This window comes from Rhinoderma darwinii, chromosome 4 (assembly GCF_050947455.1).
Source record: "Rhinoderma darwinii isolate aRhiDar2 chromosome 4, aRhiDar2.hap1, whole genome shotgun sequence".
NCBI classification, from domain to species: domain Eukaryota; kingdom Metazoa; phylum Chordata; class Amphibia; order Anura; family Rhinodermatidae; genus Rhinoderma; species Rhinoderma darwinii.
This window is the reverse complement of record NC_134690.1, coordinates 116,577,445-116,721,623: the sequence shown is the minus strand read 5'-3', so window position 1 is coordinate 116,721,623 and position 144,179 is coordinate 116,577,445. Positions and strand designations below refer to the sequence as shown.

Genomic DNA, 144,179 nt, shown 5'->3' with positions numbered 1-144,179 from the left:
TAAAGTCAATAAATATTTAATCATACTTTTGTTGTTTTTTTTGTAATTCGTTGCATTCTTCCAGGGTTGAAGAATAACACCTATGACAGAAATACATGGTGACAGTTTATGCTAGTACTCGTGGTTACAGGAAGCTTAAAGTGGACTTGTCAGCTCTTTTGATCTGCCTGTTTTAGTAAATACTTGTATTCTCAAAATCACAATTCTGGAACATCTTTTCTTAGAACTCTGCTTTGTGTCGTTCCTCTGTTATTCCTCCTGGGAATTTATAAATAAATTTACAACTGTGTGTTACCATTCTCCTTGTTAAAGGGGGTGTCCCTACACAGTCTGATACTGTAAGCACTGATTGGACTTTGTAGGGACACACCCCCAACTGGTAACACCCAGTTGTGAATTTATTCATAAATTTGTAGGACGAATAGCAGGAACGGTACAACACAGAGTTCTAAGAAAAGATTATCCAGAATAGTTATTTCATGGGGAATACATTTATTTACTAAAATAGACATGTCAAGAGAGGTGACTGGTCCTCTTTAAATCAAATAATGTGGGAAAACTGCATTGACGATCATGGAGAAGAAATGTGTCATAAAGAAACACTCCAGGAAGAACTTCTATACTGTGTAAGGACTTGTATGGCCTGGGGGGGAGGATATAGGTCACCAGGGCTGTATTTAAAGGTCACAATGCCCTAGGCACTAAGCCTGAATATGCCCCCATTAAAGCCCACTGTACAACGACTGGATAACACTGGCATGCCGTGACTGGATAACGCCACAATGCCGTAACTGGATAACACCACAATGCCGTGACACTATGGAAATAACAAAGTTACCACCATACTGAGACGGATTACAGTGTCATATAGTGATCAGACACCAATCAGGCATCAGTTGAGGTCCACCCCTGTGGTTTGTCCTGCTTTTTCTATCATGGGTATGTTGGTCCTTCATGTTATGCTATATTTATTTGTGTAAACATACCTCTCTTATTTTTGCTTACATGCTTGTTCTAGTCTCCTTACATACATAGCATGTGTATGGTGCCCAGCATTTTTTGTATTTTTGATTTAAACATTAGTTACTGGTTAGTAATAGTGTTGGGCTACAATTTGTGCACATTATATGTATACCGTGCGCCACTGTGCTCTTATATATGCTCAAATTTGCTTATTTAAGCTGACTATATCTGAAATTATCATATATATTTTAACTATTATTTCTACTAGGGGATTTACGAATGTTTAACTTTACATCTGTGTATATCTGGGCAATTACCAGTTGAGTGTCCGTGTTTTTACTGTTGGTCTATGGATTTTTTATCATTGTATAATTTTCTGATGTTAATAAAATATTGTCATATTTTTTCATTACCCCCGTGTTTCTCAGCATTCATTCATTCTTTCTCTTTTGGTCTTATATATTCAGTTGTGATGCTGTTTGGGTTTAACACCCGTGAATCAACCCTTTGAACTCTATATGCCTTTCATTTACATCTTTACTGGGATATATTGATTCATGTTGCTTTCTTCGGTTTTGTCAACTGCTAAGAGTTGTAGTATAAAAATCTATGCTAAATAAGGGTTATACTCAGAATAATACATACACTCTATCGTACATACACACTATCGTACATACACACTATCATACATACACAGTATCGTACATACACAGAATCATACATACACAGAATCATAGATACACAGAATTATACATACACAGTATCATACGTATATATCCACATGCACTGACTTACATACAGACACACACCATTACCTTCTATAATGATTCAGGCAGTCTCATCCAGCAGCAGGGGCCTTTACAACCTGCCCATTCCGGGACAGCAGCCATAACCAGCTTCAGAACTAACTGGCCAGCCTGAAGAGGAAGGGGAGACACAGCACAGGAGAAAAGGGGGAAATAGGACAGGAGGGGGACACAGGACAGGACTAGACACTGAGTTTCATCTTTTTTGACACTGCCTCTTTGATCTTTGCAGACGCTGAAGCTGTGCCCATAGTTGCCAACATTTGATTTTTTTTTTCAGGGACAATTAGGGTGCGGCATCTTTGGTGGGTGTGTTTTATGACCGTGTGGCTTATCTGGTGAGTGTGGCTAGTGGGCGTGACATTCTTCCCAGAATTTCTACATACAAATAAACTAACAACAATTTCTGCACTAGTTTGGCTGACAACTACTAACGTGGCCGATAGCTCTCTCTGCTTAACCGGTTGTTTACAGGCAGGTTATGTCTTACTTTATAAGACAACCTAAACAAAACCTCACACCAAGAAATGGCGTATGCTGGGGTCCCTTATTGTAAGTAGACAACCTAGAAGCGAACCATGAAGGGACATAGCCCTTTAAGAAATAGTATACTAAATGATATACAAAAGTACAAAAAATCTTTATTAACTGGTTGCCGACACAGGACGAGTATGCTCGTCCTGAGCGGCGAGCACTTCGCGCATTAGGACGAGCATACTCGTCCTGTGTGACAGCCGTCTCTGCCGTCTCTGTGTGTGCGATCGAGAGCGGGGCAACGGCTGTAATACACAGCCACGGCCCCGCTCTGACAGCGGAGAGGAGAGAAACATCTTCTCTCCGCTGTTAACCCTTTGAACGCCGCGATGACAGCTGATCGCGGCGTTCAAAGAGAGGGGACTGCACATTGATCGCGTCACAGAATATAACTGTGACGCGATCAAAGCCCACAACTCGTATGGCCAGACAGCCCAGGGTCCAGTGAAGGACCCCAGGGCTGTCTGAACATATTTCCTGTTGTTAGGGCATACTGAGGTATGTCCTAACAACTGCCTGTGTACGATCAGTAACAGGCTAATGTACTGGCATATAGATCTATGCCAGTACATTGCAGTTACAAAATAAAAATCAAAATAATAAATCCCTTTATGGGATTAACAAAAAAAGTTAAATGATTGTAAAAAAAAAATAATGGTAAATAAATAAATAAAAAGTAAAAAAAATACACAGAAACACACATTTTTTATAATAAATAAACTTTTTAAAATATAAGTCCAAAAACATGAAATAATATAGACATATTTGGTATCGCCACGACCGTAACAACGTGTACAACAAATGTATACCATTATTTATGATGATCGGTGTATGGTGTAAAAAAATAAATATTAAAACTGCTGCGCAACTGCTTTTTTTCTGCATTTTAATCTAATTAAAAATTTATAGAAATTAAACGATAATGTATTTGTACCAAAAAATGGTACGTACATAAAGTACAACTCGTCCCGCAAAAAACAAAGTCTCATACAACTACGTCGTACAAAAAATAAAAGCGTTATGAGCGTCGGGATGCAAAGAGGGAAATGTAAAAAAAATTGCTCTGTCCTCAAGGCTAAAATTGGCCGTGTCCTTAAGGGGTTAAATATAATCACCAATAACATATAATGGAATAAAAGATGGGATACATCATACACGGAGATATATACAGCAGGGTCAGATGGAATAGACCATAGACAAACAGAGTCAACCATCCAAAGATGACCAAACCATGCTCAGATAGTTCATATGACAGAATTATAAACCCATGGGTATAAGGTAATAAGGCCCACATGTAGTATAGTGCTACCAGCTGATTATGACAATATGCAGAGATAGACAATGTGGTCTATCATTGCCCACAAAGTATATAGCAATACATGAAAAGTGAATGTAAAGGATCTGCCAGGCACAACTTCTGTGTATACGCCCATAGCAGGGGCGTAGCTAAAGGCTCATGGGCCCCGATGCAAAAATTCTTATTGGGCCCCCCCCCCGCAAACTTCTCATGGCGGACGGTCCGCAGCCTTCAGCTGCATCGCTGGGTCTCCTAAGTGACCCAACAATGCAGCACTAGCAGCCGGGGGCGTCACTAAGGACTTAAAATGTCAAGGGAAATAGCCCCAATACATATGCGTCCGCCCCAAAAAAAATGTGTGTGTATAGGAGACAGCATACCATATCTATAGCACTACGACCCTATAAACTATGGATAGGATTAGATACACAGGTCAGCAGACAGTATTACACATGATAGGATTAGATACAGGGCCCAGCAGACAGTATCACACATGATAGGATTAGATACAGTGGCTGAGCAGACAGTATCACACATGATAGGATTAGAGTTATAGTTCCCCATGCAGGGGAAGGGCATAACAGACAGTAGTTTCTTTGCAAAGTACTGGGGACACACTTTTTTCTTATAAGCTGCTGCAGTGCTGCCTGGCTCTTACCTTTGAGTCTGACTATGTCTCTGCTCAGCTCTGTGAGCCATGATGTAGCCGACACTCTGTCCCCCGAGGATGAATGTGGGCGGGTGGCTGGACATACCTCCTTATTCAGAGCAGGTACAAGATGTAATATGATAGGGCCGGGAGAGGGGGAGTGGAAGTGGTAAAGGTCAGTCGACGACTCATGAGGCACCTCCTGCTGCTAGGACCACGACAATTCCCCCCTATGCAGTGCACAGTCTACATGCAGGCCGCTGTAGTACACAGTCTAGTGCAGACCAGCCAATCAGTATGACCCACACTAATTGGCTGGACTGCAGCAGGCTGCGTAGTATAGCGTCCAGCAAGTAGGCTTTCTGCTGCTCAGGGAGGGGAAATGTGTCACACTACAGAGCAGGGCCCGCCGCTGGGGATAAAGAGGTGGGCGGGCAGCAGCAGCCCGCTACATACACCGGCATCTGGCATTTGCCAGATAGGCTGCCGGCCCTGCAGTCAGCGTTAGTGTGGCGAGGGGGGCCTACTGGCCCCCCTGGCTTACGGGCCCGGTCGCAACTGCGACCGCTGCGACCCCTATAGCTACGCCACTGGCCCATAGGTAATCAGTCTGCACCTGAGTCTATGTCTCTGAGACTGACTCCATCTTCCACCACTCAGGATGGCAGGCTTAGGAGTGGGAGAGCCTATCGCAGCTTGGCCAGACGGAGCTAGCTCCCGCCCTCTGGCTATTTATACCTGCCTTTCCTGTTCCTCCTTTGGTTGTGATTCTTCTCGTTTGGTTTCCTGGCCCAGCTACAGCTTCTATCTATTTGATCCTGCTCCATACTGACCCTGGCTTACTGACTACTCTCCTGCTCTGCGTTTGGTACCTCGTACACTCCTGGTTTGACTCGGCTCGTTCACCACTCTTGTTGCTCACGGTGTTGCCGTGGGAAACTGCCCCATTTCCCTTAGCTTTGTGCACCCTTGTCTGTTTGTCTTGTGCACTTACTGAGCGTAGGGACCGCCGCCCAGTTGTACCCCGTCGCCTAGGGCGTGTCGTTGCAAGTAGGCAGGGACAGAGTGGCGGGTAGATTAGGGCTCACTTGTACGTTTCCCTATCCCCATCATTACATAATCACAAGCCCATATACCTAGTCTACCCTGGTCCCTGACTCTACTATGGACCCCCTTGAGACCCTGGCCCAGCAAATGCAGGGTCTCTCCCTACAGGTCCAGGCCCTGGCTCAGAGGGTCAACCAGCCTGACGCTACCATGGTAGTGCCCCTCACCTCACCTCTTGAACCCCACCTTAAGTTGCCTGACCGGTTCTTAGGGGACCGGAGGACTTTTCTCTCCTTTCAGGAGAGTTGTAGGCTCTACTTTCGCATAAAGCCTCACTCCTCAGGTTCTGAGAGCCAGCGGGTGGGTATAATTATGTCCCGGCTCCAGGAAGGGCCCCAAGAGTGGGCCTTCTCCTTGGCTCCTGACGCCCCTGAACTTTCCTCCGTTGATCTTTTCTTTTCTGCTCTCGGACTCATTTATGACGAGACTGATAAGACTGCCTTTGCCGAGAGTCAGCTGGTGACCTTACGTCAGGGTAAGAGACCTGTTGAGGAGTATTGTTCTGACTTTAGGAAGTGGTGCGTAGCTTCTCGGTGGAATGACCCTGCCTTTATGTGCCAGTTTAGGTTGGGTCTGTCGAACGCCCTGAAAGACCTGCTAGTTAGCTATCCCTCTTCTGACTCCCTAGACCAGGTTATGGCTTTAGCGGTACGACTTGACCGACGTCTCAGGGAACGACAACTTGAACGTTTTAGTGTTTCCCCACTGACTCCCCCATGATGCCTCCCGAGGTCCCGTTGCTTCGCTCTTCCACGGAAGACTTGGAGGTACCTATGCAACTCGGGGCCTCCGTGTCCCCCCGACAACGTAGAGAGTTCCGCAGGAAGAATGGTCTCTGCTTCTATTGTGGGGATGACAAGCATCAAGTGAACACCTGTCCTAGGCGTAAGAATAAGCAGCCGGAAAACTTCCGCGCCTAAGTGATCATCGGGGAGGTCACTTGGGTGCACAGGTATTTCCCGTAAATATGAAACGTAATAAAATCTTGCTTCCCTTTCAGGTCTCTTTTGGTGGTAGGTCTGCTACCGGCAGTGCCTTCGTGGACTCAGGGTCTTCTGCTAATATCATGTCTTTGGAATTTGCTATGTCTCTAGCTATGCCTTTGATTGATTTGCCTAAACCTGTCCCGGTAGTGGGTATCGACTCCACTCCTCTTGCTAATGGTTATTTTACACAGCATACCCCTGTTTTTGAACTCCTTGTTGGCTCCATGCATTTAGAGCAGTGCACTGTACTGTTAATGCAGGGATTATCGTCCGATTTGGTTTTAGGCCTTCCCTGGTTGCAGTTGCATAATCCCACGTTTGACTGGAATACTGGGGATCTTACCAAATGGGGTAATGAATGCTTGACGTCATGTTTTTCTGTTAATTCTATTTCTCCCCCTGAGGCGGTGAACATGATACCTGAGTTTGTTCAGGACTTCGCTGATGTTTTCTCTAAGGAGGCCTCCGAAGTGTTACCTCCTCATAGAGAATACGATTGCGCAATCGATTTGGTACCAGGAGCTAAGCTCCCTAAGGGTAGGATATTTAATCTCTCTTGTCCCGAGCGTGAAGCCATGAGAGAGTATATCCAGGAATGCCTGGCCAAGGGTTACATTCGCCCCTCTACTTCTCCGGTAGGTGCTGGCTTCTTCTTCGTAGGGAAGAAGGATGGTGGTCTTAGGCCATGCATTGTCTACCGTAACTTGAATAAGGTCACTGTAAGGAACCAGTATCCCCTTCCTTTGATTCCTGATCTCTTTAATCAGGTTCAGGGGGCCCAATGGTTCTCTAAGTTTGATCTACGGGGGGCTTATAACCTTATCCGCATCAAAGAGGGGGATGAGTGGAAGACTGCGTTTAACACGCCCGAAGGTCATTTCGAATACCTCGTCATGCCCTTTGGGTTGTGTAATGCTCCCGCGGTCTTCCAGAATTTCATAAATGAGATTTTAAAAGACTACCTGGGGGTATTTCTTGTAGTGTACCTTGATGACATACTTGTGTTTTCATAGGACTGGTCCTCCCACATTGAGCATGTCAGGAAGGTGCTCCAGGTCCTTCGGGAAAACAAACTGTTTGCTAAGACCGAAAAATGTGTGTTTGGGGTGCAGGAGATACAATTTTTGGGTCAAATCCTCACTCCTCATGAATTCCGCATGGACCCCGCCAAGGTCCAGGCTGTGGCGGAATGGGTCCAACCTGCCTCCCTGAAGGCGTTACAGTGCTTCCTCGGGTTCGCTAATTATTACAGGAGATTTATTGCTAACTTCTCGGTCATCGCTAAGCCTCTTACGGACCTCACTCGCAAAGGTGCTGATCCTCTCCACTGGCCTCCTGAGGCTGTCCAGGCTTTTGAGGTCCTTAAGAAGTGCTTTATCTTGGCCCCGGTGCTGGTTCAGCCCAACCAAATGGAGCCATTTATCGTGGAGGTTGACGCATCCGAGGTGGGAGTGGGGGCTGTCTTGTCCCAGGGTACCAGGTCCCTCACCCATCTCCGTCCCTGTGCCTACTTCTCCAGGAAGTTTTCGCCCACTGAGAGTAACTATGATATTGGCAACCGCGAACTCTTAGCCATTAAATGGGCATTTGAAGAGTGGCGCCACTTCCTGGAGGGGGCTAGGCACCAGGTAACGGTCCTTACCGACCACAAGAATCTGGTTTTCCTAGAATCTGCCCGGAGGCTAAACCCGAGACAAGCTCGATGGGCGTTATTTTTTACCAGATTCAACTTTTTGGTTACCTATAGGGCTGGGTCTAAAAATATTAAGGCTGATGCACTGTCGCGTAGCTTCATGGCCAGCCCTCCTTCGGAGGAAGATCCTGCTTGTATTTTGCCTCCAAGTATAATAATTTCCTCTATTGATTCTGATTTAGTCTCTGAAATTGCGGCTGATCAAGATTCAGCTCCCGGGAACCTTCCTGAGGACAAGCTGTTTGTTCCCCTGCAATTCCGGCTAAGGGTACTTAGGGAAAATCATGACTCCGCACTATCTGGTCATCCAGGCGTCCTGGGTACCAAACACCTCATTGCCAGAAACTATTGGTGGCCTGGGTTGCCTAAAGACGTTAAAGGAACAGTGTCATCACAAATTATTTTTTTATATGTTAAAGATGTTAGTGCTTTATTAAAAACGTTTATATTCATTTGTGTGTTTGTGTTTTACTTTTTCTTATTTTTACACTTTTTCTTCCCTATGGGGGCTGCCATTTTTTGTTCCATTTCTGTGTGTGTCGATTAACGACACATACAGACATGGAATACGGCAGCCACAGTCCCATAGGGACTGCGAACGGCTCCCGTCCCATTGACTGCAGTGTACGGCGTCTGTGTGGGAACTGCGCATGCGCCGCTCCCACACAGTCCTATTCGAAATTGGCGCCGTCCGGCGCCATTTTCCTGTGGACCGGAAGTCGCGGCCGGACAGTAATATTACTACTTCCGGTCGCGGCTTCCGGATTTGTGCACTTGCACCAGCGGCAGCAAACGGAGCGGACGGGCCGGAGGGAGCCGCGGCGGCAGGAGCAGGTAAGAGATTTCAATGTATGTTCGTGTTTGTGTGTGTTTACTACTGTATGTAAACCTACTACACTGTGGGTTAGCTCAAAAAATGGCGACACACAGTGTAGGAGGTTACATCGTTCAAACCCCTCGTTTATCCCGGCACTAGCCAGGATAAAGGAGGGGGGGATGCTGAGAGCTCACTAGAGCGAGGGCTTTTAACCCAATGTTGCAATGCTGCAATTTTGGGAACAGCTCCATCTAGTGACCAAAAATGGGTAGTATTATAAATTAGAAATAATTTATAATATTACCTGGACTCGTGCAAAAAAATAAAAAAAATTTAAACAGTGTTTAATCACCCACACACTAAATGTTTAATTTTTTAAAAAAAAACATGTTTTTCTGGCAACACATTCCCTTTAAGGCCTACGTCGCCGCTTGTGAAGTTTGTGCTAGGTCCAAGACTCCCAGGTCCCGACCAGCGGGCTTACTACGTTCTTTGCCCATTCCCCAGAGACCTTGGACCCAATGTTAAGACGTTAGCTACCTTGTTTGTCAAACACATCCTGCGTCTCCATGAGGTCCCTGTCAATATTGTTTCTGACAGAGGGGTACAATTTGTTTCATTGTTTTGGAGAGCCTTCTGTAAAAAGTTGGAGATTGATCTGTCCTTCTCTTCTGCCTTCCATCCTGAAACTAATGGCCAAACTGAGAGGACTAATCAGTCTCTAGAACAATATTTAAAGAGGCTCTGTCACCAGATTATAAGTGTCCTATCTCCTACATAATCTGATCGGCGCTGTAATGTAGATAACAGCAGTGGTTTTTATTTTGAAAAACAATCATTTTTGAGCAAGTTATGAGCAATTTTAGATTGTTTCTTAATGCCCAACTGGGCGTGTTTTTACTTTTGACCAAGTGGGTGTTGTAAAGAAGTGTATGAGGCTGACCAATCAGTGACCAATCAGCGTCATACACTTCTCATTGTTCCAGCCCAGCTTCTTTCACTGCACAATCTCACTGTGCTGTGGATCATGCTGGGCTGGAACAATGAGAAGTGTAGGACACTGATTGGTCACTGATTGGTCAGCCTCATACATTTCTTTACAACACCCACTTGGTTAAAAGTAAAAACACACCCAGTTGGGCATTAAGAAACTAAATCTAAAATTGCTCATAACTCGCTCAAAAATGATCGTTTTTCAAAATAAAAACCACTGCTGTTATCTACATTCCAGCGCTGATCAGATTATGTAGGAGATAGGGCACTTATAATCTGGTGACAGAGCCTCTTTAAGGTGTTTTATCTCTGACTGTCAATATGATTGGGTCTCATTCATTCCCCTCGCCGAATTTTCCCTTAATAACCAGGTCAGTAACTCGTCAGGGGTCTCCCACTTTTTCTGTAATTTTGGGATTAATCCACGGTTCTCCTCCATTTCACCTGGTAGTTCCAACAATCCCGAGGTAGAGGTCGTTCATCGGGAACTGTGCACAGTCTGGGCACAGGTTCAGAAGAACCTAGAGGCGGCCCAGAGCATACAAAAAACTCAGGCAGATAGAAGACGTTCTGCTAACCCCTTGTTTATGGTCGGGGATCTGGTGTGGCTATCGTCAAAAAATTTGCGCCATAAAGTCCCGTCCAAGAAGTTTGCTCCCCGCTTTATAGGGCCGTACAAGGTCATTGAAGTCCTCAATCCTGTCTCCTTCCGACTGGAGTTGCCCCCATCTTTTCGAGTACACGACGTGTTTCATGCCTCCTTAAATGCTGCTCCCCGTCCTTGGCTCCCTTGAGGAAACCTCCGGTCCCTGTTCTCACCCCTGAGGGGGTAGAATTCGAGATGGCCAAGATTGTGGACAGCAGGATGGTCCAAGGCTCCCTCCAGTACCTGGTCCATTAGAGAGGATACGGGCCTGAGGAGAGGACTTGGGTACCCACCCAGGATGTTCACGCTGGGATATTGGTCAGGAGGTTCCACCTTCGTTTCCCCAATAAACCAGGTCCACTTAGAAGGGGTCCGGTGGCCCCTCATAAAAGGGGGGTACTGTAAAGGATCTGCCAGGCACAACTTCTGTATCAACGCCCATAGGTAATCAGTCTGCACCTGCTTCTATGTCTGTGAGACTGACTCCATCTTCCACCACTCAGGATGGCAGGCTTAGGAGTGGGAGAGCCTATCACAGCCTGGCCAGATGGAGCTAGCTCCCGCCCTCTGTCTATTTATACCTGCCTTTCCTGTTCCTCCTTGCTTGTGATTCTTCTCGTTTGGTTTCCTGGCCCTGTTGCAGCTTCTTGAACTATTTGTCCTTGCTTCATATTGACCCTGGCTTACTGACTACTCTCCTGCTCTGCGTTTGGTACCTCGTACACTCCTGGTTTGACTCGGCTTGTTCACTACTCTCCTGCTCTGCGTTTGGTACCTCGTACACTCCTGGTTTGACTCGGCTCGTTCACTACTCTTGTTGCTAACGGTGTTTCCGTGGGCAACTGCCCCATTTCCCTTAGCTTCTGAGTTCCCTTGTCTGTTTGTCTGTCGTGCACTTATTGAGCGTAGGGACCATCGCCCAGTTGTACCCCGTCGCCTAGGGCGGGTCGTTGCAAGTAGGCAGGGACTGAGTGGCGGGTAGATTAGGGCTCACTTGTCTGTTTCCCTACCCCCATCATTACATACATATATATGAATTGTATGCTCACTGCACCTAGCATGAAATGATGAATCAGTGCATATATAAAGTGCTTATGTGCAATATAAAGTGCTTCCTATGTATAAAACACCATTAATTGGTGTAAAAGTGTAGCATGTATGCAGGGCATGAGCAGCAAGTAGTCCGGGCTCTGAAGAAAAGAGATGCAACCTAGACCCAGAGAAATAACAACCAAATGTCTAAATAGATAGATAGAGGTACATACCCAGGTTCATGATCACCACATAGGGGAGACGCCAATCCCGACGCGCGTTTCGGCGGATGCCTTTGTCCGGGGGTGGCGTCTTCCCAGTGTGACCCTCCCTTTTATGTTAAATAAGTTGGAGAATAGTCCAATCATGTGGGGCCAGCGAGAGATGAATAATTGGCGACAGGCCGGGGGTACAAAGATGGCTGCCGCCCCACTTCCGGGACCGCGTCATCGGAGAGGATGTGAGCCGGCGATGTCTGACAGCGCCGCCCACGTCCAACCCCGATTGGAGACAGCGGCCGAAAGGTGCGTAAGCCAATCCCCCCCCCCCTCTCACCCGCGCACCATCCCTCTCGCGGGACCCGCATGTGTGCCTAAAGATGCAGCATATATTTTTTACAAAAGTCACGGTATGTGGTATGTGTATCGGTGTACATTACTGGAGCGACTGGAGATATGCAGGATATGGTGTATTATTGGTAGATGATGGCAACCAGGGATATGTAAAGAAAGACATTGATATGTATTGGGATGAAAAGGAGTGATGGATAAATGAATAAATAAATAAATAAATAGGACAGTCCAACGTAAATTAAAATAAGGGACCGATATGTGATGTGAATGATGTGAGAAAGACGCAAAAGTGAAAAAGTGAATAAAGAATAAAAGGGGAAAGGAAGATGGTGAGTGTAAAAAATAATAAATAATAACAATAAAAATATACAAAACCATTGTGTGATGTATATTCACTTGTGTTGATATGATAAGTGCATATGTGTAAACAAATATATATAACATATATATATATATATATCAAAAGGGCAGAGCAAGCATATATGAACATGACCAAAAACAATGCAGGTGTGCATCTGTGAAAGTGCACACGCGGAAACCGCATGCACGCAGTCACAGGAACACACGTGCCAAAACCAGTAACCACACATATGAAATCTGCATTAATCCCAATACAATGATGCCAAACACACACACACACACACACACACACACACACACACACACACACACACACACACACACTCTTAGCATAGTAGGAAGAAATATGGATCCCAGTCCAATTTCTTCATTTCTGTATCTCCCCACGTCGTCCTTGTATGACCCGACGACCAATACTAATGATGACTGCATATCTAAGAACCTTGTAAAAAAGAAGAAGGGAGGGTAGTTACCAATATTAAAAAATATGTATATAAAATATGACAATTAAAAACATGGACCCGCAAGGAGTCAGTGGTTAGAGGAACGGAGCGAAATTCAAAGATTCGTTCAGACCAAATGGATGCATTGTCCCAAGGGTCCAAATCCACCGAGCTTCACATTGCGCTAGTCTTTGTTTAATATTTCCTCCTCTCACATTGGTTACGATATGATCATTGCCTCTCACCTTTAATTTAGATGGGTCGCAGAGATGATGCGTCTTAAAATGTCGTGGTATCGGTTTTAGGGTTTCCATAACTCCCTCATTGGCTGCTCGTCTAATGTCAGACATATGCTCTCTTATACGTACCTTTAATTCCCTAGAAGGGAGACCAACATATACTTTAGGGCATGGGCATGTTGCGTAATACACTACTGCCTTCGTGGTACATGATATCGGATGCGTAATAGTGTATGTTTTTGTACCTGTCACATTGGAGAACTTTGTTGTTTTCTCAACATTAGGACATGCCACACAGCGTCCACAGGGGGTGCATCCCCATTTGGGGCCTTTTGTCCCAAAAGGTATTTTGCTATGATGGGATCATAGTGACTCCTCACTAGATAATCTTTCCGGTTTTTTGAGCATCTTGCTGTAATACTGGGGTACCTAGTAACATAATTCGCAAGAATTGGATCCGTTAGTAAGATCGGCCAATTTATTTTAAAAATCTCCCTCATCTGTGGCCACCTAGAATGGTAATTGGTTATAAACCTCACCTGCACTTGTGTATCTGGTTTTCTTTTTGTGAAGAGGAGATCATCTCTGGTTGTATGCTTTGCCCAGTGATACGCTTTTTTAATGGACCTCATACTGTAACCCCGATCAAGAAAGCGGTACTTTAGATCCTTTGCCTGTTCCTCAAAAAGTGTATCAGAGGAGCATATCCTCCTAATCCTCAGAAATTGTCCAATTGGAATCGCCTGAATTGTCTGTGGTGGATGGGAAGATGAAAAATGCAAGAGAGAGTTAACAGAAGTCTCCTTGCGGTATACGTCGCTTTGCAGGATACCATTTATATCTTTAATCAATTTAATATCTAAAAAGTCCATACATTGCTTGTTGGATTTATATGTAAATTTGAGATTCAGCTTATAGTTGTTCAGGTTATTCATAAAAATATCCAACTCTGATGGTGTACCTTTCCAAATGGCTAGGATTTCATCGATGTACCGTGCCCAAAAAAGGACTCGTCCATTGAATCATCCTGGTCATTCGCCAGCAAATCTCTCTCCCACAGCCCCAGGAACAAATTGGCATATGAGGGTGCACATGCAGCCCCCATTGCCGTTCCCTGGAGCTGTAGGTAGAAATGCCCATTAAATGTGAAGAAATTGTGTGTTAAGGCATATTCCAGTAGGTTGGCCAGAAATTCACATAAAGGTTTTTCCAAATTGGACATAGAGAGAAATAATTTTGTAGCCCTTATCCCATCGACATGCCTTATGCTAGTATATAAAGACTCTACATCAATTGCAACCAACAGCATATCATTTTCAATACTGATGCTGCTGACCTTCTGTAGAAGGTCAGCGGAATCACGAATGTATGATGGTAAGTTTACAACCAGCTCTTTCAGATGATGATCAATGAAGTTACAATTCTTTTCTGTGATACTACCCCTACCTAAAATTATCGGTCTTCCTGGGGGAATTGTATCATTCTTATGTACTTTTGGATGTAAGTACAGTGTGGGAATAATTGGTTCATCATTGGTGAGTGCTGTTGATAATTGTAATAATATCTTCCTGTGTGGCTTTAGAAAGTATCTGATGTAGTAGAAAGTGAGGGATTAAAAGTCAATTTTTTGTAACATTGTTTGTCACGCAATTGTCTGTACGCTTCAGCCACGTACATGTGGCATGGCCACACTACCACATTACCGCCTTTATCGGCAGCCTTAAACACAATATCTTTCATTTTCTGTAGTTTATTTAAACATTCACATTGTATTACAGTAGATTATCATGTTTAATACTATCAGGGATATATTGGAGTTCTTTCGTTACTGATTTAACAAATAAATCTACAGCTGGACACAGGCTAAGTGCAGGGAATTTTTTCGATTTAGTACGGATACACGATGGAATTTTACCTGATACATCGATATCTAGTTCGTCCAAGAGATTCTCAAGAACCCCTAAAGCTTGTTGCTCCTCTACAGTAGAAAATATATCAGTATCACGAAGCGGGTTAGTGGACCCACTAGGCCGTACCGCCGTAGCGGGAAGGCAGCTGGCCAAACCACAGGAAACCCCAGAAATACAATGTCCCGCACAAGGGTACCTGAATAGTCCGGATGGTGGCCGCAGCTCTGGCACAGATGAGATGGGTGCAGCGGATGGCGCCAAACGTGGCGGATGACACAGGAGCCGCAAGTTGCGCCAGACGTAGCGGATTCCTCCGGACGTGGCAGATGACACAGGACGTGGCAGATTCCTCTGGACGTGGCAGATGACACAGGACGTGGCAGATTCCTCTGGACGTGGCAGATGACACAGGACGTGGCAGATTCCTCTGGACGTGGCAGATGACACAGGACGTGGCAGATTCCTCTGGACGTGGCACGACTTGATACTAAGGCAAAGCACGGGAAACAGGAACGGGGAACAAGGCACGGGTAACAACAGGAACGGGAAACACTAAGGGACCATTTGCAAGACAGACTGGGAAAACTAACAACGCTCAGGCAAGGATTAGAAGGCCAGGGGCCTTCTTATAGACGAGGAAATCGTGGCAGTCGATGATGATAACGATTTCCTTATTGCGCGCACTGGCCCTTTAAGGCCGGGCGCGAGCGTGTGCGCGCGCACCCTACGGGACACAGCCGAACGGAGCGGAAGTGAGCACTGGCATCTCCTAGGAGGGAGACGGGGACCAGCGCTCACAGATCCATGGCTGCGGGCGTCGGGAGGTGAGTGAACCCGACGGCCCGCGGCCATGGACGCTACAATCAGCATGATTGGATTTGTCGAACCACTTTTTATGCATTAATGAACGACCAAAAATATTGAGATCCTTCACTGCAGAAAAAATATCGAAACGATTACAGGGTGAGAATGTAAGACCTTTTTCAATTACCTCTATATCTGTTTCTGAGAAGGTATGTGTGGACAGATTAATCACCTTTAGACGATTTGTGAGGTCTTGTGTATCCGACTTATTTTTATTTGCCACTTGTCTCTGTGTGAGTTTTCTTTTCGATCGCATGCCGGATGATTGATTTAATCGTGCAAATGTATTCTCTGTCTCACTTAGAGAGGAGACATATGATATTGAGGGTGTACGGCTACGTCCACCTATTATCTTATTTCTCCTCCATCTATATACCCGATTATGCTGAAAATCTACAACATCTCTGGTGAATTTCTTAGATTTAGTTTCCTGAATTTCCTTCTCCCATTCAGAAAATTGTATTTCGAGAGTTTGTCTAAACTTAGACATACTATCTGTTGACATCAGTGTGATCAATTGCGATTGAATCCCCTCAATTTCTGCATCCAACAGGGCAAGCATTTCTTGATTAACCCCTTAATGACCGGGCCATTTTGCACGTTAATGACCAAGGATTATTTTTTGTTTTTTCACGGTCGCATTCCAAGAGTCGTAACTTTTTTTTTATTCCGTCGACATAGCCGTATAAGGGCTTGATTTTTGCGGGACGAGTTGTATTTTATATTTGCACCATTTGTAGATGCTTACAATATATTGATTAACTTTTATTAACTTTATTTTAGGAGAGAATTTAAAATAAGCAGCTATTCCAGCATTAATTTTCACGTTATAAATTGACGCCGTTTACTATGCAGCGTAAATAACATGTTAACTTTATTCTATGGGTCGGCACGATTACAGGGATACCAAATATGTAAAGGTTTTATATGTTTTCCTACGTTTGCACAATAAAAACCCTTTTAGAAAAAAATTACTTGTTATTGCATCGCCGCATTCCAAGAGCCGTCATTTTTTTATTTTTTTTGTAGATGTGGCCGTATGTGCGCTTGATTTTTGCGGGCCAATGTGTAGTTTTCAATAGTACTATTTTGGGGTACATAGGACTTATAGATTAATTTTTATTTTATTTTTTATGGGGGGAATGGGAGAAAAGAGAGAATTTTGCCATTGTTTTTTGCGGTTTTTTTGGACGCCGTTCATCCGGCGGTTTAATTAATGTGATCATTTTATTGATCAAGTTGTTACGATCGCGGGGATACCATATATGTGTATGTGTTATTTGTTTTGACACTTTTACTGAATAAAACCACTTTTTGGGCAAAAAAAGTTGTTTTATTTGATTTTGACTGTAATTTTTTTATTTTTTTTTCCACAAACTTTATTTAACTGATTGACATTTTTTTTTTTAAGTCCCACCAGGGGACTTCACTATGCGATGTGCCGATCGCATATATAATGCTTTGGTATACTTAGTATTCCAAAGCATTATTGCCTGTCAGTGTAAAACTGACAGGCAATCTATTAGGTCATGCCTCCGGCATCGCCTAACAGGCATTTGCTGAAGACAGACCTGGGGGTCTTTCTTAGACCCCCGGCTGTCATGGAAACCTGACGGCGACCCGCGATTTGTTTGCGGGGGCGCCGATGGGGTGACAGAGGGAGCTCCCTCCCCCTGTCAAACACATTAGATGCCGCTGTCACTATTGACAGCGGCATTTAATGGGTTCAACTGCCGGAATCGGAGTGCGCTTCGATTCCGGCAGTTACAGCAGGAGCCAGGCTGAGTATAACAGCCGTGCTCCTGCCGCTGATCGCGTGGGTACAGTGGCAGTACCCGCGCCATCACAGGACGGATATATCCGTCCTCCTGCGCGAACTAGCAGCTGCTGAGGACGGATATATCCGTCCTTCGGCGTTAAGGAGTTAAGACCGACTAAAAGCTCCATGAACTTCTTGGAACCACTGCTACATACTTCTTCCCATCTAGTGATGAAAGTTTCATAACTTATGGGAAAAGAGGGGAAAATTTGGATCCTACGACCTCTTGGGATAAGACTCCTCTGAATATAATTTTCCAGAAATACTTTATTCCACCAGACCTTCATACGTCGGTGGAGTAGACCTTTGTATTTATTTTGGAGTTCGCTCAAATTCCCAGAACCACTAAAACCAGACATTGATGACTCATCTCTGAAAACCTGATCCATCAAGGATCGCCAGGCACTTTCTCTGGCTTTGTAATCCATGGGACCCACGGTACTTGACTCCGTGTAAAACACAGAAAGAAAATTTACATAAATCACCAATTTGTACACATGCAGCACTAATACGCTACGCCATCTTTGTACCCCCGGCCTGTCGCCAATTATTCATCTCTCCCTGGCCCCACATGATTGGACTATTCTCCAACGTATTTAACATAAAAGGGAGGGTCCCGCTGGGAAGACGCCACCCCCGGACGAAGGCATCCGCCGAAACTCGCATCGGGTTTGGCGTCTCCCCTATGTGGTGATCATGAACCTGGGTATGTACCTCTATCTATCTATTTAGACATTTGGTTGTTATTTCTCTGGGTCTAGGTTGTATCTCTTTGCTTCAGAGCCCGGACTACTTGCTGCTCATGTCCTGCATACATGCTACACTTTTACACCAAATAATGGTGTTTTATACATAGGAAGCACTTTATATTGCACATAAGCACTTTATATATTTGCACTGATTCATCATTTCATGCTAGGTGCAGTGAGCATACAATTCATAAATATGTATTTATCTCATATGTCTATAATACATTTGTTCATACCTTGTTAGTACTACAAATATATCCTGCATAGGTTGACGCCTTTTTAAACATTGCATGACTCAATTTTAAAATGTATTTGTTTCTGTCTGTTGATAAAAATGAATTTCTATTACTTATTACGTCTGGGTTAATATTTGACCACTTCCTCTATAGGTTTCTCCACATTGGCAGTATGGCAGCTGGCCAACAGGGTACAGGTCACAGTCCACAGTTCGTATAGGGTACCTGTGGCAGCTCGGCCAGTAGCAAGGCAGTCTCGGCTGGGACTAGGCAGCGGGTAGACGTCAGGCGTGGAGCAGCAGGACAGGCGTAGATACAGCACAGCACGACTACAGCACAGCACGGCACTTGACCAGGATAGCACAGGATACAGAATATAGGATACAGGAACAGGGAACACTGGAACTGGAAAACACTAGGAGACCATTTGCTTAGACAAACTAGGATATGACAAACAATGCTCAGGCACTGCCGGAAGGGGCTGGGCCCTTCTTATAGTCCATGGTGCTCATGGGCTAATTTAACATTAAAGTCTGGTGCGCGCGTTGCCCCTTTAAGAGCAAAAAGAAACAAATGTGCCTGAGGCACACTTAGGGTATGTGCACACGTAGTCAACAAAAACGTCTGAAAATCCAGAGCTGTTTTCAAGGGAAAACAGACCCTGCTTTTCAGACGTTTTTTGACCAACTCGCATTTTTCGCGGCGTTTTCACGCTGTTTTCGCGGCGTTTTTTACGTCCGTTTTTGGAGCTGTTTTCATTGGAGTCTATGAGAAAACAGCTCCAAAAACGTCCAAAGAAGTGTCCTGCACTTCTTTTTACGAGGCGTAATTTTACGCGTCGTAATTGCCGTACGACGCGTAAAATTATGCGTCGTGTGGACAATACAGCGTTATACCCATAGAAAGTAATGGGCAGATGTTTGACAACGTATTTGAGACGTATTTCCAGACGTAAAACTAGGCAAAATACGCCTCGTATACGTCTGAAATTTGGCCGTGTGAACATACCCTCAGGACCAATTTCCCAGCTGCTAACTGATATTATTAAAAAGTAACTTTTATTATTTCATTTAAAGATGTCCATAGGGATAAAAGAATACACACGAACAATTAAAAATTGTAGCCAAAGTTGCTTTTGCACACGCTCTATTTTTCCTCTATCTGCATGTATTGCCAGATAGAGTATGGAGTGTTCAGATTGCAGGGTGTCAGACCAGCAGCTGCAGACTGCCGGGCTATATTAGATGCAGAGTGATGTGCGTGCTAGGAATGCTAGTAAAGCCAGGCTGTTTAAAACAATAGGTATAGACCCCCCGACATGTTTCGCTGTCAACACAGCGTCCTCAGGGGATCTAAACGGGGCTAGTAAAAGCCCCTTTAAGAGCAGGCACGAGTGTGCGCGTGCCCCCTACGGGGACCCGGCTGAGGTGAGTGGAAGTGAGCGCTGGCGTCTCCTGAGGAGGAGACTGGGGCCAGTGCTCGCCGACCCATGGCTGCGGCCGTCAGGAGGTGAGTGAACCTAACGGCCCGCAGCAATGGACATGACAGTATCCCCCCTCTTATGCCGCCCTCTTCTTGGGGCCAGAGCGAGAGAGAAACTTCTTCAGAAGGGTAGGAGCATTGAGGTTCTCCTCTGGGTCCCAGGACCTCTCTTCAGGACCAAACCTCTTACAAATAAAAAGTCTTTCCTCTCACTTTCTTGGTGTCCAAGATCTCCTTAACCTCGAAGATGTCTGAAGGGCCGCTGGAGGCAACCGCAGGGCTAGGAGTCTTGGTAAAGTGGTTCAGAACCACCGGTTTCAGGACAGAGACATGGAAGGAGTTGGGGATCCTGAGGGTAAAAGGCAGCCGAAGCTTGTAGGCGACAGGGTTGAACTGCTGCAGGATCTTGAAGGGTCCGAGGAACCTGGGAGCAAATTTGCAGGATGGCACCGTCAATCGAATATTCCTAGAGGACAGCCAGACCTTTGTGCCAGGAAGAAACTGAGGAGGTTATATTCTCCTTGTATCCGCCTTCCATTTCATGTGGTCAACCGCCAGCAGGATGGAGGATCGAGTCTGCTGCCAGATCTTGCGAAAGTCCCTAAAAGCAGTAACAGCAGCAGCTGGTACCTCGGACGTATCAGGCACCAGGAGAGGAATTTCTGGGTTTTGTTCATAGACAATAAAGAAAGGTGTCTTCTGTGTGGACTCACTGGTGTGATTATTGTAAGAGAATTCAGCCCACAGGAGCAACTGCACCCAGTCATCATGCAGCTTGGAGATGAAGTGGCGTAAGTAGTTTTCCAAGATCTAATTGATCCTCTCGACCTGACCATTGGACTGAGGATGGTAGGCCGAGGAAAAGTCCGCAGAGGGCTCTCCAGAACTTCGAGGTGGACTGAACCCCCAGATCAGACACAATATACTGCGGCAAGCCGTGCAGGCAGAAGATGTGTTGGATGAACAGCTTGGCCAGTTGAGGAGCAGAAGGAAGACCGGTCAGAGGAACGAAGTGGGCCATCTTCGAAAATCGATCCACCACCACACAGGCAGTACTGCATCCAGCAAAGAGAGGCAGGTCAGTGATAAAGTCCATAGCTATATGCTGCCAGGGATCATCGGGCACAGGCAATGGCTGGAGCAGGCCAGCATGTCTGGAGTGAGCAACCTTGTTATCTGCACACACTGAGCAGGAAGAAACAAAGTCTATAATGTCCTTGGGCAGCGTGGGCCACCAGAAATGACGGGCAATCAGATCCCAGGTCTTACGGGTCCCCTCGTGACCTGCCAGTCTAGAGGAGTGTCCCCAGCGGAGGATTCTCCATCGGTCAGCCAGGCGCACAAAAGTCCTCCCTGGAGGAATGTCCCCAACTTGCAGGGGATTGACAGAGACAATACAAGAGGGATCAATAATGTTCTGTGGAATTTCCATGGTGTCTTCTGTCTCGAAAGACCTGGACAAGGCATCGGCTCTCACATTCTTGTCGGCCTGGCGATAATGAAGCTCAAACTGGAACCTGGTAAAGAACAGCGAACACCTGGCCTGATGAGGGTTCAGCCGTTGGGCGGTCTGAAGATAGGTGAGCTTCTTGTGGTCCGTAAAAATCAGGATGGGATAAGCAGAACCCTCTAGTAGATGTCTCCACTCCTCCAGGGCCAATTTGATGGCCAGTAACTCCCGATCCCCAATCGAGTAGTTGCTTTCTGCAGAAGAGAAGAGCTTAGAGAAATATCCACATACCCTTGACTTGCCCTTGGAACCTCTCTGGAACAGGAGTGCACCAGCACCGACAGAGGATGCGTCCACCTCCAACGAGAACTGTAGAGAAACATCTGGATGATGGAGGATAGAGGCTGACGTGAAGGCACTCTTCAGGTTAGTGAATGCGGACTCTGCCTCAGGAGTCCACACCTTAGCGTTCATGCCCTTCTTAGTGAGGTTAGAGATAGGAGATGTCAGTGAGGAGAAATTTGGAATAAACTGTCTGTAAAAATTGGTGGATCCCAGAAAGCGCTGTATGGCCCTCAAGCCTTGAGGGTGTGGCCATTCCAGGACGGACTTTACCTTTTCAGGATCCATCTTGAGACCTCTATTCGAGACAATGTAGCCCAGGAAGAGTAGAGCATCCTTTTCAAACACGCACTTCTCCAACTTAGTGTACAGAAGATTCTCCCTTAACCGCAGCAAAACTTGACGGACATGTCTCTGATGAGTCATTGGATCTGGAGAAAAAATCAAGATGTCATCAAGATAGACCACAACACAAACATAGAGGAGGTCACGGAAAATGTAATTAACGAACTCCTGGAAGACTGTGGGAGCATTAAACAGGCCGAAGGGCATTACTAGATACTCATAGTGTCCATCACAGATGTTAAATGCAGTCTTCCATTCGTCCCCCCAGCGAATCCGGATGAGGTTGTAAGCCCCACGCAGGTCTAGTCTGGAAAAAATCTTGGCACCACGTATATATGATCGAACAATTCAGAGATCAGTGGCAACGGATACTTATTTTTCACCGTGATTTGGTTGAGAACCCGGTAGTCAATACAAGGACACAGGGAGCCATCCTTCTTTTTGACGAAGAAGAACCCGGCTCCTGCCGGGGAGGAAGACTTCCATATGAAGCCCCTCTCCAAGTTCTCTTTAACATAGGCGGACATGGACAGAGTATCTGGCAAAGAGAGAGGATATATCCTACCACGGGGAAGGGATGCACCGGGAATCAGCTCAATAGGACAGTCATACGCCTGGTGTGGGGGCAGTGTCTCCGCCTCCCTTTTTCTGAAGACGTCCGAAAATGCAGCATAATGACTAGGCAATCCTGCCAATGACCGAGGCAGAGGAGGCTGAGCCGAACTAATCTGCACCAGGCATCGGCTGTGACACTCGGGATCCCACTGGAGAACCTCTCCAGAGTTCCAGTCCAGGACAGGGGCATGTAGTTGGAGCCAAGGCAGGCCCAACAGCACAGGGTTAACGGCCTTGGACAGGACATAGAACGATAGAAGTTCGGAGTGGAGAGCCCCTACTTGGAGCCTCAGCGGCTTGGTCACAGCTATAACTGGCAGAGGTAGTCCATTTACTGATGCAATCATCAACGGTCTTTCCAGAGGGGTAGTGGGTAATTTAAGAAGGTCCACCAGGTCTCTACAAATGAAATTAGCAGCGGATCCAAAGTCCATATATGCAGAGACCCGATGCGTTTTCTTACCGGACACTATGGTCACGGGTATGGACAATTTAGACGGAAGTCCTTCTTTGCCCAAGGTTGTCTTTCCTACCAACCCTAGGCTTTGGGACTTTTGGGGACACAGACGCACAAGATGGCCTCCGAGGCCGCAATAAAGACAGAGTTCCGAAGTGCGTCTGCGTTGTCTCTCCTGGGTAGATAGCTTACATTGGTCCATCCTCACAGACTCGTTAGGAGGATCGGCATCTGAGGACAGGAGGGGTTGCTGCAAAGTAGGGACCGGATTAGAAAGACCTCCCTTCCGACGAACCTCTTGGAGCCGTTCTTGGAGCCTTCTATCAATCCGGGCAGCCAGAAGGATGAGGTCATCCAGGGTAGATGGCAGGTCTCGAGCAGCAAGTTCGTCCTTAATTTTAGGAGACAGTCCATGCCAGAATGTAGCAACCAGGGCCTCATTGTTCCACAACAGTTCTCCTGCTAGGGTGCGGAAGTGGATGGCGTACTCGCCCACAGAGATGTCTCCTTGGCGTAGGTTCAGCAAGGAAGCCGCTGCAGAGGAGACTCGTCCAGGCTTCTCAAACACTGTGCAAAATATCCAGAGGAACCCCTGGAAGACACGGGACTCTGGTCCTTGTCTCTCCCAGAGAGGGTTCGCCCATGCAGGGGCCTTGCCAGTAAGAAGAGAGATGATGAAAGCGACCCTTGCGCCATCAGACGAAAATGCCCTTGAATACAGGCTGAAGTGGATCTGGCACTGGTTCAAAAATCCACGACAGGTACCTGCGTCTCCATCATAGCGGTCAGGAAGTGGCAAAGAAAAACGAGGATCAACATTGCTAGGAGGTGTAGTCTGAGGATCAGTACTGCCAGGAGGTGTAGTAGGACGAATGGCAGCTTGTGCCTCCTGCCGACGTGCGAGAATGTTCAAGGCCTGGAGGAGTTGGTCCTGTCGAGACCGGAGGTCTAGCATATCCGCCCTCATCTCTTGTGACGTCTTCATGGTCTTGGATCGACCAGCGAGGTCCATGGCCTGAGCATACTGTCACGTTGGGTTTGCGGACCAACTGGGCCGTACTGCCTTGGTGGTATGGCAGCTGGCTAATAGTTCATATAGGGTACCTGTGGCAGCTCGGACAGTAGCAAGGCAGGCTCAGCTGGGACTAGGCAGAGGGTAGACGTCAGGCGTGGCGCAGCAGGACAGGCATAGATACAGCACAGCATGACTACAGCACAGTACGGCACTTGACCAGGATAGCACAGGATACAGGATACAGGAACAGGGAACTGGAACTGGAAAACACTAGGAGACCATTTGCTTAGACAAACTAGGATATGACAAACAATGCTCAGGCACTGCAGGAAGGGGCTGGGCCCTTCTTATAGTACAGGGTGCTCATGGGCTAATTTAACATTAAAGTCCGGTGCGCGCGCTGCCCCTTTAAGAGCGAACACTAGCGTGTGCGCGCACCCTACGGGTACCCGGCCGAGGTGAGTGGAAGTGAGCGCTGGCGTTTCCTGAGGAGGAGACTGGGGCCAGCGCTTGGCGACCCATGGCTGCGTCCGTCAGGAGGTGAGTGAACCTGACGGACCGCAGCCATCGACATGACAGCGGATGGGGTAATTAGTCTCTTGCAGTGGTTTCCACTGGCATTGGCTCATCTCCCCTGGGAACAAGGCACATATGCTGGGAGGCCCCCATACACAAGATGGTCAGCCATTCCCACCGAAGTCATCAAGTTCAATTAATGCCCAGTTTTGGTCACATTACAGTAGACTATTTTCTCCCTGTTTTTGCCAATTTATGAAATAAACTTGTCACTAACACATTTTGGACTTACATTTGTGATAGAATTCTGTCTATCGCAGTCCTGTATATTTATTATTATATTGTATCCACTGACAATTGAAAAATTTGCCACTTGAGCAATTGCTTAATATATATATATATATATATATATATATATATATATATATATATATATATATATATATATATATGAATGGAAGTCTTGACTCTTCCACTCCATGTGGGGCATAACATTTGTCCTCAATAAATTTGAAACTAGTGATTCTATATATTAGAGCCTGCTCAGCCATGTCCTTGAATGACTTAGTGCTTGCATTTTGTCATGCTTCATGATTCATAGCAGAGAACAAAGACAAAACTAATAGCTTAAGTATTCATGTATCCATAGTAACAGTGGGAGGAACAGTTTTTTCTTGTCACTCTCAATTCACCAACATATAGTGCAACAACAACTCCAAAGAGTCACTGTATAGCCTATTTTATTTCATGGGAAGAACCATATTATGAGGTCAACACACAAGTTCAAGCCCTCCTAGACTCACAGAAGAGCTGAGGATAAAACCAATTATCCTCCAACCTAGAGTGTCACACCCCAGCCTGGATAAAGTGTGAGTTCATGTCTATATTTTCCATAGCTGCACTTCTTCTTTTCCAGTATTGCATTCTGCAGACTATTTAATGTACGAAATTGTAATAAGTTTTTCAGTTCCCAGAAAAAGAATGAAGATACTTCGGGAACTTGTCACCAGTATTTCACCTCTTAAACCAGAAATACCTGGTGGAAGTGGGTGAAAAATTATTTTAAGTCGGCTCTGTACCTTTAGTATTCCGTTTTTTACTGTTCCCGTGTTATATGCTAATGAGCATAATAGAGTCATATCTTCGTTCGAAAAGAGTCATATCTTGATTCCTCAAAATTTTTTGAGTTAACCCCGCCTCCTTAGTTTTGATTGACAACTCCACGCCTCCCCCGAGCATACACGAAATCCCGTGCTTGCGCATCGATGTCCTATTCTGGTGCGTGCGAACAGCGGGACACCATAGTGGCGCATGTGCAGTAACTAGATTTGAGGCCTGGAAGAAGCAGGGAAGGGTGTCGGACCATACATGACAGGCGCATGGGCGCTATCTCAGACTAAATTTCGCCATCCAGAGCGGGCCAGTTGTCGGCGGTGGGCGGGCGTAAGAAGAGAAACTGACGATTATTACCATAAAAGGCGCAAAATGTTTGCAGACCGTTATTTACGGTCAGAGGAGGAGTTTAGGAGAGGGGATAACGGCAATGAACTTTTGACAGAAGCGTTCAATGAGGGTGAGTAAAGTTCAATAGGTGAAATGTTAGTGCCAGGTTCCATTTAAGTGACATTATCATTCTGTATTCAAATGTGTGACATGCAAATATTTGCAGCAAAATTGTGCAATTTATATAAAGAAGTGTTATTAAACAATATAGTATTCCTGCAGTATGTAATTTACAATAGTGTCAAGAAGGGAATATCACACGTGCCGCAGTTTTTTTAATGATGTTTTTTAAGTCACAACCAGGAGTGGATTGAAAAAAATTGAAGTAGAATCTTTCCTATATACTTCCCCTCCCTTTACAATCTACTCCTGGCATTGGCATTAAAAACTACATTCAAAAAAGCATTAAAAAAAACTGCATTAAAACAGCATGTGTGAAACCACCCAAAGAGGGTTAACTTTTGAGTGCTTTATTTTTCATTACTGACCCTAATATAATAACTACCACACTTGTAGCAGGATAATCACAGATCGCGCATACATAGTGTAGGAAAAACTGCATGATAAAATGTGATCATAGATTGGTTTGGTATGCCTTTTTCTCTTATGGACTTCACCCCATAAAACAATAAAAAGCGAGCTGCAACCACCAAGTTTAGTAGCAAAATGTAAACTTTATTAACGAAATATATTTTGTAAGATTAAAGAACATTAAAAGAAACAAACAATGGGATGTCCTTGGACAATAATCAATCATAAAATTGAGTACATGATGACCTAAATAGTGAAGATAATGGCAAATGAGTTCCACTTAGATGGACGTAGATAGATGATAGATAGATAGATAGATAGATAGATAGATAGATAGATAGATAGATAGATAGATAGATAGATAGATAGATAGATAGATAGATAGATAGATCATACCTCCCAACTGTTCCGGATTCAGCGGGACAGTCCCGGATTCTGGGCAGAGTCCCACTGTCCCGGGCGGTCCTACTGTCAGGACGCAGATAGAGTTGAGTCCAATGCTGAAGCAAGGAACTGTCAGCTCCCTGCTTTAGCATTCAACTATGGAGTCCCCAGCCAGAGCAATGGAGTCGACAGCCAGAGCAATGCAAGCTATATATGGACAGTGACGTAAGTGGCTCCTCCAGGAGCGAAATTCCTGGTCAGAGGGTTTCCGACGCTCTGGCCAGGGATTCCGGCAACTTAAAGCCCCTAACATCACCGTCCATATATGGATAGTGACGTCAGGGGCTCTCTCCAAGAACAGAATCCCCAGGCAGAACATTACCGATGCTCTGGGGATTCCGCTCCTGGAGAGGCCCCTGGCGCCACTTTCCACATATGCACAGTGACGTCATGGGCTACTTCTGGAGCGGAATCCCCGGTCTAAGCGTTGCTGCCGCTCTGGCAGGGGATTCCGCTTCTAGAGGAAGACCCGACATCACTGTCCATAGATGGACAGTGATGTCAGGGGCTTCTCCAGGAGCGAAATCCCCGGCCTCAGCATGGCCAATGCTCTGGCTGGGGATTCCGCTCCTAGAGGGAGCCCCAATGAGGGGGGTTAGCACTATCTACAGGGGCTCTATCTTCAAGGAGGTGTGGGACTATCAATATGGCCACCGTCAGGGCAGCACGTCCATGAAGAGAGATGAGCATCTCGCCTCAGGCAGCGCCCTGCTGCCTCTCTGAGAGGGCAGCGGCGCCACTGAAAACAGCCACCGCCACCCCCTTCTGCACTATAATTGTACCTGTGTCTATAGGACTCAGATACAATTATATGCATAAGCGCTGAATGGTGGGACACGTTCCGTGCCCCGCTGTTCACCACCTTTCACTGTCGTCATCGCGCTGCTTGCGTCGTTGAATGACAGGGCAAGGCAGCCTGCCAATCAGTGCCTTCAACGAGGCAATATTGAAAGGCGCTGATTGGTGGAGCAGATTGACTTGCCCTGCCACTATGCACCTTTTGACGACGCAAGCTGTATGTGGGGAGCTATATGTGCAGCACTATCTACAGGAGGGTAGGGCTGTATGTGGGGGGCTATATGAGGAGCACTATCTACAGGAGATCTATATGTGCAGCTCTATCTACAGTAGGGTTAGGCTGCATGTGGGGGCTATATGAGGAGCACTATCTACAGGGGGCTATATGTGGAGCACTATCTACAGGGGGTAGGGCTGTATGTGGGGGCTATATGAGGAGCACTATCTACAGGGGGATTATATGTGGAGTCCTATCTACAGGGGTGGGGGCTATATGTGGAGCACTATCTCCAGGGTAAGGCTGCATGTGGGGGCTATATGAGGAGCACTATTTACAGGGGGCTATATGTGGAGCACTATCTACAGTGGATAGGGCTGCTTGTGGGGGCTATATGAGGATCACTATCTGAAGGGGGGTTATATGTGGAACCCTATCTACAGGGGTGGGGGCTATATGTGGAGCACTATCTACAGGGTGGGGCTGTATGTGTGGGCTATATGTGGAGCACTATCTACAGTGGGGCTATATGTATAGCACTATCCGTAGGGGGTATGGGCTATATGTGGAGCACTATCTACAGGGGGTAGGGCTGTATTTGGTTGGATAAATGTGCAGCACTATCTACAGGGGGTAGGGCTGTATGTGGGGGCTATATGTGCAGCACTATCTACAGGAGGGTAGGGCTGTATGTGGGGGGCTATATGAGGAGCACTATCTACAGGAGATCTATATGTGCAGCTCTATCTACAGTAGGGTTAGGCTGCATGTGGGGGCTATATGAGGAGCACTATCTACAGGGGGCTATATGTGGAGCACTATCTACAGGGGGTAGGGCTGTATGTGGGGGCTATATGAGGAGCACTATCTACAGGGGGATTATATGTGGAGTCCTATCTACAGGGGTGGGGGCTATATGTGGAGCACTATCTCCAGGGTAAGGCTGCATGTGGGGGCTATATGAGGAGCACTATTTACAGGGGGCTATATGTGGAGCACTATCTACAGTGGATAGGGCTGCATGTGGGGGCTATATGAGGATCACTATCTGAAGGGGGGTTATATGTGGAACCCTATCTACAGGGGTGGGGGCTATATGTGGAGCACTATCTACAGGGTGGGGCTGTATGTGGGGGCTATATGTGGAGCACTATCTACAGTGGGGGCTATATGTATAGCACTATCCGTAGGGGGTATGGGCTATATGTGGAGCACTATCTACAGGGGGTAGGGCTGTATTTGGTTGGATAAATGTGCAGCACTATCTACAGGGGGTAGGGCTGTATGTGGGGGCTATATGTGCAGCACTATTTACAGGGGGTAGGGCTGTATGTGGGGGCTATATGAGGAGAACTGTCTACAAGGGGGCTATATGTGCAGCATTATCTACAGGGGGTAGGGCTGTATGTGGGGGCTATACGATGAGCACTATTTACAGGGGGGCTATATGTGTAGCACTATCTACAGGGGTGGGGATATCTGTGGAGCACTATCTACAGTGTGGGGCTGTATGTGGGGGCTATATGTGGAGCTCTCTCTACAGGGGGCTGTATGTGGGCGTTATATGTGGAGCACTATCTACAGGGGGTGGGGGCTATATGTGAAGCGATATCTACAGGGGGTGGGGGCTATATGTGGAGCACTATCTACAGGGGCTAGGGGCTATATGTGGAGAACTATCTACAGGGGCTGGGGGCTATATGTGGAGCACTATCTACAGGGGTGTAGGCTATATGGGGAGCACTATCTACAGGGAGTGTGGTCTATATGTGGAGCACTATCTAGAGGGGGTGGTGGCTATATGTGGAGCACTATCTACAGGGGGTGGGGGCTATATGTGGAGCACTATATACAGGGGGTGGGGGCTTTATGTGGAGCATTATCTACAGTAAGTGGGGGCTATATGTGGAGTACTATCTACAGGGGGCGGGGGCTATATGTGGAGTACTATCAACAGGGGGTGGGGGCTATACGTGGAGCACTATCTACAAGGGGTGGGGGCTATATGTGGAGCACTATCTACAGGGGTGGGGGATATAAGTGGAGCACTATCTACAGGGTGTGGGGGCTATATGTGGAGCACTGTCTAGAGGGGGTGGGGGCTACATGTGAAGCACTATCTACAGGGGGTGGGGAATATATATGGAGCACTATCTGCAGGGAGGTAGGGCTATATGAGGAGAACTATCTACAGAGGGGGCTATATGTGCAGCATTTTCTACAGGGGGTATGGCTGTATGTGGGGCTATATGAAGAGCACTACCTCCAGCGGGGCTATATGTGCAGCACTATCTACAGGGGGTAAGGCTGTATGTGGGGGCTGTATGAGGAACACTATCTACAGGGGCAGCTATATGTGGAGTGATATCTACAGGAGGTACGGCTGTATGTGGGGGCTGTAAAAGGAGCACTATCCACAGGGGGCTATATGTGGAGCACTATCTACAGGGGTTGGGGGCTAACGGTGGAGCACTATCTACATGGGGGCTGTATGTGGGGGCTTAATGTGGAGCACTATCTACAGGGGTGGGGGCTATATGTGGAGCACTATCTACAGGGGTGGGGGCTATATGTGGAGCACTATCTACAGGGGGTGGGGGCTATATGTGGAGCACTCTCTACAGGGGGTGGGGGCTATATGTAGAGCACTATCTACAGGGGGTGGGGCCTATATGTGGAGCACTATCTACAGCGGTGGGACTATATGTGGAGCACTATCTACAGGGGGTAGGGCTGTATGTGGGGTGCTATATGTGCAGCACTATCTACTGTGGGTGGGGGCTATATGTGGAACACTATCTACAGGGGGTGGGGCAATATGTGGAGCACTATCTACAGGGGGTCAGGGCTATATGTTGAGCACTATCTACAGTGGTGGGGCTATATGTGGAGCACTATCTACAGGAGGTAGGGCTGTATGTGGGGTGCTATATGTGCAGCACTATCTACTGGGGGTAGGGCTGTTTGTGGGGGCTATATGAGGAGCACTATCTACAGGGGGCTATATGTGCAGCACTATCTACAAGGGGCTATATGTGCAGCACTATGTACAGGGGGGAAAGGCTGCATGTGGGGTCTATATGAGGAGCACTATCTACAGAAGGCTATATTTGGAGCACTAGCTACAGGGGGAACGCTGTATGTGGGGGTTCTATGAGGAGCACTATCTACTGGGGCGTTATATGTGGAGCCCTATCTACAGGGGAGGGGGCTATATGTGGAGCACTATCTACAGTGGGGGCTATATGTGGAGCACTATCTACAAGGGGTGGAGGCTATATGTGGAGCTCTATCTACAGGGTGTGGGGATATATGCGGAGCATTATCTACAGGGGCTTAGGCTGTATGTGGTGGGATATATGTGCAGCACTATCTGCAGAGGGTAGGGCTGTATGTGGGGTTTTATATGTGCAGCACTATCTACAGGGGGTAGGGCTGTATGTAGGGGCTATATGAGGAGCACCATCTACAGGGGGGCTTTATGTTCATCACTATACAGGGGGTAGAGGGGCTATATTAGGAACACTATCTATGGGGTGGCTATATGTGGAGCACTATCTACCGGGCATGGGGGCTATATGTGGAGCACTATCTACAGGGTGGGGCTGTATCTGGGGGTTCTATTTGGAGCACTATCTACAGTGGGGGCTATATGTGGAGCACTGTCTACAGGGCGGCTATATGTGCAGCACTATCTACAGGGGGAAGGGCTGAATGTATGGGCTATATGAGGAGCACTATCTACAGGCAGGCTATATGAGGAGCACTGTCTACAGGGTGGCTATATGTGCAGCACTATCTACAGGGGGTAGGGCTGAATGTAGGGGCTATATGAGGAGCACTATCTACAGGTGGCAATATGAGGAGCACTATATACAGGGGGCTATATGTGCAGTACTATATACAGAGGGTAGGGCTGTATGTGGGGGCTATATGAGGAGCACTATCTACAGGGGGGCTATATGTGTAGCACTATGTATAGGGGGTAGGGCTGTATGTGGGGGCTATGTGAGGAGCAGCTCTATTGTCTTCTAATCCCGTGTTGCCTGCCTCAACATAAGAATAAAAAGAAACCTTTTGCAAGTGGTGAGTGCTGTGCTGTCTTTTCTCCTACGTATTGTTATTTGCAAAATCTGACTTTTATATGCACTGTCCACAAGTCCCAGTGAGCACAAGCACAGAAGTCTGTGACATTGGAAGATACAGGTAGTGCCAACTATCTTTACCTCTATATGTTGAGCTATATGAGGAGCACTATCTACAGGGGGCTATACGTGCAGCACTATCTACAGGGGGTAGGGCTTTATGTGGGGGCTATATGAGGAGCACTATCTACAGTGGGGCTATATGTGGAGCACTATCTACAGGGGGTGGGGGCTATATGTGGAGCACTATCTACAGGGGGTGGGGCTATATGTGGAGTACTATCTACAAAGGTTGGGGACTATATGTGGATCACTATCTACAGGGGGTGGGGGCCATATGTGGAGCACTATCTACAGGGGGTGAAGCTATATGTGGAGCAGTATCTAGAGGGGGTAGGGCTGTATGTGGTTGCTATATGAGGGCACTATCTACAGGGGGCTATACATGCAGCAATATCTACATGGGGTAAGGCTGTATGTGGCGGCTATATGAGGAGCACTATCTACAGGGGGCTATATGTGGAGTACTATCTACAGAGGGTAGGGTTTTATGTGGGGGCTATATGAGGGCACTATCTACAGTGGGGCTATATGTGGAGCACTATCTACAGGGGGTGGAGCTATATGTGGAGCACTATCTACAGGGGTGGGGGCTATATGTGGAGCACTATCTATAGGGTTGGGTTGTATGTGGGGGCTATATGAGGAGCACTATCTACAGGGGGCTATATGTGCAGCACTATCTAGAGGGGGTAGGGCTGTATGTGGGGCTATATGAGAAGCACTACCTCCAGGGTGGCTATATGTGCAGCACTATCTACAGTGGGTAGGGCTGTATGTGGGGGCTATATGAGGAGCACTATCTAGAGGGGGGCTATATGTATAGCATTATCTTCAGGGGGTAGGGCTGTATGTGGGGGCTATATTAGGAGCACTATCTACCAGGGGCTATATGTAGAGCACTATCTTCAGGAGGTAGTGCTGTATGTGGGGGCTATATGAGGAGCACTATCTACAGGGGCTATCTGAGGAGCACTATCTACAGGGTGGGGCTTTATGTGGGGGCTATATGTGGAGCATTATCTACAGGGGGCTGTATGTGGGGGCTATATGTGGAGTACTATCTACAGGGGGTGGGGGCTATATGTGGAGCACTATCTACAGGTGGTGGGGGCTATATGTGGAGCACTATCTACAGGGGTGGGGGCTTTATGTGGAGCACTATCTACAGGGGTTGGGGGCTATATGTGGAGCACTATCTACAGGGGTGGGGCTATATGTGGAGCACTATCTACAGGGGGCTATCGTCAGGGGCTCTATGGAGCAGTATCTACAGGGGGCTCTATGTGGGGCACTGTCTACAGGGGGGCTCTATGGGGGCACTGTCTACAGGAGGCACTGTGTGTGTGTATGGGACACAGTTTAGGGAGCTATTATAATCAGGGACACAGTGTTATTATAATTAGAGGTGCAGTGTATGGCGCTATTATATTTAGAGGCATTGTGTGTGGCACTATAAGAAATATATCTTCGTTTATAGGTGCAGAAATGTTTGAAAAGAGAGAAGCTGAAGACAGCCGAGCGGAAAACTGCTGAAATGGGTCATGGACGGGAGAAGTCATCAAAGAGATCTGGACCGGATGGTGAGTCACTTAATGTAAATGTTTATTCTGCCTCTAATCAGTAATGTAGTCACTGTATGATCTGCAGTGAGACGATGAGTGGTATGATTTATTTTGTGAGGCTGCTAGTGATGTAGAACAGCCTGGGGGGGCGCCATTTTAATTTATGCCTAAGGCAGCAAAAAAGCTAGAATCGGCCCTGGCCACTGTGGCACTACAGTATATGGGCACTACCTACAGGAGACACTGTGATGCTATCTACATGGGCACTTTATATGGCACTATCTATATGGGCACTGTGGCACTATGTTGGCACTGTCACTTTATATGTGGGCACTGGCACTTCATATGTGGGCACTGTGGCACTATTTGGGCACTGTGGCGCTATCTACAGTGGGCACTATGGTAGTATGTGGGCACTTGTATCATCTATGTGGGCACTATCTACAGTGGGCCCTGTGGCACTATCTACAGGGTCATTGCAGCACTATGGGGCATTCTACTGTATGGGGGCAGCTAAGGGGGTATTATACTGAATGGGGGCAGCTAAGGGGGCATTATAATGTATGGGGGAATTTGTGTGGGCATTATACTTTGTGGGGGCATCTGTGTGGGCATTATACTGTATGGGGGAATCTGTGTTGGCTTTATACTGTATGGTGGCATCCATGGGAGAATTATAATGTATGGGGGCAGCTATGGGGGTATTAGAATGTCTGGGGGTAGCTATTTGGCATTATAACATGTAGGAGGCACTATGGGGTATTATGCTGTGTGGAGGACAGCTATAGTGGCATTTTACCATGTGAGGGTTCAATGGGGGCATTATACTGTGGGGTCAGGGCCCGCTCCAGGTTTAAGTGGGCCCTTGGGCGACACAGACTTAGTAGGCCCCTTTGCGGGGGAACTCACAGCGGCAGTAAAATGGCAGAAAACGTCACTTTGTGTCCCCATATAGACATTAGGCCCTGTTTATGCCCCATATAGAAATTAGGCCCCCAGTTTGTACCCCCATAAATGTAATGCCCTCTGTAGATAGTACCACACAGCCCCCCCCTCCCAGGTAGTGCCATACAGCCCCCCTCCCTGGTAGTGCCACACAGCCCCCCAGGTAGTGCCACACAGCCCCCTCCTCCCAGGTAGTGCCACACAGCCCCCTCCTCCCAGGTAGTGCCACACAGCCCCCTCCCAGGTAGTGCCACGCAGCCCCCACCTCCCAGGTAGTGCCACACAGCCTCCTCTTCCCAGGTAGTGCCACATAGCTCCCACCTCCCAGGTAATGCCCCACAGCCCCCCTCCCAGGGAGTGCCACACAGCCCCTCTTCCCAGGAAGTGAAACACAGACCCTCTTCCCAGGCAGTGCCACACAGCTCCCTCCCTGGTAGTGTCACACTGCCTCCCTCCCTGTAGGTAGCGCCTTTGGGGTACCCACTAGGAGTGGAATCCCCAGCCAGAGCATTGTCTTGCTCTGTTTGGGGATTCTGCTTCAGAGGAAACCCCTGATGTCACTGTCCATATATGGACAGTGTTGTAAGGGGCAACTCCAGAGCCATAGTCCCGGGCAGAGCACTACTAGCACTCTGCCTGGGACTCCTGCTCTGCTCCTAACATCACTGTCCATATATGAATAGTGATGCCTGGAGCAGAGCTGAAGTCCCAGGCAGAGCGCTAGTATAGGCTCTGTTCCGGTACTCAAGCTCTGGGGAAGCCCCTGACATCACTGTCCATATATGGCTAGTGATGTCAGGGGCAACCCCAGAGACAAAGTCCTGGGCAGAGCACTACTAGCACTCTGCCTGGGACACTGCTATGTACCTGATAACACTGTCCATATATGGACAGTGAAGTCGGGGGCTTCCCCAGAGACGGAGTTCCGAAGCAGAGCCGCTTGTAGCGCTCTGCCTGGGACTCCTTCTCTCCCTCTGACATCACTGTCCATATATGGACATTGATGTCAGGGGCTTATCCAGAGACGGAGTCCCGGAGCAGAGCCGCTAGTGCTCTGCCTGGGACTCCTTCTCTCCTCCTGACATTACTGTCCATATATGGACAGTGATATCAGGGTCTTCCCCAGAGACGGAATCCCGGAGCAGAGCCGCTAATAGTTCTCTGCCTGAGACTCCTCTCCCTCTGACATCACTGTCCATAATTAATGAACACTGATGTCAGGGGCTTTCCCAGAGACGGAGTTCTGGAGCAGAGCCGCTAGCACTCTACCTGGAACATCTTCTCTCCTCCTGACATCACTGTCCATATATGGACAGTGATGTCAGGGGCTTCCGCAGAGACGGAGTCCCGGATTAGGGCTGCTAGCGCTCTGCCTGGGACTCCTTCTCTCCTCCCGACATCACTGTCAATATATGGACAGTGATGCTGTGATGATGGCAGTGACAGCACCCGGCAGCCGAGTTGGCCCTCCCCAAGGGTAGTGGGCCCCGGCACTTGCCCGGGTTTGCCGGCAGTGATCCTTATAAGGTGCGCGGCTGCGCACCTTCCACGATCCGCCCACTCACTAAACTTTAAACCCTGCGCACTGTCACGGGCCGCGGGCAGATGCAGTGGCGTCACTAGCACCAGAGGGGGCTCCGTTGCTAGTGACAGCCACATTCACTTGTATGTGCGCCCTCAGGACGCACATACAAATGAATACTATAGGCTGCAGGTCCAGGGTTGCCAACCGTCCGTAAATTTACGGACAGTTCGCAAAAACCCAGTGTTTTTTTATGCCGTCCGTAGCGTCAGGCAGAAATAAACACTGTCCAGGATTTCCTCTGTTCCCTCCGATGATTTGCACTGTGCAGGCGCCAAAATATACACGCACAGACGCAGTGCAAATAAGAAGGGAAGCGCAGCCGGCAATTAGGAGGAGAGCGGCTGCGGAGGAGGAGCCTATGACTGTCTCTGACTGGGGTGACCTCAGTCAGAGACACACAGACCGTCATTGGGTCGGTCCCGGGACCAGTAATGTGTGAGTCACCTGTTCCTGACCTCATGTCCAGAGACCAGGCAGGGGGGTTGAATTGAGTGACCGACTCACCAGTCACAACCCACCAGTCACAACCCCGCTTGTAGATTTCTCGTACTTAATTAGCATGGGAAAGCTACAAGCGGGGCTGTGACTGGTGAGTCTCAAGGTATATGCACACGTAGTGTTTTCAGCCGTTTTCCGGCTGTAATCGTCCGGAAAAATGTCTGAAAAATCGGAAGCAGAACACGTCCAAACATCTGCCCATTGATTTCAATGGGAAAAATGTTGTTCTGTTCCGACGGGCCGTTTTTTACACAGCCGTTTTTCAAAATGGCCACTTAAAAAAATGGCTGCGAAAAAGAAAATGCATGTCACGTCTTCAGCCATTTTTGGAGCCGATTTTCATAGACTCTATAGAAAAACAGCTCCAAAAACGGACGTAAAAAACGCTGCGAAAAACGCGAGTATGATTAAAAAACGGCTGAAAACCAGGAGCTGTGGCACTATCTTCAGGGTGTGTGTGTGCGTCGCTATCTCCAGGCAGTCTGTGTGGCGCTCTATAAGGACAGTGGTGTAAGAGAGAGATTCTTTCATTGATGCCTATAATTGGTGTTTATAATGGTCTATTTTGCTGCTGTAATATTATAGTATTTAAAAAAGTAATTTAAAACTAATTTAAAATAAGTTTTCTAATTCTCTTATTTAGTTGCTATATTAGCGTTTATTGGGGGTATTACTTTTGGTCATTAGATCGCCCACCATTGATGGAGACTTGCCCTGCATTCAGGAGGAAAAGATCAGCGCTCCTTGTGGAATTAGAAAAATAAATCTTCTTTATTTATTTATTTAGATAGCCAGCGGAAGGCTGAACAGCTTAAAGTGGACCTGCCCTGCTTCCTAACTGCCCCCCTCAGCAGGGGCGTAGCTAGGGGGGGCAGGCGGGGCATGTGCCCCGGGCGCAGCTCAGAGGGGGGCGCCAGCGCCACCTCCTCCTGCACTATAAGGGTATGTTCACACGGCCTATTTACGGACGTAATTCGGGCGTTTTTGCCCCGAATTACGTCTGAAAATAGCGCCTCAATAGCGCTGACAAACATCTGCCCATTGAAAGCAATGGCCAGACGTTTGTCTGTTCACACGAGGCGTAATTTACGCGCCGCTGTCAAAAGACGGCGCGTAAATAGACGCCCGCGTCAAAGAAGTGACCTGTCACTTCTTTGGCCGTAATTGGAGCCATTATTCATTGACTCCAATGAATAGCAGCGGCCATTACGCCCGTAATGGACGCGGCGTTCAAGCGCCTGCACATGCCGTTACGGCTGAAATTACGGGGATGTTTTCAGGCCGAAACATCCCCGTAATTTCAGCCGTAACTGACGCCCTCGTGTGAACATACCCTAATTGTACCTGTGTCGCAAGGTAGAAGCAATGAATGACCGGGCACGAACCTTTTGTACCAGTGAAGCTTCCGTCGATGAAAGACGCTGACTGACTGACAGGGAAAGTCATCCTGCCCAGCCAATCAGCGCCTTTCATAGACGCTGTGTTCAACCCCCTGGAGACCTGCGCAGAAGAGAGCAGGTCTCCATGGCTGCCGGACGGCGTGGGAGCGGGAATAAGGTGAGTTTGAATAGTTTTTTTTTTTAAATTGTAATAGAAGTGTGCGGCTGTATCTGCGGGGGGGCCTGAGCCTGAGCTGTGAGTGTTCCCTACTTCCCCGTACAGCCCCGGCGCCTCATAAGCGGCAGTCCGTGATTCTGACCACTATGTCATTGTGGAGGCGATCAGTTGTACACCGCCATGGTACGTGAACCTCCAGAACTGGCTGCTGCACCTCAAAAGGAAGATTATCAACAGTGACTTCAAGCAGGAGGACAGCAGGTGAGACTCCTGTGCAAGGCACCTCTGGGGCAGCGCCGCTATCTTATGTGGTTATTATCTTGTAATATGGCTGCATCTACAGGGGGACTATATCTACAGGGGGACTATATCTACAGGGGGGCTATATCTACAGGGGGTGGGCTATATACAGGGGGACTATAGCTACAGGGGGGCTATATACTGGGGTGGGCTATCTATGGAGCACCATATACAGGAGTGGGCTATAGCTACAGGGGGGGCTATATAGTATATAGCCCCCTGTAGATATAGCCCACCCCTGTATATGGTGCTCCATAGATAGCCCACCCCAGTATATAGCCCCCCTGTAGATATAGCCCACCCCTGTAGATATAGCCCACCCCTGTAGATATAGCCCACCCCTGTAGATATAGCCCACCCCTGTAGATATAGCCCACCCCTGTAGATATAGCCCACCCCTGTAGATATAGCCGAGCCCTGTAGATATAGCCCACCCCTGTAGACATGGTCCCCCTGTAGACATGGTCACCCTGTAGACATGGTCCCCCTGTATATAGTCCCCCTGTAGATATAGTCCTCCTGTAGATATAGCCCACCCCTGTATATAGTCCCCCTGTAGATATAGCCCACCCCTGTATATAGTATCCCACAAATAGCTCCCCCTATAGTGCTCCACAGAAAGCCCACCCCTGTATATAGCTCCCTTGTACATATAGTCCACCCCTGTATATAGTGCTCCACAGATAGCCCACCCTTGTATATAGTATATACAGGGGTGGGCTATCTGTGGAGCACTATATACAGGGGTGGACTATCTAGTGGAGCACTATATACAGGGGTGGACTATATGTACAAGGGGGGCTATATACAGGGGTGGGCTATCTGAAACACTTTATACAGGGGTGGACTATATGTGGAGCACTATATACAGGGGTGGGCTTTATCTACAGGGGGCTATATACAGGGGTGGGCTATCTGTAGAGCAGTATAGGGGGAGTTATTTGTGGGACACTATATACAGGGGTGGTCTATATGGGGGCACTATCTACAAGGGCTCTATGGCAGGCACTATCTACAGGGGGCTCTATGGCAGGCACTATCTACAGGGGGCACAGTGTGTGTGTGTGTGTGTGTGTGTGTGTGTGTGTGTGTGTGTGTGTGTGTGTGTGTGTGTGTGTGTGTGTGTGTGTGTGTGTGTGTGTGACATGGTGTATGGTGCTATTATAATTAGAGGTGCAGTGTATGGCGCTTTTATATTTAGGGGCGTAGTGTGTGGTATAATGATAACTTTATATTTATTTATAGGTGCAGAAATGTTGGAAAAGTGAGAAGCTGAAGACATCTGAGCGGCAAGCTGCAGAAATGGCCTGTGACCGGGAGAAGCCATCATAGAGGTCTGGACCGGATGGAGAAAAAGAGCTAGAATCTGAGACGTCACCGGTGAGTCACTTAATGTAAATGTTTATTCTGCCTCTAATCAGCACTGTAGTCACTGTATGATATGCAGCGAGATGATGGGTGGTATGATTATGATATGATTTATTTTTTGTGAAATGGCATCTCCCAGCATATCCTTACCATTGTTTGGGCCATGCTGGGAGCTGTAGTTTTACGCCATACACACCTATACGGCAGGGGTTGCACTAAAATGAGCTATATTTGTGCTGGTGTTGTATATATGTAGTGAGCTTGCTTCTGGGGCTGTATTTATGTACTGAGCTTGGTTCTGGTGTTGTTGTAAAATGTACAAATGTTTTTATGCTCGCGTTACATAAAAATAAATGACACGTCGATTGGTAGAGAAAACAAACACGGCGAGGGGGAAGGAGATGTCGGGAAAGAGGTTGGGGGGGGCGCCAAACTGAATCTTTGCCCCGGGTGCTGGAGAACCTAGCTACGCCTCTGCCCTCAGGAGCTGCCAAGACTTAGAGGGAAAATTTTTGCCGGGTGCTGGCGCTGGCCCTGTGTGGGGTGGCACTATGGGAGCATGATACTGTGTGAGATGAACCGGGAGTTTATAGGCGGGGATTGGGCAGGGTTAGACGGGGGGCTCAAATGGGAAAAATTTGCTACACTCGCCGAAATGGTTGTCCCTCTTTGCAATAGTTGATAGGGGGTATGGATAGATGATAGATAGATAGATAGATAGATAGATAGATAGATAGATAGATAGATAGATTGGAGCAGAGGCCGACTGTCATAACTCCCTACAGAAAGAGAGAAACAGCTATGACAGCACCGTCAACAAAAGCGGGAAAAAACTACTGAATCTATGTCGAAGCTTAGGACTCCACATACTGAATGGCCGCACCAAGGGAGACTCTTTAGGAAGGTATACACTAAACTCCCATGTAGGCAGCAGTGTAGTAGACTATGCCATCACGGACATGGACCCCGCAAACATTGGCGCACTCATAGTCACTCCACAAACGCACCTGTCAGATCACAACCAATTACTTCTATACATCAAATCCACAAACAAACCATCTGCACAAAAACCACATCAAACCGGCCTCTTCAACCTGCCCCCATCTTATAAATGGTCCAAAACGTCAACTATAAAATATAAAGAGACAATGAACAGACCAGAAGTGCAGGAGATGCTTCACAACCTCTACAACAAGGTGTATGAGACAAGCCCAGGAGGGGTCAATCAGGCCGTAAATGACCTCAATAATATATTCTATACCATGGCAGAGAAGTCTGACCTGAAAAGATGTGACTACAAGAGGCCACAAGAAATACATCCTAACGGTTGGTTTGACCGTGAGTGCAAAGAAGTACGGAAGACCCTAAGAAATGCCTCAAATAAGAAGCACCGAGACCCAAACAACACCGGTCTGAAGGAGGCCTACAGCAACATACAGAGGCAATACAAGACCATCCTCCGAAAGAAAAAACAAAGGCACATCTCCACCAAACTTACCCAACTCCAAGATGCCCTCCATGACAACTCGTTCTGGGAATTATGGAAACACATGGGCAAAAATTGCAAGAAAAACAACCTTCATATTCAAAATGGCAACATCTGGCTCCAATATTTCAGGGACCTCTACAAAGATATCCCGAAAGAAGAACAAAGCCAAGAACAAAAACAAATAATATCAAAATTGAAGGCGATGGAGGAAACACTTAAAGATTCTCAAAACCCCCTGGATACACCAATAACACTGCAAGAAGTAACAGAGAGAACCTCAGACATAAGGTGTAAAAAATCCAGCGGCCTAGACAGAATCTCACCAGAAATGATAAAACACAGCCCGCCAGAAATACAGGCCGCAATAGTCAAACTATTTAATATAGTGCTGAGTGCCGGCTACTTCCCGCAAATCTGGAACCAAGGCCTTATAACACCAATCCACAAGAGTGGGGACAGGTACGACCCGGCCAACTACCGAGGGATATGTGTCAGCAGCAACCTGGGGAAACTGTTCAGCAGCATCCTGAATAAGAGAATCCTCAGCTTCCTCACCCAGCACAATGTCCTCCACCAAAGCCAAGCTGGGTTCATGCCAAACCACCGCACCACTGACCACATCTACACCCTGCGCAGCCTCATCAAGAGCCACGTCCACAATACAAAGCATGGGAAGATTTACGCCTGTTTTGTGGACTTTAAGAAGGCCTTTGACTCAGTGTGGCACCCGGGCCTATTCCTGAAACTGCTGGAGAGCGGAATAGGAGGTAAAACCTATGACGTCATCAGAAGCTCCTACACAGAGAACAGATGCAGCGTGAAGGTGAACGGGAGAAGAACGGCTGATTTCCAGCAGAGCCGAGGAGTCAGACAAGGCTGCAGCCTCAGTCCAACGCTCTTCAACATCTACATCAATGAACTGGCCACAGCTCTGGAATCCTCCTCAGCACCAGGTCTCGCCCTCCATGACACCCAGGTGAAATTCCTGCTGTATGCAGATGACCTTCTGTTACTATCACCAACCGAGAAAGGTCTCCAAGACAACCTGCAAATCCTAGAAAAATTCAGCTCCACGTGGGCACTACCCATCAATGCCAAGAAAACCAACATCATGGTGTTCCAGAAGAGAAACTCAAAATCCCCCAGGCACCCGACCTTCACACTAAATAACGCCACAATCACAGCGACCGACAGGTACACTTACCTGGGCCTAGAAATCAACCAATCAGGAAGCTTTAAACAAGCCATAGAGATTCTGAAAGACAAGGCGTGCAAAACCTTCTATGCCATCAGACGAAAACTCTATCATCTCAAACCACCAGTGACGGTCTGGCTGAAAATCTTTGACTCCATCATCTCCCCAATCCTCCTGTATGCCAGTGAAGTCTGGGGTCCGGACACATACCCAGACTGGTCAAGGTGGGATTCCAGCCCAACAGAAATCTTCCACCTAGAATTCTGCAAACACCTTCTCCAAGTCCATCGGAGCACCTCAAATAGTGCCTGTCGGGCAGAACTGGGCAGATTCCCACTACACCTCACAATCCAGAAGAGGGCGCTATCATTCTGGGCCCATCTACACAGCAGCAGGCAAAGTTCCTATCACCATAAAGCCTTGTTACACCAAGGGGTCCCAGGTAAACCAGGCCCCCCAGAACATCTCACCCTGACCCGGCCTGAAGAAAATGTCACCCAGCGCGGCCTCACAAAAGCCGAAATCAAGAAGACAATAAACAAAGGCCAAGAGGAATATATCAGTGACTGGAGAAACGACATAAAGACATCCCAGAAACTGACAATATACCGGAGTCTACAGCGGGAATATAAACTGGCGCCATATCTGGAGAAACTGCCAAACCCCAGAGACAGACAGATCCTGAGCCGCTACAGACTGAGCGCCCACAACCTGCTCATCGAATCCGGGCGCCACAGACAGACCTACAAGCCCAGGGAGAGCCGACTGTGCCAACAGTGCGACCAGGAGGCCGTGGAGGATGAGACCCACTTCCTGCTACACTGCTCCAAATACTCAGCAGTAAGGGACACTCACTTCAGGAGACTCTCTGATCTCTTACCGGACTTCAGCTCCATGGAAGAGGAAGAGAAACTCTACATCCTGCTGGGTGAAGAGGAAACCACAGTGGGCACAGCGGCACAATATGTCACTGCATGCCATAAACTGAGAGAGACATGATATGCCATGGACTTGTATAACCCCAACCCTAGATATGTCCCTATCCCCCAATCCCTCAGTCCCTATCCCTCATTCCCTTACTTCTTACTTGCTTTGGCAATGCTAATATGTATTTGGTCCTGCCAATAAAGCTTCTTTGAATTTGAATTTGAATTTAGATAGATAGATAGATAGATAGATAGATAGATAGATAGATAGATAGATAGATAGATAGATAGATAGATAGATAGATAGATAGATAGATAGATAGATGAGATATACAGACAGTGTAGAGCAGCCCTCCCCTCTAAGGAATTCCTGAATTGGCATGGCCTTCCTCTGACAGGTAACCAATAGTATTTTAATATGTTGCATTTTATTTGTTTCTATTATTCATAAAGCATTTTCTTTAAATTCCATTTATATAAAGCCACTTTATACAGGCCTTGTATATATAAAACATGAAGTAATATAACCTGTATCTCTGCGCAAGGCATTGTAGTGCAAGGATAAAATGTACGGAACACATAACACATTATAGAGAACCTTGAATCTTAGCTCTTTTAGTAGCTGCTGTAACAATGTGAAACAATGCATGCACAGAGTGTGAATTATTTAATGTAGGATCTTCTATTTGCAAGCTGGATACTTTGTTACTTGCTTCTTTGTTTCCTAGTAACAGAAATCTTTGTTGAAATCGAATACATTCAGTAGCCCGTGTACTGCAAACAATGTGTCCAGGAATGAACGACTGAGCTTTAGAAATTATTTATTTGTAATATGACTAGGAAAGTTTAGACTTTGATTAGCACAATAATCTGAATATTTTGGAAGTGATGTGCCAATTTTTCATGTTCTGTTTAAATGTAAAAGAGCTTTCTGGGGCTTGGCCAGTATTAAAAAAAACAAAAAACTGACAACATGCAAACAAAAGTAATAGTAATATTCTTTTTATAAAATGTCTCACTGGTCACCTGCCATGGTTTTCTACTCTCTGTGACAACGACAAGGCTGCAGTGAAAATGTGTCAAAAGTGATGTCACATCACATGGCCGCATTGTCCTACTGCTGCATTGGGACTCAATGGAAGCTGTATAAATCTATATGCAGTGAGCGCCCCCTCCCCTAGTGGTGGCTGCAGGCACTAGGAATTTTTATCATTTAAGGAGGCTCTGTCACTAGTTTAGTAATGCCCAAACGCCTAGTTAATCTAATAAGCGCTGTCACACTGATAATGATAGTGAAAATTGTGTCCCAAAGAGTTTATTATTTTAAAAGCTTTTTTCTAAATATGCAAATGAGGCTATACTAGACAAGAGGGTGTCAGCACCAGCGATTCTCCTGAGGTAAAGCTACCTCACAGCATCTGACACTGTCCTATCAGAATGAAGCTGCTTCACACAGTGTGAGAGACTGAGGCTGGAGGAAAGGGGGATCACTTCAAATAGTCATATCTCAGCCAGTTCTAGCTGTGAAACAACAAGCTGTGTTGCTGGGCTGGCAAGGGGAGAACTGTATGAAGCTGATTAGACAGCGTCATACAGAAAATATTACACCGCGCGGAGTGAAAAGAAAGAGTAACCTCCCATTTGGCAAGTATAGCCAAATTAGCATATTTAGAAAAATGCACATAAGTTTGCAAATAATAAAAGTTTTTGAAAAAAAAAATTACACTGTAGTTATCAGCATCATAGCGCCTATTAGATTAGTTAAGAGATAGGGAATTAATAAACTAGTGGCAGATCCTCTTTAACTCTATTACAGTAAGCAAGGGATTTGGAGCTCTGCATAAGATAAATGCACTATTCTGCTAATGGCACTGGCAGGGAGGATGAAGGATGGCAGGGTTATTATCTAACTGCTTCCGTGTATAAAGGCTATTGCTATTTATGCAGTTCTCTAGAATAATCTTCGGAGGGAATGCAGGTGGAGGTTCACTTCAAATTCTGTGCAGTATTAGGCAGTTTCACATGACCGTAATACGGCTTCACTTTAACGTCCGTATTACAACCACAACACCCAGGCCCTGACTAGTTCACTGAACCGAACTTAGATCAACATGAAACCCTGTGGCTGTATTATGACCATGTGAAACAGGCCTTACCCAGAAGTTTTATAATATTTTCTAGGTATTTCAATGTCTTAAAACCCAAAGCCAGTCATTCTTTGCAACATTGCACTTATAGGAATCAACCATTGATGGATCCTATTGAGTTGAGCAGGATGTTACCTCTCATTTTGGCATCAGTTTCAGCTCTTTCTGTCAGAAACCCTTTTTTATTTATTTTTTTTTGAAGATGCTACATACGGCATGGTGTGGTATTTCATCTGGCAAAGAAAAGTATGATTTTCTTTCAATTTTTGCAAGTTATATTCATTGAAGTGGTGTATTTTCTCTTTGTGATACATTTTCTGTTGGTATTTTCATCGATCATTCAACTGACTTGACTAAAATGTAATTTGGTTTTTTATGTCCTTAGAGTTTTATATTGTTGTATTGTGTTCAATCCCCTCATCGGATTATCATTCCTCATTAAAAGCAATCTCCAGATAGTGAAAGGCATATGTTTCAGGATAAGTCCACTGTTTATGGTTGTCTATAGATTGTTCATGGGGCAGATTATCAAGGAAATAGCACCAGACAATCTTCTGAAAATTGACTTTGCTCTTTGTAAAGGTCACTCACAGCTGGACTGCAAGAGGCCCACACATGGTTATTACACAGGGACCTGCTGCTGTCTCTGCCAGCCCGGCTCTATTGAGATTTGCATTAAGACAATTTAAAAATGAAAAACATCCTGTTTTGTGTTACCAAAAATTGCAGGATTACACAAACCCAACCTTTTAAATAGACGTATAATCAGCAGTATATACAGCATTAGGCTTCATGCACACAGCCGTGCCCGTAAGCACGGCCGGCCGCCGATACCCACGGGCCGCATTTTCGTGCCTGCTCCCATACAAAGTATGGGAGCACAGCACGCAAAAAACGAAAAGTAAGACATCCATATTTCCCGACACGGTACTACGGCACGGTCACCCTTCTGTAGCGATGCGGAAAGGTGTCCGCGGCTAATAGAACCGGGCAGGTCCGTAATTGCGGAACATATTGCGGTCCGCGCCTACAGAGGTTTATTTTTTACAGTCGTGTGCATGGGGCCTTAGTATGGAGCAAATAAAGACGTCCAGTGCCCTGTCAAATTTGTTTTGGTATCATGTAACTAAACATTTAGATCTTTTCAGAATGTGTTGAAAGATAACAGAGAATGGGAAGTGGAATATGAGAAGCCATTAGCGTGCAGACCTTTGTTGCTATGCTTTTGTCCCCGGCTGGCATTATCACAGCTATGACAGATTTGAATAAAAGCAGAGATAAAGGTTTTCACTATAGCACAAGCAGCCAGGGAGCAATGTATTCCCGATAACCTTTGTAACATTGCCATGGAAGAAAAGCTTGCCCTCACTTGATCTAAACAAATCCAGCTAGATGCTTATCCAGAAGAGGCTGGACGCAGCTGCAGGCTTAAGGGAAGCCGACATGACCGTCCTGGTAGGGAAAGGGTTAATGTTACGAGGTCAGGGAAAGTTGAAGGAGCTGAAGGAGGGACGGGGAGGAGTTAAGGGGGGCGGGGGGCCGTTACTGCGCTTCCCGCTGTTTCTCGGCATTGAGCCGGAAGCAGCGGGAGGAGTAACACACAGTAAGCAAAGCTCCCCGTTGCCCGGTTTTTTAGCAATGGCAGAGGCCCTGATTTTAGAGCGGCTGCGCGCCGCTGCTGTGCACCACGGTCCCGGATGGCTGGAGGAGACCGTGGCTGCATTAACGCGGATCCCGGACGCCGTTTCGCCACGTCGGGCACGGCGTTCGGGGTCTGTTGTAAGGGACAGGCTCCCCTCCCCCGGCCCCCCTACGAGCATGGCTATGGCGGCGGGGGGGGAGTCGGCAACAACCGCTCCTGCGCTGGGCAGGCAGAGAGCGGTGGCAGGGGTGACGGCGATGCAGGCTGTGTCGACCCGTCCCTCTCGGCGGTCCCGACCTCCAGAGCGCCTTAGTCCGGAGGTAGTCCCGCGGACACGGCGTCGCAGAGGGAGCCCGATCCCGGACGCTGCAGGCCAGGCAGCTGGGAGGACCGCCCCTTCCCAGGCCCTGCGTCCTGGCAGGAATCCCAGGCCGCGACGGGGTCCGGCGGTAAGCAGGGAGTCGCAGGCTGGGCTCCCTGTCACCCCTCCCCCATCAGATGGAAGATGTCGAGAGCAAGGTACGGCCGCCCCGCATGGTGATGTTCCGGCCAGGGGGCAGGCTTCGTCAGGATCGTCTAGACGGACGACTAGATCTGCAGCGACGTCGAGGCAACAGGTCCGGTCGGAAGTCTGGGTCCCGGCGGTCGGGCGGCAGGTTGCCGGCCCATCGGTCAGCGCGTCCTCATCCCCTTTCCGAAGATGTCGTTGGGAGGGACAGTCGTCGGCGAGAGAAGAACTGGAGGAAGGTGAACTGGACGTCTATCGTCGAGGTCAGGATGGTCCGGCTGACGGGAACACAGCGCCTGTGCAGCCCGGTGAGTGTATAACTCCATTATTGTCTTATCCAGCGATTTTTATGTCGGGTGTCGGCGGGGGGGCTGCTAGCATAGCATCGGGGGCCGGTAGTGGCGCGGGCGGACGCGACGGAGCGGGTTTGGCAGATTTAGTGGGTTGCTTACGGGAGCTGGTGGGGCGCCTTGATAGGGCCGCGGCGCCGGTAGTAACGGAAGTGTCCCCTGCGGTAGTTTGGGAAGGCCCCAGGGACGTGGGATCGTTGCAGGCGCGTCCTGTGGTGGCGGTTAGAGAGGCGGTCGCGGTGTCGGTGCAGACTGAGGCACAGAAGGACGGCGATCGAGTGCGCATGGACGATCGTGCTCGGGGGGAGGTGTATGTTTGTTTTGAGGGTCCGTTGGGGGCGCATTTAAAGCAGGAGGTGCGTGATCGGATCTGGAAAGATGAATACGTTGAAATTTTTTCTCTCTTGCCGCTGGCTAAATTCAATTTGGATAAGAGCAAGCGGGATGAGAGTAAAAAGGACGAGGAGGAACGGCGGCGGTATAGGCTTATCCCGCAGACGTTCGTTAATTGGTCGCAGGCGTTCGCCATATTGGCTAGTGTGATAGGGGAAAAGGCGCCGGAAAATTGTTCGGCGTTATTTTGTTATTTTGATGCTATTGGGGAGGCTCATAGGGCGTATGGGGGTCAGGCGTGGCTGCGATATGATGAGCAATTCCGTCAGCGGAAGGCGGTTCGGCCGGCGATTCGGTGGGACCAGAAGGATATTGCTCTCTGGTTGCGGGTTACGGCTCCGGTTAGGCAGCCCTTTCCCGGGAGCGGTGGCCAGGGAGGCCAGTCTAGTCAGAGTGGACCAAGCGGCGGGGGAAAGGCGGGGTTTTGCTGGCAATTCAATGAAGGCCAGTGCAAGTTTGGGGCCACGTGCAAGTTCAAGCACGTGTGCTCCGAGTGTAATGGTGCATCACACGGGGCGGCAAAATGTCTGCGAAAAAAGAGGTCCGGGAACCAGCACGGGGCTGGTCAAGGGGGTGTCGCCGGTGAGGGTGGAAAGGATGGCCCTTTATCTAAATGAGTATCCGGATAGGGCGGCAGCTAGGTTGCTTTATGAAGGGTTTAGTGTTGGTTTTGTTATTCCTCCGCCTCCTTATGAGGTTCCGGTTACGCGGAGAAATTTAAAATCGGCTTACTTGCATGCGGAAGTCGTGTCGAAAAAGTTGTTAAAAGAAGTTTCGTTGGGGCGCATGTCGGGGCCATTTGTGGAGTCGCCGGTGAAAGATTTAGTTGTGTCCCCTTTGGGTATTGTCCCTAAACGCGAGCCCGGAAAGTTTCGTTTGATTCAACAGTTATCGTATCCCAAAGGTTCGTCGGTAAATGACGGGATTGATCACGAGTTGTGCTCCGTAGTTTATACCTCATTCGATAAGGCGGTGGGGTTAGTGCGGGCTGCGGGTCCTGGGGCGCTGCTAGCAAAAACTGACATCGAGGCGGCGTTCAGGTTGTTGCCGGTCCATACAGAAAGCCAACGGCTGTTGGGTTGTTTTTGGAATGGGGCCTTTTACGTGGATCAGTGCCTTCCGATGGGGTGTTCCCTTTCTTGTGCATACTTCGAGGCGTTTAGTAGCTTCGTGGAGTGGGTAAAGAGGGGAGTATCCGGGGTCGACTCGTTGATCCATTACTTAGATGATTTGTTATGCGTTGGCCCGGGGGGTTCGCCGGTTTGCGGTAATTTGCTTCATGCTCTACAGAAGGTGGCGAGGGATTTTGGGATTGCTTTGGCGCCGGAAAAAACGGAGGGCCCGGTAGCGACGATTTGTTTTTGGGAATCGAAATAGACTCGGTGGCAATGGAGTGTCGTCTCCCGGCGGATAAGTTGGGTGCTTTGAGGCTGGAGGTTCAACGGGCTTGTAGAATGAAGAAAATGACGCTGAGGGAGCTTCAGTCGCTGCTGGGGAAGTTGAATTTCGCCTGCCGGATTATGCCGATGGGGAGGGTGTTTGGTAGGAGGTTGGCGGCGGCAACGGTGGGAGTGCGTGCGCCGCATCATTTTGTGCGGCTCAAGGAGGAGTACCGTGCTGATCTTCAGGTTTGGAATGACTTCTTGGGCCAGTTCAATGGTCGCTCGCTATGGATGGCCCCAGCGCAGGATACGAGTGTTTTGAATATTTTCACGGATGCGGCTGGGGCGGGTGGTTTTGGAGCTTACGGGGGAGGTCCGTGGTGCGCAGGTCAATGGCCGGCTAGCTGGGTGTCCAGTGGACTCACGCGGAATCTGGCCCTGCTCGAGCTGTTTCCCATCGTGGTGGCGGCTACCATTTGGGGGGACTGGCTCAGGGATAAGAAGGTCCGTTTTTTACTGCGACAACATGGGGGTGGTGCTTGCCATTAATAACATCACGGCGTCCTTTCCTCCGGTAGTTCAATTGTTGCGACATTTAGTGTTGGTATGTTTGTCGTTGAACGCGTGGGTGGTGGCGGTGCATGTCCCGGGTGTACGGAATTGTATCGCTGATGCTCTTTCTCGCTCGCAGTGGGACCGGTTTCGGCAATTGGCACCGGGAGCGGAACGTCTCGGTTTGGCTTGTCCGCAGCATCTTTGGGATCTGGTCTCGGTCCCGTAGAACAATTGGTACAAAGGTCTTTGGCGCGCACGACGTGGAGTGCTTATGCTGCTTGTTGGAGGCAGTGGGAGGAGTGGGTAAGAGAGTTGGGTGACGTCAATACGGATAGAGACAGGTTGGTGGCACTTTTGTACTGGTTAGGGGACGCCTGGGAGGCGGGGTTTTCAGTGGCGAAGGTGAACCGGTTCATATCTGCGGTGGCGTTTGGGTTTAAGTTGCGGGGCTTTCAGGATGTATCGAAGGAATTTCTGGTATCGCAGGCTTTGAAGGGGTTGCGCCCCGGGGTCGGTTATGTGCCCAGTAGAGTGCATGCGGGGTTTTACGCCAAACAGGGGGTCTCCAGATTTGCCTTTGTTACGTCATGTGGACGGGTCGTTTTTGTCCAGGTTTCAGTTTGGAGCTGTATTTAAAAAATGTTTGACGGCGGTTGGTGTCGCGGCAGGCTCATATTCATCTCATTCCTTCAGGATTGGCGCAGCAACAGAAGCGGGGCGCTGGGGGTTGGATGATGAGGGGGTGAGGCGTATTGGTCGTTGGGAGTCCAACAGGTTTAAGTCCTATGTCCGCCCCCATATGTTATGAATTTTGCTGTTAACGCTTTACAAATGTTATATGGTGGTGCCTAATTGTTTTTCCGTTTCAGATTCGCCTCCGTGTTTGGTGTGGTTGATGGGTCATTCTTACGTGCACTGGGGGGCTTTGAGGGCGGACGTCCGCCCGAATGGTCGCCAGTTGCGCATTCCGCGACAGGATGCGGTTGTGCATTGGCTGGGTTTTAGAGGTATGTCGTAGAGCAGGGTGTTGGCGGAATTCCAGACATATGCTCGGCTTGATAGGGTTCCGGAGGTCTTAGTGTTGCACGTGGGTGGGAATGACTTAGGAGTCCGCCCCTTTCGTGAGTTGGTGCGGGATATCAAACATGATATGTTGTGTTTGTGGGTATCTTATCCCAAGTTGGTGATAGTGTGGTCGGACATAGTCCCAAGAAAGCATTGGCGGTTAGCTAGATCTGTGGAGAGAGTCAATAAGGCTCGCATTAAAGTTAATCGGGCGGTGTCCCGTTTTGTGGCAAAAAACGGGGGCATTTGCGTGAGGCATAGGGATTTGGAGTCAGGAGTGGGGAATTTCTGGAGGAGTGACGGGGTTCATCTGACCGAGGTTGGCATTGATCTTTGGAGCTTGGCGATAGCAGAAGGAATAGAAAGGGCGGTGGTGGTGTGGAGGAACTCACAGGCTTAAGGTGGTCAAGGCCTGTTTCGCTGTGGCGGGGGGAGTCCTTGAGGCCAGTCAGTACAAAATGGTGGGGGGGTCGCATCGGGGGTATGCGTCCCCCAAAAAAGGTACATGGTTGAAGACTTCATCGGGTGGTATCCCTTTGAAGTGGTCTTCTGGTAGAAGGTATATCACTTGAAGGCTTCATCGGGTGTTATCCCTTTGAAGTGGACTTCTAGTGGTCGGTATATCACTTGAGGGCTTCATCGGGTGTTATCCCCTTGAAGTGGACTTCTAGTGGTCGGTATATCACTTGAGGGCTTCATCGGGTGTTATCCCCTTGAAGTGGACTTCTAGTGGTTGGAGCCATCTGCAGAGGTGAACGGTGCTTCCGAGCTGGTTTACGGCTGGAGGTAATTGGTGGTTTGCAGATGGCTAATTCGGTGTGTTCTTTAAAAAGGACTATCTGAGGGGGCTTCAAGGACTTCCTCTGCTCGGGTTAATGTTATGACCCATGTTGGGTCATGTGAATTATTAGGAGGAATTCTCTGGTGGATTCCTAACTAGTTATCCGAATGTTTCGGATTTAAATTGTTTTTATAAAACTGTGAAATTAATAAACGGCTGCTGTGGCCATTTCACATCCAACCTCGGTGTCATGTGTCGTTACTAAATGGGGATGGGGGATAGTATGGTTTAAGGTTAACACACGACTCTACCTAGGCAGGTCAAGAAGAGGCTGGACGCAGCTGCAGGCTTAAGGGAAGCCGACATGACCGTCCTGGTAGGGAAAGGGTTAATGTTACGAGGTCAGGGAAAGTTGAAGGAGCTGAAGGAGGGACGGGGAGGAGTTAAGGGGGGCGGGGGGCCGTTACTGCGCTTCCCGCTGTTTCTCGGCATTGAGCCGGAAGCAGCGGGAGGAGTAACACACAGTAAGCAAAGCTCCCACCCTCCCACCCTTGTTTTGTTACTCTTTAGGTCTTATGTACGTCTGGCTATGAGCGTTGTGTTTTTATTTTGTGTGCTTATTTAACATGTTTTTCTTTTTTCCGGAGTAGGTTCTGTTGTCATGGCAGCTGGCGGGGGGAGTCCTTGAGGCCAGTCAGTACAAAATGGTGGGGGGGTCGCATCGGGGGTATGCGTCCCCCAAAAAAGGTACATGGTTGAAGACTTCATCGGGTGGTATCCCTTTGAAGTGGTCTTCTGGTAGAAGGTATATCACTTGAAGGCTTCATCGGGTGTTATCCCTTTGAAGTGGACTTCTAGTGGTCGGTATATCACTTGAGGGCTTCATCGGGTGTTATCCCCTTGAAGTGGACTTCTAGTGGTCGGTATATCACTTGAGGGCTTCATCGGGTGTTATCCCCTTGAAGTGGACTTCTAGTGGTTGGAGCCATCTGCAGAGGTGAACGGTGCTTCCGAGCTGGTTTACGGCTGGAGGTAATTGGTGGTTTGCAGATGGCTAATTCGGTGTGTTCTTTAAAAAGGACTATCTGAGGGGGCTTCAAGGACTTCCTCTGCTCGGGTTAATGTTATGACCCATGTTGGGTCATGTGAATTATTAGGAGGAATTCTCTGGTGGATTCCTAACTAGTTATCCGAATGTTTCGGATTTAAATTGTTTTTATAAAACTGTGAAATTAATAAACGGCTGCTGTGGCCATTTCACATCCAACCTCGGTGTCATGTGTCGTTACTAAATGGGGATGGGGGATAGTATGGTTTAAGGTTAACACACGACTCTACCTAGGCAGGTCATGAAGTGTTCATTTCATCACTCTTGCATATACTGTACGTATAATGCACAATAAACTGTAATGCATTTTTGCATAACTCCCAACTTTCAAGTATCACAAATAGAGGGACAACATGCCTCTAACCCTGCCCAATCCCCGCCCATACACACACGGTTCAGCCCACACAGTGTCATGCTACTATAGTGCCTCCACAGAGTATAATCCCCCCATAGAACCCCCTACACAGTAAAATGCCCCTATAGCTTCCCCCCACACTATAATATCCCATAGTGCCTCCCACACAGTATAATGCCAAATAGCTGGCTCCACACAGTATAATGCCCCCATAGCTGCCCCCAAACATTATAATCCCACCATAGATTCCCCAAACAGTATAAAACCAGAACAGATGCCCCATACAGTATAATGCCCACACAGATGCCACCATACAGTATAATGCCCATACAAAGTCCCCCATACAGTATAATGCCCCATAGGGCATTGTCCAGTCATAAGAAATTGTGACCTATTCTCAGGATAGTCTTTCAATATGTGGTCGTTGGGGGTCTGACTCTCCGCACCCCCACCAATCAGATGTTTTGAAGGGACCACGGCACTCATATGAGCGCAGCTTCCCCTTCATTCCATATCTGCTCGTACCGTGAATTGAGGACACACTTGTAGCGGTGGTTCACAGTATTACAGCCTTCTCCCACTGAAGTGAATAGGAGAAGGCTGTAATACTGTGAACCACCGCTATATGTGTGTCGGTGATTCACAGTATAAGCAGTGACAGTAATGAAGGGGAAGCAGCGCTCATATAAGAGTCACGGCACCTTCAAAACAGCTGATCGGTGGGGTGCCAGGAGTCGGACCCCCACCGATCAGATATTTCTTATGAATGGATAACCCCTACAAATGGTACTATTAAAAATACAGTACGGCTAGCAAAGATCAAGGCCGATTTCGCCAAAAAAGTTAAAAATGTTTTACCTCTGGTCTATTTGGGTAGGCGTGGGGACATAGGGAGTCCTAACACTGATCATATAGTCTGGAACTCATATCAACTTGATGGCACATACAGTAGTAAGAACTTATCACAATCGCTTTATAAAAACACTTTGCCAATTCATGGAGATGTTAACATTTTACTAGTGTAATGTGTGGAGCAGAGACATTATCTGCCATCATTTCATGTGTTTTTAGAGTAAGTTTATGGAGGTCAGGACTGATCAATCTTCATCTCCATTTTGTAGCTGTTAAATGAAGCACAATAACACATAAAATAATCTCTTCTTTGAGCACAATTCACACATTTCAATTATTCATACCCTGAGGAAACAGATATTTAGTCCCAGACAAAATTAAACATTTGTTTTGTTAAAGAAAAGGCTGATGATCTATATTTGTATCGTGAGGAAAAAGAACAGACAAGTACGTCCATCTCTGATAAAACTTTAATCATGAGTTGTCGGTGTGAGCTTACAGCCCGCTCGAAATGGTGACACTTTGTCAGTAACTTTCTGTCTGGCCTTTGTTGGGGATGCAATATTAACCTCTTATGTCCATTATAAAAGAAGGACCCATTTATTCAGTGTCTCTATGTTCCCACCAGCTTCACATGGACAAGAGACCTTCGGACAGACATCTCAGCTTAAAGCCAATGGAATTAGAAGAAATTGCAACCAAAATTTCTGCGCTGGACAAATGGAGAGGAATATTCGGTTCACAAGGGTGAGGAGATCAGTCCTACTAGGAGGGGAAACTACATTGCCAGTAGAGATTTGCTCTTTCGGCAGAATGCAATATGTATGAATGTATCTGATTATTACTTTTATTGTTTGCAGGTTGGAGATAAAAAATCCAGCAATTCAGGTAACTAAAGTCAATGATTGTGACAATAACCATCAACGTATGTGACATTCTTGTTTTACGCACAGTAAATAATAGAAATGTATAACTAGTAAAGTGGCAAGTTATATGATGAAAGAAAGTATCGGAGCAGTCAGACCCTGGCAGATGATCGGAGTCTATATCTCTATATGAAGTCATTGCCTATGGTAAGTACAGTATGTGTTTTTTTTACTAAAAATCAATTTATCTAAGGAAAAAGAGCATTACATATATATATATATATATATATATATATATATATATATATATGTAGCTGACCCAATAATTTATAGAAATCTCAAAGACAGGTAAATATTGTAAGTGTGTGCCCAATTGTTACTATATATTCTGATGTTATAATATATTTTGAATATGTTAAGCTGAATTCGTACATGCAGTTTCCAATGCCGTTTTTGAACCAAATACAGGAGTGGATACACAATAGTGGAAAATCCTCCCTTTATACTCTTCTTTCCTCTTGGATTCACTCCTACATTTGACTAAAAAAAAACCTGCATCAAAAACTGAAAGTCTGAATCCAGCCATATTCTAGAACTACACTACATGAATGGACATGGCCATATTTCTGATCTGTGTTGATGCGTAATATGGCGCCCCTAGAATTATTTTGGTCCATACTGTACCTCCATGTGTCTCTGATTTTCCATGGAAGCACACAGAGGTTTTTTTCTTATGGATTCCATCGCATTCCATATTAAAAAGGTATACTCTTCTAGGAGCATTGCCACGCTACAGCACACAAAGGTCTGTAATGTCCTGTGTATGGATCCTAAAACACAGTCTTAGGGAATTGTAAAAACAGCAACCGAAACAATCGGAACATAAAGAAGTACAAGGAATGGGATTTCCAATTTTCCATAGTGGCTCCAAGATGGGTTTTTTTTTCTAACAATGATAGAATTGATCATTAGAAACAGTGAAAAAATACAGGGAAATAATGTACAAATTGTTCCCCTAAGTTCTATGTGTGGATTACATCGCCTTTTCCAATGGACCAATATATCCCACTACATAGTCATATCAAATACATCTCTTTTATTCACATTCATTTTGAACAATTCATGTGAGTAAAGACATGGAGAATTCCCATCACGGAGCTCTTATGACCGGGGAATCTGCTTGTAACATTTTCACAGCTGAACGTTGTGCAGGGAGGCATAACTTCTAATAACAGATGTTACAAATGGAAGGATGAAACAGAGAATTCAGCCCCATGTTTCAGAATGTAATACATCTGCATTGTCATTTCTCTGTCAATATTTAGTGTCATTCCATAACCAGTTACCAAACAAAGCTAAATGAACAGAAAAGGGGATCATGAGAAAAAAATCATAGGCTTATAAATTCATTTTAGGCCCCTCTCCCTGCTCCCTCCCCCCCTCCTTAGACTTGTATTGGCAGGCAATAAAGAGACACCCCCGCTTTCTGCACTCTGTCTGTAACTAGGGATGGATTTTGCTTGACAGCAGGTGGTGGACAGCAGATTACAGGAACCTAGTGGCAGTAACTTCACACAGAATTTGCATGGATAAAACAACAACATTTTAAAAATAAGTAAATTACAAAGTTGATATATATCAGGTATACTATTAGATTAGCATTAGTTGTTTCAAAGTTAGTGTCCATATTAAGCCACCCATGCCATCCGTCGGAACAGTGCCAAAACAACTGAGCATTGGTTAAATAATACCCAGTCCTCCTCATCCCCTGCCTGCACTAATCTCTAGGAAGCTGTAGATACATTACTGGTGACTGGGAAGGTATGGACATCAGATATTTATTTAATTAACTCCTTTACTACCCTAAACCCCTAAGGATGTCATATTAACCCATTCCCTACACTACACCTGCAAGGATATTTGTATGTACCATTTCACCACAATAGACCACCAGGTATGCTGGCAGTAACCCCTTCACTACTTTAGAACAACAGGCATGCTGACATTAAAGGGTTTGCCCGGGTACAGGGCGAAATTAGGTATGGATGGATAGGTCATCAGTATATGATCGGTATGTCCGTGCCGGAAGCAGATGGCTCCGGCCACAGTACAGCGGCCATGCTGCAGTACTGCAGCTCTGCTCCTATTCAAGTAAATAGGAGCAGTGTTGCAGTACTGCAGCACGGCCGCTATGCAGTGTGCGGAGTCATCTGCTTTTGGCACCGAACACTGGTACATCCAGTGCCAGAGGCAACTGGAACAGCTGATCTGTGCGGGGTCCGGGTAATGGACCCCCACCAATCATATACAGATGACCTATCCTGTGGATAGGTCATCAGTATTTAAAAACCGCTCCGCTCCGTGCTTGTACAATCCATTTAACGACTTGTATTTTAAATCAGCTCAAACCCTCTCCATTGTCTTCTTGTTATGTCTAAAGGCCCATTTACACAAGCTACTAATTGTTCAGATTCCAACGCTAACAAGCGATCGTACACGATAATCACCTAATGTGAATTGGTATAAACGCTCGTTAATTGTACAAATAAACATTTAAGTGAACATAAAAATAATCGTTGGTCGTTCAGACATAGTGGTATGTAAACAGTATTGTTTGATTGATAGCCGACGTGACTTTTTTAAGAAGTTTTCTGAGTTAAACAAAAAAGTGGCCAAGAGGGAGGGGATGCAATGAAACAAAAAAAGAGGCATTACTCACCAGACAGATTCCGTGGACTTTTAGTGTAGCTGCTCCGGTCCTCCCCGCCACTGTTTGTTGACATGGCTGCAGCGAAGACGTGCCGTAAGTTATCGCTGCAGCCAAACACTGGCATTAGCGGTCCTGTACAGTATACCCACCGAGGCCAGTGATTCCCTGTTGCGATAACGTCGGTATATGGTAACCTCATAGCTGAAGCAATAAAAATAATAATATTATAATAATCTTTATATATATATATATATATATATATATATATATATATATATATATATATATATATATATATAGCGCAAACATATTCTGCAGCACTTTACAATTTAGAGGGAACATGAACAGACAGTATCAGACATTACATAGTGACAGAACTAATTTGCAATTCAAACGAGGAGTGAGGACCCTGCTCGCAAGAGTTTACCATCTACAGTATAAGGAAATAAGGGAGACAGAAAATGTAAAAAGTGTTTGTTAAGAACAATGGTCCAGCCATCTTTTATACACATGGGGTAGTATACATAAAGCTGCATGAGCCGGTCACCAGCCAGTATCTGTGTATGACAGACATGATGTGCAATACCGTAGGGTGCAAGGAGTGTGGGGGATACTGCTGAATCAGGGGGTCATGTTCTGATGACTAATGTAAAAGGGGAGTAAGCAAAGGAGTCAGATTAGGGAATGTTATAGGCCTGTCTAAATAGATCTGTTTTCAGGGCATGTTTAGAACTGTGGATCTTGGCAATTAATCTGACTGTCTGAAGTAGCACATTCCAGAGAACTGGTGCAGCACGAGAAAAATCTTGGAGACGCAGTGGGAAGTTCGGATTATGGAGAATGTTAATCTAAGGTCGTTGGCACCATAGAACACGGGTAGGGTGGTAGACAGATATGGGGAAGGTACAGCAATGTGAAGAGCTTTGTGGGTGAGAGTAATAAGTTTGAATTTAATTCTCAAGGGGATGGGCAACCAGTGCAGTGACTGGCACAGGTTGGAGGCTTTGGTGTAGCGGTTGGTCAGAAAGATGAGCCTGGCTGCTGCATTCAGGAAAGATTGTAGAGGGGAGAGTTTAGGGAAGGGAGGACCAATTAGTCATGAGTTACAGTAGTCAAGACGAGAGTGAATCAGAGCGACAATGAGAGTTTTGGCTGTTTCCTCAGTAAGAAAAGGGCGGATTCTGGAGATGTTTTTGAGGTGAAAGTTGCAAGAGCGTGAAAGTGATTGGATGTGAAAAGTAAAGGAAAGATCAAAAATAAACCCAACACAGCGGGCATGCTGCCTAGGAGTTATGGTAGTGCCACACACTCAGATGGAGACATCAGGTTGAGGTTGGTTAGTAGCTGGTGGGAACACAAGGAGCTCAGTTTTAAAAAGATTCAGTTTCAGATAGAGAGAGAACATGATGTTAGAGACAGCGGACAATCACTAGTGTTTTAAATTAGAGTGGGGGTGATGTCATGGGAAGAGGCATATAATAGGGTGTCATCAGCGTAGAGATGGTACTGGAAGCCGAGTCTGCTGATGGTTTGTCTAGTAGGGGCTGTGTAGAGAGAAAAGAGGACCGGACCTAAAACTTATTCCTGAGGAACCCTGATAGCAAGGGGAAGAGGAGAAGAAGTAGAACCAGCAAATGACACACTGAACGAGCGGTCAGAGAGATAGGAGAAAAACCAAGAGAGAGCAGTGTCCTTCAGGCCAATAGAGTGGAGCATGTTAAGTAGGAATTGGTGGTCTAAAGTGTCAAAGGCTGCAGAGAAATCCAGAAGAATGAGGAGGGAGTATAAGCTGTTAGATTTAGCCGCCAAGAGATCATTTGAGACTTTAGTAAGGGCAGTGTAGAGTGCGGAAACCAGATTGTAAGAGGTATAGAATGGAATTAGCAGAGAGATAGCGGATAAGACGAGAGTAGACCAAGCGTTCTAGGAGTTTGGAGATGAAGGGCAGATTAGAGACTGCTCGGTAGTTCGCAGCGCTGGATGGGTCAAGAGTTGTTTTTTTCAGTAAAGGGTTTATAATGGCATGTTTAAAAGAGGAGGGAAAGATTCCAGGAGAAAGAGAGAGGTTAAATATTTTAGTCAGATGACTAGTGACAGCCGGGGAGAGGGACTGGACGAGGTGTGAGGGGATAGGGTCACTAGGGCAGGTAGTAGGACGAGAAGAAGATAGGAGCCTAGTTAGTTCTTCTTCTGTTATTGGTTCAAATGCTGAAAGTGAAGAAGAGGGAGTGCGGGAGGGAAGAGGATTGATGTTATTAGGGGAGTGGGAGATAATATCATGCCGGATGCTGTCAATTTTAACTTTAAAATAACTGGCCAGGTCTTCAGCACTGAGACCTGTGATTGGCGTCTGCACTTTAGTACTAAGGGGGGAATGAAAAGTATCAAAGACGCGTTTTGGATTATTAGATAGTGTGGGGATTAGAGAGGTGAAATTAACTTGTTTGGCTCGGTGAAGGGCAGAGTTTTACGTTTTGAACGTAAATTTGTAATGGAGGAAATCTGCTGACAAATGCGATTTTCTCCACAGACATTCGTCACATCTCGAGCACCGCTGAAGAAAGCGGGATTGGGGCGTGTGCCAGGGTTGTCATCGTCTGTGTCAGGTGGTTCGGAGTGTAGGGGGCGCTGCTTCTTCCACAGCATTTTTTAGAGTGTTATTGTAATGTTTGGCAGCCAGATTGGGACAGGAGAGGCAAGAGATAGGGCACAATGAGGACTGTCGACTGTCTATGAGTTGCTCAGTGTTAAAGGCATGTCGATTTCTGTATGTCTGATAGGTAGGCATGCCCTGAGGAGGCAGAGAATTTCTCATAGTAAAGGAGAGAAGGTTGTGGTCAGAAAGCAGGGGAGAAGAGTTAATAAAGTCAAATACTGAGCAGAGCCGGTAGAAGACCAGTTCAAGTGACTGCCTGTCTTCATGAGTTAGTAAGTTGTTACAGACCAAGGGAGGAGGTTAAAGATAGAAACTGGGAGGCAGATGAGCAGATTGGGTTATCAATGGGGATGTTGAAGTCACCCATGATGAAAATGGGTGTTTCAGAGGATAGGAATTGTGGAAGCTGGGCAACAAAATTATCCAGGAATTGGCGGGGTGAGCCAGGGGGGCGGTAGAGAACTGCCACTCGGGGGGGAAAAAGGGCAAAAGAGTCTGAGGATGTGGACCTCAAAGGAGGGGAATGTGAGTGAGGGTACAAGGGGAATGACCTGGAAAGTGCAGTGTGGGAAAACAATTATACCTACTCCTCCACCCTGCCTGTTCTCAGGTCTGGGGATATGAGAGAAAAGTAGACCACCATAAGATAGGGCAGCAGGACAAGCAGTGTCAGACAGGTGTAGCCATGTTTCTGTAAGTGTTTTTTTTTTTTTAAACCGAAAAGACAAATCTCGACATAATAATATTATATCAAAATATATTTATTTGTACTTTATTACACATCAATAAATACAGGACATACAAAAATAACCCCCCTCCCAAGTATATACTATAGACATATAAAATATAATTAAAATATACCAGGTTCACATAGTACAATATCAAAAATTATATATAGAGAAATAATTCCTCCCAAAAGGGGATCACATCCCAGGTAAAGTGATAGCTATACCATATGTACGAGTAATCAAACTGACAGGTCCCTCAAATCAATAGAATATAGCAACCATGCTTATGAAAAAGGAGACCTAATCAGAAAAAAGCTATAAAAAGTTAGAAGTAGAACACAATACCTGTGAAGGACATGATACTGGGAGGATAGGACACCTGGACAGGTTTTTATAGCTTTTTTCTGATTAGGTCTCCTTTTTCATAAGCATGGTTGCTATATTCTATTGATTTGAGGGACCTGTCAGTTTGATTACTCATACATATGGTATAGCTATCACTTTACCTGGGATGTGATCCCCTTTTGGGAGGAATTATTTCTCTATATATAATTTTTGATATTGTACTATGTGAACCTGGTATATTTTAATTATATTTTATATGTCTATAGTATATACTTGGGAGGGGGGTTATTTTTGTATGTCCTGTATTTATTGATGTGTAATAAAGTACAAATAAATATATTTTGATATAATATTATTATGTCGAGATTTTTCTTTTCGGTTTAATATATATGGATCATGTGAAATCTTGAATCTAATGAATTGGCTAAGAGTATATATATATAGGTTATAATATGTTTCTGTAAGAGCCAGGAAGTTAAGAGAGTTGGAAAGAATAAGTCATAAATAATGGTGAGTTTGTTGCAAACGGACCGAGAATTCCAGAGCACATAGTTCAAAGAGACGGAAGAAGACATACAACGAATGTTCTGAAGATTAGCAGGGTTTCTACACCGTGTTCCAAATTATTATGCACATTGGATTTAAGTGTCATAAACATTTAATTATTCGTTTTTCAATTAAACTCATGGATGGTATTGTGTCTTAGGGCTCTTTGGATCATTGTAATCAATCTCAGACACCTGTGATAATTAGTTTGCCAGGTGTGCCCAATCAAAGGAAAACTACTTAAGAAGGACGTTCCACATTATTAAGCAGGCCACAGGTTTCAAGCAATATGGGAAAGAAAAAGGATCTCTCTGCTGTCGAAAAGCGTGAAATAGTGCAATACCTTGGACAAGGTATGAAAACATTGGATATTTCAAGAAAACGTAAGCGTGATCATCGTACAGTGAAAAAATTTGTGGCTGATTCAGAGCACAGACGGGTTCGTTCAAATAAAGGCATAATGAGGAAGGTTTATGCCAGACAAATTAATAGGATTAGGAGAGCAGCTGCTAAAATGCCATTGCAAAGCAGCAAACAGGTATTTGAAGCCGCTGGTGCCCCTGGAGTCCCGCGAACCTCAAGGTGTAGGATCCTCCAGAGGTTTGCAAGTGTGCATAAAGCTATTATTCGGCCACCTCTAAACAATGCTCACAAGCAGAAACGGTTGCAGTAGGCTCAGAAATACATGAAGACTAATTTTCAAACCGTGTTGTTTACTGATGAGTGCCGTGCAACCCGTGATGGTCCAGATGGATGGAGTAGTGTATGGTTGGTGAATGGCCACCATGTCCCAACAAGGCTGCGACGTCAGCAAGGAGGTGGCGGAGTCATGTTTTGGGCTGGAATCATGGGGAGAGAGATGGTAGGCCCCTTTAGGGTCCCTGACGGTGTGAAAATGACCTCTGCAAAGTACGTAGAGTTTATGACTGACCACTTTCTTCCGTGGTACAAAAAGAAGAACCGTGCCTTCCGTAGCAAAATTATCTTCATGCATGACAATGCACCATCTCATGCTGCAAAGAATACCTCTGTGTCATTGGCTGCTATGGGCATAAAAGGAGACAAACTCATGGTGTGGCCACCATGTTCCCCTGACCTCAACCCTATTGAGAACCTTTGGAGCATCCTCAAGCAAAATATCTATGAGGGTGGGAGGCAGTTCACATCAAAACAGAAGCTCTGTGAGGCTATTCTGACATCCTGCAAAGATATTCAAGCAGAAACTGTCCAAATACTCATAAATTCAATGGATGCAAGAATTGTGAAGGTGATATCAAAGAAGGGGTCCTATGTTAACATGTAACTTGGCCTGTTTTTTTTTATTGAAAGATCTTTTGATTTCTGTAAATATGACCTCCTGATGCTGCAAATTCAACAAATTACCATTTTAGTTCTCTTTACAACCTTTAATATGTTTTGATCTCTGTTGTGCATAATAATGTGAAACAGTGCATTTTGAGTTTTTTACTTCTAAAAAAAAAATCTGTTATCATTAGGAGATTTGTTCAGTCAAATTCGCATTATACTCCAACGGTTGATGGCTTGAAGATTATACTGACTGTCATTTGCATAGACTATTTAGGAAAATCAGCGAAAAATAACATTTGCATAATAATTTGGAATGCGGTGTATGTGTGGCAGGTAAGGGGTTCAGCTTAGCAGTAGTAAAGGGAAGACCAGGGTTGGGAGAGATGTCCCCTGCAGCTTATAGCAGGAGAATGGAGAAAGTCTGCAAATGGTTCATTGATTTATGAGAGTGACTTTTGTGTTGAGCAGTGTGATGAGATGGTTTAAGGTGATTTAAGAAAGTGAATAGTGCATGGGAGCGGTACATGGGCGAGGGAAGGAGAGAGGGACTGATGTGGATAGAGTTAAGCAAAGGCATAAATGGGTGGTGTGATTGTAAACAAACCACAGCTACAATGATGAGTAGTGAGGCAGTGAACATGGTGTTATTGTATTTTTCTTAGTTTTTTTCGAAAACAGATAAAATGTTGAATGTCATAATTATAATGTATGCAGGTTTGTTTGTTTGTTTGTTTGTTTGTTTGTTTGTTTGTTTGTTTGTTTGTTTAGTCCACATAGCTTACCTGTCTCATGCCATGTATAACTGCCAGGAGACTTTGCCAATGTGACACTTAGACAAAGATGACTTCTGCCCTCATGCCACCGCTGCACAAGTGCCTTCCCCTTAGGGCTTATTTAGACGAATGTGATATACGTCCGTGCAACGCGCGTGTTTTTCACGCGCCTCACTCGGACCTATGTTGGTCTATGGGGCCGTGCAGACTGTCCATGAGTTTCACGTAGCGTGTGTCCGCTGCATAAAACTCACGACATGTCCGTTATTTGTGCGTTTTTCGCGCATCATGCACCCATTGAAGTCAATGGGTGCGTGAAAATCACGCGCAACACACGGAAGCACTTACGTGTGACGCGCGTGATTCGCACAATGGCAGTAAAAAGTAAGGATGAAAACAGAAAAGGACCACGTGCTTTTCTGTTTACAAACATACAAACAGAGTGTCATAATGATGGCGGCTGCGCGAAAATCACGGAGCCGCGCATCATATGCAGCTGACACACGGAGCTCTTAAGTACCTTTTGCGCTCGCATAACGCCGTGTTTTTTGCGTGCGCAAAAGGCACACGGTCGTGTAAATCCGGCCTTATGCTACAACTAAATTTATAGTGGAGGAGATGCTCAGGTCTAGGCCTAATTAACCCCTTCCCGCACCTTGGCGTAAATGCACGTCCAGGTGAGCAGTAACTTCGCGCACCTGGGCGTGCGGTTACGTCCGCGCTTCAACAGTTAACCGCCGCGCGGCGCTACACCGCAGCGGCGGTTAACTGTGCAGGGTGTCAGCCCTGCTCTCCCCGTTGCCGATCAGCGGCCTGTCCCCGCTGAAATTGGCAATTAACCCCTTCGATGCGGTGGTCGATTGCGATCACCACATTGAAGAGGTTTACAGTGGATCGGCAGCCCCCCACATGCATTTGCGGAGGCTGGCGATCCTTATCATGGCAACCAGAGGCCAGACAATGACCTCCGGGTTGCCATGTACGGAAGCCTCGGAGGAGCAGCCTCCGGCCGGTCCTCCGATGCTTCCTGTCAGTGTGACAGTTACGTCACAATGACAGTTAGGGTATGTGCACACACACTAATTACGTCCGTAATTGACGGAAGTATTTCGGCCGCAAGTAGTGGACCGAACACACTGCAGGGAGCCGGGCTCCTAGCATCATACTTATGTACGATGCTAGGAGTCCCTGCCTCTCCGTGGAACTACTGTCCCGTACTGAAAACATGTTTTCAGTACGTGACAGTTGTCCTGCAGCGATGCAGGGACTCCTAGCATCGTACATAAGTATGATGCTAGGAGCCCGGCTCCCTGCACTGTGTTCGGTCCGGTACTTGCGGCCGAAATACGTCCGTCAATTACGGACGTAATTAGTGTGTGTGCACATACCCTTAGGGTATGTGCACACGATGAGAGGCTTTTACTTCTGAAAAGACAGACTGTTTTCAGGAGAAAATAGCTGCGTCGTTTCAGACGTAAATGCTACTCCTCGTATTATGCGAGGCGTCTTTGACGCCTGTAATCTTCAGCTGCTCTTCATTGACTTCAATGAAGAACGGCTCAAATTACGTTGCAAAGAAATGTCCTGCACTTCTTTGCCGAGGCAGTCAATTTACGCGTCGTCGTTTGACAGCTGCCAAACGACGACGCGTAAATGACAGGTCATCTGCACAGTACATCGGCAAACCCATTCAAATGAATGGGCAGATGTTTGCCGACGTATTGTAGCCCTATTTTCAGGCGTAAATCGAGGCATAATACGCCTCGTTTATGTCTGAAAATAGGTAGTGTGAACCCAGCATTAGAACACATTACACTACGTGTGTAGTGTAATGTGTTCTAGCAGCGATCAGAGCTGCAAGTCTAAGTGTCCCCTAGTGGGACAAGTGAAAAAAGTAAAAAAAAGATAAGAAAAATGTTTTTAAAAAGTGTAAAAATAAAAGTTAGAAGTGATATAAACAAAGAATGCTTTTTTTCCTATAATAAGTACACATATTTGGTATCACTACGTTCATAACGACCCCATCTATAAAACTGTAGTATTATTTTTCCCGCACGGTGAACACCGCGAAAAAAATAAACGAAAAACAGTGCCCGAATCACAATTTTTTGGTTACCAACCCTCCCAAAATATACAATAAAAAGTGATCAAAAAGTCGCATGTACGCCAAAATGGTACCAATACAAACTACAACCTGTCCCGCAAAAAATAAGCCCTTACACCGCTTTTTTGACTGAAAAATAAAAAAGTTATCGCTCTCAGAATATGGTGACACAAAAAATAATTTATTTTATAAATAAGTGATTTTATTGCACAAACGCTGCAAACATAAAAAAATTATATACATCTGGTATCGCTGTAATCGTACCGACCCGCAGAATAAAGTAAAATGGTCATTTATAGCCTAGGGTGAAGGCCATAAAAAAAAGAATAAAAAACATTGTCAGAATTTATGGTTTTTGGTCACCTTGCTTGCCAAAAAATGGAATAAAACGTGATCTAAAAAATTTATGGTACCCCAAAATGGTACCAATGAAAACTTCAGATTGTCCCGCAACGAATAAACCCTCACACAGCTCCGGTGGAGAAAAAATTAAAAAAGTTCTGGCTCTCAGAATATGTGCAAAATGTGCAGAGTGTCCCAAAAGCTGATAAGATCGGGCGTCATTTATCAGTGCGACACCGGCCACATATCTGCGGATTATTATTTATTTACTGAATTATTATACCCTCTTATTATACCCTGATGTACCCCGCACAGATAACATATGCCCCCACATTATAAACTGAAACACCAGTAAAACCCCAAACAGAACTACCAAGCTACATCTGCGCCCCAAAAGCCAAATTGCGCTCCCTCCCTTCTGAGCCCTGCAGCGTGACTAAACACCAGTTTATGTCCACAGATATGGCATCGCCATACCCGGGAGAACCCGGATAATATTTTATGAGGTATTTGTCTTCAGTGGCACAAACTGGGCATAACATGTAGTGCACTAAAATGACATATGAGTGGAAAATTGTAATTTTCACTCTGCACCATCCGCTGCACATTAACCCCTGCGCGCACCACGACATAGCATGTCTTAGTGTGGGGGTGATGTATGGAGCGTCTCACGTGAAAAATAAAGAATTTAAAACTGCAAAATCGCTGTTTTTTGGTCACCTTTGCTCTACCTAAAAATTTAATAAAAAGTGCTCAAAAAGTTGTATGTACCAAAAAATGGTACCCTGAAAAACGACCGCTCGTCCCTCAATAAATAAGCCCTCATACCGCTCTATTGACTGAAAAATAAAAAAGTTATGGCTCTTGGAACGCGGGGAGGAAAAAAATAAAAAGGAAAAGAAAAAAATGGATCAGTCCAGAAAGGGTTAATTACTTTCTAATGAAAAAACATTTCTGACCATATGTGGGGTATTGCCGTACTCTGGAGAAATTGCTTTACAAATGTTGGGCAGCTTTTTCCCCCTTTATCCTTTGTGAAATTGAAAAAATGCAACATTTTAGTGGAAGAAATGTTAATATTCATTTTCACGGCCTAATTCTAATAAATCCTGCAAAAGACTTGTGGGGTCTAAATGCCCACTATATCCCTAGATAGATTCTTTAAGTGGTGTAATTTCCACTTTTGGGGGGTTTCCACTGATTTGGTCTCTCAGGGGCTTTGCAAATGCGACATGGCACCCAAAAAACATTTCAGCTAAATTTGAGCTCCAAAAGCCAAATGGCGCTCCTTCCCTTCTGAGCCTTGCTGTGGGTCCAAACAGCAGTTTATTACCACATATGGCATATTTCCGTAATCGGGAGAAATTGTTTTACAAATGTTGGGGTGCTTTTTCTCCTTTATTCCTTGTAAAAATTAAAAATGGCTACCTTTTTTCAGAAAAAAAGTAGATTTTTACCTTTACAGAATAATTCCAATGAATTCAGCAAAACAACTGTGGGGTCAAAATGCTAACTTTGCCACTAGAAAAATTCCTTGATGAGTGTAGTTTCCAAAATGGGGTCACTTTCCGGGGGTTTCCACTATTTTGTTCCCTCCAGTGCATTTTAAACGCGACACGGCACTGAAAACTATTCCAGCAAAATCAGAATTTCAAAATCCAAATGGTGCTCCTTCCCTTCTGAGTCCTGCTGTGGGTCCAAACAGCAGTTTATTACCACATATGGGGTATTGCTATAATCGGGAGAAATTGCTTTACATATGTTGGGGTGTTTTTTCTCTTTTATTCCTTGAAAAAATTAACAATTTCTAAATTTTTTCAGACAAAAAGTAGATTTTCATCTTCACATACTAATTCAAATAAATTTAGCAAAACAACTGTGGGTTCAAAATGCTAACTATACCCCTAGATAAATTCCCTGAGGGGTGTAGTTTCCAAAATGAGGTCACTTTTGGGGGTCTTTATTGTTTTGGCCCCACAAGACCTCTTCAAACCTGACATGGTACCTAAAATATATGCTAAAAAAAAGGAGGCCCCAAAATCCACTAGGTGCTCCTTTGCTTCTGAGGCCGGTGTTTCAGTAAATTAGCGCACTAGGGCCACATGTGGGATAGTTCTAAAAACTGCAGAATCTGGGCAATAAATAATAAGTTACATTTCTCGGGTAAAACCTTCTGTGGTATAGAAAAAAATGTATTACAAATGAATTTTGTAAAAAAAAAAATGAAATTTGTAACTTTCACCTCTACTTTGCTTTAATTCCTGTGAAACGCCTAAAGGGTTAAAACACTTTCTGAATGCTGTTTTGAATACTTTGAGGGGTGCAATTTTCAAAATGGGGTGATTTATGGGGACTTTCTAATATAGAAGGCCCTCAAAGCCACTTCAGACCTGAACTGGTCCTTGTAAAAATCGCCTTTTGAAATTTTCTTGAAAATATTAGAAATCGCTGCTAAAGTTCTAAGCCTTGTAACGTCCTAGAAAAATAAAAGAATGTTCAAAAAACAATGCCAAACTAAAGTAGACATATGGTAAACGTTAACTAGTAACTATTTTGTGTGTTATTACTATCTGTTTTACAAGCAGATACATTTAAATTTTGAAAAATGCTAATTTTTGCAAATTTTCTCCAAATCTTGGTGTTTTTTGCAAATAAATATTGAATTTATCAACCAAATTTTTTCACTAACATAAAGTACAATATGTCACGAGAAAACAATCTCAGAATCACTTGGATAGGCAAAAGCATTCCGGAGTTATTACCACATAAAGTGACACATGTCAGATTTGAAAAATCGGCTTCGTTCTGAAGGCCAAAACAGGCTCAGTCCTGAAGGGGTTAAGCTCGTTCAGCTGTTAATCAAATAAACTAGACACATGAGTCAGAAATACTATGCAGAGATAAACAATCAAACTAGCTGGTCTGGAAGGATCATAAAAACTTAATGAGGATCAAACAGTTTGTCAAAATATCAGAGAGAATATTAGACTATAAAGAAAGACTATAAAGAAGCAATGTAAATAAACAGTGACGGGGAGGATCAGAGTGGTTGCATTGGATGAGAGCTCCGGACCCGCGGCACATTGGGGGAAGAGCGGCTTGACCGGACCCGCGGCACGTTGGGGGAAGAGCGGCTTGACCGAGACGGACGACGCTGCATATGACGCCAAGGGGAGGAGTTTGGCAGAAGCGCCAAATGAGCGAGAGGAAGGAGAGGTTTGGGAGCGTTGCTGCAGTACAGAGATGTCTGTGGAGGAATTGCTGGAGAGTGCGAGGGCACTGGTGGCAGATTGGGGACGAAGTCTCGGGATGAGGGTTAAGTCTCAGCCAGGTGCGGCCTAGCAGGAGGCGCAGGAGTGCCAGCCCGGAATTACAAATGGGTGGCCACAGGCGTGGAGGTACAGGAGGAGACGACAGCTGCTCTGCGGTGAGGCCAGCTGAAAGGGAACTGGTGAAGAGGGGGTCCTTCACCCATCTTGGACAGGCAAGTCGCTATGGGATCTGCTGTGGTGGGCCTGTCTGGGCCTCCTGCGGTCGGGATGGGCGAGGACCTGAGAGGAAGGGAAACAGGGGAATGCAGTTGGCCATCTGATACTTGCCCCCTGATTTATTAATAAGGGGGGCCCTGGATGAGGACGGTTGGGCCCCTGAAGCTATGATTGGGGCCCCTTCATGGGGGGTTAGCGGTGTTAGACTCGGGTAGGGGGAGCCTTCGGTCTCAGGAAGATTGTTTAGCAGAAGTCATGTCGTTTGCTTGCAGGATGACTGGCAGGTCCAGGTCTTCTCGTCAATTCCCTGGAGATGGCAGATCCAGAAGTTCCAGGACAAGGACAGTCAGTCGGGAGCGGAAACGTATGGAGTTCAGGAGGTGTGGTACAAGGCTGGCAGAGAGATACAGTCCTGGAGGTCTTCCTGGTCGGGGCTGACCGGCGAGTGAGCGTCGAGCGGACAGCAGGAGGAGGGCCTTGGTTTACGGTCAGGAGGGCTTGACACTGGTCAGGAGATTTGGTCGGTCTTCATGGATGGACAATACGGCTGAAGTCCAGGTTGAAGAGCAACATGAAGAGGTCCAGTTGGAGTCCAATCGGCAGGTGCTGCCGATCAGTGGGGGTGCGGCCGGCTCATCTTCTGTGTCCAGAGGTGAGTTCTCTGGTGCTTCTGCCAATTTTGTAAAGGTATTAGAGGAGGTAAGAAGTTTATTGTCGGCGCACACAGTTCGTCAGGTTCCGGGGGCGATAGCGGGGTGGTGGGCGCCTGGAGGGTAGGTCCTGGTTCAGTAGCTTCCTCTCCGGTGGGTAGTGGGGTCGGTCACGATGAGTTTGGGGTCCAGGCAGTGGAAGTTTCCCTCGTTAGTGGGGGAGATAGTCAGGCCTTTGTTCTGGGTGCAGTGTCCGATGTAACTCAGAGGGGTACGTATTTAGCTTTTTCAGGTCCCCTTGGTACTCATTTAAAGGCAGATCTTCGGGAAAAGATTGAGAAAACATGTTGAGTTATTTTCTCTTTTGCCTTTGGATGATTTTCCAGAGACGGAAGAAGCGGAGAAGAAAAAAAAACCGTGAGGAGTAGGAACGTAATCGTAGGTACAGAAGAATTCCAAAGACTTTTCAGGTCCCCTTGGTACTCATTTAAAGGCAGATCTTCGGGAAAAGATTGAGAAAACATGTTGAGTTATTTTCTCTTTTGCCTTTGGATGATTTTCCAGAGACGGAAGAAGCGGAGAAGAAAAAAAAACCGGGAGGAGTAGGAACGTAATCGTAGGTACAGAAGAATTCAAAAGACTTTTAAGAATTTAAAAGAGTTTTGTATTTTTGCAAGTGTTTGGAGGGCGAAATTTCCTGAAAAATGTGCATCATTGTTTTGTTATGTGGAAGGCATTTGGGACACTTCCAAGACAAATGGGGGTCTAGCGTGGTGGTGGTACGACAAACAATTTTGCCAATGTTTGGCCGCATGCCCGTCTATGCGGTGGGTCCAATTGGACCTGCCATTGTGGATACGGCAAATGATGTCGCAGCGTCAAGTACCCTTTCAAGGAGGGGCCTGAGGACAGCCCTCTGGCCAACAGGCTCTTAACAAGAAAGGGGTGTGCTGGCCATTTAACGACAGGCAGTGGTAGTTTCTTGCAAATTCCACCACGAATACTCGGGCTGCTGTGGAGCTCACCACTACTCCCATTGTTTCAAGCGTTCAGGGAAGGCTGGAAAAGGGGAAGACTCCGGTGAACCTCGGCGCGATACCGTGGCTAGGGCGGTATGGTAATAGGACACATGCTGCGTTGTTGAGGGACGGTTTTTCGGTGGGTTTTTGAATTTGGGTTTTTGAATTCTGCGTGATGGGGGATGTGTGGGTTCGGCGGTTCAATTTCCCCGAGGTGGTTAGATCCAAGCTTGGCGCGGAGGTGGCTTTGGGTAGGACGGCGGGACCCTTCTCAAGTCTTCCTTTGGTTGATTTGATTGTGGCCCCTTGGCGGTGGTGTCAAAAATGGAGTCTGGGAAGTTTAAGATGATTCATTATCTACAGAGGACACTGTGGCATTATCTACAACTGGGTGTGTGGCAGTATCTGCAGAGGACACTGTGGCATTATTTAGGGGTGTGTTGCATTATCTACAGAGGGCACTGTGGCATTATCTACAGAGGGCACTGCGGCATTATCTACAGAGGGCACTGTGGCACTATCTAAAAAGGGGCTGCCCAATCTTGACATGTGTGTCTGCCAAACGCTGCCAACTGAGCCGCCGAACTGCATTTAGCGACACTTAAACTGGAAAACTGGATTGTTGATATAAGCACATGGAGAATTCTCTCAAATTTTAAACCTAGCGGTATTATTATAGTAGTGTAGTATTAGTATTATAGTAATATAGTGTTATAGTAGTTCAAATAACTAATTGATTAACAATAATTTTGTATTGTATCAAATTTGAAAGTAATGCGGCCCGTCAACTTCCCATTTTATCTATATGTGGCCCACTTATCCAGCCGAGTTTGAGACCCCTGCATTAGACCCTTCATAAGTCAAGGCCCCATCATTAACTCCTTTATTTATATAGGCAACCCAGGATAAAATGTATTAACCGCTTAGCCAACCTAGACCACCAGGGATATTATTTACTCCTATGTCATCTCATACCAAAAGCAACATTCTGTATTTACCCATAAGCCACCCAGCTACCTGAAAACAAAATGTACTAACCCCTAAGCGAAATTATAGTGGTTGTTGGGTAAATATTCAGTTATGGCAATCATAAAAAAAATTGTTGCAGCTGCATGTGTGCTCTTCTCCTTGACAGCTGTGCCTACTAGGTTAAATGTATAAGTGCACTCCTGCAGATGCGCGGCCCAAAATTGTGTCTTGTCAAAGGGCCCAAAAATTCTTGGGTGGCTGTAGTAAAAAAACTCTAGTTATGTATCTATGATACTGCAAAACATGTTTCACAAATAGCAAAATAGAAGAGAAATATTTTTTACATTCACATACTGCAAAATTGGTTTGGTTATAGAACCCTGCATAATGCACTGTCTTGTTAAAGGTTATGGTAACCTTTGAAGATTTTTTTATTTTTTTTTTTTTTTTTACTAATACAACGTATTATAGTATTTAGTATTTAATATTTAGTATTTAGTGCAACTTTGTAAATGTTTTTTATTAAAAAATGTTTTTACTTTTTGAGATACAGCTTCTATGTATCCTGTATCTCAAAAAGTAAACAATTTTTTTAAATTAAAATCCAATTACAAAGTTGCACCAAAGACTATGATATATTGTTTTAGAAAAAAAACAAAGTCTTTATAGGTTTCCATAGCCTTTAAATACATCTCCCTCCATGGCTCAGCTTTTGCATTCAGCAAGACTTAAAGAGTCCTATTATCTGGTAATTGAGAAGACAGAGTTGGGAAGGCAGTATCTTTGCAGGTGCTGGAAGAGACCACAGTCCCCCTATCAGTCATCACAAGTGCCTCCATCTGTGACTTCTTCTGTTACATTGTTATTATGAATATTTGTGCAATCCATCTGAATGGAGATGCCTCAAAGTTAAGTTACATTGAATTACTGCAGGAAGACGTCAGGAAGAGACCAATAGTAAGTGACACCTCACTTTATGAGCAGGTTCGTGTACTGCAGATTCAGGCTAAATAAATGCAACAGTATTTGTTTTATAGAGATCCTTGTACGAGTACACATTATGTAGTCATTTTCTGGAAATGTCATTTAAAAGATGCTTGCAGATTATAAAATGTGTTTGTCTTTTTGGATTATTTTAAAGAGATTTGTCATAATTTACTTTAATTAAATTTTTTTACAGATAAAAAAACATTTTTATGTGTGAAATAATGCAAATAATTTATCTAAGGAAAATCAACTCTTCTGGGAAAAAAAAGACATTTAAATGTGATATTAATATTTCTGTAATTCCAAATTGTCCCATTGAAATGACCCTTGTAAAACAAAGTTCTGAGTAGCACCGCAATGTAACATAGTAGGATGTAAATGTGTTCAAAGTGCAATAAATACCCAAAACTGATCATCTCTATCTTCTACCTATCCTTTTTGTCTTTTTAATATTAGTTATGTTTATTTAAATAGTTTTTTCTTTGAATATTTGTTTATACAACTGCATATGATTTAAAAAATAAATAAGTCATTCATGAATCGAGTAGATCTGGTGAGATCACAGTCAAGTAAGCAAACCTAAACAAGTCTTATAGAAAAAATGCGATGAAACATAGTTAAGATTAGTATTGTTTCCCTTGCAGGACGCACATAACTATCCTAAACTAGGCACGTTGTAGTATTTGCCAATGTGGTGTTAAGGTCCTATTACACGGCCCGACGAGGCCTGAGTAAACGAGCGCCAATCAACGAACAGCTTGTCTGCTCCTTTCACAAGGATCTGTGTATGGGACGAGCGCTCGTTAGTCCGATCGCTCGTTACTCCGATCACTCATCCCCATACATTTCTATCCTATCGGCAGTGCATCTTCCCGTTTACACAGAGAGATGTGATGCCTAAACGATAATATTTTATGCTGCCTAATCGATACAATCAGCCGATGAACGAGCGTTTGCCCTGTTTTGTAACACACATTTGCCCGATAATTGGCAGGTGTAAAAGAGCCATTACCCCTTTGCCATTTATTGCGTTTTTCTATAACTTGTAAAATGCATGTCATATTTATTGGCTGAGAGAGTAGTCCAGCACATAAGTCTCATAAATGTGTGTCATCTCCCAAGTTATACAGAAACCCATGCAGCACTGAAGGGTTCCTGGTGGTTCTGAGAATACTGCATTATTTAGGACAGCAATGTAGTTCATCAGATGATGGAAGATTGTTTCATTAAAACAGCCCCTTCATAAAGCATAGTGGGGGAAATATTTTAAGACTGGTGTGTCACACCTGCTATGAGCAGGTGTAGATTTCGCCATAACTTTTGCCAATTTCTAAAGTAAGCTATGATAAGACACCGCCCCTTTGACAAAGCCCCACCCCTTTTCTAGCTATTTTCGGGAAGTGATGATAAAAGCAAAATGTCACAAATTTTAGCGCAACTTTGGCGAGTGGCAAAATCCGCAACTTTTTTATGCCAGTAAACTAACATAAATCTGTTTATATATTCCCCAAATATGCGTAGATAGTCACATATTTACCTTTTTACTGTGTCCTCCAGAGTGGAAGTTGCCCATTCCAATTTCTCTCCGCTCTGACTAATACAGGGTGGTACTTAGCCAAGGAACCTCATCTATAATGTTTATATATAGGCATGGGGCATATGGAAAGGGGTTGTCCTCATGGAACAAATCTTTTAACTAAATGTGATTACAACCAAAACAAACCGTTTTATAGAAAGTGAAATATTCCCTTAAAATGTCACTTTCTTTAAATGAATGTGAATAAAAATTAAACAGGAGAAAAAAAACCTACAGTATATGGCAGTCTGCAGGACTTACCGCAAGCTCCTCATGCAAACAATGATGTAAGTGTGGTGCCCATTTCAGCTGAGGCTTTTCAACAAGGGACTACATGACGTAGCTTTTCTTGTCCCGCAGAAAGAGTATTATGGGAGTATTATTCCTTTTGTAGCAATTTGTCTCCAGTAAAAGATTGGTCTGACATGAGATCTTTGAGTAGAAGGGGGACGCAAATGGATTCCTTCTGACAATATTTTCACCATTTTTAATGCAATATGAAGTAGAACAGGATCACGGTAGATTAAGTATTATGTCAAGTGTCGTTAATATTTTGTTATTGTTTCATTTTAAATTTAGTGTGTTTTTCCACAAACTTTTACAAGCCAAATTTGTTAGGGTATGTTCCCACGTACAAAAAGAAGTGGCTGAAAATCACGAGGCTGTTTACAAGGGGACACAGGATCTGTTTTCAAGGCATTTTTGAAGCTGAAAATTAAGCTTTTTTTAATTTGAAGCTTATTTTGTGGTGGGTGTTTAGCAGTTTTTTCATGTTTTCATAGTGTCAATGGAAAATCAGCTACAAACACGGTTCAAGAAGTGACATGCTACTCTTTTTTACAAGGCATTTTTTGAATTCAGCAGCATAAAAATATGCCTCATGTGAACAGCACAGTGTATTTCCTATTGAAATCAATGGGAAACTTTTTGCAGGCTTATTTCAAGTGTACTTTGGAGCGTAAAACAAAACTTTTACGCTCCAAAATCAGCCGGAAAATAAGCTGTGTGAACATACCCTTAGGGTATGTTCACACAACCTATTTTCAGCCGCTTTTTGGACCGTAAACGCCTTGAAAAACAGTTAAAAATGCAGGGGTTGAATGCCCACAAGCATCTGCCCAATGATTTCAATGGGAAAAACGGCGTTCCGTTCCCACGGGGCTTTTTTTAAGCAGCCGTTTTTAAAAACGGTGCATAAAAAAATCGCCCCATAAAAAAGAATTGCATGTCACTTTTTGAGCCGTTTTTGGAGCCATTTTTCATTGACTCTATAGAAAAACAGCTCCAAAAATGGCCGTAAAAAAAGCTTGGTGCATAAAAAACGGCTGAAAATCAGAGGCTGTTGAAAACAGCTCCGTATTTACAGCCGTTTTTTTGTTAAGTGTGTGAACATAGCCTAAGACTTGTCATTAAATGTCATAATTTACGCAGATGTCTACAACACACACGTCTATTAGTGCTTAGGATATGGAGATTCTACTCATTCATTTAATATTTTGTTGTTCAAAGACAAACCAAGGTCCCCACAAAGCAGATGAAGAATGTGAGGAGAGAGCAGAGACTTCGAGCAGCAAGAAGCATGGCTCATTCCCAGGAAGTATTTTCTATTCCATCCCAAGAGAGCTGATAATAGCATCAGACCTCGGTGGTCAGCCCATCTCAATAGAAATGGCAATGGTAAGCAGAGCTTGTCAGTAAAGCAACAGATGAAATCTAAGCCAGGACCAACAAAGAACCTGGGAAATACTATCTGTTGCACCGTAACAAGCAGAATGTTATTAACTCAGTGGGAGGTTGTACAAAGAAAGGAAAAAGAAACAGTTATATATTCTAATAGCATTGTTATTAAGAAACACCTAGTGTCTGCGTCATTCCATGAGCGGCATTACAGCAGCCACAAATGTATCTAATTATTTCAAGATTTGATCCTATAAATGTATGTGTAGTTAGTTCTAATACTAGTTTCTTCTAAATTTTCATATGGCCAATTAGGGCACACGGGTGTTATAGAGGGGTGAGCTGCTGCAAAAAGAGCGACTCCTACCTGCACTTTCCACTGCAGAGACCACTGTATGGGAAAGTATGCTGCCCCCTAGTAATAGCAGTTGTTTATTGGGAGTTACAGCAGATGGATCAGCAGTGATCAGCTGATCGGAAAGATGGCAGAATTTAAAAACAGGGCTGTGCCTTTGGGAAAAACATTTTTTATATTACTTATGTGATTATCACCTATAGAGGAAATGTATGTTCAACCCATATAAAGTAAAAAAAAAAATACATCGATTTTATTGGTATACATTACAAACAGACACAAGTAATAAAAAAAACACAGTACAAATCACATAAAAAAAACAATGGTGAGTATGCAGGACAAAAATATGGTCACAAAAGGAGGGAAGGTAATTTTCCACAAACCACCAGACACAGTAATGAAAGAAAATGACTGGATACAAAATACCAAGCAAGGAGTAAACGGAACAGTAGGATACATAAAGTACAAAAAAAGGGAATATTGGCCTGACATTCCTGAATAAGGAAAAAGGAGACTACTGTTTTAGAAGGCAAGTGCCTAGGATCAGTGACCATGCATACCCACCCGACCTGACGCGCGTTTTCACTTTTTTACTTTATATGTGTTGAGCATACATTTCCTTCATAGGTGCCATATTTGATTTATGTGCGTGGTCTTAGACCCATGATATACAAATATATCCTTTGATAGGATCAGTGTTTTGCATCGGTGCCATTATGTGATTATCACGCAGATCACTATTCAATATTTTTAAGGCGCTGAGGAACATTCTGTTTGGAAACACATTTCAAACATTCAACTATGAATGGAAAAAGTCATTTTTCAAGTTCAGAGAGGCCTTTTCCGAACTCGCTTATGCTATTGAAGCAGAGAAGGTAAGTAACTAGAATGACTTTACTGTTGAAAATGATAGGAAATTAAACCGTATGAGAAACTCAAAAACTGCATTTAGTGCTGCTGTCTAGCTGGAAGCTGCCCTCTATGTTTTTTTTCCTTAGGCTCTTTCACATTGTTTGAGCCTTCCATCTGAGGTATAAGACAGGAGTATTTCCAAATGAATATCTCCGACCAATGGGATATAAACTTTTTTCCAGAATACCTTTCTTTGGAATAGTGTAGTCGACTATGCTATTCCATACAGTAAAATAAAAAGGTATGCCAATGCATAGCTCCTCATTGTATGCTAAAAGTATACTCTTTTGGCATACGTTGGGTCAATAGCGCACTATGGATACATTCGGCTTATGCGCTGTCAGCTTTCCAGGTGCATACACTGAATGTGCACTGCAAACTATAGTGTGAATAGAGTTTAATTGGATCAACTCCAGTCCTCAGGTCTCCCCAACAGGTCATGTTTACAGGATTCCTTAGAGGTAATATAATTATTCTATGACTATGGCTATGACTAAGAACGCAGTTGGCGTTTGAAACGCGTAAGCGTACTGGTCCTTTGTCTTTATGTGCTGGGTGGATTTTTAATGTTTATACAATAAAGTCCTGAGATTTCTTCATGAATTGCTGGATCATACCTTTTTTTTTTGCTGCTGTTGAAGACGCCTGGGCCAGGGCGAGGTCCATGCACTGGGTCACTGAAGACGCTGGACACCGGTGAGCTGGATAAATCTTTTCATTTTACAGTATAGTTATTCTCAGGGCATCAGGCATTGCCACAATTGTTCCCTCAATGGGATATCTTCAAAATATGATTTGTCGGGCCTAAATGAGGACTGGGGTTGAGAGACACTGATATACATGACCATTCAGTTTTGCTGCTTGTTGTATATTGAATGCTGCATGTTTTCATAGTCTGCAGTATCTTCACCTGAAAGTTTTGTTACCAGTCCATTGTTCCTACTTTTCATTGAATAGGTGCTTATCACTTTATGGAATATGGGTTTATTTTTTTTAAAATGCACTGGTGACTAAGCTGAGCAGATATGGTCAGCCATGACTAAAACCAAACAACTAGATTATATTAAGTACTTTCATGTAATGGGGGGCGGAGCTAACCGCACTGTGAGATGGTCGCTTGATCCCGGCGCTCCTCACTGAGACGCAGACTTCCACGGCTGGAGGGCTTTTAATTACACGATAATGGTCCGTACAAGTCGGGACAAATCGTGTGACTCCCGGGGGACCCCGAAAACCGGTAAAACGCAGTCGGAGATGGAGAAATTCCTCCATAAAAAGCATCTCTCCCCGGCCGGGAAAAGCAAGATGGCGCCGGAGAAATCACTCCCGCCGGAAATAAGCCGCGACGATGATTCTGATGAAGAGAGCTCCTGTACGCACTCTGATGCTGGAGGTGGGTCAGATCCATTACCTATCACTAGAGCTTTCTTGAAAAAAGCATTGGCTAGCGCGATGTCCCCAGTATTAAAGGAACTGTCTTCCATTAAAGCGGACATACAGCATGTGGGGCAAAGAGTGGCAGTACTGGAGGACACTCAATCCGCCATTATGCAACAAGTGGAGGCCGTGCAAGGTGCAGTAGCTTCACATGTCTCCCATCTAAATCATACTTACCTACAGTTGGAGGATCAGGAGAACCGCAGCAGGCGGAAAAATGTCAGGTTGAGAGGCATCCCAGAGACGGTATCCACAGAGGAGATCTTGCCAACAGTGAGGATCATTTTCTCGACCATTCTGGGACAGGAAAAAGCGGCGCAGGTCATTATTGAGAGAGCCCATCGGGCATTACGACCTAAGCCATCTCGAGACGAACCTCCCAGAGATGTTATCTGCGGTCTGCTCAATTTTTTGGACACGTCTGCCATTCTCTCGGCTGCACGAGTGATTCCCGACTTGGCATTTGAGGATAGCAAGATACTGGTCTTCCAGGATCTAGCTGCCAGCACCCTGGCCAAAAGACGGCTGCTGAAGCCCTTGACCGAAGCTTTGAGGCTAAGGAAGATACCCATGCGATGGCTGTTCCCGTTCGGCCTGGCGATCCTGAGGGAGGGTCGACAGATCACTATCAGGACGCCAGAAGACCTCGCTAAAGCCTGGCCGAAAATAGGCATGGAGAAAATCGACATACCGGACTGGATGCCGATACAGCGAGATGTCCCGACATGCGAGGTCCCTGATCCGCACACTTGGCAGAAACCCCGGAAGTTTAAGGCCCCACGTAGCAACACAAGGAGAGGGTTTGGACAGCAACTGGAAGCCCCATGAGCCCGTTCGGGGCCCCCGCTAGAGGGGATTTGACCACTTTATATCCTTTACTTTTTGGCTAAGTTGTTATAAGATTTATGCCCTGTCATTGTGTTGTTATGATGTTCATCAGCACGTACACCCTCCTTTTATGGCACAAGATTTGTAGATTATATGGAAGTCTGTGTTCTCTCTTAACATTGAATGAGGTTGGTTTCCTCGTTTCACCCCCCTTGCAACTCTGTAGTCGGGCCACGACATCTTAAGACAAGGGACATCCTCTGTGGGATAGGAGGTTCCCCCTTAATACCTTTTTGCCTATGGAATGTCGTTGCCTCACTACATCTTTTTCTATTTTTTCTTTTGTATATAGTTATATGTGTGTTTTGCATCCCTCCGGTGTTCACGCCTACATTGTATTATGAAGCTAATTGTTTTCTGAATGGGTCATGGCCCCGATTACTTTCTTGACACTGAATGTAAATGGGTTTGGGACACCGCAAAAGAGGTCTCAGGTGTTCAAAATGTTTAAACAGGATAAGCCGGACGTCTTGATGTTGCAGGAGACTCATTTCCGCCATGAGAGGTTACCCCGCTTGCCGTTGTCCTCGTACAGCCAGTGGTTCCATAGTACCCATACATCGGCCTCTAGAGGTGTGACTGTAGGTATTCATAAAGATTTTCCATTTAAAGTAGAAGTTTCAAAGGCTGACCCGGCAGGCCGATATATTTTTCTTAAGGGTTCTCTCTGCAACACCAAGATGACTATAGCATGTTTGTATGCCCCCAATGATAAACAGATTCCGTGGTTGCTTAAGACATTACGTATACTTAAGAGTTTTGGGGAGGGGATGTCAGTTGTGGGAGGGGATCTAAATGTGGCGCTGGAACCTGATCTCGACTCTACTTCGACCGCCCGTGTGTTCACTCATCGAGCTATGCACAAACTTAAATTGATGTTATATGACTGCCAGCTAACGGATGTATGGCGTCTCTCCCATCCACAGGAAAGAGACTATACATTTTATTCACATCGACATAAAGTATATCGCAGACTAGACTACATCTTTATGTCTACGCCGTGCCTTTCGAATTTGCAGTCAACTTCCATAGGGCATATTACAGTTTCAGATCATGCCCCGGTGCTGGCTACAATACATGTTCGAGATCTGCCGGTCAGATCTTGGTCTTGGCGGCTTAATGACACGATACTCTCAGATGAGGTGCACACGGGGGTCTTGGGTGCGAAATTGGAGGAATATTTTTGTCTAAATAGTACACCTGATGTAACAGTGCCAGTAATATGGGAAGCCCATAAAGCATTTATCCGAGGTGAATTCATTGCATTATGCTCTCGTTTGAAGAAGGATAGGAATAAGAAAATGCAGTCTTTGCTGGCGCAGATCTCGGCTCTTGAACGACTACACCAGCAAACTCTGACAGCTCCATTACGCAAGGAATTGGACTCCCTCCGTCATAATCTTAAAGATATGCTAAATATACAGACAGCAAAGGCCTTTCAGAGACTCAAATGTCGTATATATTTACATGGGGACAGGGGCTCAAAATTGATGTCCAAAATGCTCAAGACTCAAACGGAGAAATCCTTTGTTTCCTCTGTTAAGACTGCCTCGGGTCAGCGGGTTTCTACCACTCCTCAAGTGGCCGAAGCCTTTAGACAGTTCTACGCTAACTTATACAATCTAGACGCTCAAGGTCCAGCGAGTTCATTAGCCTCAGCACACGAAGACAGAGAAGTGGCGGTTCGGTCTTTCCTCAGCAAACTGACTTTTCCCCAATTATCAGATAGTGAAAATACATCCCTATTGGCCCCCTTCACGATAGAAGAGTTGCAGACCAGTTTAACGAGCATACCCTCGGGGAAATGTCCAGGGCCAGATGGACTACCCATCACGTATTACAAAAAATTTAGTAGCATACTTCTCCCACACTTTCTGGAGGTATGTAATTCTCTCCTGAGTGGTTCTTCCCTCCCGCCGCAGGCTCTGGAAGCCTTCATTACTCTCATTCCAAAAGAAGGAAAGAGTCCTGATGACTGTGCAAGCTATAGGCCGATTTCACTGTTAAACACAGATGTGAAGTGGTGGGCCAAACTACTGGCTAGCAGAATAGCTAAATTTTTACCGAAATTGATAGCAGAAGAGCAGGTGGGTTTTGTTCCGCGGCGGGAAGGGAAGAATAACATCACTAGAGTTATTAATGCGATACACCTCGCGCGAAGGAAGAGGGTTCCTCTTGTCCTTTTAGGAACTGACGCTGAAAAGGCCTTCGATAGGGTCGACTGGAGGTTTATCCAAAGTGCCTTAGAAAAATTTAAGTTTCCCCAGCCCTTTATAAGTGCCATATTCTCCCTATACTCAAAGCCTTCAGCCAAAATTAGAGTAAATGGAATATTGTCAGCCCCTTTCTTCATAAAAAATGGCACCAGACAGGGCTGTCCTCTCTCCCCGGCTCTTTTTATTTTGGCCCTAGAGCCACTGTTATTATATATTAGACAGCATGAAGAGGTTAGAGGATTGAAGGTAGGGGCGGTAGAGCATAAAATTGCAGCATTCGCTGATGATCTCCTTTTATTTATCACCAACCCACTGTCGGCTCTGCCGCACCTACTGACGCTGTTCGATAAGTTTGGTTTCGTTTCCAACTTCAAAATAAATCTTAGCAAGTCGGAAGCGTTAAATATCAATGTCTCCTCCCGGATCATTCTTAAACTGCAAAATTGCACCCCCTTCAGGTGGCCATCCGGGGCTATAAAATTTCTGGGGGTTATGATTCCTGCTGACCTGAGGGAGCTCTTTAGTCTCAATTATAAAGCCCTTTTTGCTAAGATCCGTAAGCAATTGTTATCCATGAGAATCCCGTTTATGTCGTGGTTTGGTAGGAAGAACTTACTCGCCACTTATATACTTCCGCAGATTACGTACCTGGTGTGTGCTTTACCTATAGAGGTTCCGAAGAGCTACTTCAGGAATTTCAAATCCCTATTCATTTCCTTTTTATGGGGCTCTAAGAGATCCAGACTAGCATACTCCTTCCTGATACAAAAGAAGGAGCAAGGGGGCATCTCCTTACCGGATCTGGAAACTTATTTTATAGCGAACCATTTAGCCCGCTGGACGCAACTGGCAGACGGGGGTAATACCTCTCTGTCTGTGGTTATGGAAAGATCCCTCATGGGACCAGAGATGTTGGGATTGCTATGGGTTCGATCTGCCTCGTACTCCTCAAAGGGATACTTGAGCCCAATCACTAAGGGAACGATGGCGGTGTGCCACACGGCAAAAGCCTTGAATATGTCAAAACAGCTCCTCTCGCCTCTTGCTCCTTTGAGTGTCTTGCCCTCATATTTGGGTAGACCGTCCGATAGAACAGCGGATTTTTGGAGGTGCTTAAATAAGGTACAAGTATCTGAATTGTGGGAACTAGATGGGCCGCCCGACTTGCAATCGGTTTTTAAGGGACGGGATCTGAAGCAACCAAACGCACTACAAATGGCAGATTATACAACTACCATTGGTATGTTCAAAGCTCAATCACCTCCATTAAAAGTAGACCCGACCTGGCTAGAAAATTACATATTATTACCGGCCACCCCGTCTAAAGTTCTGTCTAAATTGTATAAAGGCATTCTATTGGAGACATCTTCGCAAAAACCTCATTTTGTGAGACAATGGGAAAGGGATTTGGGCTTGTCTCTCTCCAAAGAGGAAGTAGGGTTTATATTGAAAGCCGCTCAGGGGTTTTCTAAGTGTGTACGTATACAAGAAAATTCCTACAAGCTGGTAACACGTTGGTACCGAACTCCGGACTTCCTATTTTCTATAGGTTTAGTCTCTGATAATTTATGTTGGAGGTGCCGAGAGGGTCCGGGCACCTTCCTTCACATCTGGTGGTCGTGCCCCAAGATATTAAGCTATTGGAGGGGGGTTGAAAAAATAATAAATTCTGTCTGTTCCACAAATATTACACTAACATCAGCACTGATACTACTCTGGTTGCCAATACCTGATTTTACGCCATCTGTACACAGTCTTCCGACCCACATGATCTCTGCTGCTAAATTGCTAGTGCCTACCTTTTGGAGACAGTCTAACCCACCGACGGTGGAGATATGGTTAGATAAAATGCAGCAGATATGTAGATTGGAGGAAATGGCTGCCTGGATAGACCATTCAAGGGAGAGATATCTGAAAATATGGAAACCATGGCTGGTCCGGGAGGTGGGGGGGTCATAAGATATCCATAAACACTGTCTCCACAACTCAGCACAATTCTGTTATTCACGTCATGTTATGAATTAAGAGACCTTTTAAATTCAAGTCAAGTTGAGTCCTATTTGCATACTTTCAACCATTGTAATGTGGCAATGTGACATAAAGGCGTGACACCGGAGGATGCTACTACCATGTTCTTATTTTCCTGTATTATGTCTTAGCTATTTTGTACTCTTACTGAGATGCATGTCAGTTCAGGGTCTCTTGTGGGTTAGCTTGTATTGTGAGGATGTTGTTTCCTTTGCGATGTCTATCTGACGTCATTTTCAGAGAGTTGTAATGATACCCAAGACCTGTATTCTTGCTTTGTTTTCATTTTGCAAACCCTGATACCTGACTTGTATTGTATCGTATGATGTCTTCCCTTGTATGTTTTGTGTACCAGTTTAATAAAAAGAGATTTTGCAAAAAAAAAGTACTTTCATGTACTTGACCCCAACAGCAAGATATATGGCCCAGGTAGCTGATAAAATTGGATTTTTTGTTAGTGGTTCTGCAGCATAATTGTGTTATTGAAATCCCATGTTCACTGATTTTAATTTTTTTTATCTCAAATTTTGCAAATAAATGTTTACTGAAATAGACTTAAAACCATTCTAACCCAAGTAAAATGCACAAATGACCCTAAGGGTATGTTCACACGCAGTGTTTTCAGATGTAATTCTGGCGTTTTACGCCTCGAATTATGCCTGAAAAAATGCCCCTAATACGCCTACAAACATCTGCCCATTGCCTGCAGTGGGTTTTACGGTGTTCTGTTCCCACGAGGTGTAATTTTACGCGTCGCTGTCCAAATACGGCACGTAAAAAAGTGAATGTCACTTCTTGGGACGTTTTTGGAGCCGTTTTTCATTGACTCCATTGAAAAACAGCTCCAATAACGGCCGTAAAATACGCCGCAAAAAACGCGAGTTGCTACAAAAACGTCTGAAAATCAGGAGCTGTTTTCACCTGAAAACAGCTCCATATTTTCAGACGTTTTTGGTCACTGCGTGTGAACATACCCTTAAAGAGGACCTGTCACTAGGTCATATAAGTTGAACTAGTTAACTGAAAAGTGTTGTCTTCCTGATACCAGCGCTGGGATTTTTTCCTGGACCCTCCTCCCCCATTCCAGAGATATGGTCCATTGTTGTGTTGGCTCCCTCTAGGATAATTTGCTGTAGTTAGCCAACAGGGCATAATCTACTATCAAGCTGCCACGCGCTGATTGGTCAGATTCAAAGGCAGGGAAGCTAGCTCCACCCTGTTGGCAAACTACAGCAAATTAGCATATAGGGAGTCAACACAACAGTAGACCATATCTCTGGAACGGGGTGTCCAGGAGAAAAAGAAAACAGAACTGGAATAAAGGAGACAGCGCTATTCAGGTCAGGTAAAAAGTTCAATAATATGACCTAGTGACAGCTTTTCTTTAATCCATAAAACTCCAGGGCATAGGTTTACAGACAGTATCAATAAGCAGGATTGTAAGATGTCTGTAGGCCTCTACTAAAGTCATGTTTATGATGTATAACAATTTTTTAAAATATTATATTGCTTGTAAAGGGGAAAACGTATGGACTTTGTAGTATGGTAGTATTTGATGTTTCAGTAATAAGCCCTAGTAGAAAAGGTATTGAGCCATCTGACAAATTTGATGCCAAAATTATGTGTAGTAAACACTAATTTCTAAGTAATAAAAATGGTAAAAATGTGTATTTTACAGGGTGGAACAAGAGCCATTCAGTTGGTGGTACAAGCGAACGTCATTAAGTACCTTTTGTTTACAAAGAACAAACATGAATACACTTCTATAAAGAGGTAAGACAATAAAGTGGAAGATAATAAAATGTATATATGTGAATAATTAATAAATTGCAATGTGTGTTTGACATAGAGGCATTCAGAAAAGCTAAAAAATTTAAAACGTTATGTGAAGACGTGTTAATACACAGGTCAGGCTGTCCTTCAAAATAGATGTTTTTGATGAGTTATAACATGCCGATAACATGTAAATTACAGCTGGCAAGTTGTTATGTCAGTCATATACAATTATCGCTAATATTTTAACAATAGTTGATTCATTTCCAGTGAAATAAAAATACAATATTTGTATATGTCAGTAGTATAGTCATAACACCTCAAACAAACAACTCGCTTTGTTACAAATTGGTGTTTCATATAGAAAACCTATTTTTAGATACCCTATTAGGGCATTCTGAGTTGCTGGAAGGGGATTTGGGACCTCCATCAACTAGCTTGATCAGAGAATGCCTGCAAAGAGCAATGCTTGATTTCCATAGCCTCCCTGTAATGCATAATTTCTACTGTGGCGGTGCTGCGGGGGAATTGTACACTTGCTGCTGGGTTCCCCTCGCAGATTACTGGTGATTGCAGGACACCAATTGATCAGGATTTATTTGGGGAACCCATATAACAATAATGGATTGAACAAAGCGGACAACACTGTTACAGAATAAGTGCTATATGATTGTGCCTGTATACTCTCATTTATATTTGTAAATTTTATTATAGTTAGCCTTACAAATTGTGTTTTCTCTATTAGTGTATCAGAATTAAGCCAAAAACAGCAAGAAAGGGCCCTGGCATCATCTATTGCAGATATTCTTTGGACAACAGGAGGAATGAAAAGAGCCACAATCTGCCTCATCACCAGTGATTCATATTTCACAGAGAGCGCTGACTATAAAACAGATAACTTTACAGAAAGAGTATGTAAGAGCAACACTTCTAATAGTATTCATTATCCAATGCTGCAAAAACATGAAACATGGTCCGCAGTGATGTTTAGGTTTGCATTAAAGAAACAAATTAATCACTTACAAAGCTCTAACAATTTGCATATGAAGCCTAATCAAGGATTTTTTTTTTTAAGAAAGTTTTTTTAAATTCCGTATTCATATAAGAGGGTTTCCCATTCTGGCTCATTATTATTATTAGCCAGAAACTTGCTCTGGAAGACCCGTATTACACAGACAGTTCATCATTTTCAATGTGTAATGCTCCATTTTCCCTGCGATGGCGCTGCAGGGGAATTGAACACATTCTTTCAAGATCCAACACAGATTGCAGCTGATTGCCGGAGTAGGACTAAAATAATGCTGCAGATGTTTTATTCTGACATCCCCATTCCGGAATATGGACTAGACAAGAACTGGCCTTAGCAACCAATCAGAGAGAGCACTGCTATTGTTTTTGCACAGCAGTTTTGAAAATGAAACAAGCAATCTGATTGGTAGACAATGGACTCACCTCAAGTTCTTGTCTGCACTAGTTTTCATCAATGAGGCTCATAGTTTTCAAACTGAAATGTCAGTGAAGCGCCAGAATGGTTCTAGCAGTGGATTGTCACTGATACTATTTTCTGCCATATTTCAGTGACAGAAAATTACTAAAGTGTACTTCCAATGATGAGAGCTGTCTGCCACCAGAAGTTTGAAAATGACAGTGGGAGACGCAGCCTGGAGAGCGGGCGGTCCAGTTACTTAGACAATCATACTTCCAGGAAGCCTCAACTCAAAGGACCTTTGCAGGAGAGGCGTCTGATGCCATACGGTTGGCTAGATGACCGGATCACTTGCTTTCTAGCTGCATCACCTGTGCTGCTGCAGGGAAAATGTAGTATTACATGGCAGTCATTAAGACAAATTAGCCTTTGGCTACATTGGCGGAGCTTCACTTTAATGCAGTAGACAAATAATATCAGAGTGTCCCTGTATTGTGAAAATTTTTGTCAAAAAAGCTTGTGCTGCCCATGATTGTATATACAATATTTGATGCCATTATATAGAACCAGGGCCGGCCTTAGGGATGTGCGACCTGTGCCATTGCACAGGGCGCATCACTCCAGCAGGTGGAAGGGGGCTCTGCGCTGGCTACCTTTCCCTGCTTGTTTCAGAAGAGCCCGGGCCCGGCTGCTCAGCAGCCGCCTTTCCGCCCAGGCGCTTCTTCAATCGGTGATGTCACTACCGCTGTAGCAGCCATAGTGGCTGCTAGCGGCAACAAAGGGCATGAGGGCGCCCCTGCTGCCCGTTGGGACGGGCCCCCATCCCCCCCCATAGCCAGTGGCGACGCTAGCAGCTGCTATGGCTGCTACAACGGTAGAGACACCACTATAGCAGAGCAGGGAGGTTTCTCCCTGCTCTGCTATCTACTAGCGCCACTGTAGCTCACAGGAGGAGCGGAATCCCCCTGTGGCCGGGGATTCCGCTCCTGGACGGAGCGTTTGATGTCTCTGTCCATATATGGAGAGTGACATCAGGGGCAACTCCTGAAGCGGAATCCCCATCCAGAGTGTGCCGACCCTGTGACGTCACTGTCCATAAATGGACACGGATGACAGGGGCTTCTCTTGGAGTGGAATCCCTGGTCACAGCGTCGGCAAAACTGTGCACGGGGATTTCACTTCAGGAGTTGCCCCTGATGTCACTGCATATATGTACAAATATGGACAGAGACATCAAGCGCTCCGTCCAGGAGCAGAATCCCCGGCCACAGGGATATTCCGCTCCTTCAGGGAGCTACAGTGGCGTATGTACAGGAAGGGGGGTGCTACCTACAAGTGGGCTGTGTGGCACTACCTACAAGTGGGCTGTGTGGCACTACCTACAAGGGGCTGTGTGGCACTACCTACAGGGGGCTGTGTGGCACTATCTACAGGGGGCTGTGTGGTACTACCTACAAGGGAGCTGTGTGGCACTACCTATAAGGGGGCCGTGTGGCACTACCTACCAGGGGGCTATGTGGCACTACCTATAGGGGGCTGTGTGGCACTACCTACAAGGGGGCTGTGTGGCACTATCTACAGGGGGCTTTGTGACACTACCTACAGGGGGCTGTGTGGCACTATCTACAGGGGGGCTGTGTGCCACTATCTACAAGGGACTGTTTGGCACTATCTACAGGGGGAATCTGTGGAAGCTGATGGTCATTGTACTGTGAGTGGTGGGCCTGTGGTCATTGTACTGTGAGTGGGGGGGCTGATGGTCATTTTTCTCTGAGTGGAGGGCTGATGGTCATTTTACTGTGAGTGGGGTCTGATGGATATTTTACTGTGATTGCGGGGCTGATGGTTATTTTACTGTGAGTGGGAGGCTGATGGTCATTTTACTGTGAGTGGGGAGCTGGTTTCCAACTCTGAGCTCCAATTAAAATTAATAGGAGGCAGAAAATATCTGCAGCGCTCGTTTGGAGCTTGTTTGCCTGCGTCTTTTGCATTAGCTTCAACGGCTTAAAAAAAAACGCAGAAAAAAATGTTAAACAACGCTGTCTATTCCTGAAGGAATTTTGAGGCAGATTTTTTTTGCCTTACAAAAAACGCTCTATGAAAATACCCTAAGAGTGTAGTGTTTGTTTTTAGCTGTTTTCCGTCTTTCTCTAAACCATTTTTGGTAGGGGTGCCCTGAGGAAATATTATTTTTCCAGTGGTGCCTCGAGTCCGAAAAGGTTGGGAAACTCTGTACTAGGCTACAGGATCACGCCTGCCTATGCAAGGGTCCCGTCGTGGAGCTGCTCAGTTCATCGTGGGAACGGGGCCTAGGTGAGTACAATTATTGTTTTGTTTGGGGGCACAATCTACAAGGGGAAGGTGGGGGGCTGTATGGCACGATCTACAAGGGGGAGATGGGGGGCTGTATGGCACGATCTACAAGGGGGAGGTGTGGAGCTGTATGGCACTGTCTACAGGGAGGAGGTGGGGTATTATGGCACTGTCTACAGGGAGGAGATGGGAGGCTGTATGGCACAATCTACAGGGGGCACTATCTACAAGGGTGGGAGCTGTGTGTGGCAGCCAGGGGAGGGGGGCATTATACTATGTGGGGGCCACTAAGCAGACATTATACTCTAGGGGTACTACAGGGGGCAATATACTGTGTGTGGCACTTAGGGGGCATAATACTGTGTGGGCACAATTAGAGGACAAAATACTGTGTCCTTGAAGACGTTATAATATATTATAATATTAAATATTATCATTATAATAATGTATGGGGGCACTAAAGGGGCATTATACTGGGGGCACTATATAGGGCGATATACTGTGGGGGCATTATACTTTTTTATGGAGATTTTTTTTATGATGGGTGGGGCGCCGAAAGATAATTTTGCACGGGTTGCCATCTATCCTAAGGCCGGCCCTGTATAGAACCAATGTCTTGATGCTTTTACAGTATTTTTCTAAACTACAGGGTGGGCCATTTATATGGATACACCTAAATAAAATGGGAATGGTTGGTGATATTAACTTCCTGTTTGTGGCACATTAGTATATGGGAGGGGGGAAACTTTTCAAGCTGGGTGTTGACCATGGCGGCCATTTTGAAGCCGGCCATTTTGTATCCAACTTTAGTTTTTTCAATGGGAAGAGGGTCATGTGACACATCAAACTTATCGAGAATTTCACAAGAAAAACAATGGTGTGCATGGTTTTAACGTTACTTTATTCTTTCATGAGTTATTTACAAGTTTCTGACCACTTATAAAATATGTTCAAAGTGCTGCCCATTGTGTTGGATTGTCAATGCAACCCTCTACTCCCACTCTTCACACACTGATAGCAACACCGCAGAAGAAATGCTAGCACAGGCTTCCAGTGTCCGTAGTTTCAGTTGCTGCACATCTCGTATCTTCACAGCATAGACAATTGCCTTCAGATAACCCCAAAGATAAAAGTCTAAGGGGGTCAGATCGGGAGACCTAGGGGGCCATTCAACTGGCCCACGATGACCAATCCACTTTCCAGGAAACTGTTCATCTAGAAATGCTCGGACCTGACACCCATAATGTCACCCATAACTTGTAAATAACTCATGAAAGAATAAAGTAACGTTAAAACCAAGCACACCATTGTTTTTCTTGTGAAATTCTCGATAAGTTTGATGTGTCACATGACCCTCTTCCCATTGAAAAAACTAAAGTTGGATACAAAATGGCCGACTTCAAAATGGCCGCCATGGTCAACACCCAGCTTGAAAAGTTTCCCCCCTCCCATATACTAATGTGCCACAAACAGGAAGTTAATATCACCAACCATTCCCATTTTATTTAGGTGTATCCATATAAATCGCCCACCCTGTAGTTTAGAAAAAGGACTGAGAAATAAGGGATTAGTTGCTATATGCACCAAAAGTAAAATAAGACCATAAATGAGCAAATATTCTATAAAGCCGTGCACATTATGTCATGTCTCTTAAAGTTTCTTTTACTTGACAGCTCCAGTTATTTGAGTTTGTGGAAAAAGACAAACTGGAGAAATTCCTTTGTATCCACATACACTGCGTGAGTCTCTGAATATATCTTGTGTTTTCATCGTTTTATTGCATGGACTTCATAGCTGCATTGTGGGTCAAGTTTTCTCAATTTTATGTGTTTTATTGTTCTTCCAAATACACGTAGGTAGATATAACGCCTGAAAGAAAGAGAAAACTCCACCTAATGCCCTATTGTTGTTGTGTTGACGACCACTGGCGTAGCTATAGGGGTCGCAGCGGTCGCAATTGCGACCGGGCCCCGAAGCCAGGGGGGCCCATGGCCCCCCGCACCACATCAATAAAAATTTACTATAGTAACTCGGGCCGCGGGCCCCTGTTGCTATAGTAACATACTTTACTTACCTTCCTGGTTCCGGATGGCAGCGGAGGTCCTGACGTCAAGCGCTGTGCGCAGCGCATGACGTCACAGCGCTATGCCGCCGCGCACAGCATCGAGACGACAGAACTCCCGCCGCGGCCGAAGAGGAAGGTAAGGTTAGCCCTGACTGGCGGGGTCTGACTCCCGGGACCCGCCAATCAGCTGTTTTGAAGGGGCCGCAGCACTCGTACGAGAGCTGCTCCCCTTCATTCCTGTCACTTCATTCCGGTCACACTGTGAATCGGTGTCGGCGATTCACAGTGTGAGCGAGTAGTGAAATGAAGGGGAAGCAGCTCTCGTACGAGTGCTGCGGCCCCTTCAAAACAGCTGATTTGCGGGTCCCGGGCGACACATCAGCTATTGATGGCCTATCCTGTGGATAGGCCATCAATGTTTAGGGACTGCACAACCCCTAAGCCTACGATGTAGCAGGCTTAGGGGGCCCATGAGACAGGATCACAGATTGTGTGATCCTGTCTGCTGGGCCCTGTATCTAAGCCAATCACATGGTAGGCTTAGATACATGGCCCATGCGTGATCCTGTCTGCTGGGCCCTGTATCTAAGCCTACCACACTGTAGGTTTAGATACAGGGCCCCAGCACATAGTAATCTTATACTGTATAAGATTACTGTCTGCTGGACCCTGTATCTAAGCCTACCTTGTGGTAGGCTTAGATACAGGGTCCCACAGACAATATCACACATGGGCCCTGTATCTAAGCCTTAGGGTATGTGCACAGACACTAATTACGTCCGTAATTGACAGACGTATTTCGGCCGCAAGTACCGGACCGAACACAGTGCAGGGAGCCGGGCTCCTAGCATCATACTTATGTACGATGCTAGGAGTCCCTGCCTCGCTGCAGGACAACTGTCCCATACTGTAAACATGTTTTCAGTACGGGACAGTTGTCCTGCAGAGAGGCAGGGACTCCTAGCGTCGTACATAAGTATGATGCTAGGAGCCCGGCTCCCTGCACTGTGTTCGGTCCGGTACTTGCGGCCGAAATACGTCCGTCAATTACGGACGTAATTAGTGTCTGTGCACATACCCTAACACATGTGTTACTAATCATTTTTTGTGTGTTTTCTTACAGGTTCGGTCGTTGGACTACGTCGGATTCCAGGACTACTTCGATGACAGCTTTTTTTTTATTAATAAAATGGTTAATGAGGGCTGTGTGGGTTTTTTTTTTATTTCAATAAAATATTTTTTCTATGTCTGTGTTTTTTTTTTTAAACTATATTACTACCGCCTTAGTAATGGCCGCCGGCTGATTGACAGCATCCATTACTAAGGCGGGGCTTAGTGTTAGCGGATGCAGAGGCTAACACTAACCCCCTTTATTACCCCGGTACCCACCGCCACCAGGGGTGCTGGGAAGAGCCGGGTACGATCCAGTACCTGACCATCTGTAGTGATGGTCGGCCACTGGGGTGGCCGCAGGCTGGTATTATCAGGAGGGGAAAGGCCAAAAACAGTGGCCCTTCCCATCCTGGTAATGCGGCCTGCTGCTGCTGCTTTATTGTATCTGGCTGGTTATGAAAATGGGGGGGACCCCACGTCATTTAAAAAATAAAAAAATAAAAAATAAAAATAATAATTGGAAAGAACGATGTCGGGTCCCCCCCCCCCCCCCCCCCCCCCAATTTTAATAACCAGCCAGATACAACACAGCAGCAGCAGGCAGCATTACAAGGGTGGGAAGGGTCACTGCTTTTGGCCTTCCCCAGCCTAATACTACCAGCCTGCGGCCACCCCGGTGCCTGCCCGTCACTACAGATGGTCGGGTACTGGTTTGTACCCGGCTCTTCCCAGTACCCCTGGTGGCGGTGGGTACCGGGGTAATAATGGGGGTTAGTGTAGCCTCTGCACCGGCTAACATTAAGTCTCGCCTTAGTAATGGAGGTTGTCAATCAGCCAGCGGCCATTACTAAGGCGGTGATAATAAAGTTTAAAAAGATACAAGCACATAGAAAAAATATTTTATTGAAATAAAAAAACACAACCCTCATTAACCATTTTATTGAGAATAAAAAAAACGCTGTCATTGAAGTCCTCGTATCCGAAGTCCAACAACCGAACCTGTAAAAAAAAACACAAACACACAAAAATAATCAGTAACACATAAAGAAGCAAAATTATTATTCTTACCTATCCTGGGTCCAGCGCTGGAGCCGCAATGTCAGCGAGCTGGGCCCTGTATCTAATCCTATCATGTGTGATACAGTCTGCTGAGCTGTGTATCTAATCCAATCATGTATGATACTGTCTGCTGGGCCCTATATCTAATCCGATCATGTGTGATACTGTCTGCTGAGCCACTGTATCTAATCCTATCATGTGTGATACTGTCTGCTGAGCCACTGTATCTAATCCTATCATGTGTGGTACTGTCTGCTGAGCCACTGTATCTAATCCTATCATGTGTGATACTGTCTGCTGAGCCACTGTATCTAATCCTATCATGTGTGGTACTGTCTGCTGAGCCACTGTATCTAATCCTATCATGTGTGATACTGTCTGCTGAGCCACTGTATCTAATCCTATCATGTGTGATACTGTCTGCTGGGCCACTGTATCTAATCCTATCATGTGTGATACTGTCTGCTGAGCTGTGTATCTAATCCTATCATGTGTGGTACTGTCTGCTGAGCCACTGTATCTAATCCTATCATGTGTGATACTGTCTGCTCAGCCACTGTATCTAATCCTATCCATAGTTTATAGGGTCGTAGTGCTATAGATATGCTATGCTGTCTCATATACACACTTTTTTTTGGGGCGGACACATGTATTGGGGCTATTTCCCGGACATTTTAAGCCCTGATGGTATGTTCACACGGCAGCGTCCGTTACGGCTGAAATTACTGTGCTGTTTTCAGGAGAAAACAGCACCGTAATTTCAGCCGTAATGGCATGTGCAGGCGTCTTTTGCTGCTTCCATTACGGAAGTAATTGAAGCTGGTTTTCCATGGAGTCCATGGAAAACGGCTCCATTTACGTCTGAAGAAGTGACAGGCACTTTTTTACGCGCCGCCTTTTGATAGCGGCGCGTAAAAAAAAATGACGCTTTTGAGCCGCATTTTCGGACGTAATTCAATGCTAAAACGCCCGAATTACGTCCGTAAATAGTGTGTGTGAACCCAGCCTTAGTGACGCCCCGGCTGCTAGTGCTGCATTGTTGGGTCACTTAGGAGACCCAGCGATGCAGCTGAAGGCTGCGGACCGTCGGCCATGAGAAGTTTGCGGGGGGGGGGGCCCAGTAATAATTTTTGCATCGGGGCCCATGAGCCTCTAGCTACGCCCCTGTTGACGACTCTACATTGCTTTAGGGTACACTGGGCATACAAAAAACATTGAACTCTATGGGCCAGCAGGAACGAGAAGCAGGCAAAAGACTTATCCATTTGGCCATGCTTGCTAATGGAATTTTGTGCTTTTGTGGAAAAGGGGTTGTGGCTCAAGATGCACCAAAATTTAGATGCAAAAGTACACTAAAATAAGTCAACCAGGAAGTGGTATACAGTAAGACAGAAGTGTCTAAATATGCGCCAGATTTATCATCCAGCGTCAGCCACTGTGAAGAATTTGGTAGTCTAATATTTACGCTGTCTGAATTTAAGACTCCTAGCGTCGTACATAACTATGATGCTAGGAGCCCGGCTCCCTGCAGTGTGTTCGGTCCGGGATTTGCGGCCGAAATACGCTCCGTCCTTTACGGACCGAACATGCTCGTGTGAATCCAGCCTAAATCTGCCCCATTGTATTGGTATCCATTAGTCAATAGTTTGGGGTGATGTTTAGTGGGTGCAGCTAGCGTCCACTTCTAACACTCTTGGAGAGCATTTTGTTACTTGATAGGTTTGTCCCTATCTGGCCATTAAAGATGTTGGGAATTATCATGCCAAGTATTGAAAGTAAATCAGTTACTCTAGAGCAGTACTGCCACCTGATGGCAACACTTGGAATTAACACTTTTTGGTATTCACTGCTTGTGTATAGCTAATGTCTTCTTTGTTATTTGCATATTAGTACATTGATGAGGGAAGCCATGGAGTGATATTGTTTCTGTACAGTTTGCTTTTCTCCAGGACTATTGCAAGGTGAGACAATTTTGTACCAAGGGTGATTTGGGTTTAACTCTTAGGGTATGTTCACACGCACTAATTACGGACGTAATTCGGGCGTTTTTGCCCCGAATTACGTCCGAAAATAGCGCCTCAATAGCGCTGACAAACATCTGCCCATTGAAAGCAATGGGCAGACGTTTGTCTGTTCACACGAGGCGTAATTTACGCGCCGCTGTCAAATGACGGCGCGTAAATAGACGCCCGCGTCAAAGAAGTGACCTGTCACTTCTTTGGCCGTAATTGGAGCCGTTATTCATTGACTCCAATGAATAGCAGCGCCAATTACGTCCGTAATGGACGCGGCGTTCAAGCGCCTGCACATGCCGGTACGGCTGAAATTACGGGGATGTTTTCAGGCTGAAACATCCCCGTAATTTCAGCCATTACGACGCCCTCGTGTGAACATACCCTAAATAGGGTATTCTAAGCATTCCCTTTCATAATAGGTACTGTGGCACATTTATAAAAACTGAGAGACTGTTTTTAGACATAGATTTGGAGTTAAAAAATGGCACAAGAAAAGCTATTTACAAAGCTTTATAATTTCTATGCACGGTTTCCAGCTCTTCCACAGTTTTCACCTTGAGTCTAATCTGTTTCAAATGTATAAACTGCAAAATATCTTGTATGCCAAACGCAGCCAACGCCGTGTCAAACTATGTACATACATTGTGTGTGTATATTTTTGTACATGATATATATATATATATATATATATCACACACACACATATCTTATGTTTTTGCTTCTTTAGGATTCAACAAGACCTGGATCACACAACATCTCACCTCTTACATTTTTGTATGGGAAACTACACAGTCAGACAGGTGACTATATAAAGCTTTTTACATTACTTTTTTAAAATTTTATGCTTAACAATAAACAGATGTAGAAGAAGTTTCAGCTACGTTAGTTACAGTTTATTAAAATTTGATGAAGACTGGAAAATAAATATATACTGGATGTGTTTGTGGTTGTCTCATATAGACAACCCACCCCTGTCCATGTGCCTTATTAGATCATATGGACATCATAGAGGTGGTCCGGGACTCAGGACACCCTCTTTGAGCCGAAAGCCACTAAGTAAGAGCGGCTCCCACTCTGGTGTATCCAGCCCATACATGTATAATATGGTTGGACATAGTTACATAGTTACATAGTTAGTACGGCTGAAAAAAGACACATGTCCATCAAGTTCAACCAAGGGAAGGGAAAAGGGAAGGAAAAATTTCTACACATAGGAGCTAATATTTTTTTGTTCTAGGAAATTATCTAACCCTTTTTTAAAGCCATTTACTGTCCCTGCTGTGACCAGCTCCTGCGGTAGACTATTCCATAGATTCACAGTTCTCACTGTAAAGAAGCCTTGTCGCCTCTGCAGCTTGAACCTTTTTTTCTCCAGACGGAGGGAGTGCCCCCTTGTTTTTTGAGGGGGTTTTACAAGGAACAGGATTTGACCATATTTTTTGTATGTGCCATTAATATATTTATATAAGTTAATCATGTCCCCCCTTAGTCGTCTTTTTTCAAGGCTAAATAGGTTTAATTCTTTCGATCTTTCCTCATAACTTAAATTCTCCATGCCCCTAATTAGCTTCGTTGCTCTTCTTTGTATTTTTTCCAACTCCAGGGCATCCTTTCTATGAACTGGAGCCCAGAACTGAACTGCATATTCTAGATGAGGCCTCACTAATGCTTTGTAAAGTGGTAATATTACATCCCTGTCCCGCGAGTCCATGCCTCTTTTAATACACGACAATATCCTGCTGGCCTTTGAAGCAGCTGATTGACACTGCATGCTGTTATTGAGTTTATGATTTACAAGTACACCCAGATCCTTCTCAACAAGTGAATCCGCCAGTGTAGCTCCCCCTAGGACATATGATGCATGCAGGTTGTTGGTACCCAGATGCATAACTTTACATTTATCTACATTAAACTTCATCTGCCAAGTGGACGCCCAAACACTTAGTTTGTTTAAATCTGCCTGTAATTCATGAACATCTTCCATTTCCGTTTCTGACCTGGCTGTGTCCATTTGTAAGTATGGCCTTTTTCGGTGTTTTTGCATAAATGTCCTTGTTTTTATCTGTATAGTCTGAACTATATTGCATAGCTTGGTGTCATCTGCAAAAATAGAAATAGTGCTATTAATCCCATCCTCTATATCATTAATAAATAAGTTGAATAGTAGGGGTCCCAGCACTGAACCCTGGGGTACACCACTTATAACCGGGGACCATTCAGAGTAGGAATCATTGACCACAACTCTCTGGATACGGTCCTTGAGCCAATTCTCAATCCAATTACAAACTATATTTTCTAAACCTATAGTCCGTAATTTACCCATTAGGCGTCTATGGGGGACAGTGTCAAATGCCTTTGCAAAGTCCAAAAACACTAAATCCACAGCGGCCCCTCTGTCTAGACTTCTGCTCACCTCTTCATAAAAACAGATTAGGTTAGTTTGACAACTTCTGTCCTTAGTAAAACCGTGCTGGCTGTCACTTATAATGTTATTTATTGTCACATAATCCTGTATATAGTCCCTCAATAGCCCCTCAAACATTTTCCCCACGATGGATGTTAAGCTTACTGGTCTATAATTACCCGGGGAAGACATAGAGCCCTTTTTGAAAATAGGCACCACATTTGCCCTGCGCCAGTCCCTTGGCACTATACCAGTCACTAGAGATTCTCTGAATATTATGAAAAGGGGGACAGAAATAACTGGACTAAGCTCTTTAAGAACTCTAGGGTGTAACCCATCTGGTCCTGGGGCCTTGTGCACATTTATTTTATTTAATTTAGCTTGGACCATCTCTACATTCATCCAATTCAGTATATCAACTGATATATTAACAGCACTGGCACCGGCTACATCAGCTGCTCCTTCTTCAGTTGTATATACAGAGCTAAAGAACCCATTTAGTAACTCTGCCTTCTCTTGATCCCCTGTGATCAACTCCCCATTACCATTATCTAGGGGTCCCACATGTTCAGACCTGGGCTTTTTTGCATTTATATGCTTGAAGAATTTTTTGGGATTTGTTTTACTATCCTTGGCCACCTGCCTTTCATTTTGTATTTTTGCTAATTTTATTACATTTTTACAGATTTTATTAAGCTCCTTATATTTTACAAAGGCTACAGCTGTACCCTCAGATTTGTATTTTTTAAATGCCCTTTTTTTGTCATGTATTGCCCCTTTCACAGAATGTGTAAGCCATGTGGGGTTTAATTTGAGTCGTTTATACTTGTTACCTGTAGGAATAAATTTTGCACTATAATAACTCAAAGTAGATTTGAAAATCTCCCATTTATCATTTGTTCCATTATTTGACATTAGTTCTTCCCATGCATTACATGCATTTGAATGACCAGCATGTAATACTACATTTTACCCTGTAATGAGTCCTTACTGACAGGGAGTCCAGAAAAATGTCTGCCCACACGATCACTACGTTATATCATATTCATTGATACTGAAAACTATTTTCCATAATTCCCTACTATTGAATATTTGTCATAATGAATTGTTGCAGACATAACAATATGTGATATAGATAGAATTAGAACTCAAGTAAACACATAGCAGTTTTTCATTGGTTACGGCGTTTATTAAGGGAATAATGTTAACCAGCCACCTCCGTTTCCACTACTGTATTTGCAGGCGGTGTTGAATCTGATGTTAACTGGTAGAGCAAGCCCACATGTCTTCAATGGTGACCAGGCTCTGGATGATCAGAATGTGGAGCAGAAGTTCCATCATGGCGTCCTTACACGCAGTGACGTGGGCTACTTACACTGGAGCAGGGAGGAAATGGAGCAGGACCGACTTCCACAGGTCACAGACGAAACATGAGAAAAGTTCACCTCTCATATGAGGCTTCATCTATCCAACTTTTCAGGATATAAAAGAGTTGGACGAGATTAGAAAAAAGGGTTGTTTCTTCAAGAAACAGCACCAAGAGCTTTGTCTGGGGCTGCAGCTCAGCACTATACAATTAAGGCCTTATTCACACGAGTGTATTTCACGTCCGTGTTACCCGCGTTAAAACAACGGACGTCACACCGACCTATGCAATTCAATGGGGCCATTCAGACATTCAGTGTTTTTCACGTGTGTGTCCGCTGTGTGAAACTCACTGCATGTCCTATACTTGTGCGTTTTTTGCGCATCATTCACCCATTGAAGTCAATGGGTGTGTGAAAATCACGGACAGCACACGGACGTGATTCGTGTGCTGTCCGTGATTCACGCAACAGTTGCTAAAGAAATGATGAGAAAAAGAAAAACATCACCTTCAGTTTTTTTGCTGACATAAAAAACATACGGATGACATATGCGCGTAAAAAACTCAGACGTGCATCGTACACGGTTGTCACACGGAACAGCTACGCGAGCAAAACATTGCATTTTTTACGCGTGCAAAATGGACACGCTCGTGTGAATAAGGCCTAAATAGGACTAAACACCACACACAACCCATGGAGAAGAGTGGCGCTGTTTTTGGAAAGAAGCAGACACTTTAATCTTGTCATTTTAAATGTAGGTGTAAGAGCAGATATGGGCGGGCTAGAGAGACAAAAACAAGGGACAAGTAATCATTTTTATGGATGTAATAAAACATATGTTCTATGATATGGAGGCAATATTTTATGGGTCCATGACATCCATGTAAAATGCATCCATGTCACAGAGAATAGTCCCTGACAATGTGGCTGGGTTGGGGGAGAGGTTAGAAAAACATAAAATTTTTATTTGAAAGGCTTTTATTTATTTTTTTATCTTAATTTGTTTACAATGTTTTTTTGTTTTTTTTTAAACACAGCACTTCAAATTGAGCTATGTGTTTAGCACAGTGCTAAACACACTGCTAACTTTAAGCAGTGGTTAGGAATTTTTGGGACAGGGAGCTGATCATTTCACTTTAGGTGGATTGGGCTAACACAGTGTGAGCCCGATCTCGTTATTGGCAGAGCGCTATACTTCACGATCTGCCATTAAAGGGGTTTTCCAGTCCCTAAAAATTGGTGGTCTATACTTATGATAGGCCATCAGAAGCTGATCGGTCGGGGTCTGACTGCCGGGACCGCACCGATCAGCTGTTTTAAAGGAGCCGCAGTGCTCATACAAAAGCTGCTTCCTATTCATTCCGGTCACTGCTCGTACTGTGAATGGCCGACACGGCAGTAGCAGTGATTCACAGCCTTCTCCCATTCACTTCGGCGATTCACAGTAGGAGCGGTAACCGGAATGAAGGGGAAGCAGCGCTCGTACGAGCTCTGCGACCCCTTCAGAACAGCTGATCTGCGGGGGTCCCGGCAGTCGGACCCGACCTATCAGCTATTGATGACCTATCCTGAGGATAGTCCTTCAATTTTTAGGGACTGGAAAACCAATTTAACCCCTTCCCGTCATAAACAACTTTCAGATTTTAATTTTCTTTTTTTCCTCCCCACCTTCCAAGAGCCATAACGTCTTTATTTTTCCATGGTTTTTTGCGCGCCGTTTTTACGGAATCCACTGTGTAATTAAAAAAAAAATTTAACTTTATTCTGTGGGTCAATACGATTACGGCGATACCAAATATGTATAGTTTTTTCTATATTTGACTACTTTTACAAGTAAAAACCTAAGAGTAAAAAAGAAAATGTATTTTGTGTCGCCAAATTCCGAGAGCCATAACTTATTTATTTTTCCGTCGATTAAGTGGTATGAGGGCTTATTTTTTTGCGGACTAAGCTGTCGTTTTTAACAATACCATTTTGGTGTAAATGCGACGGTTTGATCACTTTTTACGTCATTTTTTGTGGGAGATTAGGTGACCAAAAAATAGAGATTCTGGCGTTCACAATTTTTTTTTTTTACGCCGTTCACCGTGCGGGTTAAATAATGATATATTGTAGTAGTTCAGACTTTTACGGAGGCGGCGATACCAATTATGTTTATTTATTTATTTTTTTACTATGCTCTAGGGGGAAAATGGGAAAAGGTGTTTTTTTTTAACTTTTAATATTTGTATTTTTTTTTACACAAAATTTTTTTTATTTAACTAATTTTTTATTTTTTTATTAGTCCCCCTAGGGGACTACAACCAGCGATCGTTAGATCGCTTGCACGATATACTGCAATACAACCATGGCCCCCCCCCCCCCTTTATTGCGTTGCGGGGGCGCAATGAGCTGTTAGAGGGGGGCCGTCCCCCTCTTTCTAACGATTTAAATGCTGCAGTTGCTATTGACCGCAGCATTTAACGAGTTAAACTAGCGGGATCGAGCTTGAGCGCGATGCTGCTCGTTACTCTGAAGTGTCGGCTGTAACAAACAGCCGACACCCGCATCGTATGGAGAGGGTTCACTCCGTGAGCACGCTCCATACTTCCCCTACCCGGCTATGACGTAACTCTATGTCATATGTCGGGAAGGGGTTAAGGCCTTGTTTACACAGTTCAGATTGGCTACAGAATGCATGTGTTTTTTAAGACAAAACCAGGAACAGAACCTAAAAAAAGGAAAGGACTTATTGGTCTTCTTTCCTGGGTCCAATTCTGGTTAAAGCTTAAAAAATGAATGAAAAATCTGCAGCAAATCTGCACTGCCTCAACAAAGTCTAAAAAGGACCACGTCCATTTACGTTCCCGCTATATGGGGTATAGGTAGTTGGAATGTAAATATATGTATTTTGGTTAACTAAGGGGTAACCCCCTAATGCAAAATTACGTACATGTAAATCAGGGTGATTGTATTGGCACAGAAGCTGTGCCCGTGCGATCCCTGCGGCAGCCCTGCGGCGACTGACACAGGGTTACCAACCTCCACTTCAGTCATTTCTGGACAACTGAGCAAAAAACCACGGACAGACCAAAATGTTTATGGACACATTACAAAATCAAGACTTAGTGATAAACCTGATGTGCCATAGGATTCAAATGACTGTCACTGAGTACTGGTCTGCCGCTGCTGGGAACCTGCCTGCCTGTCCGTCAGTGCCTGGGACTCACCAATGACAGCATTCCCACGCTAAGGTAGCTAGCGCCTGAAAGCTACAAGTGAACTATGATTGGTGAGTCACTCACGTACTCTCCACCGCATATTTTCATATTCCGGTGTACTTCTGCCATATACCCATTGTTGAGGAAGTCATGGTTCAAAATATATCAGATGAGTGTTCCAACAGACATTCACCCTGGGTATTTATCCAGATCCAGTTTATAGATTATATCGATATATATCGGAGAGAAGTAAGAGACACAGGCATTGGTAGTATGCTTAAAAAAAACTGCTCTGAGGATTATTGCCAAAAACAATTACAATAATATCATTCAAAAGCGGTGTAGACTTGAGGTTAACCAATCAGAGGCAATGTGATAATAACTCTTTTTCACCCAATAGCATACAATGAGATGATTTCTTATTGAGCCAATCACTGAAATACAATACACTCAGTGGCATAACTACCGCTGTAGCAGCCATAGCGGCTGCTATGGGGCATGCGGCAGGAAGGGGCCCGTGTCACCCGCCGGCACGGGCCCTCCATGTCTGATGATGCCGCTAGCAGCCTCTATGGCTGCTACAGTGGTAGCGACGCCACATTTAATAGTATCCACGTCCTTGCGACGCAGATACTATCAAACACTATCACCTTCCAACCATCCCGGATTCAGCAGGACAATCCCGGATTCCGGGCGGTGTCCCACTGTCCCGGGGTATGTCCCGCTGTCAACTGTATCTATGTCTTCAGGACACAGATACAGTTGAACCAAATTCTGAAGCAGGGTACCATCAGCTCCCTGCTTCAGAATTCGTTCAGAGTGCAGGAACAGAGGGAGCTCTTTCCGCTCGCCGAGGTCTCCCCGGGCACAGCACTGCTTTGCTCGAGAAAGCCCTTAAAGTCACTGTCCATATATGACAGCAATGTCAGTGGCTACTGTTTGAGCGGAATCACCGTTGCTGATGATCTGGCCGGGGATTCTGCTCCTAGGGGAAACCCCTGAGGTAACTGTCAATACATGGACATTGACGTCAGGGGCTCCTCCTGGAGCGGAATCCCCGGCCAGAGTTAGCAACAGGGATTCCGCTCAAGGAGTAGCCACTAACGTCACTGTCCATATATGGACAGTGACATCAGGGCTTCCCTCTAGGAGCGGAATCGCTGGCCTATGCTCTGGCTGGGGATTCCGCTCCTAGAGGGAGTGCCAATGGTGCTATCTACGGGGGGTGGCGCTATCTACATGGACGCTGTGGCACTATATAGGGGCACTATCACTACAGGGGACACTGTGGTGCTATCTACATGGGCACTATCTACATGGGCACTGTGTCCCTATCTACAAGGGCACTGGCACTAGGGGCAGCTGAGGGGGCATTATACTGTATAAGGGCAGCTAGGGAGGCATTATACTGTATTGGGCAGCTATGGGGGCATTATGCTGCATGGGGCAACTATGGGCCATTATGCTGTATGGGGGAATTTGGGCATTATACTACATGGAGGCATCTGTATGGGCATTGTACTGTATGGGGGAATCTGTGTGGGCATTATACTGTATGGGGGCATCTGTGTGGGCATTATACTGTATGGGTGAATCTATGGGGCAGTATACTGTATGGTGGCAGCTATGGGGGCATTATACTGTATGGTGGCAGCTATGTGGGCATTATGCTTTGTGGGAGGCACTATGGGAGCCTGATACTGTGTGGGCTGAACAGGGTGTGTATGGGCGGAGATTGGGTAGGATTAGAGGCATGGCTTAAAATAAAAAAAAATATTTACTAGGCTACAGCCTACAGGTTCAGAATGCAACCTATCAGGGACTTGATCCCTGCACAGTCCAGCGTGATGACGTCATTAGATCACGGCTGCCTACACAAGGATCCCGTCAGCATTGAGGATGCTTTGGAAAAGCTCAGTTTATCACGGTAACGGGGCATAGGTGAAAATGTTTTTATTTGTTTTACTTGTTTGGGGGCGCTATCTTCAAGGGAGAGGTGGGGGATGCTGTATGAATGTGAATAATGGAATAGTGGAATATGGAGACAAATTAATAGGGTGATAAGTGATAAGTTCATGTCTAGGCATTCAGCCAGACTGCTAAATGCTAACTTTATCAAGGTCACAAAAAGAACACACAGAGATTATGTATATTTCTGAAAATAGGGGGGGAGAAGGTCATTGCAGGTGGAAGAGAATTGACATCTCTGCATGATCCGGCATCCTGCTTGATAATCTAATGTAATACAGAGAATTTAAAGAGGCTCTGTCACCAGATTTTGCAACCCCTATCTCCTATTGCAGCAGATCGGCGCTGCAATGGAGATAAGAGTAACGTTTTTTGTTTTTTTTTAAAAACGAGCATTTTTGGCCAAGTTATGACCATTTTTATATTTATGTAAATGAGGCTTTCTAAAGTACAACTGGGCGTGTTTAAAGTAAAAGTACAACTGGGCGTGTATTGTGTTTGTTACATCGGGGCGTTTTTACTTCTTTTACTAGCTGGGCGTTGTGTATAGAAGTATCAGCCACTTCTCTTCACAACGCCCAGCTTCTGGCAGTGCAAAGACACAGCGTGTTCTCGAGAGATCACGCTGTGACGTCACTCACTTCCTGCCCCAGGTCCTGCATCGTGTCGGACCAGCGAGGACACATCGGCACCAGAGGCTACATTTGATTCTGCAGCAGCATCGGCGTTTGCAGGTAAGTCGATGTAGCTACTTACCTGCAAACGCTGATGCTGCTGCAGAATCAACTGTAGCCTCTGGTGCCGATGTGTCCTCGCTCGTCCGACACGATGCAGGACCTGGGGCAGGAAGTGAGTGACGTCACAGAGTGATCTCTCAAGAACACGCTGTGTCTGTGCACTGCCAGAAGCTGGGCGTTGTGAAGAGAAGTGGATGATACTTCTATACACAACGCCCAGCTAGTAAAAGAAGTAAAAACACCCCGATGTAACGAACACAATACATGCCCAGTTGTACTTTTACTTTAAACACGCCCAGTTGTACTTTAGAAAGCCTCATTTACATAAATATAAAAATGGTCATAACTTGGCCAAAAATGCCCGTTTTAAAAAAAAAAAACTTTACTCTTATCTCCATTGCAGCGCCGATCTGCTGCAATAGGAGATAGGGGTTGCAAAATCTGGTGACAGAGCCTCTTTAAGGAAATAGACCATCCATCACACCGTGTTTCAGGCATCCTATTGATCCACGGTGTTCTCAATGCCCACCATTTACTTTTATTTCCGACTCAATGCCCGCCCCATTTACTTCTTGTTTAGCCTCAATGCCTCGACGAATGGACAGTGCCCACAGTGTTGATGGGGTAATATACAGGGGGTTATATATGGGGATGATGGCTGGTATATACAGGGATGATGTCGGTTATATACAGGGATGATAGTGGTTATATACAGGAATCATGGCGGTTATACTGGGATCATCATCATCTCTGTATATATACCAGCCATATATATAACCCCCATAATCCCGTAAGCATCAGCCATCATGCCCGTATATAACCCCATCATCCCTGTATATAACCCCCATCATTATTGTATATTACTATATCAACACTGCATTTAATCCTCCCAGCATCCCTGTATATAACCCCTATCACCCATGTATATAACATTGGGGCGGGCACTGTCCATTCGCCGTGGCGTGCAGGCATTGAGGCTAAACAAGGAGTAAATGGGACGGGCACTGAGGCGAAAATAAAGATTAAATTGAGAACGCCGTGGATCAATGGGATGGTCAACGAACCAGCGGAATCTGAAAATATGTCTCTCCACCTTGTCTGTCCGCACGTGATGCCACTACACTAGAAGGCAGAGCGCGGTCTTAGCGGTGGTGGTCGTGGAGACCAGCGGACTCCACCTCCACCACCGCGCTATGCTTTCTAGTGTAGTGGCGTCACGTGCAACGTCACTGATGTCGACATCCCCTCTGCGTGCCGCAGCGGCCATTTGTTTTGTTTGCACTGCGCATATCAATTTAGCGCATGCGCAGTGCAAACTTTCTGAAAACAATGTTTTTTTCTGTTGGACACTACAGATGGCAGAAAAAAACACCAGTTTTTTGCGGACTGTCCATATATTTACAGACGGTTGACAACCCTGGACTGACAATCAGGCTCCCACGATAATGGCCAGGATCGGAAATTACTCTAGTCTTGGCCTTTTAACCCATTAGATGCCATGGTCTATAGTGACTGTGGCATCTAAGTTGTTTCAAAGAGAGAGAGGGCTTCATCTGTCAGCTCATTGTCCCCTGCACCACAATGGGTTGCCATGGCTGCTGGGGGCCTAACAAATAGTGAAAAACTGAAAAAAATGTATTATATAAAGTTTTTTTTTTTTTTAATTGTTCACAGTAAAATATACATAATTTTTTTTTTACATTAAAAGTGATTTTATTGTGCATAAGTGTTAAAAAACACATATATGGTATCGCCACAATCATAATGACCCGTTTAACAAAGTTAACACTTTATTTAAATCGCACAGTAAACTACGTAAAAAGATGGAGTGTGCAGGACAAAGAAAGAAGAGGCAGAGGGTAGATACAGCACTGAAAGACAATGGGAAATTTCACGAGATGCAAGGATCAGAGGCATGAGAGGGTGGCACAGTAGAAAAGTTTTTTTGGGGCCCCACGATAACTTGGTACATCCTTGGTTGCTCATGTTTTGCATGCTCAGTTATGTAAGTTCTGTTTTGTTTGTGAAATCATTATACACAAAGAATTTCGATCATTTATATGTAAGAAGTAAAATGTTTTTACTATATTGCCACATTAACATTATGTTCATTCCTGACAGGTGGGCAGCATGCTAAAAACTCCAAAGTATCCTATCTGGCTGTGCAATATCAATGGAACGTACAGTGTCCTTTTTGGAACAAACACATCTTTATTATGTGACTGGAAAATGGAACATATTTTTGACCTTTATTTCTACAGTGGACAGGCTTCCCAAAAAAAAACAGCACATCTGACAGTTGGTAAGTATTCATCACATACTCATACAATGTTCAACATAATAGTCATAGATGTCAAAGATCCACCTCATGAATAAAAATAGGGGTTTCTGATATCCCACTTAAAGGGAAGGTATCATGATTTTTGTTTATTTTTTTATTATTATTATTATATTGCTTTTAATAAAATATAAACAAAAAATTTATTTATTAGTGTTGTCACGTTCTAATTTTTACTGTGTTCAAACTTTTTCTTGTCTATGGTGGCTGACATTTTTTTTTTCATCTCTGTATGTGTTGATTAACGACACATACAGAGATGGAATACGGCACATACAACTCCATAGAGAACGCGAGCCCTGTATCTAATCCTCCTACACTGTGCAGTCGCTCAGAAAATGGCGGCACACAGTGTAGGAGGTTTGAAGACATTGAAACCCTTCCTTCTCCTGGCACTAGCCAGAAGAAGGGAGGGGGGATTGTGTGAAGACACTAGAGGGGAGTGTGTCCACCTCAAATTTGCAGCATAAATCAATGAGGTTGCTTTACCACAGTGACCATGCTGCCATTTTGGGAACTGTTCCCTCTAGTGCCCAGCACATGGATCTAATTTATAATATTTCCTGACTTGTGAAAAAATAAAAAAAAATAAAACAATGTGTAATCACTCAAATACTAATTGTTTGACTGAAAAAAAAATAAAAAAATTATATTCTTCACATTCCCTTTAAAGAAAGCTTGCGCTCCAGGGCAACAAATGTCACACAATTAGATGTGGTCAGCATTGCAACAGGACACTGCGTGTACAGACGTAAATCACATAGGCAATCACTGTTTTGTATTAATAAATGCAATATCTTGAACATATATGCGACCGCATCGAAACAATCAAAAAAATTACAGTTGCCACTATCTTTTGGTTATTGCCTCAAATCACAATAATGAAAACCTATAGGATATAATGAAATTACATTGTACTACAACAAACATAGCATATTGTAGAATTTGATTCTATGTCACCTGTACTGATAAACAGACAGGAGCGTGACTGTGACTGTTCAGCTTCATGGACACAGCAGAGCCCTGTGCACAGAGCCTGTATGAAGGCACACAAAGCCCCTATAGAAAGGAGCCGTAGGTACTCTGTGTGCCACCGTACAATACCGTATTATGTAGATATTTTCCTCTAGAAGCTATGTTCTTCCAATAGAGGATGCCACTATTATTTTCTGTCAGATTCATATGGATACAAAACAGACGCATTACAAGTACACTAGCACCCCATAGCCTTCTATGGGTGCTGCATAACAGCTCCTTACAATGCATAGGTTTTAAAGAGCTGTAGTACAGTCATAAGGCCTTGTGCTGCATGTGCATTTCGAATAAACCCCTCAGGCCAGGATCACACACACGCAGTTTTTTGTGCGGATTTTGGCTTTGTAATTTTTAGCCAAGCACAGGAGTGGACACCAAAGAAAGGAGATGCATCAGTCTTTTCTTTATACCTTTCCTTCCTTTTGGATGAACTTCTGGCTTTGGCTCAAAAAACTGATCCAAACACTGCACCAAAAAAGGCATCAAATCTGTATGTGTTATCCTGGCCTTATGGGATTTTACAAATAACCATGCAGTCTCTATTATATACTAACCCCTTACCGCACCAGGATGCACCGCTACGTACCAGGACGTACCGGTGCGTCCTGGCTAAAAACTGTCACCCTGTCAAAGGACAGGGTGACAGAACTGTGCCATCAACTGTTTGACAGTTGATCGGCACAGTAAGACGGCAGGGGACCAATTACAGCGGTCCCCAGCCGGCGATCGCTGTGATTGGTCAGTCACAGCAGACTGACCAATCACAGCTCCTTGTGAATGTGTATGTGATGGCGCTGGCTCAGAAGCTAGGCCAGCGGCACCGCCGCCGGGTATCGGCTGTCCGACACCCCGATGTAACGGCCAGGACCGGAGCTAGGATCCAATCCGGCCGATTAACTTCTTAGATGCAGCGATCACTGCATCTAAGTGGCTTCTAGCCTGTCGGCAACCATGATGGTTGCCATGAATGCGGGTGTCAGCTGTTTGTCACAGCTGACATCCTGCTCTAACGGCCAGGACCGGAGCTAGGCTCCGATCCGGCCGATTAACCCCTAAGATGCAGTGATCTCTGCATCTAGGTGGTTAGATCGCACCCTATGGTTACTAATGGCAACCATCGGCACCCACGGGGCTTGCGATTTTTGCTATGGCAACCGTAGCTTAACAATGGCTTCCTAGTACGGAAGTCTATAAGGCCTTGCAGGGGGGGCAAAGCCTAATAAGCTTGCTGTCAGTGATTAGCTGACAGTTCTAATACACTGCACTATGTAGGTAGTGTAGTGTATAAGAATAGCGATCAGGGCCTCATGCCTTCATATCCCCTAGTGGGACAAAAAAAACTTAAAACAAGTTATTAAAAATGTTGTAAAAAAGTAAAAAATAAATAAAAGTTTCACGTTACAAAAAACTATAACAGCCTTTTTTCCCATAATGTCTTTTATTAAAGGAAAACATTAAAAAAAGGTACATATATGTGGTACCACCGCAACCGTAACGACCCAAACTATAAAAATATCACGCTATTTTACCCGCACGGTAACCACCGTAAAAAACAAAACAAAAGAAAACTATTCCAGAACTTTTTAGTCACTACCCCTCACAAAACAGAATTAAAAAAGGGATCTCAAAGTTGCATGTACCCCAAAATTATACCATTAAAAACTACAGCCCGTCCCGCAAAAAAACAAGCCCTTACACAGGATTTTTGACAGAAAAATAAAAAAGTTATGGCTCATAGAATATGGTGACACAAAAAATTTATTATTTGAAACAAAAGTTTATTGTGCAGACGCTGCAAAACATAAAAAAACCTATATACATATGGTATCGCCGTAATCGTATCAACCCGTAGAATAAAGTAAAATTGTCATTCATAGCGCATGGTGAACGCCGTAAAAAAACGAATAAAAAAACATTATCAGAATTTCTGGTATTTGGTCACCTTGCTTGCCAAAAAATTAAATAAACAGTGATCAAAAAATCGAATGTACCCAAAAATGGTACCAGTGAAACCTACAGACTGCCCCGTAGCAAATAAGCCCCCACACAGGTCCGGTGGAGAAAAAATAAAAAAAGTTCTGGCTCTCAGAATATGGCGATGCAAAAAGTGCAGAGTGTTCCAAAAGCGGATAAGATTGGGTACCATTTATCAGTGCGACACTGGCCACATGTCTATGAATTATTATTTATTTACCGCATTATACCCTCTTATTATGCCCTAATGTACCCCGCACAGCTTACATATGCCCCCACATCATAAAATGAAATACCAGCAAAACTCCAATCCAAACTACCACTAAGCAAAATCTGCGCTCCAAAAGCCAAATGGCGCTCCCTCCCTTCTGAACCCTGCAGCATGCCCAAACAGCAGTTTACATCCACATATATGGCATCGCCATACCCTGGAGAACCCGCTTAACAGTTTTAGGTATTTGTCTTCAGTGGCACGAACTGGGCACAACATATTGTGCACTAAAATGGCATATACCTGTGGAAATTTGCAATTTTCACTTTGCACTATCCACTGAAGATTCATTTCTAATAAAATAAAAAAAAACTGTGTGGTCAAAATGCTCACTACAACCCTTAAAACATGCCTTGACGGGTGCAGTTTCCAAAATGGGGGTCACTACTTGCGGGCCCTGCTATTGTGAGCCAATGCTGCAAAAATCACCAAAATAGGCCTCACATGCGCATTTGCTCTTTCACTCCTAAGCCCTGTCATATGTCCAGGCAAATGATAAATGCCTTGAGGGGTGTAGTTTACAAAATGGGGTCACTTATCATGGTTTTCCACTCTTCCCTGGTACTTAAGGGGGCTCTGCAAATGCGGCATGGCGCCCGTACACGAGTCCAGCAAAATCTGCGCTCTAAATGCCAAATGGCGCTCCTTCCATTTTGAGCTCTGCATGTGCCCAAACATCAGTTTAGGGCCACACATGGGGTATTGCCGTACTCGGGAGAAGTTGGGTAACAAATTGTGTGTTGTTTTTTCTCGTATTACCCCTTTGGGAAAAAAACATTGGGCGCAAAACTACATTTTTTTTTTCATTTTCACTGCCTCATTTTAATACAATGTATGAAACACCTGTGGGATCAAAATGCTCACTACACCCCTAGATGATTACCCTGAGGGGTATAGTTTCCAAAATGGAGTCACTTCTTAGTGGTTTCTACTGTACTGGTACCTTAGGGACTCTGCAAATGCGACATGGCGCCTAAAAAACAATCAACCAAAATCTACATGCCAAGCAGCGCTCCTACCATTCTAAGCCCTGCCATGTGTCCAAACATCCGTTTATGACCACATATGGGGTATTGCCGTACTCAGGAGAAATTGCTTTACAATTGTTGGGGTGCTTTTTCTCCTTTATTTCTTGTGAAAATGAAAAAAAATCAACATTTTAGTGGAAAGAATGTAGATTTTCATTTTCACTGCCTAATTCCAATAAATTCAGCAAAATGCTCACTATACTGCTAGATGAATTCCATGAGGGGTGTAGTTTCCCAAATGGGGTCACTTTTGCGGGGTTTGCACTATTTTGGCCCCTCAGTGACTTTGCAAATGTGACATGGCGCCGCAAACCATTCCAGCAAAACTTGATCTCCAAAAGTCAAATGGCGCTCCTAAGCCCTGCCGTGTGTCCAAACAGCCGTTTATTACCACATATGGGGTATTGCTGTGCTCAGAAGAGTTTGCTCTACAAACGTTGAGGTGCTTTTTCTCCTTTATCTATTGCAAAAATATAAAAATATGAGCTAAAACTACATTTTATTAAAAAAAAATAGATTTTCAATTTCACAGCATAGTTCCCATAAATTCTGCAAAAACCGTGTGGGGTCAAAATGCTAACTATACCCCTAGAAATATTCCTTGAGGGGTGTAGTTTGCAAAATGGGTCACTTTTGGGGGTTTCCTCTGTTTTGGTCCCTCAAGGGCATTGCAAACACGACATGGCAGTGAAAACTATTCCAGCAAAATCTGCTCTCCAGAATCCAAATGGTGCTCCTTCTCTTCTGAGCCCTGCTGTGGGTCCAAACAGCAGTTAATTACCACATATGGGGCATTGCCATAATCGAGAGAAGATGTTTTACAAATGTTGGGCTGCTTTTTTCCATTTATTCCTAAAAATGTAAAAATTTAAAATGTCTAAGTTGCTTCAGAAAAAAAGTACATTTTCATTTTTACAGACTAATTCCGATAAGTTTAGTAAAGAAACTGTGCAGTAAAAATGCTAACTATTCCCCTAGATAAATTTCTTGAGGGGTGTAGTTTGCAAAATGGGGTCACTTTTAGGGGGTTTCTACTGTTTTAGCACCACAAGATCTCTTCAAACCTGACATGGTGCCTAAAATATATTCTAAAAAAAGGCGGCCCCAAAATCCACTATGTGCTGCTTTGCTTCTGAGGCCGGTGCTTCAGTCCATTAGCACGCTACAGCCACATGTGGGATATTTCTAAAAACTGCACAATCTGGGCAATATATATTTAATTGCATTTCTCTGGTAAAACTTTCTGTATTAAAGAAAACAAATGTATTACCAATGAATTTTGGCAAAAAAAATTAAAATGGTAAATTTCCCCTCTACTTTGCTTTAATTACTGTGAAACACAAAGGGTTAAGAAACTTTCTGAAAGTGGTTTTGAATGCTTTGAGAGGTCTAGTTTTTAAAATGGGTTTATTTATGGGGATTTTCTAACATATAATGCCCTCAAAGCCACTTCAGAACTGAACTGGTCTCTGAATAAAATAGCCTTTTGAAATTTTCTTGAAAATGTAAGAAATTGCTGCTAAAGTTCTAAGCCTTGTAACGTCCTAGAAAAATAAAAGGACGTTCAAAAAATTATGCAAACATAAAGTAGACATACTGGAAATGTTAACTAGTAACTATTTTGTGTGGTACTACTATCTGTCTTACAAGCAAATACATTTAAATTTAGAAAAATTCTAATTTTTGCACATTTTCTCTGAATTTTGGGGCTTTTCACAAATAAACACTGAATATATCGCTTAGATACATAAAAGCATTCCAGAGTTATTACCACATAAAATGACACGTCAGATTTGTCCGGTTGAGCGGCCGTGTGCACTCCGTGTTTCCGAGCGCCAAGCATGGTACTGTCCATGGTGCTGAAAGAGCATGGTTGTTCAGCGCTAGTCACTGTACTGGGTACTGAAAGAGTTAATGGGCTGCACTGATCGGCGGTAACTCTTTCAACACCCTGGACAGTACCATGCTCGGCGCTCGGAAAATAAAATTTTAATGAAATAAAAAATTAAAAAATAAGTTCATACTTACTTTCCTCCTGTCCGGCCTCCAGGGATGACGTTTCATCCCATGTCACCGCTGCAGCCAATCACAGGCTGTAGTGGCGGTTATGCAAGTCAGGATGACGTCAGAAGGCCGGCCTCCAGGGATGATGCTTCATCCCACGTGACCGCCTCTGCAGCCAATCACAGGCTGCAGCGGCCTCTGCAGCCAATCACAGGCTGCAGCGGCCTCTGCAGCCAATCACAGACTGCCGCGTCATACAGGAAGGTTGGACTGGAGGAAGAAGAGGGACTCGTCACCAAGACAATGACTGGGTACGTATGAACTGCTTTTTATTTTAAATCAGCAGCCTCTTTTATCTATCAGTGATTGATAGAGACAAGTGGCTGCCGATTAGTGTAATACATCTGTAATGTACTTCTGCCTGTCCGGCCGTTGCTAGGCAATGGCTCCGTCACACACGGACGGCACACGGATGCCTTCCGTGTGCCTTCAGTTTTTTTGACGACCCCATTGACTTGCATGGGCCTCACGGTCACGGAATCTCGGACCAAAGTAGGACATGCTCTACTTTTGATCGGAACGGAGCCACGGGACCGTCAAAAAAACTGAAGTGTGCATGGCCCCGTTGAAATGATTGGGTCAGAGTGCTAGCCGTTAGAAAAACGGCTAGCACCCTGAAGGAAAAGACTGAAGTGTGCATGAGGCCCTAAGGCCAAAATAGGCTGTGTCCTTAAGGGGTTAAATAACTGTTACTTGGTTTTCTTTCAGATACCCATTCACATCACTGGGAAGAATCCTACAAAATAGATCAAGCTGACCATGAAAAGAAATTTCCATCCCTGGAGATGATTATTAGAACCAAATGGGAAGGGGCTGCTATAAATTGGCATGGCACTGTGCCATTTTTTTAAACAGATATGGATTGTAAAGGAAACAAAATGTGACAATATTCAGCACCGTATATTTTTGTTTATTAAATTGGGCCATTTTCCCCATAATATTCGGGAGCCTTCTGGTTTGGATTATACCAAAGAAATCTATGGGTCTCCATAAAAAGTAATTTGAGTCAAGAGTTTTAGGCTGAATTTACACGCAGCATATTTGTTGCAGATTTTGATGCCGATTTTTGAGCCAAAGCCAGAAGTAGATCCAGGAGGAAGAAGTATGGGTAGATTCACACGTAGCAGATTTTGTTGCAGAATATTTCTGCGACTGAAAATCAGCACCCTAAGGACTTGTCCACACGTAGCGGAATTTCTGCATATTTTCCGTCCGGAATTGCAGACGGAAATTTCGCAGCAGAATACAGTAGCAGCAAAGCGGGTGAGATTTAACAAATCTCATCCACACGCTGCGTAAAAACTCCAAGCAGAAATTGACCTGCGGTGCGTATTTTTTTGTACAGCAGCATGTCAATTCCTGCTGTGGAAAGTGGACTGAATTGCTGAATTTTGCAGTCAAAAATGCAGGAAATGGTGCCTTTTTGCCACAGTGGAGAGTCTGCTACTTTCATCGGAATTGCTGCAGAAATTTTCTGCAGCAATTCCGTTACGTGAGGACAAGCCCTAAGGCCATGTTCAGACGTGGCAGAATTTTTCAGCTGAAAATGTTGCTGCAGATTCTTTGCAGCAATATTTTCATATTTGACAGGTAATTCAGATGTTGCAGATATCACAGCGGACTTGCCACAGATTTTAGCCTTTGCTCGGCAAACGCTGAAATCCGCAGTGAAATTCCGCTTCTTCTCTTCAACATAATGAGCATGCTGTGGAGGGAAAATTCTGCACTGCAGCCTAAATTCCGCACACTTATTTTCCGCAACGACTGAACTAAGTGTCCTAAAAATGTATAGAAACAAATGTAAAACACGGCTGATGCAGAATTCCACAGCGGACTGTCCAAAGCGGAATTCAACAGCAATTCCGCCACGTCTGAATGTGCCCTAAGGCTACATGCACATGTTGCGTATTTTGCAGCGGAAAATACTCACCAAAACCACAGCAATATGCATTCGCAGGTAAAAACCACACCAGATCGTGCTTTTGATGCATTTTTCGGTGTGTTTTTTACATTTTCATGCTGCGAGTTCTGAGGCGATTTTCCTCTGCACTAGGCAGATAGAATTTGCAAGCGGAAAACGTAAAATAACTTGACATGCTGTGGATTTTAAAATCCGCACCGCAGGTTAATTTACGTGCGGAAAAATACTGCAGCATGTACATGAGATTTCCTTGAATCTCATTGTCTATGCTGCTACTGTATTACCCTGCGGTTTTTCCGCACGCAAATACCGGCTGCAAAACCGTACATAATACGCATCGTGTGCGTTGACCCTAAGTTTTTCCTTTATTCTTCCCATTTCTGGCTTTGGCTCAAAAATCTGCAACAAAACTTGTAACAAATTCACAATGTATGAATTCAGCCTTGAGTGCAGTAACACGTGGCATACTTGCCTTGTATTTCTGCAGTGCAAAAATATTCTGTGGAAAACGCAAGAAATTTAGAAATCTGAGTTGCGAATATTTTTTCCATTGGACATTGGGCCGTTTTCCACAGCGTATACGCCACGTGTGACTGCACCCTTTAAAGCAGTAAATGACTTTTATAGTCACATAGCTAATCATTTGCCTAGGTATACTGTATATGAGGTCAAATAAAATATGAAGCTGGTAACTGTGTATACGATTTAAATGAAAGCAGTCCATACTTCTAAAGATAAACTATCGACGATGTGAAGTCAGTGCACACATGTTCTGACGGACACTTATACCCCGACAGTCTTACAGAGTCTCTGTCACCACATCATAAGTGGCCTATCTTGTACATGATGTGAAAGGCGCTTTAATGTAGATTACAGCAGTTTATTTAGAAAAACGATCATTTTTGACGGAGTTATGACCTATATTAGCTTTATGCTAATGACTTTCTTAATGGACAACTCGGCGTGTTTTACTATATGACCAAGTGGGCGTTGCACAGAGGAGTGTATGATGCTGACCAATCAGTGACCAATCAGCGTCATACACTTCTCCCCATTCATTTACACTGCAGATAGCGATATAGCTATATCGCTATTTGCAGTCACATAAAAACACTATAACGTTACTCATGTGTCATGACAATGAATATACATTACCTTCAGCCAGGACGTCACGTGTATTCAGAATCCTGACCACTTCTGTAGCGTCTCTGTGAGTTACAGCACAGCACAGCGAGATCTCGCTGTGAATGAGTTTACAGCGTAATCTCGCGAGACTACGCCTGTTGTGCTGTAAATCACAGAGACGCTAAAGAAGTGGTCAGGAGAATGAATACATGTCACGTCCAGGCTGGAGGCAATGTATATTCATTGTCATGACACATGAGTAGCGTTATAGTGTGTTTATGTGACTGCAAATAGCGATATAACTATATCGCTATGTGCAGTGTAAATGAATGGAGAGAAGTGTATGACGCTGTTTGGTCACGGATTGGTCAGCGTCATACACTCCTCTGTGCAACGCCCACTTGGTCATATAGTAAAACACGCCCAGTTGTCCATTAAGAAACTCATTAGCATAAAGCTAATATAGGTCATAACTCCGTTAAAAATGATCGTTTTTCTAAATAAAAAACACTGCTGTAATCTGCATTACAGCGCCGATCAGATCATGTACAATATAGGCCACTTATAATGTGGTGAGAGAGCCTCTTTAAATGACCAAAGATTGTGCCTCATAGAATAAATCCCAGGTAGCAGCAATAAAAACAGAGCAGTGATGGTTGAGGCTGGGTTCACACAACCTATTTTCAGACGTAAACGAGGCGTATTATGCCTCGATTTACGCCTAAAAATAGGGCTACAATACGTCGGCAAACATCTGCCCATTCATTTGAATGGGTTTGCCGACGTACTGTGCAGACGACCTGTAATTTACGCGTCGTCGTTTGACAGCTGTCAAACGACGACGCGTAAATTGACTGCCTTGGCAAAGAAGTGCAGGGCACTTCTTTGCCACGTAATTTGAGCCGTTCTTCATTGAACTCAATGAAGAGCAGCTCAAGATTTACGAGCGTTACAGACGCCTCGCATAATACGAGTAGGAGCTTTTACGGCTGAAACGAGGCAGCTGTTTTCTCCTGAAAACAGTCTGTCATTTCAGCCGTAAAAGCCTCTCATCGTGTGCACATACCCTGAAGACTTACCTTCGGTTTTCTCATATTTTTTACTATCTGGACATTCTTCAGCAAACAGAAGCACAGATTTTTAAAAAGATGCAGAACAACTTTCCAAATGTCTTCCTTGTGCTTTGTTGTTTATGTATTTTCTCAGCTAAAAGCCAGAAAAAAATTGTGTTGTCACAGTGTTTAACTCACAGAATTGCCTAGACTGACACATTGTAGCAAAGTTTCAGCTATAAGCAGGACTAGGTGTATCTTTCCGGCCAACATAGACAACCACTACTCCGTGGTTTGCAAGCTGCTGTACAAGCTTAGCCCCTTAGTGACCCGCCTTATTCCCACGAACGTGTGCGTTTTGCGTGTGCAAAAAATGCTGCGTTTTTTTGCGCGTTGCAGTTGCGTGTCTCATCAGTATGTGCGTGGCTGCGTGATTTTCACGCATATGCCATGCTTATGACATGCGGTTTTGAAGTTTAGAAAAAGAAATGAAGGAAGTGCTTTTATTTTTTCCTTAATTTCTTTATCTACTGTTGCGCGAATCACGCGCGTCACACGGAAGTGCTTCCGTGTGCCGTGCGCGATTTTCACGCACCCATTGACTTCAAGGGGTGCGTGATGCGCGAAAAAACGGCCAAGTATAGGACATGTCGTGAGTTTTAAGCAGCGGACACACGCTGCGTGAAAATCACGGAATGTCTGAACGGCCCCATTCATTAACATAGGTCCGTGCGATGCGCGTTATTTTCACGCGCGTATCACGGACATAATACACGTTCATGTGAATAAGGCCTAATGCTGCAGTTCTGTTGCGTTTTTAAAGGACATAATTGATGGACATAGTTTTCACCCGTGTTGGTTTGTTAGGAGCTTCCTGTATATAGTTCATTACAATGCATTGCAGCGCTATTAGCAAAAACGCAAGCAGTTCAGCAACAACTTTGGCAGCGCAGTCATTAACTGCATGCGGTCAGACATTATGAAGATGCAGTTACCGCACAAAAACACATTGTAAGATAATAGCAGCCGTCTGTCCATAACAAACATTTCACCATTGACTTCTATTGAAAAATGACTTGCTGCGGTTTAAAAACGCAACATAAACGCACCGTGTAGCCTTACCCTTAAGCTTCGGTATACCAAAATAAGCGATCAAAAGATCGCATAGTGAAGTCCCCTAGTGAAACGAGAAAAAAAATTCATTAAGGACATAAAATGAAATTCAAAAACTGTGCACAGTAAAGAAAAAAAAATACACATACACCGCGTTCCAAATTATTATGCAAATGTTATTTTTCGCTGATTTTCCTAAATAGTCGATACAAATGACAGTCAGTATAATCTTCAAGCCATCAACCGTTGGAGTATAATGCAAATTTTATTGAACAAATCTCCTAATGATAACAGATTTTTTTTTAGAAGTAAAAAACTCAAAATTCACTGTTTCAAATTATTATGCATAACAGAGATCAAAACATTTTACAGGTTGTAAAGAGAACTAAAATGGTAATTTGTTGAATTTGCAGCATCAGGAGGTCATATTTACAGAAATCAAAAGCTCTTTCAATCAAAAAAAACTTAACAGGCCCAGTTACATGTTAACATAGGACCAGGGGCGTAACTAGGAAAGACTGGGCCCCATAGCAAACTTTTGACTGGGGCCCCCCTCCCCCGGGTGTCACACAACCCCCCCCCCTTGTAGATAGTGCCTTTTTTACAAACCCCCCCTTTTGATAACACCATACAGCCCCCCTGTAGATAACGCCATACAGCCCCCTTTGTAGATATCTACAGAGGGGGCTGTATGGCGCTATCTACAGAGGGGGCTGTATGGCATTATCTATGGGGTGGGCTGTATGGCGTTATCTACGGGGGGACTGTATGGCGTTACCTACAGGGAGTCTGTATGGCGTTCCCTACAGAGGGGGCTGTCTGGCGATATCTACGGGGGGGACTGTATGGCGTTACCTACAGGGAGTCTGTATAGCATTCCCTACAGGGGGGGTCTGTAGGGAACGCCATAAAGCCCCCCCTGTAGGGAACGCCATACAGCCCCCCCTGTAGGGAAGGCCATACAGCCCCCCCTGTAGGGAACGCCATACAGCGTTCCCCCTGTAGGGAACGCCATACAGCGTCCCCCCCCCTGTAGGGAACGCCATACAGCGTCCCCCCCTGTAGGGAACGCCATACAGCGTCCCCCCCCTAGGGAACGCCATACAGCGTCCCCCCCCCTTTAGGGAACGCCATACAGCGTCCCCCCCTGTAGGGAACGGCATACAGCGTCCCCCCCTGTAGGGAACGCCATACAGCGTCCCCCCCTGTAGGGAACGCCATACAGCATCCCCCCCTGTAGGGAACGCCATACAGCGTTCCCCCTGTAGGGAACACCATACAGCGTCGTTCCCCCTGTAGGGAACGCCATACAGCCCCCCCCCTGTAGGGAATGCCATACAGCGTCCCCCCTCCCAAAAAAATACGACCTACAGTGTGTCCTAATAAAAGACATGTATCCCCTATCCACAGGATAGGGGATACATGTGTGATCACTGGCAGCGATAGGGAGAACGGGGGACTGAAAGTCCCCCTGAAGTTCTCCATGACTAACCTCTGACTTCCGGCGTCTGCGCAGCTCACTAAAAATGAAAGGAGCGCTGGTCACGAATGCACACAAGCGGGACGGGCGCTCCATTCATTTCTCCAGAGCTGCCGGCACAGACCCCGGAAGTCCGAGGTTTGTGATGGAGAACTTCAGGGGACTTTCAGTCCCCCGTTCTCCTTATCGCTGCCAGCGATCACACATGTATCCCCTATCCTGTAGATAGGGGATACATGTCTTTTGTTTAATGGCAGAGCGGGGAGATACCTCCCTTCTCTGCCGTACTGTTCAGTGGCGTCCCGCTGTAGCCGCCATAGCGGCTGCTAGCGGAGCCTCCGGCCATGGTGGGGGTCCGTGCCGGCTACTGCTGCTACGGCGGTAGTTACGCCACTGCATAGGACCCCTTCTTTGATATCACCTTCACAATTCTTGCATCCATTGAGTTTGTGAGTATTTGGACAGTTTCTGCTTGAATATCTTTTCAGGATGTCAGAATAACCACCCAGAGCTTCTGTTTTGATGTGAACTGCCTCCCACCCTCATAGATATTTTGCTTGAGGATGCTCCAAAGGTTCTCAATAGGGTTGAGGTCAGGGAAACATGGGGGCCACACCATGAGTTTCTCTCCTTTTATGCCCATAGCAGCAAATGACACAGAGGTATTCTTTGCAGCATGAGATGTCATGCATGAAGATAATTTTGCTACGGAGGCACGGTTCTTCTTTTTGTACCATGGAAGAAAGTGGTCAGTCATAAATTCTACGTACTTTGCAGAGGTCATTTTCACACCGTCAGGGACCCTAAAGGGGCCTACCAGCTCTCTCCCCATGATTCCAGCCCAAAACATGACTCTGCCACCTCTTTGCTGACGTCGCAGCCTTGTTAGGACATGGTGGCCATTCACCAACCATCCACTACTCCATCCATCTGGACCTTCCAGGGTTGCACGGCACTCATCAGTAAACAACACGGTTTGAAAATTAGTCTTCATGTATTTCTCAGCCCACTGCAACCGTTTCTGCTTGTGAGCATTGTTTAGGGGTGGCCGAATAATAGCTTTATGCACACTTGCAAACCTCTGGAGGATCCTACACCGTGAGGTTCGCGGGACTCCAGAGGCACCAGCGGCTTTAAATACCTGTTTGCTGCTTTGCAATGGCATTTTAGCAGCTGCTCTCCTAATCCTATTAATTTGTCTGGCAGAAGCCTTCCTCATTATGCCTTTATCTGAACTAACCCGTCTGTGCTCTGAATCAGCCACAAATCTTTTCACAGTACGATGATCACGCTTAAGTTTCCTTGAAATATCCAATGTTTTCATACCTTGTCCAAGGTATTGCACTATTTCACGCTTTTCGGCAGCAGAGAGATCCTTTTTCTTTCCCATATTGCTTGAAGCCTGTGTACTGCTTAATAATGTGGAACGTCCTTCTTAATTAGTTTTCCTTTGATTGGGCACACCTGGCAAACTAATTATCACAGGTGTCTGAGATTGATTATAATGATCCAAAGAGCCCTAAAACACAATACCATCCATGAGTTTAATTGAAAAACTAATAATTAAATGTTTATGACACTTAAATCCAATGTGCATAATAATTTAGAACACGGTGTATATGGTATTGCCACGATTGTAACAACCCGCACAATAAAGTTAACACATTATTTAAACCACATGGTGGACGGCATAAGAAAAAAAAATGCAAAAAAACAACGATGGATTCGCTTTTTTTTTCCATCCCTCTTCCCCCAAAAATGTAACAAATGGTTCCAATGAAAACCACAACTTGTCCCGCAAAAAATAAGCTATCAACAGAAAAAGTTTAAACAAATTATTTTGCTTTAAAAGTGTTTTTATTGTGCAAAAGTAGCAAAAATATAAAAAAGATACATATTTGGTTTTGCGGTAATCGTATCGAGCAATAGACTAAAAGTTACATGTTATTTATGCCGCACAATGAACGGCGTAAATTTAAATCACAAAAAATAATGGAAAAATTGCTGTTTTCTTTTCCATTCCCCCCAAAAGAACGTTAATAACAGTTAATCAATAAACTATATGTACCTCAAAATTCTGCCATCGATAGCTCTGCATACAGAACAGCTGTATAGTTCGCTAAGACCTGAATCCGTGAGTCCCGTGGACACACAGGATCCACCTGTAATCTATCACATCTAAATTATGAACGTAGATGTGATGGATAACAGGTGGATCCACTTTCACTGAACCCGTTAGTTCCGCGGTCCTGACGGGAACAGGATCTATCAAACGGTACAGCTGCTATGTGTAGAGAATACAGAGCAGCTGTATCTCAAAAAGTAAAAATAATTTTTAATAAAAACTAAATATAAAGTTTCACCAATCACACTGATTAACCTTTTCATTTAAAAAAAATCCCTTTCAAAGGATTACATAGCCTTTAAAGCCAAAATAAGCTGGTCATCAAGATTTTACTCCCATTGAAATGAAAAAGTAAACAAAAAACAATGTGCTCTTTAGACCGGATTCACACGAGCGTGCGCGTTTTGCACGCACAAAATATGCTGCATTACTTGCGCGTTGCAGTTCCATGTTTCATAAGTGTTTGCTGCATGGCTGCGTGACTTTCACGCATATGCCATCCTTATGACACGCGGTTTTGATGTTTAGAAAAAGAAATTAAGGAAGTGCTTTTATTTTTTCCTTCATTTCTTTATCTACAGTTGCGCGAATCATGCGCGACACACGGAAGTGCTTCCGTGTGCTGCGGGTGATTTTCACGTACCCATTGACTTCAATGGGTGCGTGATCTGCAAAAAACTGCCAAGTATAGGACATGTCGTGAGTTTTACCCAGCGGACACACGCTACATGAAAATCACGGATTATCTGAACAGCCCCATTCACTAACATAGGTCCATGCAACGTGCGTGATTTCACGCGCGTATCACAGACGTAAAACATGTTCGTAGCATAAACGCTGCAGAATTTCCGCAACGGAATTCAGTGCGGAAATTCTGAAGCATTTACAGTAGCAGCAAAGTGGATGAGATTTAAAAAAATCTCATGCCCATGCTGCGGAAAAACGTTAATAAATTGACCTGCGGTGCAGAATTTAATTCAGCTGCATGTCAATTTATGCTGCAATTTGTTTATTTTTTGTTGCAGGTTTCCCCCATTGAATTCAATTGGGTTGCAAAACCCACAACAGAAAGCCAAGTGTTGCCAAAAATCGCAACTGAGGAAAAAAAAAATCATACTTACCCAGAACGCCCTCCTTCTTCGTGCAGTCCCATGTGACCGCTGCAGCCAATCACAGGCTGCAGCATCACATGCCCTGCAACATCACCCTGGCCGGTTGGACTACGCACAGAGAAAAGGGAGGGGCTACGTTTGAAAAACCACATCACAATGTGGTGCAGTTTTTTTGACGGAAGGTGCTGTGGGTTCCAGGTCGGAGACGCTGCGCAGCTTTTACGCAGCGTATCCAACCCATGGGATCCAGGCCTTAAATGGGTTTTCTGGTTTGCTTTCAAACTACCCTGGGAATGTTCACGAAATTACATTCTAATATAATTATCATAGGAATGTTTCGGCTGAGGAACTCCACCACTACATGTACTGCAGATGAACCATAAAAGTCTTTTCACACGGCAATGATAGGCAGATTTCTGACGTGTTTTGAACTGCTGTTCAGTTCTTAGTCATAGTATGGGCTGCAGTGATCCATAGAGACGTAATGTCAAGTGACCAACATATTTATTGCCCAGTATCAGTCCCTCTTTTCAAGGGGGGTGGACGCCCAAGAAGCTGGTTCCCTTGGTCCAGTATTTTACCTACAGGTTAAGGCTAGATTCACACGAGTGTATCGCATCTCGTCCGAGCTGCATCCGTGCTGTACGATACGGGTCGCGTTATCACGCATCCCCCATAGACTAGACTCAATGGACGGATGCATGAATCTCAAAAAAATAGGACATGTCACGCACCCTTCACACATTCCGTTCAAACAACGGCCGTGTGAACGGCCCCCCTGAATTACATAGGTCCGTGTGACGGCCGTTGTTTTACCAGCCGTCACACGGACGTATTACACGTTCGTGTGAATAAGGCCTTATAGTGTTATTTGAAAACTAACAAAAAAAATGATTGACCACAGTAAACTGCCAAAACATTCTTTTTATATTACTACAGCAGTTAGGAAATAAGTAGAGGGAAAAAAATACATGTACGTGTATATATGAAAGTGTCATTATTTGCATTTAAAATCTATCGCTCTCTGAGTTGTCTGTATGAGTTGTAATAAACATATGCTGTTTTTTTATTTCCTGTTGCTTATATAGCACCAACATATTCTGCAGATCTGAGGCAAACACAGGAGTGGATCCAAAAGAGAGGAGACAAATCAGTCTTTCCTTTATACTTTTGCTTCTTTTTAGATCTACTCCTGTGTTTTGGGGAACAGGGGCGACCACACTTACTTTGGTGGACTGCTGTTACTCTTGTAATAAGTACAGTAAAAAATATGTTAGTATGACACCGGAGACCTGGCATGGGAAAAAATAGTCCCAAATTAGATTGGAATCTACCGGATAGTCTAGGACTTCAGGTCCACAACAGCATGTCCACAGAGCATCCCTGGCGGCATGGATCCCGGGGCCGTTATCTTCCAAAAAGCATTAAAATGACAATAATCATATGTGTAGCAGATATAAATGATGGAACAGACTCCGACAGTGCACTCTTGAAGTACCAACAATGCGTGTACAAACATGCACCGTCACTAAACATAAGTATACCAGATTATTCCGAATTTTCTATTTTAAAATTTTACTATATTAACTTAAAGAGGACCCGTCACCTCTGCGGACACGTCTATTTCAGTAAATGCTTGTATTACCCATGAAATAACAATTCTCGGGCATATTTTCTTAGAACTTGAGTTGTTCCTTTGTTATTCCTTTTAGAAATGTATGAATAAATTGACAACTCAGTGTTAGGGTATGTTCACACGAGTTCATTACGTCCGTAATTGACGGACGTATTTTGGCCGCAAGTACCAGACCGAACACAGTGCAGGGCGCCGGGCTCCTAGCATCATAGTTATGTACGACGCTAGGAGCCCCTGCCTCGCTGCCGGACAACTGTCCCGTACTGTAATCATGTTTTCAGTACGGGACAGTTGTCCGGCATCGAGGCAGGGACTCCTACGGACGTAATGACCTCGTGTGAACATACCCTAACCATTCCCCGTCAAAGGAGTGTGTCCGTACAATAAGCACTGAATGGACATTGTTAGTCTGTGTAGGGACACACCCAGTTGTCAATTTATTCATTAATTTCTAGGAGGAATAAAAGAGCAATGTCATAACGCAGAGTTCGAAGAATGTTCCTGAATTTTTATATTATGGGGAATACAAGTATTTACTAAAATATAAATTTTAGGAGTGGTGACAGGTCCAAAATGTTTTACCTGGAGCCCCAGGTGTCCAGACAGAGTGTTGGTTCTACATTGGGAGACAAGGGGCACAATCCACACACTCCAGCGCTGTCAGACGACTTTGACATCTTAGCAGACAATTACCTCACTTAAAGAGGCTCTGTCACCAGATTTTGCAGCCCCTATCTGCTATTGCAGCAGATCGGCGCTGCAATGTAGATTACAGTAACGTTTTTATTTTTAAAAAACGAGCATTTTTGGCCAAGTTATGACACGTTTGCAGGTAAGTAGCTACATCGACTTACCTGCAAACGCCGATGCTGCTGCAGAATCATCTGTAGCCTCTGGTGCCGATGTGTCCTCGCTCGTCCGACACGATGCAGGACCTGTGAGTGACGTCACAGCGTGATCTGCCAGAAGCTGGGCGTTCTGAAGAGAAGTGGATGATACTTCTCGTCAGAACGCCCAGCTAGTAAAAGTAGTAAAACCGCCCCGATGTACGCACATAATACACGCCCACTTGGACTTTTACTTTTAAACACGCCCACTTGGACTTTTGCAAGCCTCATTTGCATAAATACAAAAATGGTTATAACTTGGCCAAAAATGCTCGTTTTTTAAAAATAAAAACGTTACTGTAATCTACATTGCAGCGCCTATCTGCTGCAATAGCAGATAGGGGTTGCAAAATCTGGTGACAGAGCCTCTTTAAATAATGGAGTCACAGGTTGACGTTAGGCAGCAGTCCACCTAGATGTCAAAACAGAGTGCGAGTACTAGAACCGAATTGTGCCCCTGGCACCTTTTTCCCTGATGCTATTTCCCTAAAGCGGAGTTTGTCCCGGTATAGTGTGTATTGGGTGGGGAAGGTCACATGAAAAGGGGTAAAGAAATCCCCATGTCTCCATCAATCAACTTCCTAATCGTATACTCTTGCACTGTTTTTTTTTAGGTTCATCTGATTTCTAAATGCAAAATTAAGCAACTTTCTAAATGGTCTTCATGAAAAAATGTCCTGTCAATTTGATGCTGTAGAGTCTGTGCAACTCCTGTACATAGCTGGCTGTGCGGCTGCTTCTGCCGTAGATCTGACAGCACGTTGCTCCTGGCTGTTTGTCCTCTGCTTTTCCTCTCTCTTCTCTTAGGGTTAGGCCTCATGCACATGGCCGTGCCCGTAATCTTGGTCCGCCCGTGCCCATAATCTCGGTCCACGATTACGGGCACGGCCGGCCACGCACAGCCTTAAGAAAGGTCCAGTCGGACTGAAATGTCGCACGGGTGATTAAAAGCTGATATTTTTGGAAGTGCTGCCTCTCTGTCTATTTCTGCTTGCCTATCTTTTGCAGAGGCTTTCTACGGCCCAGACACCTTCCCGCAGGAGCATCGTCGGTTTTACACTGACAGGCAGTAATGCTCTGGTATACTAAGTATACCAAAGCATTATATCTGCAATCTAAAGATCGCATAGTGAAGTCCTCTAGAGAGACTAATAAAAGAAGTAATTAATATGAAATAAAAATTATTAATAGAGATGAGTAAAAAAAAGTGGTTTTATTTAGTAAAAGTGTAAAAAAAGAAATAAAAATGCACATATATGGTATCGACGTGACCGTAATTACCCAATCAATGAAGTTAACATGTAATTTAAACCGCAAGGTGAACGCCATAAAAGAAAAGGCAAAAAACTATGGCGGAATTGCTTTTTTCCTCTATTGCCTCCAAAAAAAGTCATAATAAAATTTAATCAATAAATTCCATGAACCCCGAAAAAATACCAATGAAAACTACAACTTGTCCCGCAAAAAACAAGTCCACATATCACTACATTGATGGGAAACGAAAAAATGTTACGGCTCTTGGAAAGCGATGATGCAAAAACAAATAATTTTAGTTCAAAAGTGTTTTTATCGTGCAAAAGTCGTAAATCATATATACATATGTGGTATCGCCGGAATCGTACTGACCCATAGAATAAAGGTAACTTGTTATTTACGCCGCACGGTGAACGGCGTGAATTTAAAATGCATAGAACAATGGCGGAATTGCTGTTTATTTTGCTATTCCCCCCAAAAAAAGGTAATAAAAAAATGATATGTACCCCAAAATGGTGCCATTAAAAAATACAACTAATCCTGCAAAAAAAATAAAAAAAAGTACTCATACAGCTATGTAGATGGAAAATTAAAAAAGTTAGAGCACTTTAAATGCGACAATGAAAAAAAAATTGCTGAAATGGTCTGGTCACTAAGGGCTTAAGGGATAACTATTTTTTACTTATAATGTGTTAGCGTACTCTTGTATACTAATACATTATACGGTGTCACTATGAAACAGGCTTCTGTTACGGCAGCACATAGTGTGCCCTAACAGCACGTAAACTAAACAGACAGCCCTGGGGTCCTTTCTAAGTCCCCAGGGCCGACTGCAGAGGGATTCCCCAGTCTTCAATTGCGTCACGGACCACAGCGATCAAAGGGTTAAACAGCTGGGGTCAGAATGTTTCCCGACCACTGCTGTATTTAGCAGGCTGCTCTAAGTTCAGGAGCTGTAAGACGAGAAGACGAGCACTCACAGGAGCCAAACTGAACACCATCAGCCTTTTCTACAGCGACGCCAAAAGACGTCGCTGTACACGAAGCACCTTCACCACCTCCCTTCAAAAGACGGTGGGCGGTCGTTAAGAGGTCAACACCCAAGGACACAAATAAACGATACAAATAAAGGAATCTCTAAAAGAAATAAAAATAAAGATTTTATTCTATGCAAAACATTTTCAAGTGCCTTATTCAGGGGTGATGGTGTTCAGTTTGTATATCCAGCACATTTCACATTTGCGTAAAAGTTCGCACCTGTTTTGGTGGTATCTCACGGAATTCGTTGATGAGACGAGTATTGCATGTCTTGAAATACTGTTTCACATGTAAAGCACAGGGGGAGATTTATTAATACCGTCTTAAAGTTAGACAAGATAAAACTAGACCAGACAAGCAGAAACTGCGCCAAATCGATCACAGTGGCGAATGCTGCATGATAAATTTGGTGCATCTTGCTAGAAACGTTAGATGCTTTTCTCGACATTATTTTGCCTCATTGCTGGCACACTTTACATCAATATTAACAAATCTAGTGCCTTTTACTACGCGTCTTTTACAACGCCCATTATTCTAGACGATTTTCAAAACTGTATAGGAAGGTACAAAAACAGAATAAATTTGGTGCACACCATTTTTTTTTGGCGCAATTTTTTAACAAAATTCTAGCCCATTTTGCTTAGTAAATCTCCCCCAGTGTTTCAAAACCTGCGGCACTTGTGAGGCTATGTTCACACGCGGAGTCAAAAACGTCTGAAAATACGGAGCTGTTTTCAAGGGAAAACAGCTCCTGATTTTCAGACGTTTTTTATGCCACTCTCGATTTTCGCTGCGGTTTTACGGCCGTTTTTGGAGCTGTTTTCAATAGTCAATGAAAAACGGCTCCAAAAACGTCCCAAGAAGTGTCCTGCACTTCTTTTTTCGCGGCCGTTTTTTTACGCGACCGTTTTTCAAAACGGCCGGGTAAAAAAACGGCCTATAGGAACATAACGCCATTTTCCCATTGCAAACAATGGGTAGATGTTTGGAGGCGTTCTGCTTCCGATTTTTCGGCCGTTTACGGCCCGAAAATATGCCATGTGAACATACCCTGAACAATAAGGGTATGTTCACACGACCACTTTTCAGGCGTAATGGAGGCGTTTTACGCCTCAAATTACGCCTGAAAAGACGGCTCCAATGCGTCGGCAAACATCTGCTCATTGCTTGCAATGGGTCTTACGATGTTCTGTGCACAAGTGCTGTCATTTTACGCGTCGCTGTCAAAATAAGGAGCGTAAAATGACGGCTCAACAAAAGAAGTGCACGACACTTCTTGGGACATTTTTGGAGCCGATTTCCCATAGAGTCTATTGAAAACAGCTCCAAAAATTGCCGTAAAAAACGCAGTTTTTTTTGAGTTGCTCAAAAAACGTCTGAAAATCAGGGGCTGTTTTCCCTTGGAAACAGCTCCGTATTTTCAGAAGTATTTTGCTTATCGTGTGAACATACCCTAAGGGTGTGTTCACTCGCAGTAGCAAAGTACGTCTGAAATTACGAAGCTGTTTTCGCCTGAAAACAGCTCCTGATTTTCAGATGTTTTTTAACAACTCGCGTTTTTCGGGGTGTTTTTTACGGACGTTATTGGAGCTGTTTTTCAATGGAGTCAATGAAAAACGGCTCCAAAAACATCCCAAGAAGTGACATGCACTTCTTTGACGCGGGCGTCTTTTTACGCGCCGTCTTTTGACAGCGACGCGTAAAATTACACCTCGTCTGAACAGAACATCGTAAAACCCATTGAAAGCAATGGGCAGATGTTTGTAGGCGTAATGGAGCCGTTTTTTCAGGCGTAATTCGAGGCGTAAAACACCTGAATTACGTCTGAAAACAGTGGGTGTGAACATACCCTAAGGAATAATGAGAACAGCCATCTAGTCCTCTAAAACCTTTAACACAAGTGTGGATCACTTCTCTTCTGGTTTGGATCCACTCTTGGTTTTGGCTAGAACCACTAAAACACCCTGAATTTTTTGGAGCCGATTTTGACAGCCTCGGAATGAGCGTAAAAAAACAGCCGAAGTTGCCTCCCATTAATTTCAATGGGAGACGGAGGCTTTATTTTCCCAGGCGGCTTTTAGCTGCTCGCAAAAAGAAAAAAGTGGCATGTCCTTTCTTGCCGCTGTTCCACCTCTGACCTCCCAGTGTAATCAATGGGAGGCAGAAAAAGCGTTCCTGAAGGAATTTTGAGGCAGATTTTTTTCTGCCTGCAAAATACCGTGTGTGAACTAGGTCTAAGAAGGGATGTCACGATACCAGAATTTGGACTTCGATACCGATACTTTGTGTAGTATTGCGATTTCGATACCAAAACAATACTTTGCCAACAGTAATAAAAAATAAAATAAGTTCTTCCATTTTCTGATGTGAGGTGCGAGGTGTGATGAATTTTGAATGTGCCTCACATTAAGGCCTTATTCACATGAACGTGTGCGTTTTGCTAGCGCAAAAATGCAGCGTCTTTTGGGTGTTGCAGTGCCGTGTGTCATCAGTAGTTGGTGCGTGGCTGCGTGATTTTCGCGCATATGACATCGTTATGACAGTTTTTATGTTAATAAACAGAAATGAAGGTGGTTTTATTTGTCCTTTCATTTCTTTAACAACTGTTGCGCGAATCACCCGCAGCACGAGGAAGTGCATCCGTGTGCCCCGCGTGATTTTCACGCACCCATTGACTTCAATGGGTGCGTGATGCACGAAAAACGCCCAAGTTTAGGACATGTCCTGAGTTTTACGCAGCGGACACACGCTGCGTGAAAATCACGGACTGTCTGAACGGCCCCATTGAGTTACATAGGTCCATGCGACGCGCGTGATTTTCAAGCGAGTATCACGGCTGTGAACTACGTTCGTGTGAATAAGGCCTAATAGTAATTAACCCCATCATGTTGCTCAGTCATAATGGGTTAATGTGTAAAGGTACATGATGGGGTTAATTACTATTAATGTAAGGCACATGGAGGTTAAATTCATCGCACCTCGTGCCTCACAATAAGTGAAAGAAAGCAGTTTTTTTTGTTTTTTTTTTACAGCGTTCACATCATAAATGACGCAAAAAAATTGTTGTGAAGGTGTATGTGTATTTTTTTTACATTTAATATTACTTTGTTTTTACTTTATTTTTAAACTTTAATGTACTGGCATATATCTATATTACAGTACATTAGCCTGTGCACGGATAGTACACAGGCAGTTGTTAGGACATACCCAAGTATGCCCTAACAACAAGAAATATGGTCAGCCAGCCCTGGGGTCCTTCAATGGACCCTGGGCTGTCTGCCTATATATGGTATGTCCCTCAATCGCAACACAGGGATTCCTGGGATGCGATCCAAGGGCATTCCCACTTTTCATTTTCCCCTGAATGCTGCAGCCAGCTTTGATCGCAGCATTCTGGGGAATAACGGTGGAGATGAGAGGTTTCTCTGATCTCCGCCAGCGGGGCTGCAGCTGTGTAATACAATCATTACCCCGCTACTGACAGTAAGTACGCACGCGGTCAGCATGGGGTGATGCGTCCGGCGCTGCAATAATGAGCACAGGCACTGAAGACAGAACATGGGGGTGTTTTGCAGTGCGCTCGCCAAGTTCGGTCTTCAGTGCCGCCGCTCATTAGTGCAGCGCTGGCCACATCGCATCATCCTGACCCCACGCACTTGTCAGGACAAGGGCAATGGCTGTATCACACAGCCTCAGCCCCGCTCTCATACATTCATGTGTTACTAAACTGAGCTTTGCGGCCGCACAGCTTAATATCGAAATACATGAAATAACGGTATCGAACCGTTTGGGGGTGCACGGCATCGAAACATTATCGAAGTTTCGATGCATCGTGCATCCCTAGGTCTAAGCATTTCAAAATATTGTATTTAGCCGTATGGTTTATATTTATTTTAGGTAAGAAAACAGGCATTCCTGGCCGTGTGACGAACGTTTTTTGAACGGCCGTCACACGGCCACTGCAGCAACAATAGATCCCAAATGGGGCTATTTACACGGGCGATTTTTTGACGGCCCGGTAAACCGGCCTGTCAAAAAATGGAGCATGCCCTATTTTCAACCGTTCTCCCGGCCCCCAAAGAAGTCTATGGGGACGTGTAAAGTACGGCTGTCACTCAGATGTGATCCAAGTGACAGCCGAGCTTTCTGCCGCTCCCTCTCTTCCCCTCCTCACAGTGCATGTGAGGAAGAGGGGATTTTTTTTGCTCCTTGTAGGAGTTTAATCCCTAATCCCCAGCTACAGCGTTGCCGAAGCTGTGGCCGGGATTCCGCTCCAGGAGAAGTCCCCAACTTATATGGACAATCACGTCGGGACTTTTCCTGGAGCGGTCCCCTGCTCCTGAAGCGGAATCCCCGGCACTATGGCCGGTGTTTCCGCTCAAGGAGAAGTCCCTGAACTCACTCTCCATATATGGACATTAAAGTCAGGGACTTCTCTTGGAACGGTCCCCTACAGCTACACTATCTACAGGAAGGTAGGGGGGTGCTATGTAAAAGGGGACTGTGTAGCACTATGTACACGGGAGCTGCGGGGGGGCTGGGAGGCACTACCTACAGGGGGGCTGTGTGGCATTACCTACAGGGGGGCTGTGTGGCATTACCTACAGGGGGGCTGTGTGGCACTACCTACAGGGCGGCTGTGTGGCACTACCTACAGGGGGCTGTGGCAGTATCTACAGAGGGCAGTGTGTGGCATTATCTACAGAGGGAAGTATGTGGCAAAAAACGTACAAATTAAATTCATCCGTCTTTAAAACGGTCAGGGAAAAAAACTGATGCAAAACGGGTTAAAACGGGCTGTTAAAAACAGAAACACGGCCCGGAACAGAAACTGATGCAAAACTGCCAAAAATAACAACAGACCAAAACAGACGTTTTTATCGGCCAACACTCGGACCCTGTCGTGTGAATAGAGCCTTAGGGCATGGCCACACGTGGCGGAATTGCTCTTGAATTCCGCTGCGGACACTCCGCAGCGTTAATCCGCAGCGGAGCCGTTTCTCCATTGACTTCCACTTCTATTTAGTAGGGTTCGTTTAGACGATGCGGACAATTCCGCTGCGGAGCATAGGCTGCGGTGCGGAATTTGGTGTCCGCAGCATGCAAGGGATGTCGCAGAGTTGTGGCGGACTGGTTGCGGACTCATTGCGGAATTTCTCCATTGACTTCAATGGAGATTCTAAATTCCGCAATGAAGTCCGCACATGTTATGTGTGGTGCGGATTTCGGGTGTGTTGCGGTGCGGATTTCCAGCAGGAGCAGGATATGTCATCATTCTGTAGAGGAAAGGAAGCCGCCATTTTCGACTTGCAGCCTGACAGGAATTTACTAGAGGAGACAGAAAACTCTGAACCCAGGCTGCAATGGCTAGATATAGACGGATGGACATGGAAGTTTCCGCCATGATAAATCTGGTAAGTACATGTATATGTTAATGTCATGTTGTTTCAAGTGGACTAGTATGTATGGTTTAACACTAGCAGCACCTGCAGTATGTACATATTCTAAGGCAGATCAACATGTAACAGATCCAATGTTAATCCTGAGTACCAAGCAAACTGCAATATGCACTGTGTATTTATTTTGTAGGTGCATAATAGGCCAGAAATCTGGGACACCTCAAGTGCTGGGTATAGTGACCGGAATGCACGTGAGGACGCATGGACCTACGTGTGTCGCGGTCTGTACCCCGAGTGGGATGGGATGCTGGAGAGAGAGCAGGGAGTGATTGGTAAGTTTGCATATAGTTTGTAATGCAGATCGTTTTAAAACACTGTATGCTAACGTTGTTTTGCATCATTTGAATGCTGAAAATTCACTTCAAAACTTTGGCCTTTCCTGGCTAGCTAAACCATACACCAACTGTCATGTCACTATGCCACGTGCGAAGTTGTTGACCACTTTCTTCCAACTGTAAGGGTATGTTCACATGGCCTATTTACGTCCCTAAATTGTGTGTTTGACACACCAATTTACGACAGAAAGTACGTCTTGAAAGCGTGGAGAAACATATGCCCATTCAAATCAATGGCCAGATGTTTGCCAGCGTATTGGAGCCGTCTCGGCATGCGTCATTATATCCGTAAAATGCCTACATTTCGGATGGAAAGAGGTCGTGGGAACCCAGCCGTAGCCATAACCACTGGCTAGTCGAGTTCTGACCCAATGATGTGGTTGCATTGATGATCTATCCTCAGGCCAGGCCATTTGAAGCGATTGCTCTGGATACACCTTACTTCATCCCCTATGCCCTAATTTTCAAACATCATTCCTTTTCCAGAAAATGATGTGCGCAACAGATGGCGGACAGTCCGCGACCGTTTCCGGAACAGCTGTCCAAAACACCTGCAAGTGGCTCCTCTCCGGCACGTTGCACAACGATTGCCCACTATGAGGAACTTGCTTTCCTGATTCTGTGCAGGGAGCTACAAACGTAAGTCTCTATTTGCACACACACCTGGGTTAAAAGGGAGCGCATGAACCACGTGATTACAATCAATCGGATTTCAATTTCCCTCCTTTGTCGATTACAGTGGACATGTTTGTTTGGATTTGCCACTGTCGTCACTAAAATGTCCCTTGACCTTACACATTATGACATATCACTCTGCGTTGCTTATGTAACTCATTATCTTCCTGAAGAGAATGAGTCTTTAGTTTCCACCCCCAAGCTTGTTGTCCGATCGTGTGTGTGTAGAATGGCAAACGGCAATGTTAGCGATATTTGCGACTGACAAACTGTCCGAGAAATGTGTTAACATTCCCAAAACTCAGTGGTCTTTTTTTTGCTTGCAGAACTCAGGGCAATGTACCACCTCGCCCGCCGCGAGTGCCCTTGCCCAGGTGCAGCAGGAGCCCTTGGGAGCATCGTCTGCCAATGTGGTGGGGGACATGACTGAGGAAGATGTGCCCCACGAGTCAACTCCGGCCCCAGCAGATCCTCGTGACCACACCTCTCCAGCCCCCCCAGCAGGACCATCCCGTCATAGGCAACGAGTGGGTGGGCGAAAGCGCGTGGCCACATCGGAACCGACCAACACGGTGGAGGCACAAGCCCTAACTATGATTCGGAGGGTGGAGGCCGAGGATGAGTACCACAATTTTGGGTATTCCCTTGCTGGCCGCTGTCGCGGTATGGACAAAACTCGGCGGACGGCATATATGACCTGTGCCTATGCGCTGGCTGATATATTTGAGGCCCCCCAGCCCCTACCCGATGTGGCCGATATAATATTCCACCTGCGCACGTTGACTGGGCGTAGGGCTGACCCGTCTGCCGCTGTGCCGCACGCCCCACCTCCTGCCTCTGCACCCTCACTGCAGCCCGATCCATATTTTTCCCCCTGGTCTCATGGACATCCTTCTGGTTCCTCTTTCCGTCCATACCCCAATGTCCCAAACCCTTTAGAAAGTAAATGGGAGGGGACCTCCAGCTCACCTTAAGGCAGAAGAATTTCAAATGCCTGTTGCGCACGGATCCTCGTGTCGGCACACGTTGGTGAAATTGTAGCAAAGAAGTAGTTGAGATCCAGCGCAAAAAATGGAGAATTGTTCAGAGATGGGTTAAAATGGAATCTTGTTCCAATTTTATTGGATAAATATGCGTAAAAACAGGGAGTCTCATTCCCACAGCGGGTAGGGTGGATGTAGATGGAAGAAGATAGATGTGTAGCCTACGCGTTTCAGACGATAGCCTCGTCCTTAGTCATGGCTGAGAATGAAAAACCCAAACCCTTTGCCCACCTCTTACTCTTCCTCTCTCCCACCTCTTCACATTCATCCTACCACCTCTGCGGCATACATGCCTCCTCCCACTACCTCCTCCTCTGTCCCCTCTTCGTTTCCCCAATTGACCCCTCCTCGCTACCATACGTTGCATGAGGTTTTCTTTTTTTGTTGGTCGCTAATGTACCTGTGGGAGTATTTAGGGTCCAAGTTCATCCCTGATTGTTCTCAGGGCGTCTGTCTGTGATGTGTTGACGTGTCATAAAATTTAAGTTACATTGCTGACTCTGCCTTGTGTCTTTGCCGTTTTTAATGTGTGGGCGACAAAATGTGGAAGGGCATCAAGGGGACGATACAGAATGTTCACGGTGTGGTCGCTTTCATGAAGGACATACTGTGTGGTTTGATATGCTATGGTGTGCTGAACAAAGAAAGGCAACCTGAACCTCATACTCACTTTTCAGACATGTGATTTCTCAAATACACACACTTAGGTCAAATCTGAATCATCGTGCATTTTTGTTTTTTCAAAGGAAGCACATCCAACAGACAATTTAGCAATCCATAGGAGTATCATTGACAGAATAGCCTACTGTTTGGACATGAGACGGATTACTGCTGGGTAGGCTGCACACCACCAACACAGGAGTATTGCAAAAGCACTGCCCCTTCAGAAGTCCCTAAAAAAATCAGAGAACATATGTCGAACTCGTACACCACGACTGGCCTACCCAACAGAACCTCAGGGGCTGTGACAATGAAAGCTTGTATCCTAAATATATACCTTCTTAGATCGCGATAAAGAAGTGCAAAATGACCTTTGGTTGATCTTACAGCAACCAAAGGGTCAACCCACAGTCGGACACGGCCTCTTTACTCAACCTGCGTGATAAAAATGATAGTGAAATCCAAGAAACATGTTACTATATCATTAGCAGACAGAAACATATACTTTTGCCTAGAACGTGTGTAGGTGACAAAATATTACGTACACGTTGCCATTGCCAATGACGGACAATGCTCACTATGGTGCGCAGCAGCAGAATCAAATTTTGTCGGCGTAAGTGAATTGGTCGCTCCTGAATGTCAGCCATTGGCCAACACTTCGGACTAGTATACTTCTCCAGGCAGATTCACTTCTCCTTCTGGCCACACTTATACATGCCATGGGTGTGTCCAGCACATGCTCATAGGAAATGACCTCACAAATGAGGTCAGTGCCTTTTTTGGAAGACTTGCTTAGGAAATCCGCACCTAAATCCGCAACGCAATCCGTAGCACTTGGGCAAAATCCGCGTTGCGGATTATGTGCGGCATTGATGCGGACAGTGTCTGCAGAAATCCGCCACGTCTGGGCATGCCCTAAAGGAAAACTTTTTTCTGAGACAGGAAATCTAGGTCATTTTACAATTTCTATAGCAACTGCTGGCAACATAATTGTCCCTATATAATACTGACTTCCGTGAAGGATGACTCGTAATGTTAGGCATTTCTTATGTGGACAAGGAATTTCAAACATAACTATCACAAGCTTAAAAGGGATACATACCATACGTGGACTGACGTATGAACAGGAGTGAACACACATATTGGGGCAATTCTACTTTTTGGTGCTAAAATCATACCCACGAGCCCTGACACCTTATTTCCATCACGTAAAGCAAAATGTAGAAATATGTGAAACATCACACAATAAGCACCACACTAAAAAAATGACATATCTTTTATATTATTAGTTCCTCAGGGCCTGTTCACATCACGATTGGCATTCCCGTCGAAACGTGTGAGATTTTTTATTATTCCTTTTCAAACTGATCCGTTAACACAGGTATTCAATGGGGCTTCCATCATGGTTTAAAGTGTCCGTTTGTGCCCGCTTGACAAGTTTCCGTCAGGATCCGTTTTTTTTCAACAGGATATACTGAGACAGTCTCATTTTTCTGCCCAGTTGAACAACATGACCCTGTCGTATCCGTTTTTATGTACAATGCAAGTCTATGGCAATATGATAGGCATCCTGTTGCACGATCCTGTTTGACATTCGTGGGTTTTTTTCCAAACGTGTAATGTAAATGAACACCTTTAAAAGAAGAAAAAAAAAGGATCTGTAAAAAACAAAACGTACGATTGTTGTTACAAAGAACAAAACGTTTCAAGAGGATGCAAGAAAGTGCTGTGTACCTAGAGTTTGGGCTGTCAGACGAGCATAGTTGAACACATCCGTAATATGGACGTATTACAGATAGTTTTGCATAAGTATTACAGATCCATCTTACTGATGGCGTCTTCTAGGGAGATAATTGAATAACATGAGACAGACTCTTTGGAAAACAGATGCAATACCTATGTCATATGGATGCAACACGAATGGATCGGTATTTTAATCACTTTCCATAGGCTTCAATGGGCGTTTTACAACACAGATGGATGTAGTGCATGCTGCATTTTTGGAATACACGCATAGTTTATATGCCCATGTGAATAGGCTCATTGATTAACGTTAGCTCTGAATTACAGGTAGAAAAAAATCCAATGGAATATGGAAGCAAAATACGCTTGTCTGAAAGAGTCCTTTAGCTGGACTCACACATGCAGTTTTTTTGCCAAATATAAGGGTATGTTCACACGCACTAATTACGGACGTAATTCGGGCGTTTTTGCCCCGAATTACGTCCGAAAATAGCGCCTCAATAGCGTTGACAAACATCTGCCCATTGAAAGCAATGGGCAGACGTTTGTCTGTTCACACGAGGCGTATATTTACGCGCCGCTGTCAAATGATGGCGCGTAAATAGACGCCCGCGTCAAAGAAGTGACCTGTCACTTCTTTGGCCATAATTGGAGCCATTATTCATTGACTCCAATGAATAGCAGCGCCAATTACGTCCGTAATGGACGTGGCGTTCAAGCGCCTGCACATGCCGTTACGGCTGAAATTACGGGGATGTTTTCAGGCTGAAACATCCCCGTAATTTCAGCCGTTACAGACGCCCTCGTGTGAACATACCCTAAGAGTGGATACAAAAGAATAGACATTTCAGCCTTTAACTCCTTCCCTCCGCAGCCATTTTTCGGATTTTCACTTTTGTTTTTTCCTCCCCACATTCCAAAAGCCATAACTCCTTTATTTTTCCATCAATATTGCCGTATGAGGGCTTGTTTTTTTGCGGGACGTAGATTTTCACAGCACCATTTTTTTGTACCGTATAATTTAGTGGGAAACGAGAAAAAAAAATATGTGGGGTGGAATAGGAAAAAAACAGCGATTCCTCAACCTTTTGGGTGGTTTTGTTTTTATGACGTTCACCGTACGGTAAAAACGGCATGTTAACTTCATTCTGCGGGTCAATACGATTACAGCGATACCAAATTTATATAGTTTTCTTTATGTTTTACTACTTTTACAAGGAAAAAACTGATTGTTAAAAATAAAATTTGAGTTTTGTCGCCACATTCTGAGACCCATAAAGTTTTTATTTTTGTGTCGATTTAGCCGTGTGAGGGCTTATTTTTTGCGGGGCGAGCTGTACTAATACTGCAATACTAATGTATTGCAGTATATCGCGATTCTGACAGTCTCCTATGAAGCCCTGCCAGAAGTAGGGCTTCATAGGAGTACAAAGACGGCACCACAGGCAGCCGTGCCAACCAACGGCTCCCCGTTATCTCGCTGCGGGGGGGCCATTGGGACGTTACAGGGGGTCGCCCCCCTGTTTTTAGTCATTTAAATGCCGCGATCGCTATTGAACGCGGCATTTAACTGGTTAAACAAGCGGGATCGCGCTCCAACGGGATCCCGCTCATTACCCGGAAGTGTCGGCTGTAACACACAGCTGACACACTCGCTCTATGGAGCGGTCTCAGCCCGTGAGCCCGCTCCATATTCCCCCACCCGACGTATATGTGTACGTATATGTGTATGTATATATATATATATATATATATATATATATATATATATATATATAAATAAACACTGATAAAAACTGGTAGAAGATGTAACAGGCAGAAGATTGCTTTCATACTTTTAAAATCCAAAAATTCATCAAATTGCGGGGAGAGAGGGAGGAGGAGAGAGGGGGGAGGAGGAGGAGAGAGGGGGGAGGAGGAGGAGAGAGGGGGGAGGAGGAGGAGGAGAGAGGGAGGAGGAGGAGAGAGGGGAGAGAGGAGAACGGAGAGAGGAGAGGAGAAAGAGAAGAGAGAGGAGAGGAGAAAGAGAAGAGAGAGGAGAGGAGAAAGAGAAGAGAGAGGAGAGGAGAAAGAGAAGAGAGAGGAGAGGAGAAAGAGAAGAGAGAGGAGAGGAGAAAGAGAAGAGAGAGGAGAGGAGAGGAGAAAGAGAAGAGAGAGGAGAGGAGAAAGAGAAGAGAGAGGAGAGGAGAAAGAGAAGAGAGAGGAGAGGAGAAAGAGAAGAGAGAGGAGAGGAGAAGAGAGGAGAAGAGAGGAGGAGAGGAGAAGAGAGAGGAGAGGAGAAAGAGAAGAGAGAGGAGAGGAGAAAGAGAAGAGAGAGGAGAGGAGAAAGAGAAGAGAGAGGAGAGGAGAAAGAGAAGAGAGAGGAGAGGAGAAAGAGAAGAGAGAGGAGAGGAGAAAGAGAAGAGAGAGGAGAGGAGAAAGAGAAGAGAGAGGAGAGGAGAAAGAGAAGAGAGAGGAAAGAAGAGAGAGGAGAGGAGAAAGAGAAGAGAGAGGAGAGGAGAAGAGAGAGGAGAGGAGAAGAGAGAGGAGAAAGAGAAGAGAGAGGAGAGGAGAAAGAGAAGAGAGAGGACAAAGAGAAGAGAGAGGACAAAGAGAAGAGAGAGGACAAAGAGAAGAGCGAGGAGAAAGAGAAGAGAGAGGAGAGGAGAAAGAGAAGAGAGAGGAGAGGAGAAAGAGAAGAGAGAGGAGAGGAGAAAGAGAAGAGAGAGAGAAGAGAAAGAGAAGAGAGAGAGTGAGTGAGAAGGAGAAGAGCGAGGAAAGAGAAGAGAGAGGAAAGAGAAGAGAGTGTTCCTAGTGTACGAGCATCTGAAAAGAAAAAAAATGTTGCATCAAACCAGCATATTTACGTCCTGACCCAAGAGGGGAAGAGGGGACTGAAAGCCCCACACGTATCACAATGTGGCTTCCTCAGGGGTTAGTTCAAAATACACGGGGTTTCTGACACTTTTCAGCACACAAAACAGTGCTAAATGCATTTTGTGCTAACCGAGGCTCTGTCACCAGATTCTCAAATCCCTATCTCCGATTGCATGTGATCGGCGCTGCAATGTAGATAACGAACGTTTTGTTTTTTTAAAAACTTTCATTTTTGGCCAAGTTATGAGCTATTTTATATATATGCAAATGAGCTTTGAAATGGACAACTGGGCGTGTTTTTGTTCGTATGTCCAACTGGGCGCGTATTGTGTTTCTAACTGGGCGTGTTTACTTGTTTTACTAACTGGGCGTTGTGAATAGAAGTGTGTGACGCCGACCAATCAGTGACCAATCAGCATCATGCACTCCTCTCCATTCATTTACACAGCACATAGTGTTCTTACTAGAACGATGTGCAGCCACATACACAAGTGTCCTGATAATGAATACACATGAAATCCAGCCTGGACGTCATGTGTATTCAGAATCCTGACACTTCTGAATCTTTTCTGCGAGATTTCCAGCAAGGGAAACTAAATCTCGTTTACCTCGTATACTCACGAGATTACGCGTGGCTTGCTGGAATCTCACAGAAAAGATTCCAAAGTGTCAGGATTCTGAGTACACATGACGTCCAGGCTGGAGGTCATGTGTATTCATTATCAGGACACTTG

The 144,179-nt window shown here is 44.9% G+C and overlaps 1 protein-coding gene and 1 long non-coding RNA gene across 2 annotated transcripts; one reads left to right on the top strand and one right to left on the bottom strand.

Moving 5' to 3' along the window:
- Positions 1-55,835: 55,835 nt before the first annotated feature.
- MINDY4B (MINDY family member 4B) lies at positions 55,836-118,544 on the top strand. The gene is made up of 12 exons (XM_075864007.1): positions 55,836-55,948; positions 56,062-56,089; positions 77,778-77,945; positions 79,056-79,175; positions 87,460-87,554; positions 88,300-88,465; positions 92,967-93,032; positions 97,421-97,491; positions 98,273-98,345; positions 101,192-101,365; positions 109,343-109,523; positions 116,640-118,544. The coding sequence occupies exons 1-12, from the start codon at positions 55,836-55,838 to the stop codon at positions 116,780-116,782; spliced, it is 1,398 nt and encodes a 465-aa protein (XP_075720122.1). The 3' UTR covers positions 116,783-118,544.
- Positions 118,545-140,107: 21,563 nt separating this feature from the next.
- Positions 140,108-141,188, bottom strand: LOC142759392 (uncharacterized). Its single transcript, XR_012883133.1, has 2 exons — positions 140,581-141,188; positions 140,108-140,479 (listed from the first exon to the last, which is right to left on the bottom strand). It is a non-coding gene; the product is annotated as an uncharacterized LOC142759392 (long non-coding RNA).
- Positions 141,189-144,179: the final 2,991 nt, after the last annotated feature.

What these genes read in the sequence shown, in the direction of transcription:
- MINDY4B (XM_075864007.1), top strand. Translation starts at nt 55,836, where the DNA reads ATGGACAAGAGACCTTCGGACAGACATCTCAGCTTAAAGCCAATGGAA. An exon ending in TCTCAATAGAAATGGCAATG is followed by an intron (nt 77,946 to 79,055) that starts GTAAGCAGAGCT and finishes AATATTTTTAAG; the next exon opens with GCGCTGAGGAACATTCTGTT. An exon ending in AGCAGGACCGACTTCCACAG is followed by an intron (nt 101,366 to 109,342) that starts GTCACAGACGAA and finishes CATTCCTGACAG; the next exon opens with GTGGGCAGCATGCTAAAAAC.